The sequence below is a fragment of the Rhineura floridana genome, chromosome 14 (genome assembly GCF_030035675.1).
Source record: "Rhineura floridana isolate rRhiFlo1 chromosome 14, rRhiFlo1.hap2, whole genome shotgun sequence".
NCBI lineage: Eukaryota > Metazoa > Chordata > Lepidosauria > Squamata > Rhineuridae > Rhineura > Rhineura floridana.
Window position 1 is genome coordinate 26,372,094 of NC_084493.1, and position 144,179 is coordinate 26,516,272.

At 43.8% G+C, this 144,179-nt stretch overlaps 1 protein-coding gene and 1 pseudogene across 1 annotated transcript; one reads left to right on the plus strand and one right to left on the minus strand.

The window, feature by feature from the left end:
* The first annotated feature begins 1,643 nt into the window (after positions 1-1,643).
* LOC133370007 (uncharacterized) lies at positions 1,644-26,483 on the plus strand (annotated as a pseudogene).
* A 4,320-nt stretch (positions 26,484-30,803) lies between these two features.
* CHRNB4 (cholinergic receptor nicotinic beta 4 subunit) lies at positions 30,804-56,685 on the minus strand. Its single transcript, XM_061594888.1, has 6 exons — positions 56,455-56,685; positions 47,138-47,283; positions 45,645-45,689; positions 39,262-39,371; positions 36,692-37,667; positions 30,804-31,428 (listed from the first exon to the last, which is right to left on the minus strand). Exons 1-6 carry the CDS (start codon positions 56,597-56,599, stop codon positions 31,288-31,290), a joined length of 1,563 nt encoding a protein of 520 aa, XP_061450872.1. The 5' UTR covers positions 56,600-56,685; the 3' UTR covers positions 30,804-31,287.
* Positions 56,686-144,179: the final 87,494 nt, after the last annotated feature.

The following is a 144,179-nucleotide window of genomic DNA, read 5'->3' on the forward strand; positions in this document are numbered from 1 at the left end:
GTGCAGAGCGTGCCGCCCCCCATCGATGCACAGGACCAGTGGGAGGAAGCGTCAGAGTTAGAGACAGCTCCTCCTTTCCCAAGCAGTTCCCATGAGGAATCCAGTGTGGCACCGCCCGTTGACCTCGAGCCTGTTGCTCGAGAGCAGGTGTGTTCTGATGAGCCATTGGAGGCACGCCCCCTGTCCCCCTGTTCCCGTCACCGCGACAAACGGACAGGGCAGAGACAGGAATTATGAAGAAGTCAGTGATTACGTTCGAAAACATTTCCTATATAAGCCAGCCACTTACAGTGGGGGGTCGTTGCATCAACTTCCTTCACACGTTGCAGAGCATGTCTAAAGTATAGTTAGGGATTTTAGTGAGTTAGTGTAGGTTTTTCTATGAAGCGTAATGCCTTTGATGTATCTATTACTCTAATAAAATGAGATTTACTTGCACACACACTCCAGCCTCATTCTTTTGGCTCTGGACGGGACAGATTGACGCAACCACCATCCCTACTCGAACCTGTTCCCATGGCAGACGACATGGACCAGAACGGAGCAAGGGGGGGAGTACCTATCACCATGGAAGCCTTGTATGCCGAGATCCATAACCTCCGAGTGACTACACAAGCCCTACAAGCCGAGAACCAAAACCTCAGAACTGCAACACAAGCCTTGCAAGTGGATAACCAGAATCTCTGTGCCTTGGTTGCTCAAGTCCAGGGTGCGCCTCCCGGGGTGACAGCCCCTGTGAAATCTCCAGTGGGGCTCCCAGTGAGATACAGGGGCCAGAGTGAACAGTTTGCCACGTTCCTAGCCCAGTGTGAGTTATACATTCAAGTGCGCAGAGCTGAGTTCCTGACGGATGATGCGAAGGTGGCGTTCATCATCAGTTTATTGGAAGGGGAAGCGGCAAAATGGGCCACCCCGTATTTGATTTGCAACGACCAGATATTGCGCCAATTTGACGCTTTCAAGAATGCAATGGGAGACATGTTCCGAGACCCTCAGAGGAAGGAGACGGTGGCTCGCCAGTTAGGAACCCTGAGACAAGGGAAGGGGTCTGTAGGACAATACACGAATGCCTTTCGAGTTTTGTCTCAGGAGACGGAGTACAATGACCCAGCCTTGATGTACTTCTACAGAAATGGACTGAGTCCCGAAGTGTTGGATGAACTGGCGCGTGCCACACACCCCGACTCACTGAGGGGTTTGATTCAACTGCGTTTGCAGATAGACAGCCGCTTAGAAGGAAGAAAGTTGGAGCGAAGAATGGAGCCTTCTCGAAGTCAGGTTGCTGCTCCGTTGCCTCGCGCACGCCCCGCGCCCAATCCTGGCATCCCTACTGTCATGGGAGAGGAGCCCATGCAGATTGGGGGGGCTAGACCGAGATTGACAGAGGTGGAGAGGGAAAGATGCCGAAGGGAAGGACTGTGTCTATATTGCAGAAAGTCGGGACACCTTGCAAGAAATTGTGCAGCCAAGTCCGGAAGACCCCAGCTGCCGGAAAACTTCAAATCCCAGCTCTCGTAGAGGCTAGAGAGTTGGGGGAAGTTACAAACAATGAGCCTCCGTTACAACCCCTTCCCTCCCAAGGAGCCCTTCTGTTGCCCATTTGCATCACCCTACCCTCAGGCGCGAGTTTCTCAGCCAAGGCGATGATCGACAGTGGAGCATCCTCCTGTTTCATAGATCGAGAGTTGGCACTACACCACACTATTCCCACAAGAGAACTGGACCAGCCATTGGCGGTAGAAACTAGAGATGGCCGGCCACTGAAGTCTGGGGGGGTGACTCGGGTGACTGAGTCAGTGGAGGTGAAGGTCCCAGGGCATCGAGAAGATCTGTCATTCTATGTGGCGTCCTTGCCGCGTTTTCTGGTGGTGCTGGGTATGCCTTGGCTGGTTAGGCACAACCCCATGATCTTTTGGGATGAAGCTTTGGTGGTATTTACCTCCAAGTACTGCCATCAACATTGCCAGCCTGAAGGGGAGCCACAGGTGTTGGCAGGGACTTCTCCCCCAGGGGAGATGACCTTACCTGCCAAGTATGAGAGTTTTCGGGATGTGTTCGATAAAAAGGAAGTGGAACAACTCCTTCCAATCATCCCTATGATTGTGCCATCCATTTAGTGCCTGGAGCACGCATCCCCGCCGGGCGGATTTATTCCTTATCTGAACCAGAGTTGGCAGCATTAAGGGATTTTCTGGACGCTAATTTGAAGAAAGGCTTCATTCGCCCTTCACAGTCCCCAGCTGGTGCACCCCTGCTGTTTGTGAAGAAAAAGGGGGGGAACTCCATCCCTGTAATGATTATCGAGCCCTAAATCAGCTCACCATCCCTAATAGCTACCCATTGCCGCTCATTAGAGAAATGTTGGAAAGGTTGCGTGCCGCCAAAATTTTCACGAAACTGGACTTGAGAGGAGCTTACAACTTGGTGAGGATTAAGGCAGGTCATGAATGGAAAATGGCTTTTATTTTATATCAAAGTTTTTGGGTTATATGTGTATTTTATATGTTGTATTTTACTTGATTTTGTACGCCGCCTAGAGTGGCCGCTGACACGGCCAGATAGGCGGCCTAGAAATAAAATTTATTATTATTATTATTATTTTAAGACCCGTTACGGTCAATTTGAGTATTTAGTAATGCCCTATGGGCTGTCGGGAGCACCTGGAGTCTTCAAAATTTCATGAATGACATATTCCGGGACTTTGTGGACCGTTTCATGATAGTCTATCTGGATGATATTTTGATTTACTCAAATACTCTTGAAGAACACGACTCACACGTGCGTACCGTGCTACAGAAGTTACGCGAACACCATCTTTACGCGAAGCTGGAAAAGTGTGGGTTTGACCTAACAACGTTGGACTTTCTGGGATATAGGATCTCTCCAGCAGGAATAGAAATGGACCCAGAAAAAGTTTGTTGTGTGCTCATGTGGCAACCCCCCAAGACCAAGAAGGACTTGCAACACTTCTTGGGCTTTGCAAATTACTACCGTCATTTCATAGCCAGCTACTCCCATCAGACCGCACCGCTCACGGATTGCCTGAAGGGCTCAGGGCCTTTCCAATGGACAGAAGCTGCACAAGAGGTTTTGAAAGCCTGAAGAGAAGGTTTGCTACCGAACCCATTCTACAGCATGCTGACCCGGCGCTCCCTTTTGTGGTAGAGTCTGATGCGTCAGACGTAGCGCTCGGAGCGGTTTTGTTACAACTGAGCCAAAAAAGGGGAGAACTGATGCCTTGTGCCTACTTTTCCCGAAAGTTAACAGACTCTGAGCAAAACTACACTGTGTGGGAAAAGGAGCTGTTAGCCATTAGAGATGCTTTTGAAGCCTGGAGACACCATCTGGAAGGAGCGCAGCATGAAATTGAGGTGCGCATGGAGCATCGTAACCTGGAGAGTCTTCACACCGCCCGAAAACTCAATCAGAGAGGCAAGTGCGCTGGGCTCAGTTCTTCGCGCGGTTCCATTTCAAAATCCATTACATCTCCCAAGCACAGAATAAGCGGGCTGATGCCCTTTCAAGGAAGCCAGAATTTCTAAGGAATCCCACCCCAAGACCTTTACAGTACATAATCCCTCCCGAGCAGGGAGTAGTAGGAGCCTGCCAAGACTCTTGGGAAGCTGAGGTGTGGGAAGCACAGCAACAGGACCCTTTCGTGCAGGAGCAGCGGGTCGAAGAGAGCGCGTTACCCCAGGCAGAGCAGAAAGACCTTATATGGAAGGATGGCATACTGCACCATCAGGAAGCTGTTTATGTGCCCCCCGGAGAACTGCGAGTGAGGGTATTATGCCAGTGCCATGACGCCCCCACAGCAGGCCACTTTGGGATTTTTAAGACCATTCAAGCTGTCACTCGGGAGTTCTGGTGGCCCAAGGTGAAGAAGGACGTAGAGCATTACGTTCGCTCTTGCCCGACTTGCATGAGGGCGAAACATGCCACTGGGAAGCCGCTGGGGCTACTGGAACCCCTCCCTTCTCCCGGAGGACCTTGGCAAATGATTACTATGGATTTTATAACAGACCTTCCACCCTCGCAGGGGAAAACCACAGTTTTGGTGGTCGTTGATGCCTTCTCCAAAATGGCTCACTTCATTCCGTGCACGGGGCTCCCAAGTGCTCAAGACACGGCCAAGTTGTACGTGCAACATGTGTATCGGCTGCACGGTCTGCCAGACAGCCTGGTTTCTGATCGGGGTACACAATTCACTTCACGTTTCTGGCAAGCGTTGTGGAAGTTACTGCAAAGTGAGCTGAGGATGTCCTCTGCCCATCATCCCCAAACGGACGGGCAGTCCGAGAGGGTCAACGCAGTGTTGCAACAATATTTACATTGTTTTGTGGGGTATCAGCAGGACAATTGGATGTCTTACCTACATTTAGCAGAATTTGCCTATAATAATGCTGTGCATTCGCACACACAGCAGACTCCCTTCTTCACCAATTTTGGATATCACCCCCGAGCCTTCCCTGCCCCAAAAGACAGCCTCTCAGTCCCTGCCGCTGAGGATTACTTGCAGGAACTGCACGCTATGCAACAGCTACTCCAAGAGCAACTAGAACAGGCCAAAGCGGATTACAAACGCACAGCGGACCAGCATCGGAGGGAGGGAAACCTCATATGAGTGGGAGACCAGGTTTGGATCTCTACACATTTTCTAGCTATGCCTGGTCGATGTCGTAAACTGCAGGATCGGCGTATAGGACCCTTTGAGGTGGAGGCCCAGATTAACCCCATGGTCTAGACTGAAATTGCCATCCACCTTTAAGATGCACCCAGTCTTTCACAGGGCATTGTTGACAAAGGATGCTGGCCCCGACCCTACCGTTGTTGGTAGAGGGGGAGGAGGAATACAAAGTAGAACAGATTTTGGACTCAAGAAAACGCCGAGGGCGACTTTAGTAACTGATTCAGTGGAAAGGGTACGATCCAACTGAACGTTCCTGGGAATCAGAAGAGAATGTGCACGCTCCGATTTTGGTGAGAGAATTCCACGAGGCTTATCCAGAGAAACCTAGACCTCAGGGGTGGGAAGGGTTAAGGTATGGAGGGGGGGATGATGTTGTGAGGCAGTCAACTCAGAAGGAACAGGAAAGGGGGAGGCATGAGTTTCAAGCACCTCCACAGTCAGAAGGAGCAGAGTTGGAGATTGCTGTGTCTGAGCGGGATAGTGGAGGAGGGGAACAGCCTGCTCTTCAGCCAGTTCCCATGAGTAACGCTCTCTCAGAGGAGCAGAGCGCGCCACCCCCCATCGGTGCACAGGACCAGTGGGAGGAAGCGTCAGAGTTAGAGACAGCTCCTCCTTTCCCAAGCAGTTCCCATGAGGAATCCAGTGTGGCACCACCCTTTGACCTTGAGCCTGTTGCTCGAGAGCAGGTGTGTTCTGATGAGCCATTGGAGGCACGCCCCCTGTCCCCCTGTTCCCGTCACCGTGACAAACGGACAGGGCAGAGACAGGAATTATGAAGAAGTCAGTGATTACGTTCGAAAACATTTCCTATATAAGCCAGCCGCTTACAGTGGGGGGTCGTTGCGTCAACTTCCTTCACACGTTGCAGAGCATGTCTAAAGTATAGTTAGGGATTTTACTGAGTTAGTGTACGTTTTTATTTATTTATTTATTTATTTATTTCGTTCAATTTATATACCGCCCATAGCAAAATAGCTCTCAGGGCGGTGAACAAGCAAGAGTAAAATACAATACATCATAATGATAAAATCACAAAAACATATACAAGACACAAATAGGAAAACAGAACATCACTAAACTAAAGACAAAATACATTAAAAAGATTGAAAAGTAGAGAATTAAAATAGTTAAAATGCCTGGGAGCATAAAAATGCCTGGCGCCGAAAAGATAGTAATGTAGGCGCCAGGCGACCTCTTCAGGGAGGCTATTCCACAGTTTGGGGGCCACCACAGAAAAGGCCCTAGATCTAGTAATCACCCTCCGGGCTTCATGATGGGCTGGTACCCGGAGGAGGGCCTTAGATGCAGAATGAAGTTAGCGGGTATGTTCATAGCGAGACAGGCGTTCCACAAGGTATTGCGGTCCCGCGCCGTGTAAGGCTTTATAGGTCAAAACCTGCACCTTGAATCTCGCCCGGAAACAAATAGGTAGCCAGTGTAGATGAGCCAGAACAGGAGTTATGTGCGAAGACCGACTGGTCCTCATCAATAGTCTAGCTGCCGCGTTCTGCACTAGCTGAAGCTTCCGGACTGTTTTCAAGGGCAGCCCTACGTAGAGTGCATTACAGCAATCCAATCTCGAAGTTACCAGAGCATGAACAACTGAGGTGAGGTCGTCACCATCCAGATAGGGGCGTAGTTGGGCTACCAAACGGAGATGGTAAAACGCATTCCGTGCCACCGAGGCCACTTGAGCCTCAAGAGACAAGGAAGGGTCAAAAAGAACCCCCAAACTACGAACCTGTTATTTCAGGGGGAGTGTAACCCCATCCAGAACAGGATGAACATCCACCATCTGAGCATGGAAGGCGTTCACCAACAGTGTCTCGGTCTTGTCTGGATTGAGTCTCAGTTTATTAGCTCTCATCCAGTCCATTATCGCGGTCAGGCAACGGTTCAGCACGTCAACAGACTCACCTGAAGAAGATGAAAAGGAGAAATAGAGCTGCGTGTCATCAGCATATTGACAGCAACGCACTCCAAAACTCCTTATGACCTCACCCAGAGTCTTCATATAGATGTTAAAGAGCATGGGGGACAAAACCGAACCCTGAGGGACTCCACAATGGAGAGTCCAGGGCATCGAGTGATGTTCCCCAAGCACTACCTTCTGGCGACGATCCACGAAGTAGGAGCGGAACCACTGCCATGCAGTACCCCCAACTCCCGCGAGTCTCCCCAGAAGGATACCATGGTCGATGGTATCAAACGCCGCTGAGAGATCAAGGAGAATCAACAGAGTCACACTCCCCCTGTCTTGCTCCCGACAAAGGTCATCATACAGGGCAACCAAGGCTGTTTCGGTGCTATGAAGCGCAATGCCTTTGATGTATCTATTACTCTAATAAAATGAGATTTATTTGCACACACGCACCAGCCTCATTCTTTCGGCTCTGGATGGGACAAACCCCGAGGTCTCTCTCCTGGTCGGTCACCGCCAGTTCAGACCCCATGAGCGTATATGTGAAATTCAGATTTTTTGCTCCAATAGGCATAATTTTACACTTGTTTATATTGAATTGCATTTGTCATTTTTCCGCCCATTCACTTCCGCCCAAAGCTTTCATGCTAACACCTCTCTTCCAAGTTTCAGTCCCCCCTCCCCGGAAAGTAGAAGTAGCAGTTAGTTGCTGCCGCACTCTGGAAATCCCAGAACAACAGCAATCACCCACAAGGAGCAGCAGCCATGGAGTCTGAAAAGAAAGTCAGTCCAGGAGGAAGAGGGGATCCCCAGGGAAAGCCCAAACAACACCCCTATCCTTAACAAGGAGGGCTCATGGAAGCCACCCCAATTTCCAATTTCCAAACAGACCCACAGTGCACACTCAGGCCCTGACATACAGATTCCGTCAAGGGGGTGAGGGAATGACAAGGCCAACACCAACACCCAATTCCCAGACCTCAGTACGTTCCAGAAACCAGCTGTAAAGTGGAACCCATTGAATAGAATGGCATGCAATGCCTGAAAACCGCCGTAAAAGTGGAACAAGTGCCATATGAGTGGGGCTTTAGTCTAATTGCATCTAACTGAGACCGCTGTAAAGCGAAAAGCTGTAAAGCGGGGCCCTACTGTACTGTGTGAAGAGGAATTGCTTTGCAGGGGATCTGGCACCTTGGCCACCAAGGACACACAGAGAGAGGTATGGGATCACAAGCCGCTGTGATGCTTCTGCAACCGTTGTCCTCATTGTCATGCTGCTATCGGATTGCTTTCCTACAGCAGCAGCCACACCTCAACTGGATGCAATCCAGGAAGAAGAGCCGCACCCACTGAGAGGGAAGTGACAGCAGAAGCCGCCTCAAACAACCAGCCTTCTTGTGTCATGAGCCATGGTAGCAGGGGGTGGACTGGCAAGCAGGAGGGGGGCAAGGAGGACTTGGATTGGGATGTTCCAGTCAGGGAAGGACCCAGCAAGGGAAGCGACAATGAAGTGGTCCCCACTCCAGACATTGACGGGTCACCTCCAGCAGTCCCAGACCACCAGACCTGCCTGTTACTCCTCTGCCTGACAAGGCGTCTCTCCCAGTGCCCACACTGCCAGCAGAGAGCCCTCCCTCTGCAGAGGGAGAGGACGGGACATAGACCAAGGTCCCACCTTTGCACCACTCCAGGAGGCAAATGCAGCAGGAGATTCAACTATCCCAACTCAGGAGGAATCTGTGCTTACGTGCATGCACCCAACAGTGTCTCGGGGTACACGCAAGCAGGGAGCCCATCCAGCCCTACTTGAGCTGGGCACGGAGGAAAGGTTAGTTGCTGAGTCGATGTCTTATTGCCACCAAGATGCGTCTAGTTAGCTAGAGAGGGATGCTGAATTCTGAGTAAGGGCTCGTTCACACAGCGACTTACTGTGAGATTGGTGCTACTTGCATCCCCGTTTAATTTGCATGATTCACATGACGTTGCAGGCAATCAGCAGCTATCACAGTTTTCCCATATCAACCCAATCCAATTCTAATGTGAAAAGGAAAGGAAAAACCATCTCAGCTTCGTTGTGCTCCTCCGTGTAGGTGCTTTGCCTCGATGTTTTTTAGTGGGCGGGCTCTCTTATGCCCCATCACCAGCTCCCTCTCTTTCTGCTGCCTGCAAAAGCTGCTGCAGCTGCTGCCTACTTTGCCTTTCCCTCACTCCCCCCTCTATTCAGTTTCATACAGTTTTGTGTCAATTGCACCCCCACTCTCTTCAGGCATGCAGTTAACAAGAAACAATGAAACTAACAAAAAAAACCCTCCCCTTTTCCATTAGCAACATCAATACTCCAGAGGAAGTAAACATGTAAACTTAGGGGTGGGGCCACAAGGAAACAGCAATACTAAACCTTTCTAGAGGAATGTCTACTTGTGTGAAAGGAAAATAGCGGATTTGAAGGTAGAAAGTGTGAACCTTGCAAGTCTATCATGATGGCAAAAGCTGCGTCTTTACTGTGAAGTTCAGCTCCCATGTGAATGAGCCCTACATCGTTGGTAGATTCATGAAGCGCACTGAACTGAAACTTTCTCTTACTTCAGTAAAAGAAAAAACTACAGCTGTGTCAGAGTCTGAGTTCTTCAAGTTCGGGCAGAACATCCTGCTCTGCTCATTCTGCCTGTCCTTTGCTTTCCAGGAGCCGCCTCCCTTACCTCAACAGAAGGAGCCCTAATTGACTAGCAGGGTCCAACACAGGGGGTGCCCCTGTTGAGCTTGCGACCACTCCAGGGGTGCTCGCTCCACCCCCATGGCAGGGGGAGAAACACAATTGGCAGGTGCCCCAACAGCATTCAGGAAACTCACCCCCTGCTCTCCTCACAGTTGCTGCAACACCCCCCACACTGCACCAGGGTGCTGTTGTTCCCACTGTGCTCCCACTAGGGATGCAGGAGAAATTCAGTTCAGTCTGCATTTAAAGCTGAATCGATCCAAGTCACACTTTCTGAAACAATCTGAGGACAAAAACACAGCCTGCCTTCCAAGTTCACACTTATTCGAATATTGCGATGCAGTTCGCCAACCAACCAATGTTTACAGAAGTGCAAATGTAAGGAGAAAGTGCATAAAAATGAATACATTACTGGAAATAACATACAAAAATGCATTCTATGCAGAGAAATTGCTTGCAAAAATGTGTATATGAGTCAAAACTGCCTACAAAAATGTGTTTATTAGGAAAAATTCACACTAAAATGCTGGAAGACTTTTTTTATAAAATCACAAATTGCTGCAGAACTGTGGAAAACTGAATTTAAGTTTGAAGAAATTGCCATCCACAAGGCTATGGATGCTGCAGCCACCATGAAGGTCTCTCATATGGAGAGGCAACCAAGACCACCACCGCCCCTTGACGGAGAGAAATCTTGTCTGAAAATGTGTTCAATAAAGATCAAACTTTTGCAATTATCAACTCTGTCTCCCTTTTAGTCATGGGTTGAAACAGCTGGGGAGCTCACATACCCACCACTACGGGCTGCTTGGCAGGACTCTCGAACTCTGCCTCTGGACCACAACTCCCAGAAACCCTCGCTGCAGGACAGTCACTACCAGCAAGGGCGAGAGAGGGGCTGTCCAGACAGTGAACCAAAAAAGCAACACAGACTCTGGACAAATAGCCATCCATTACCTGGGGCACCAAGCAGCAGTAGTAGCAGCCTGTGAAAAGGTGACAGTGACCCAACACTACAGGTGACCCCAGGGTCTGGGGGGGAGGTGTGTTGGACCCACAGGATGGGGGAAGGATCTGGCAGATCACCTTGAGGAGGGATGCCACACAGAGGCAACGAGTGTCATCCTCACCATGGAGGAGTGGGGGGCACCAAAAGGCATCCAGTGGCTCCTTGGAACAGGTGGGGGGCCCACCTCACGGCCCAAAGAACTCCCTGGCAATGCAATAATGGGTGGACATCCCATGAGGGTCCTCACCACCGGAGTTGGGGAAGAAGGTCATTCACGTGATGCTTGACCCTGTCAAACCCACTTCTCCTGTCATCGTCTCCCCCTCCTGCTCCACGTGTTGCCTTTCCTGTCCTGGCTGTCCCCTCCCACCCTAGGGTCCCCTTCCCCTTTCTATTGTGCCCCTTGAAGGTTGCAGCCCATCCGGTGACAACACCAAGGGGCACAGCAGTGGTGGTGACGGTGGTGGCAAGACAAGTGAAAGTCTGGAGGTGTCTGCTGGTTGCCCTTTTTTTTCTCCTTTCCCTGGGCCCAGGACATGCAGGTCAGGCCTGATGATGATGGGGGCAAAAATGATGGTGGGAGACAGAAAGAATGAGCAGGATTTGGTGGTAGCACATCTGTCCATGTGCCTGAGCCCCTACCCCCTCGCCCTGCTCAGCCCCTGCCTCAGAAGGTGACAGTGTTGTGGGCTCGAGTAGAGAAAGGGCACAGCAAAGCTGGTTATCTCCAGCAACAGTCTGCCACTACCTCAACCAAGGTGCTGTGCATGCACCGCAAATTTATTTATTTTCTTGCCTTCATATCCCATCTTTCTTTCCTCAAGGAACTCCTGGTGACATACATGTGGTTCCTGACCATACCCAGATCCGCTTAGCTTCAGCAAGGTGGTAGCCTCATGTGCCTTCAGATCATACCTTGGGGATGGGGAGGTGGCTGCACAGCTGCAGGTGATGTGAATGTCTTTGAGGGGTTTCTAGGGCACAGTGGTTGGGGATGTCACTAGAGTGTCCTCCAGATCCATCAAGACATGGCTATGGTGGCTACGGGGTATCAGGAGGGTGAGGATTCTGAAGTAGAAGGGAAAGGGAATGCAAGGCCAGTCCAGATGTGCTCTCAGTTGAACCTGCAGGGCCAGTGCTCTCCTGGTCTGACAATGTGGGATCGCCATCCTCTGACTAAGAGGACTCTGCTTACTGTAGATGGCTGGGAGCTGTTGAGCCCTTTAAGTAGAGCAGCATCTTACAGCACAGCTGGTGCTAACAATTAGGTTGCATCTGCATCTGCATCTGCTGCTGCTGCTACTACTACTACTACTACTACTACTACTACTACTACTACTACTGTTCCTACTACTCTATAAGGGGTCTGTTTCAGCTTGTTTCTTGCTGGAGCAACCGTGTTCCCTAGAGTCCTGTAACTAGCCTGGACCTCCCCTTATCTTACACCCCTGTTGGGCCTTACTGCACTGCAGAACAGTGATCTCTTGGTGGCTTTTGATACCATTGACGATGGTATCCTTCTGGGCCAACTTGGTGAGATGGGTATTGGAGGCATTGTTTTACAGTGGTTCTGATCCTATCTCCAGGGTTGTTTTCAGAGAATAGCATTGGGTGATTGTCTTTTGGCCCCCTGGCAGTTGTGCTGTGGGGTGCTGAAGGGTACCAACTTGTCCCCCAAGCTGTTTAACATCTATATGAAGCCCTTGGGAGCAGTCCTCAGGAGATTTGGGGCAAGGTATCAGCAGTATGCTGGTGATACCCAGCTCTATTTCTCTGTAACATCTGAATCAGGAGAGGCTGTGCAAGCCCTTGACCGCTGCCTGGACTCAGTGGTGGGCTGGATGAGAACCAGTAAACTGAATCTGAATCCTAGCAAGACGAAGGTGCTGTGGGTTGGTGGTTCCCTGGTTCAGATAATTGGTCAATTGCCTACTTTGGATGGGGTTGTACTCCCTCTGAAAGAGTAGGTCCGTAGTCTGGGGATGCTCCTGGATCCATCTTTGTCACTAGAGGCCCAGGTGACCTCAGTGGCTAGGAGTGCCTTTTACCAACTTCGGCTGGTAAGACAGCTGTGGTCGTTTCTGAACTGGGATAGCCTGACCACTGTTGTCTATGTACTGGTAATCTCCAGGCTGGATTACTTTAATGCACTCTATGTGGGACTGCCCTTGAGGATGGTCTGGAAGCTGCAGCTGGTGCAAAATGTGGTGGTGCAACTGCTTTCAACAATCCTTTTAAGCAGAGACCTTATCCCAGTCTGTGTCTGTGTTGGAATTGCTTTTTAATATATTTTTAAAGCTTTTTTTTAAAAAAAGATTTTTTAAAGATGTTTTGTTTTAATATATTTTAATGTCTGTTTTTATGAAGTTTTAGAGTGTTTTTAGTGTTTTTGTTTGCTGCCCTGGACTTCTATTGGGAAGAAGGGTGGGATATAAAATAAATAAATAATAACAGAAAGAGCTTCTCGCTGTAAGTGGTGGCTGATGTAGGTGACTTTTTCCCCATTGATGGAGGTAGCTGATGGTGGCAGGGAACATGGCCACATCACTTTGTCCTTCTGTCTCTTTTTCTGCTCTTTTAGATGTGGCAACCATTTTATGTTATGCCACACCCTCATGGCAGCCATTTTTTGACTGGCATTCATGGCACTTTCTCAAAATTTGAAACCTGTCCACTGGTCCAAAAATGTTGGTGATCCTTTCCATAGGGTATTTCCCCCCAAACAATATCTGTATGTTTTCAAATTTTGGAGATCCCCCTAAGTTTTCTGATACCTCACTCTTGTGTGCGGATGGTACCATTTTGTCAGTTTCTATCTGGACATAGCTGGAATTGGGGTGCAGCCTCAGGGAATCTGCCCCAGTTGTTCTCTGGGGGCTCTTTTACCTCTTTGCCTTCTCTGATGGCAAGCTTGTAAACAAAGGAAATATTAAACAATTCCAGAGGGGTTGCTGTGTTAATCTGTTATAGCAAATACAACAAACAGCCTTGTCGCACCATAAAGGCTCTCACAAATTTATGACTTCTTTTGTGGATAACAGTTCTCTTTGTTAGATGCAATATTATTAGGCAGCTCAAAGTCTCCAGTCCTTTTTCATCCAAAGGAAACTGCAATCCTAAGCACACTTAGCTCGGAGTTACGTCCACTGGAGCACAGTGGAACTATTCTGGAACTTTTCCCCACTTGGGTAAGTTGTTGTTATTGTTGTTGTTGTTGTTGTTGCTGTTGTTGTTGTTATATAATAATAATAATAATATAATAATAATAAACTATTCTGGAACTTTTCTTCACTTGGGTAAGTTGGAAGTGTGTAGCTGTATTAGGATGATATACATATTGCTATGCTCACCCCACTTTTCTAACTGGTGAGAAATTCTAGGGATGTCATTTGGTTTCTTCTGAAGGTAGTTGCTGGAGGTTTTTCTGTGTTCTTTAATATTTGTGTTTAAGTGACAATATACAGGTTGAACATAGATGGAGAGACAGCTTAAATATTAGGCAGCCCAAGTCCACTGGTCTCATGTCAAATATATATGGAGAGAACCAGCATCCTAAGAAGCTTACAAAAAAACAAAATCAGCTCTCTGTCTTGCTGACCTCGTTTGCACGTCATGTTAAACCATAGTTAATGGTTCCCTTTAATGTGCCAAGCTTGACTGCTTTGATCTTTCCTACTCCTGCTGGGAGGAAACAAACCACAAACTAGGGATGTTCTGTAGCCAAGGTTTTTTCTTGACTTGCTGATTGCAGTTTGCTGGCATGAAACAAACCAGGATCTCTGGTTTGGATGTAATGTTAAACCAGCAATTGTTTCCTTTGCCCAGAATAGCCCAGGAAGCTGTGTTTGAATCATGATAATCCATTAACTATCAGGACATGGAAACTGGACCACTGTGCCTTTGAGCCCCTTCAGGCAACCCATTTATTGAGCATTCATCCTTATTTCCTTGCACAAAGCTTATGCTGAGGTTACATTATATCCAGTCATTACACTGAATATTCATTCTGATTAATTTGCAGGGCAGTTGTACAACAATGAGAACTCATCCTTCGTTCACTCTGATTTGTTTGAAGGGTGTTTACATGTCTTATTATTAGTCTTTCATTCATCCCACATTTTTAATGCATTTCCCCATTGTTTTCCAAATGGAAAAAGTTGGCATTGTTTTTCCAAAGTAAAGCGTCTTTGTTGCATAGAGTCCCTTAATCAACTTGAAAGGTAAAAACCAAAATTCCCTGGTATGTATCTGAATCACTCAAAATACTGACAGTCTGTAAGCACCCTCCCTCAGTTTCATTCCGTTTGCAATCTAGTGTTCATTTTGATGACTCAGGGCCAGCATTTTCAAGGGCCAGCATTTTCAAGAAAAGAAGAAACTAAGTTTAGGAGGCCTAGAGGAGTTACATGCCTTGCTGAAGCTTATTAGTAAAATATGTGCTGGGAAGCTGTTGTGTGATGGCTAGCTTGGAATGCAGATATGGGTGGAGAAATTAATGTGCCGGGTGCATAAGAAATGATGGGCATGCATAAGTTAGAAGATGGACCAATGGAAAGGTGGCAGGATGGCATTAGGGGGCCAATTAGAATGTGCCATGAATTTTTGCTTGCAATGTATAAAAGTGTAGCACCCCCATAAGGGGTGTGCTTGTTTTGCGAGTTATCGCCTTACACCTCTTCTGGCCAGAATGAAATAAAGTTTGTTGGACCCTTCAACCTGGGTGTGGCCATTTGGCTGTACTGCGCACCGGGCAACTAACCCATTTGGGAGACAACAGTTTCTGGCACCCCAGATGGGACGTGACTGAAACAATATACAGCTTTGCCCGGTTCAGCCCTCCAACTTCAGAAGCGACATGGATTGAACCAAGGCCGAGGCACCACGGTGATTTCACTGATGGTCAAGTTCCCTCCAGGCTGTGGACGAAGCCGGTGGGTGGCACATCGGTGCAATGCTTGAAGGGCCAATAACTTAGGGGAACGGGACAGGGAAAAGATTGCCTGGTAAGTAATATTTACATTGTTTCTCCCCTGGGAAAAGTGAAAGGAAAATATAGTGGGGAAAGTAACAAGTGTCTGTAAAAATCCTACTGCGTAGACGCTGTGGGTGGCAAGACCGGGTTCGAGTCCCGTGAGGCCCCCTTAGCCCACACAGGTTGGGAGCCGAGCAGAGGTCGACACTATGGGTACAGGCCAGTCTAAGCCCCCTTCTTGCTCTCCTTTGGGATGCATCCTTGCTAATTGGTCTAAGTTTGGAGGGGATCCCCTGACAAAAAAGAAATTGATCATGTTTTGCAATAAGTGGTGGCCCCAATATACCCTCGAGGATGGAGAAACATGGCCTGAAAATGGATCCCTACAATATAACAGTATACTGCAGTCATCGTTATTTTGCCGGCGTGAAGGAAAATGGGGGGAAATACCTTATGTGGAGTGTTTTTTTTAAAAGTTTTTTATTGATTTTATAGTAATTTAACATGAATAATATAATGATACAAAAATACATCAATTTAACATTAATACCCTCCCCCTCCCCCCACTTTAGAGCCAATTCCTGCTTTGATTCGGTTTATGTGCTATGTTATGGAAAGTATATTGGTAAGTATTGGTATATAGGTGATTATTGTAGTGAGTAAAAATTAAATACAATATTATCATGAGATGGTTTAAAATTGTAGGAGTATTATTATTTGTTTAGGAAAACCAGATAGTTTTTGCAGATGAAGAAAGCTGGGTATGTAGGTCTCGTTGTGAGGTGTATTCCATATAGTTCCACCATACTGACGTAAACAATTCCGGTTTTGCTGCACCTCTTAGAAATCGAAGATGTAGCGTGATTTTGTCTAGTATAGCTATCATCCATATTTTGTTGAACCAGATCTGCAGGTTAAGTCCATCTTGATTTTTCCAGTGTTGTAATATTGTTAGTCTTGCTGCTATGAGTAGTTTACATAGCAGATGTTTTGATTTTAATGTTTTGTTTTCATCTTTGAATAAAGATAATAAAAATAGTTCCGGTGTTAAGTGTATTTTTTCTTTCGTAATGTTGTGAAGTTCGGTATGTACTGAAGTCCAAAATTTTTTGATCTGTGGGCAGCTCCACCATAGATGGAAGTATGTTCCTTTCTGATTGCATCCTCTCCAACATAAGGGGGATGTTGATGAAGATATATGAGAGAGTTGTACTGGTGTATAATACCATCTGTGAATTGTTTTCAGCATGGTTTCTTTATGTGCTGCAGAAATTGTTTTGTTGTGTTTAGAATGAAAAATTGAAGACCATTCAGATGTTTCTAGTTGATATCCCAGATCTTTTTCCCATTGGTTTTTCAGACCTGTTAGTTTTCCCATATCAATTTCTAGTAATATTTTATATAGATTAGAGACTATTCCTTTACCAGAGCGACCACTATCCAGTAATATTTTTGTGTGTGTGTGATATTTTTAGTAGCGTATGTTTTGATTTGAGGGTCCTTTAAGATAGTTTGTAATTGGTATGTATGTAACCAATCTAAGTTCCAAGATGGAATATCAATTTTTAGTTGTTGAATAGTGATTGGGTTACCTTGTGGAAAAAAATCCCTCAATCTAAAATAATTTTTCTCCTCTCCTATTTCTATATATTTTTTCAAGAAATCGTCTCCTGCTTTCGGGTAAACAGGTAAGGGAGTTAAAGGGGAGTATATTGAAGATAATTTTAATTGCCATTGTTTCCAGATGGAGAATGTGGATTTTGTATATGGATTATTAATAGTTTTAATCCATTTGTGGTTGACTGGTAAGAAAGGTAGATTCCAAATCTTGCCTTTCGATAACATATTTTCTTCTAGTCTAATCCAAGATTTGTTTGATGAAGCTAAGTTGGCGAAGTTGAAATGCTATGTAATATAAATGTAAATTCGGAAGACCCCAACCTCCAGAATTTGTATGTGTGTAAAAGGATGTCATTGCTAGTCTTGGTCTTTTATTTTGAAAGATGAAGTTATTTATCATGGTTTGCCATTTGCGAATAGTAGTATGTGTGATAAGAATAGGGAGTACTTGAAATAAATAAAGAAATCTGGGGACTATTTTCATGCGAACGGTCGCTATTCGGCCTAGTATGGTTATATTGAGTTTTTTGCATTTATTGAGATCTAGTTTCATTTTTCGTATTAAAGGGTAATAATTAATATAAAACAGTTTTGATGTATTTTTGGGAATCAAAACCGCCAGGTATCTAAAAGCAGAGTTACATATATTAATTCCCAATATTTTGCGGGTGATCAATTGGTCTTGAGGGCCAACATGAAAAAACATTATAGAGGATTTGTTGAAATTTATTTTAAGACCAGATATTTCTGTAAATGTTTCAAGCATCAGTTTAAGTGTTGAGGCTGATTGTGATGGGTTTCCTAACATTAATGTCATGTCATCTGCATATAAATTGAATAGATGTTCTTCATCAGTTTTATTAATTTTATAACCCTGTATTTGAGCATGTGAGCGTAATTTCATGGCTAGAGGTTCCAGAGCCAGAGCAAATAGTAAAGGAGAAAGAGGACATCCTTGCTTCGTTCCTCTTTGTATTATTATGGGGTCAGAATCCAAATTATTAGTGCGAATTACTGCAGTAGTGATGTCATATAATCGGTTAATCATTTTTAGTATCCTATTTCCTAATTTATATTTATCTAGTACTTTAATTAGGTAGTTCCAGTTTAAACAATCAAAGGCTTTGTATATATCTAAGGATAAAATACCTAATGGTTTTTTGTTTGTTTTGGCGTGATATATGATGTTAAGCAGTCTTCTGATGGGGTCAGATATATGTCTTCCTTTAATGAATCCTATTTGATCTACATGAACAAGATCAGTTATCATTGAATTGATTCTGTTTGCTAATATAGAAGTAAATAATTTTTGATCTTGGTTAAGAAGATTTATTGGGCGATAGGATTCCACTTTTGATTTATCTTTATTTGGTTTAGGTATAACTATTATACGGGATGTTTTCCAGGTTTCTGGGATAATTCCACCTGACCAGATATAATTAAATAATTGTGTGAGGTGTCGGGTTAATGTGTCTTTGAAGATTTTATAAAATGTGCTATTAAAGCCATCTGGTCCAGGTGCCTTATTGTGTTTGAGGTGTTTGATTGCCATAGAAACCTCTTCTATTGTTATATCTTGGTTTAGAAGTGTTTTTTGAGCATCTGAAGGAGTGGGTGGGGAAAAGTCAAGGAGAAAATTGTGAAGTTCCTCTGTTTTGATAGGTGTGGTATTATATAGTTAATTATAAAAATCCATGAAGCATTTATTGATTTCTTTAATATCAGAGGTCATGTTCTCTTGATGTGAAATTGTTGTAATTGTAGTGGCTGTATATTGTGATTTTAGAGCATGAGCTAGTAATCTGGAATGTTTATTTCCCCATTCATAGTATTTTTGTTTAGTATACCAGAGTGATTTAGCTATTTTCGTAGAATCTATAGCTTCTAATTCTTTTTTTTCTGTTGTAGTTCTCCTAATGCAGTGTCTGAATTATTTTGTTTATGTTGAGATTCTAGTTTGTCCACTTCTTTTAATAATTGGGTTTTAATTGGGTCGGTGTGACGTTTCTTTTTGGCCATTTCATTTATACAGTGACCTCTCATTGTTGCTTTCATTGCGTCCCATAATATGTTCATCATAATGTCAGGGGTAGTGTTGAATTCAAAATATTCTTTTAATTTTTCTTGTAGTGTGTTAGTGACTGATCGATCAGTAACAAGGGAAGAATCAAATCTCCATATTGAGTTGTGTGGAGTGTATTTTAGGGTGTTTAAATGTACTCCTACTGCAGCATGATCTGATACCAATCTGGGGTATATTTCTGCTTTGGTGATATTAGTGAGGAGTGTTGAAGATACTAGGATGTAGTCTAGTCTCGAGAAAGTTTTAAATCTGGGTGATTGATATGTGTAATCTTTGATATTAGTATTTATGTGGTGCCATGCATCTATTAACCCGTGTTTTTGTAGTAGAGATTGCATGGGAGATAACGTTTTTGCAAGCGATTTTGGTAGTTGTATGCTTTTGTCTAGTATAGGGTCACTGCTCATGTTTAAATCCCTGCCTATAAGAACTTCACCTGTGGCGAATTTCTGAAGTTTTTTGAGTGTTTTAGATAGAAAATTTAGCTGATTAGTATTAGGAGAGTAAATTGAAGCTAGAGTGTAATTACGATTTTGTAATAGTCCTGAGAGGAATATATATCTGCCCTCTGGGTCTATGTGTTGTTTTTGAATCTGAAAATCTAATGTTTTAGCAAAAACAATTCCTACTCCTCTTCAGTGATTTCCTCCTGTAGCTAAGAATTGCTTACCAAAATATTTATGTGGAAGAATATGATAGTTAGGTTTTGGTTTATATATTTCTTGAAGAAATATAATTGAGGGTTGTTGACTTTTGATATAGTCTGAAACTCTCTGTCTTTTGATTACGTCTCCCATGCCCCTCACATTTAGAGTTAATATTTTAAGTTCAGCCATTAGAGATAAGTACATTGATTGTTTTGATCACCTCAATATCCTTTATCTTTGTACCATTTCCATCTTAACATTTCTGTGTTTAACCATATATTATAACTTATATTGAATGTGTAGCTCTGAGAACCCCAAGTAAAACATAACTTTCCCCCCAACATGTAACCCCCGTACCTGACTAATAGAAGACAGAGTAAACTTACTCTGCTTACAGGTGTTGTCATTGACAGCCCTGTATTAGTCGGTCGAATTTCTGAGGTTTATTACCTCTGAGAAGAATAAAATAGTATAAATTTGAATAGTAGCAAATAGATAAAACTTTTAACTATATAGCTCATTATGTTTCTGCCAACCCTGGCCTGTGATAAATTGCACCAACTTAGCCTTTGTGCGTATTAGAAATTTGTGATTTAGTCCTTGAGAAATCTGTTTGTATGTTGATTCTTGTAGTGTTCCATCCGTGAATGTTCATTTTTTTTCCTTGTAGATGTGGATCTCAGTGCTCTTTGTGTAGTCATTGAGTTGCTGACTGTGTCCACTCTTGGACGTCTTCTGCGTCTCATGGTATGAGGGAAGGATTTCCAATTGTCGCAGTCCAGTAACATATTGAACAGCTCATCTGATTCTGTTTCTTCTTCGTCCCACGGAGAGTTGATGTTGAATAGTGCCAGTAAATTTAGCATGTCTTTTTTAGTTGATACTTTATGTTGAATGCTATCAATTTCTGTTATTAGCGCAAATGGGAAGCCCCACCAATATTCAATGCCTTCTTTTCTTAGTAGTTCTGTAGCAGGGCGAAATGCTTTACATTTTTGCAGTGTTGCAGTGCTCAGGTCCTGTAGAAATAAGACGGGGCTGCCTTCGAATTCGATTTGATTTTTTGAATGTGCAATTTTAAGCAGTTCTTCTTTTTTTGCAAAATTATAAAATGCAATTATAATGTCTCTAGGAGGGGCATTATTTTTTGGGCGAGGACCCAGGCTTCTGTGTGCGCATTCTATGTCTGATGCAATAATGCCTGCTTCTGGCATGGTTGCTGACCACCAAGATATTAAAGCCTGAATAATATTTTTATTATCAGTCCATTCCTTAATCCCACGCACTCTTAAGTTCCGGCGACGACTTCAATTTTCCTGGTCATCGACGCGGGTTAATATTTCTTTTTGATTGAGAATAATGTGTTTGATCACCTCTGTGTGTTGAGTGCCTACATCTAAGGCCTCATCTGCAGTTTTAGCAATGTCAGCCATTTTGGTCGCCAAGGATGAGATTTTTTCATCTAAGATTTTAAAGCTATCGTCCCATTGTTGAAATAGTGAACTTTGTGAGGAGGCAATTTGCGTAGAGAGGAGGCTTGTAGCTGGGTCTTGCTCTGAGTCAGGGATTAAGGGCTGCATTAACTCAGTTTTTGATGATGTTGATGTTTTTGCCGCCATTTTAAGGTTTTCAGGTTGCTTTGATTCACGATGTGTCCAGCGAGAGGTTGTTTTGTCAAGATAAGAAGTACTGCTGTTGATCTAACTCTGCAGGAGATATTCCTGGTTCCGTCAGATATTTTTAAGAGGAGTTTTGGAGTTTGTGTCAAGGCTTTTTTCGAAGAAAAGGCTGCAGGGTTAGCAGAGCTCACAGCTTACCCTGTTGCTCCGATGGTCGCCACCTAGCGGATCCCCCATGTGGAGTGTTTTATGAGTTTGTTTAGAAATAAGGAAATTCAAAAATCTTGCAGAATAGGCATTGGAAGTGTGATGGTTGTGGCAGGAAAAAAAGAGGTTAAGAAAGTTTATCCTGAGGACAAGAGGAAGAAATACAGCTCATGGTTGCTCAAAAGGAATGCGCTGCTTGTTTTGATTTGACTCCCTCCACTCCCCCTTTTTGTGTGAGCCAGGCGTCATCACTGGGTTTAAGGGGGGGGAGTTGTTAGCTAGCACCCCTGAGAAAGATCTGGCAGCCACCCCTCAGGATGGCTCCTAGAGAATCTTCGGAAGATACGGAAATTAGCAGAATGTGCCCAGGAGCTGAGTGGCCCAGTAGCCAGCCGCACTTGCTCAAAAGACTGAGAGCATCCAGTGCTTCAGGCCCCTTTAAGACAAGCTTTGGGAGGAGGGGGGGCGAGCCCTCATTTATGTTCCTTTCTCCACCGCGGATCTCTTAAACTGGAAACAATCGATGGGTCCCTACCCGGAGAATCCAGAGGAATTGCACTAACTTATGTCTACCATTTGTCTTACTCATAAACCAAGTTGGTCAGATATACAGGCATTATTGAATTCCTTTGTAACTCCAGAGGAAAAGAGAATGATTGTGGCTAAAGCTGGGGAGGAGGCACAATGACGGCACCCTCAAGAGGAGGTGGAGGAATATTGTCCGGAGAAAGAGCCACCGTGGGATCCAAATGTGAGGGTTGAAAGACAGAGGCTGGAGGAATATAGAGAGTTAATTTTAGAAGAAATTCGAAGTGCAGTTCTGAAGCAGAAAAACTTGGCTAAGCTGTATGAACTACGTCAGGGACCAGAGGAGGATCCTTCCTCATTTTATGGGAGGTTGTGTACAACAGCAAGACAGTATACTGATTTAAATCCAGAAGAGGAGGGTAATCAAAGACTGTTTAACACCTTGTTTATTGGGCAGGGTACCTCTGACATTAGACGGAAGTTGCAAAAGGTGGACGGGGCTGGGGCTATGTCAGTTGATTGAGATTGCTTACAAAGTATACACAAACAGAGACCAGGTGAAGAAAAAAGAGGAAAAAGAGAAAATGAGAACAAAGGCGTCTTTACTGGCAGTAGCTTTGGTAGAACAGGGAGGGGTAAGAGGATGAGGTCACACCCGGATGAGAGGAAGAGGAAGAGGTGCCAGTGTGGGATGTGGCAGGGGCCAAGGGGACCCCCAGTTGGGCCCAAATCAATGTGCATTCTGCAAAAAAGAGGGCCATTGGCGCCAGGAATGCCCACAAAGGAAAGAGTTGGAAAGCTTACAAATACAGGGGGAGGAATCCTTGATAATGTTGGAGGAGTCGGATCAAGAATGACGGGGACCAGGGGTTGAGGATATTCCTGTCTCCCCCGAAGAACCCCTGGTTAAAATGACAATAGGAGGGGAGGCAATGGACTTTCTGGTAGACAGTGGAGCAACTCATTCAGTTGTTACAAGTTGCAAAGACCCATTAAGTAAATTTAAAGTTCCTGTTGTTGGGGCAATGGGCAGAAGAGCCTTGAAGACTCTCATCCAGCCAATGGAATGCAAGATTGGGGAAAGACAAGTTTCTCACCAGTTTCTATATATGCCTGAATGCCCTATCCCCTTAATGGGTAGAGACCTGCTGTGTAAACTGAGAGCCCAGATCACTTTTACCGAAGACCGAATTACTATGAAAATCCCTGTGGAGGAGTCATGGCAAATGCCTTTATGCCTATTATTGGAACCAGGAAGCCCTGAAGAAGTGCCTTCTGCAGTGTTGGGTGCTGTTATGCCATGGGTGTGGTTCAAAGAGAGCCCTGGCCGAGCGAAGTGGGCAGTCCCAGTAAAGGTGGAACTTAAGGCAGGGGTGACACACCCAAGGGTGCCACATTATCCCATCAGACTCGAGGCACGCAGGGGATTGGTGCCACTTATTGAGAGGTTTTTAAAGTATGGACTTATAAAGCCTTGCATTTCAAGTTTTAATACCCCAATCTTACCAGTGAAAAAGCCCCACAGTGATGAGTTTTGTTTTGTCCAAGATTTGAGGCAGGTGAACCGGATTACAGTCACAATTCACCCCACAGTGCCTAACCCCTATACCCTACTATCTACCTTGCCAGCCAAAGATTCCTGGTTCTCTGTAATTGACTTAAAGGACGCCCTTTTCTGCATATCCTTAGCAGAAGAAAGCCAGCCAATATTTGCCTTTGAGTGGGAAGACCCAGAGACTGGAACGAAAACTCAGCTGACTTGGAGAGTCCTGCCCCAAGGGTTCAAAAACAGCCCCACCCTTTTTGGCACAGCCTTGAGCGAAGATCTGAGTAAATGGGAAAGGGGGAATGAAGTCACCTTGCTGGAGTATGTGGATGACTTGCTCTTGAGCGCCCCCTATCGAAATATCTGTCAGGAAGCAACCATAAGTTTGCTTAATTTTCTGGGCCAAGCAGGCTACTGAGTGTCACAGAGAAAAGCCCAGGTTGTGATGGAAAAAGTCTGGTATTTGGGTTTCGATATCTCCCAAGGACAGAGAGCTTTGGAACCTGAGAGGAAGGAAGCTATATGCCGAATAGCAGCCCCAAAAACTAAGAATCAGCTGAGAGGATTTTTGGGCATGGCAGGATTTTGTCGAGTATGGATACTAGTTTTTGGACTTATGGCCAGACCCCTGTATCAGGCTACAAAGGGCCCTGAAGTAGTTCTGGAGTGGACCGCACAGTTCAGGAAAAGCTTTGATGACATCAAGAGGGCTTTGATGACGGCTCCAGCCCTAGGACTGCCGGATTTGGAAAAACAATTTGATCTGTTCATACATGAGAGACAAGGAGTAACAAGTGGAGTATTGACTCAGCCATTTGGTACACAGCGACGTCCAATGGCATATTTTTCCAAGCAGTTGGATCAGACCAGCAAGGGATGGCCAGCATGTCTAAGAGCAGTAGCAGCAACAGCTTTGCTGGTGGAAGAGGCAAAGAAGCTGACTTTGGGACAATCTATGACTGTTTACACTCCGCATTCAGTTCTGACGGTGATGGATGCTAAGGGAGGGTCATGGCTTTCAGCCAGTTGATTGACAAAGTATCAGGCCCTGCTTCTCAACCAAGGGGATGTGAAGTTGGCTACAACAAATGTGTTTAACCCTGCTACTCTGATGCCTATAGAACAGGAAGAAGGACTTGATTGCATTGATTGCATTGCAATGATTGCATTGCTACAATTGAAAGCGTTTATTAGAGCAGACCAGACCTGAAGGATCAACCTCTAGCAAATGCAGACCTGGAACTGTACACAGATGGAAGCAGTTTTATTGAGAACAGAGTGCGAAAGGCTGGTTATGCAGTGGTTACTTTATGGACTGTGCTGGAGGCTAAAGCCTTGCCGAGCAATACATCAGCCCAGAAGGCAGAACTGATTGCCCTCACTAAAGCCTTGGATCTTGCAAAAGGACAAAGGGTTAATATTTATACAGACTCAAAATACATTTTTGGAGTGTTGCAGACCCATGGAGCTATATGGAAAGAGAGGGGTTTGTTAACCTCTGCAGGTAGTCCAATAAAGTATGGAATGGAGATTTTTAAGCTTCTGGAAGCAGTAAATGACCCTACAGAAGTGGCAGTAATGCATTGTCATGCCCACCAGAAGGGAGATCAGGATTTGGTGAAAGGAAATTGGAGAGCAGATGCTGCAGCTAAGAAAGCAGCTCGGGGAGAGCCAGCAAAGCAGATGGCTCTTGTCCCACAAGTGACGTTACCATCAGAAACTCCAAAATATACTGAGAAAGAAGAAACATTGGCATCTAGATTAGGAGCTAAAGAGAAAGTTGATGGATGGTGGAGGGTCCCTACTGGACAGATAGTAGTACCAAAGACCATTCTAGTCCATTTGATTAATCAGTACCATAATGACACTCACATGGGAGCTGATGCAATGACTCAGAATTTACAGAGGATCTTGGTAGGACCTAAAATGTGAACTTTGGCAGAGCAAGCTTCTTGTAGGTGTCTGACATGCTGTCAGAATAATCCAAAGATACAGCCTAAGCCTCTACCGGGGACAGGACAACATGGAACATCAGCTGGAGAATACTGGCAAGTAGATTTTTCAGAATTACCAAAATTTCAACGGTATAAGTACCTATTGGTATTCGTGGACACCTTGACAGGATGGCCAGAAGCTTTTCCTTGTAGAACTAACCAAGCCAGAGAAGTAGTCAAATGGATGATGAAGGAAATAATTCCCAGATTTGGAGTGCCAGAAGGACTCACCTCAGACTGAGGACCTCATTTTGTAGCAGGAGTTACAACCTCTCTAGCTAAAGCTTTGGGACTGATATGGGATTTACACACGTCATGGAGACCCCAATCCAGCGGGCAAGTGGAAAAGAATCAAACTCTGAAAAGACAATTGGCAAAGATTTGTCAGGAAGGGAATTTGAAGTGGCCAGATGCATTGCCTTTAGCATTGTTGAGAGTTAGGGTGTCACCAAGGGCTAGGTTAGGAGTTAGCCCATTTGAGCTTTTATATGGCAAACCATATCCAAGGAATCCAGTGGTGACGCAGGGTACCCAAATGCATGTAACAGGGGGGTTGTGGGTACAGCAGTATTTGCCTTCTCTGTCTGCTGTGTTATCTTCTCTCCACAGATACGTTCAAGACCGTTTGCCGTTGCCATTGGAGGCACCAGTCCATTCCTTTCAGCTGGGAGACCAGGTGTATATCAGGACATGGAAAGACGAGCCATTAAAGCCAAAGTGGAGGGGACCAGTGACGGTTTTACTCACCACTTACTCAGCGGTGAAGGTACAAGGTGTCAAGCAATGGATCCACTACACCCGAGTGAAGGCAGCCCCACCTGAACGAGAAGGACCCCCTGAGAGTGACGCACCAGAAGCCGTCACAAAAGGACAGCGGTGGACAGTAGAGCCTGTGGAGGACTTAAAGTTCCTGTTTAAAAAGCAAGCATGAGCCGAAGGTCTCAGTATGTTGTCTTTTTGGGACTGGTTTGGGGGAAAGTTATGGGGTACTTTTATACTCCCTATGAACAAAACCAGAATGTATGGATGTTTTTAGCAAAGAATGTTCTGAATACAAGTGTGTTTTGTTTGCAGGGGGGAAGTTCCATGGAAGAGATCTTTAGAACATGTCTGTGGGCGGTGCCTACTAGTCCACACATTATTAAGAAATATACTCTGTTCAAGGAGTTTGAGGTGGATACAGGGTTTGCCCCCTGAGTGGATGGGGTAGCCCCATCTATGAGAAAAATAAGCACATGATTAGACTACGAATTAAAGGAACCACCCCAAATCCAACGGATTGTGTGGTGTTTGTAAATTGCACCTCTAAAGTCCCCCATTGTCTCAATCTGACTGAATCAAATCACAGGAATGGTCTAAATTGTACCAAGGTACACCAGGGAAGCTTCTTTTATGGACATGTCCCCCTACCTTCACGTTGGTTCCTTGTATGTGGAAGTCAAGTGTTTTCTTATATACCAGCAAATTGCACTGGAGGACCCTGTGCTATAGGGAGGCTGTCCCTAGCCTTGCCCACAAAGAAACAAGGAGAGGCTCATAAACAAGAAATACTGACCCTTGAAGAAAAAGGGCGAAGAAAGAGATCAGGTATACAGCTAACCTCAGAATGTAATTCAAATATTAACCTGAAATCTGATAGTGAAATGTTTGCAGCAGCATTCTTTACTCCAGGGGTAGTGGCAGCCATGAATTTTAACATGATAAAAAAATTGGCGTGCACGATGGCTAAAGGTTTGAATTTTACTTCATAAGTGCTTAAGGATCTAGCCCCAGATGTTAAAAGCCTTAGAGAAGGGACCCTGGAGAATCGAGCTGCAATTGATTATTTGTTCCTGAGATTGAACATAGGGTGTGAAGCTGTCAAAGGGATGTGTTGCTTTAATCTGTCAGATCATTCTAAACAAATAGAGGAAGACATTCAAGGGCTACAGCACCTAGTACGGAATATTGGGCAAGAAGAGGGAATGGATTTTTCATGGTTAACGTCATGGCTTCCCAATTTTACTTGGTTAAGTCAAATGTTTGTGATTGTTGTATTTTTAATTATAGTTGATGTAATGATATGTTGTTGTGTACAATGCTTACCCTTTTGCACTGCTGCTTTACAGATATGTACGCCTAGAAACATGATGAGACAAAAGGTAATGATTTTGCAGCAACTAGTAGAAAGCCCAGTGGAGAGAAATTACAAAGAAGCAGAAGCATTCTTACGAATGGGCCAGATAAGTGAGAAATGCAAATCCATTAAATAATGGACTCGAGTCTCAAAGGGGGGATATGATGATTCAGGGCCAGCGTTTTCAAGGGCCAGCGTTTTCAAGAAAAAAAGAAACTAAGTTTAGGAGGCCTAGAGGAGTTACATGCCTTGCTGAAGCTTATCAGCTTATGAAGCTTATGCACCCGGCACATTAATTTCTCCACCCATATCTGCATTCCAAGCTAGCCATCACACAACAGCTTCCCAGCACGTATTTTACTGATAAGCTTCAGCAAGGCATGTAACTCCTCTAGGCCTCCTAAATTTAGTTTCTTTTTTTCTTGAAAACACTGGCCCTTGAAAACGCTGGCCCTGAGTCATCATATCCCCCCTTTGAGACTCAAGTGCCATGAATTTTTGCTTGCAATGTATAAAAGTGTAGCACCCCCATAAGGGGTGTGCTTGTTTTGCGAATTATTGCCTTGCACCTCTTCTGGCCAGAATGAAATAAAGTTTGTTGGACCCTTCAACCTGGGTGTGGTCATTTGGCTGTACTGCGCACCGGGCAACTAACCCATTTGGGAGACAACAATTTCACACAGGCATATTGCTCCTTCCCCCTGGGAATCTTGATGGTTCATCTCTTCTGAGTTTCTTAGTTCATCTCTTTTGGTCCATCTCTTCTGGCTTTCTTTGTTCCCTTGAAGACTGGAGACACAACACTGGGACATCATGGGCTACTCCATTGTCAAGCCCAGGTCTTGGCTCAGGCAGCCCACACTGATAGCTGTACTTACAGAAATCAGATAGGAAACCCACAACCTTATATGTTTGTGTGTTTCTTTGAGTTACCCCATTATCTTCAAAGGATCACTTGTTTGGCTGAAACAATAAAGGAACCTTATATACCCAGTCGATCACTGCATTCTGCAGGCGAAGGCCTCCTGCAGATACCATCTTATCAGGTGGTCTGTTCTGTACACTGTAGGAAATGAACCTTTAGTGTTGTGGCCCTGTGGAATTCCCTCCCCTTAAGGCACCATCTCTATTATCTATTTGGCTCCCACTGAAGAGCTTCTTCTTTCAACAAGCCTTTTAAGTAGACCTTATCCCAGTTTGCATCTTCGTTGGAATTAGTTTTTAAGATGTTTTTAAAAGATTTCTTTTTTAAAAAAGATTTTTTAGATGCTTTATTATAAAGATGTTTTTAGAGTTTTGTCCCTTGTTTGCTGCCCTAGGCTCCTACTGGGAGGAACGGTGGGATAGAAATTGAATTAAAATGAAATGGACTGCCTTCAAGCCGATCCCGACTTATTGCGACCCTATAGACAGGGTTTTCATGGTAAGCGGTATTCAGAGGTGGTTTAGCATTGCCTCCCTCTGAGGCTAAGAGGCAGTGACTGGCCCAAGGTCACCCAGTGAGCTTAATGGCTGTATGGGGATCCGAACCCTGGTCTCCCAGGTCGTAGTCCAGAACCTTAACTACTACACCACACTGGCTCTCAGAAATTTAATAAATAACCATAAATTCAGACTCAAGTCAAGTGAGATGCCTTTTTCAGAAACAGAGTCTCCCCATGAAATAAAAAGAGCTCTCACACTGAAAGTGTTTTTAAGTAAAATACTATTTTAATAGACGGTCCTTGTGCATTTAGAGAAAAAACCCACATGTTACACACAAGCATCCTCTAATTTTTATAAAAGACCAAATAAAGCATTTTTAACATAGTCCTTTCAACCATTGCAGACCTGGGTCCCATCTTTAAAACCAGTCTGTTACAGGATGTCTACTCGATTTATTATTATTTTTACTCTCCTTCCTTTCCACTTTTTCCTAATTTCTTCCCATGCTCTACTCGCATGCATACACCTCACCTTAAGGCTTTATCCTAGGAATATTCAAACGTTACTCTGAATGGTAGTAGGAACATGCCCTCACATGCCCCATAATGTCTAAAAGACTGTGTGGCTTAATCTACACATAACACAAATCAGGGGTGGGGAACTTGTGGCTCTCCAGATGTTGCTGGACTTCAACTCCCATCATCCCTAACTAGGGATAGAGGAGAAATTCAATTCAGTTTGCCAAAGTGATCAAATTTGCAGTTTCTGAAACAACATGAGCACCAAAACATGGCCATCCTTCAAAATTCACACTTATCTGAATTTTGCAATGCAGTTCTGCAACTGAACAATGTTTACAGAAATGCATATGTTAGAGGAAAGTGTGCTTAAAAATGAAAATATTAGAGTATGTATACAAAATGCACTATAGTGGGAGAGATTGCTTGCAAAAATGTCTACACTAGTCAAAACGGCATACAAAGATTGCATAAGGAGAAATTCATACGAAAATGCTGGTGAGTTTTCATGAGAGTTTTTTTTAAAAAAATGCAAATTGTTGCAGAAATGTGGAGAAACAAATTTAAAATTGGGGAAAAAACTAAGAGAACCGAAACTGAAAGATCTTCCCATCCCTATCCCTGACCATTAGCTATGCTGGCTGGGACTGATGGGACTTGGAGTCCAATGACATCTGGAAAGTCACTAGTTAGCCAGCCCTGTGCTAAACCACGATTAGGGCCAGCCAAAGACATTTTGCTCCCTGAGGTGAAGGACAAAATAGCACCCTGCCATTTGAAGTCAACTGGACCAGCAGTTGCATCTTACTTCAACACTGGTGATAGGACAGCATCCTCTGAGGCTAGCAGGGTAGCTTAGGGGGCACAGGCCAGGCCACATAGCACACACGGTGCTGTCCTCCAGCTTCTTACCAACTGCCTTCATTTTAAAATAAAAATAAATAAATGCACAGGCTCATTCTGATGTTATGCCAGATGCATTAGTACGTGCAGGGTGGGACTAACCCTTCCAAGCCTATTCAGAGTCATATCTGAACAATACTCTTCTCCTTTCCTTTTAAATTTTTTTTAAAAAAAACGAAGATAGACTGTGGTTGTGCCCCTGATGTGACCCACCTTCAGGCTGGCCCACTGTGACCCAGCTTTGGATCACAACCAATCAGCTGAAGATGAGTGCGTTAATGACCTTAGTAAAGATGTAGCATTGAAGACAAGTATTTTGTTGAAAAAAATACAAGTAAATGAAACAGCTGAACAACTTAAAGGATACATAATGAGGTGTTCCCTCATAGATGGAATTCTCACGTCCTGGAGGTCTACCAGAGCCCTAGACTGATCATATTTTGGAAGCCATGAAAGACAAGAATCTGTCTGGGCAGCATATGATGAATGAGGTTAAACAGATGATTCATTATTGGTTTTGATGTTTTTCATTATTGGTTTTGATGTTTTTCATCAACACCTCACTTGTCATGGGTATTCAGGTTTGGGTGGGAAGAGAGATATAAGCCCATCTTAAAGAAGTTAATTGAATCCAATAGTGATATTGTATGTTTTCCCCCCAGTAAAAAAAATCTGTGCAAATGAGTGGACTTTGAAATTATACTTGTGGAACTCAAAGCGGAGTCTAGCCCAGACAGTGAGAGAAGCAATTGCTGGTCTCGGATTCCGCCAGCTTAAGGGCTCATGCCAGTTGAGTGGTTTTGAAACAGTGGCTGCAGGAACAAGCCAACAGTCCCCAGAACGCAAACGAAGACAAATATCCAGAGAAACAGCCTGTCCACTACCATGGCAACATATTTCCAGTCTTCAATGACCTAGAAGAAATAAAGCAATTAAATAATTTAATGAAGCAAGCGCATAAACTTCTCTCCCTCTCCTGCCTCCACTATAGCTTTCATGATTGCTCCTTTGTTCCATGGCATTTGTTGAATTTACATTTTATTATTTAATTCTCAGAAATTTTAAAGGCCACCTAAGAAATGATGCAGGAATCAGTCTGAGGCTTCAAAGCATATGAAGATCAGAAAGTAACATTGCCTAATCCAGTGTTCTTCAACCTTGGGTCCCCAAATGTTGTTGGACTACAACTCCCATTGTCCTTGACTATTGGCTAAATTGGCAGGGGTATATGAGAGTTGTAGTGCAACAATATCTGGGAACACAGGGTTGAAAAACACTGGCCTAATCTATATGCTACAACCATTTTGGTTTACCAGGGACAGCCCATCAGCCCCAGGCAGATGGCCAATGGTCAGATATGACAGGAGTCATAGTCCAGCAACATCTGGAGGGCACTAGGTTAGCCTAGATGGTCTTTTGGCCTATTCCAACAAGGCTCTTCTATCATCTTTATGGAACTGTCCCTGCTCTATTGTCTCCCCTGTGTTAAATGTTGGGTTGTAAGCTCCTTAGGGCAGGGTTATTGTATTTTGAAAAGCCCATTGATGGTGCTATATGCATAACATCTCCCTCTAATAGTGAAATCAGGTGGTGGGCACCAACAGAAATGGAATCACATTTGGGCCATGGAGAATTGAGAGATAGCTGTGTGCTCAGGTGAGCCCTGACGTTTTCAGAAGTTCAAAAAAATATACATGTATTCTAAAAAAAAAAACTAAAGGAGCAAACAAACACACCAAAAACAAGCCAATGAGGATTGAGTAAGCTCAGTAGCCATGGAACATTGAGTATCAACTGGAAAAGAAAACAGGAAAACCTGGGGCAGGGAAGCAGAATGTCTTACTAGAGTTTCTTACACCTTCTACAGTCTCCTCCAGATGTTACTGGACCACAATATCCATCATCCAGTCTGCATCTGTGTTGGAATTGCTTTTTAATATGTTTTTAATTTTTTTTAACAATATGTTTTAACCTTTTTTTAAGATGTCTTGAAAGCTTTAAAAATGTTTTTAAAGACGTTTTGTTTAAATGTATTTTAAAGTCTGTCTTTACGACGTTTTAAAGTGTTTTTAGTGCTTTTGTTTAGTCTCCTGCTCCCCTGGTGCATTCACTATAGCTGCCCAATTGCCCTGCTTTTTAAATTTTATAGAAATATCTGTGGTCTATAGGTACGTTCTTAAACCACAAGGGTTTTTGCCTATTAGTGAATTTCTTTGCTTTTTAATCCGGGAGGTAAGAAATAAGATCCTGTGTAAGCTTGCTGAGAATGGATTGATCATTTGCATGGTTATTGAGTTCAGTGGGATTTACTCCCCTGCAATCATGCTTACGATAGGTGAAACTGACCACAGTGGATGGGGAGGAAGGGAGGAGGAGGAGGGAGGGGAGGAAGGGCAGAGGGGAGGAGGGGGATGGGAGCAGGAAAGAAGGGGAGGGGAGAAGGACAGATTTGATAATTTGCATGTTTATTGAGTTCAGTGGGATTTACTCCCGTGCAATCATGAGGAAGAAGAAAGAGGGGAGGGGAGGAGGAAGGTAGAGGAGGGGGAACGGGGGGAAAGCCAGGTCTGATCATGTACATGCTTACTGTCAGCTCTGCACTGAGACAGCAGTGCCGGTGGGGGCTGGAAATTCCTGGGTAGTTATCAGGGCGGGAAAGTCCTTAGCTGGCAGCCTGGTCGTAAATCTGCCAGGCTAACGTGGATGAAGCATGATAAGGGCAAGACCCGTCCTAAGCTTACGTGCCAAGCCAGAAGTCCAGAAGCGAGGTCAGTAGAGGTCCGGGTTCAATTGCCAAGGGGTCAGTCCAAGATAAGATTCAGGGAAACTAGAAACCCACGAAGCCACGCCTGACGTTGTAGTCAGCAACAAGCTGAAGCCAAGGCTTGACTTTTAAGGAGCAGATTTGTCAGCAGGTGTGAGCCCTCAGCGTTTTGGCCTTAAGTGGACAGGCCTGCCCCTCTTCTGCCTGACCTTCTGTTGTCTACGTTGTGCAGGGGAGTATCCTGTTCACTGTCTGCGTCTGGCTGAAGGGTTCAGCTGTGTCTGGGGTGCTCTGCAGCTGATGGGGAGAAGGAGCTGGGTTCTCAGGAGTTTCCTCCGTTTCTCCTTCTGGGTCTGCTGCTTCTGGGTCTGCTGCTGTTACTCCCGAGTCATCCTTGTCTGATGAGTCCTCTGACGGGGCCATGACACTTATTGAGTTCAATGGGATTTACTTCTATGTAATCATTGTTAGGATAAGTAAAACTGACCATGGGGAAGGAGCAGAGGGAGGGTAGAGGAGAGGGAAGGAGAAAGGGAGGGGAGAAGGGAGTGGAAGGGGGGGAGTGGAAGGAGGGGATTGGAGGGGGAGGAGCAAAGGAAGGGGCAGGCGAGGGCAGGTTTGATAATTTGCATGCTTATTGAGTTCAATGGCATTTACTCCCGTGCAATCATGCTTAACATACGTAAAACTGACCATGGGGAGGGGGAAGGAGGGGATTGGAGGGGAAGGAAGGGGCAAGAGGGAGGAGATAGGAAGGAGGAGAAGGGAGGGTGGGTTTGATCAGTTGCATACTTTTTGAGTTCAATGGGATTTATTTCTGTGCAATCATGTTTGAAAATGGAAATGGACTGCCTTCAAGTCGATCCCAACTTATGGTGACCCTATGAATAGGGTTTTCATGGTAAACAGTATTCAGAGGTGGTTTTACCATTGCCTTCCTCTGAGGCTGAGAGGCAGTGACTGGCCCAAGGTCACCCAGTGAACTTCATGGCTGTGTGGGGATTTGAACCCTGTTCTCCCAGGTTGTAGTCCAACACTGACCCAGGGGAGGGGCAGGGAGGGTAGGAGGATGGGGAGGGGAGGAGATTGTGTGGGTGGGCACTGGGTAGAGGGGAAGTCCCTTTCCTTTCCAAAAGGAAAACATTGTAAACAGTATCTTTGCTTTTCAGGGTTTCCCCCACCTTTTTATTCTACAGCAGGCACATGTATCCTCCCACCCAAATTTAAACCAAAGCTGTCCGTGGCCATATCCACACCAGACCTTTATTTCACTTTGGACTGTCATGCCTTCTCCCAAAGAATCCTGGGAAGTGTAGATAGTGAAGGGTGCTGAGAGTTTCTAGGAGACACCCCCTCACAGACCTTCAGTTAGAGCAGCTGACTGTTAAACCAGTCTGGCCACTGGAGCTCTCTCAGGGGAATAGCAGTCTCCTCTCAGCACTCTTCACAAACTACACTTCCCAGGATTCTTTGGGGGAAGCCATGACTGCCTAAGGTGATAAAGGTCTGGTGTCGGTGTGGCCTTCTGATTAGGCAAGCCAAACAGCTGTGAGTCTGGCTTTTAGAACATTGACAGTTGGTTCTTACTGAGCATGCCCAACACTATCATTCAGTTCAATGCAAAATTTCTTAAATTAAAAATCAGCCAAGCATTTTTTTTAACTTTTAAACTGCAGAAGATGAAGGTCAGAGTATGGGGCAAGGTCAGAAATAGGATTACAGGTACTCTGTGAACATGGCTGATTTTTAATGAATTTCAACAGATTATGAGAACTCTGAGAGAAAAAAGTCCAAAAGGGCTCTGGGTTTTTTCTCTCTCTCTTTAGACTTTGAACTCTTGATTCTTTCTGACTGTTTTGTTTATCACCATGAAAATTGAGAGGGTTGCTAAGCAAGCATTTCTGAGTTCAGGACTATAAGTTTTGTAAAGTTTTGTTTTCGAATGAACTTATACGAAGCATCAGAATAGGAAGGGGGGTATTTTCAATTTCACATTGCTGAATGTGAAAAATCCACACTGGCTATAGTATACAGCCACTCTCATGGCTGTATAATGATGACTAGCAGCCATTAACAGCTTTATTCTGAATTTGCCAAAATCCCTTTTGAGGCCATTCAAGTTGGTGGCCATCACTACATCATCTGGTAACCCATTCCATAGTTTAACTGTGCACTTTGTGAAGTACTTCCTTTTGTCTGTCCTGAATCTTCCAATATTCAGCTTCACTGAATGGCCCAGGGTTCTAGTATTATGAGGGAGAAAAACTTACTGCTATCGACACCATGCATATTCTTATACACCTCTATCATGTCCCCCCACCCCCACCCATAGGGGAGTTGCTTCTGCCCTTTCATCATTTTGGCTACCCACTTTTTAGCCTGTTCCAGGTCTACCTTGTGGAGGTGTGGCAACCAGAACTGTGCACAGTATTCCAAGTGAGGTCTGACCATACATTTGTTTAATGGTGTTATGATAATGGTGGTTTTATTTTTGATTCCTTTCCTAATGATTCCTGGCATGAAGATTACCTTTTTTCACAGCTGCATTAGCAATAAAATGGCCCCTCTAAACTGTTTTTTGGGGGAAGGGGATGTATTTTGCAACATGTCATTGATGCAATAATAGTGCACTGGGGTGGGTTTATACGACCATCCATCCATAATTCTACTTTATTACTTGGGCAGTCCTTCCCCAAAGTTATCACATTATTACTGTCTGGAGGGCACTAGGGATTTGCTAGAATTCTGCCCAATTCAGATTTGGCACCAAATTTTCCATCAACTTGCTTTTTCTCTATTATTGCAGATTGGATTTTTCTGCAGCGATTTTCTGTGGCTATTTTTGAAGATGAATTTTTTTAAAAAATATCCACCTCTAAAATATCAATGTTAAGAATGATAATTTTATCAATATTTCCTTCAATTTATTGATATTTCCTTTCAAAATATTGATATTCATATCAATTTGTTTTGCAAGGAAAGAACCAGATTGGTAAAACCACCAGCTAGTGGACAAAGAATGGACTCTAATCAATACCGGCCTGTTGAGTTGACGGAATGCTTTCGAACTGGCACTAACCAAAGGATCCCATCCCTAGCTATAATGCAAAAAAGTAGGACAAAAATAACCTGAAACATTTGTGGGATGAAAAGTTACAGGATTTCAGCAGAAACCTATGGGACATACACCAACTGAAAATGAAACAGTAATCCCCCTGTTTGGAGGTGCAAACAGTATTGAAAACAGGATTGCATATAACTGCACCCAATACCAACATGAGCACAAATAATCATGAATACACAATAAAAAGGACAACTGACGGAGCCCCAACAAGTGGCTGACATTTCCAGAAAGGAAAGTGGAACTCTGTGGGACTGTAGATGGAAATAAAAAGGTTTCTTGTGCTACTTGCATTCTCATTGATGTCCTCACTTCTCATGTGGTCTGCTATGAAACTGACTCTGTCAATAGCTTCTTGGACTTCGAGGGGAAACTTTGCTGATGATCGTAGCCTAATGTCTTGATGGCTGCCGACATGATCAGGATTTTCTGCCAGTTTCAGGTCATATTTTTTGGTGGTGGCTGTCTTCACAAAGCAAGTTGAGGAGCCCTTGTACAGGTCTGATTGATTGCTACAAAAACTGTCCTCTTTATTCTTCTTACAGTTGCACAGCCGTTGCCTCACAGAGTTATTCTCTGGGAGCTTCATGAACAGGAAGTTTGGCAGTCTCTTGAGGAAGACCACCTTCACCCATGATGGCATTGCATGAGTGCTTGGAGATCTGTGATGGACATTCAGCACGCAGACACTAGTAACAATTGAGAATGTCACCAATACCATTGTAAACATCAGATACTTTCCAATCAATGGAACATCGAGAGAAGTTGGGGGGACAATTTTGGAAATTAGGAGCAAGAACACAGTCAAAGCAAGCAAGACAGAAATGCATAATGTCATCTTTTCTCCACAGTCCGACGGCAGGTAGAACACCAGGATGGCCAAGGATGTTATGAGCACGCAAGGTATGATGAGGTTGATGGTGTAAAAAAGAGGCTTCCTCTTAATGATAAAGTCGTATGTCACATCTACATAGTTTGGGTCCAAGGGGTTCTCAGTTCGTCGCCCTGGGAGCGCCACAATGTCCCATTCACCACTGGGTTTAAAGTCGTCCATGCTGGCTGAGCCAGTTTTAAGAATCATGTCAATTTCAGTGTGATCGTAAGTCCATGACCGGAACTTTAATGTGCAGTTTTGTTGGTCAAAGGGGAAATGCTTCACTTCAATTTTGCAGGCGCTCTTGTAGATGGCAGGAGGCAACCATAATATGCTCCCGTTATTCTTCACAATCACATTTGTATACACAGAGACTTCATACGTGCCATCAGCACTGAAGGAATCAAGAAAAGAGAAACACAGCTGGAGAAAAGGTGGGGGACTCACAGGTTTCAAAGCACTGTGACCTGATCTACAACTAATTCTGACAATATTTTCTTGGGGCTTTGAGATAATGAAAGGACCCATAACTCTTGGGTGTTCCTGCTAATCCAAATTCAGTACCAATAGCATGATCTCCTATCCCTACATAATGAGGGCAGCCTTGATACAAAGGACCAACTTTGCAGGGATTAAATGGGGTAGGGAACCTTTGTGGCCTGGTGGGCCAGATCCTTATTGGTCTCCACTCCCGTGGGCCAATATTGGGCAGGACAACCCACCTGTCGCCCCTTGTGCAGCACTTCCAATACACCTGACAGCCAGCTGGGTGTCAAGCACATGAGAACCACAGTGCACAGGGCTTTGCCAGCCCTTCCCAAGTGCCAAGCATAGGACTGTCAAAGCTGCTTTCTGTAGGGATCGGCTGGGTGACTGTGCAGCTGCTCCAGCAGACTTGGTTATTGCCCATCACTTGATGGGCAGTGATGTCAGCCCTGCTTTCAGTCTTATTTGCAGCCCTGCATCAAAAATTGCTGCACGGTGAGGGCAAAACCTTAGGGAGCTTGGTTGTGCAATTGACCCAGCCATGTCTCTACCTGGCTCATATCTGACATCAGGTGTGGAGCAGGGGGGCATGGTTTAAGGAAAACAGCCTTGTGGGCCAAATTTTGGGATGTGCCCTAACTCAGTGGTAGAACATCTGCCTTGCATGCAGAAGGTCCCAAGTTTATCCCCAGGTAGGACTGGGAGTCCATAGAGGAAGGCAATGGTAAACCACCTCTGAATACCGCTTACCATGAAAACCCTATTCATAGGGTCACCAGAAGTCGGAATCGACTTGAAAGCAGTCCATTAGGGCTGGAAGAAACTCTTGTCTGAAACCCTGGAGGGTCAATGTCAGTCAGTACTGGCAGTAGACAGTACTGAACTAGATGGATTAATGGTCTGACTGGGATAAGTCAGCTTCCTATGTTCCTGTGTTCCTAAATTGGGATCCATACTGAGCCAAATTTGGCCTGTGGACCAGAGTTTTCCTACAAAGGAGGAGGAGGAGGAGGTTTGCCAAACAGGGCTAAGCTGAAATGTGGCCATACATAGAGCAGTTTTTTTTGCCCCCACCGTTTAATAATTTTTGATGCAGGGCTGCAAATAAGACTGCAAATGTTTGTGACACAGTTGCCTTCCTGACCCTCATTTGGAACTGAGACAATAGATTCCTGCCCTTACTCTCTGTTGGCTTTCTTGATAAAGCCATGTAACCAATCGGATCTACGACCTCACAACACAAGCTCAGAATGAAGGCAGTGCTTCCTGTGCAGGGGCACCATGGTGTAGAGAAGGGAGCATGAATCCTTTGTTCCCAATATAGTCTTGATCACAATTGCTGTGGGAGGAGGGTTCACACTTTCTCTTCACAATGGGAAAAAGGGTCCCTTTGGAACCAACTATTTTTTATTTTTTATTTTTTTTAAGAATCATGTCTGGTCCTAAGGTAGACCTTTAATACATGCAGCTCAGTTGCACAAGGTGAAAAGGGACAAACTTACTTATTGTACAGTACAATGTCCGGTAGCCAGACTTTCTTAGCTGGTATTCTTAGCTTATTGATGCCTTCATACTGAGAAGGTTCCCAAGCTAAGCGGTAGTCAGTCCATTCCTAGAAGTGGTAAACAACCAACATTTTGAGTTGTTTCTGTTTGCACATCAGATTTGCACAGCATGGCTATTGTTGTTGTACAAAATACTAAAATACAATCTGAATGAACCCCACCCCCACAATTAGATTAAAAGTCACTCCCCCCAATACACATATTGGTGAAGGTGCTTTGTACATTCATCTAGATCAGTGGTCCCCTTGGACCACTTGATAATTGCAAAAGGCCTTGGCAGACCACTTAATGATTTTTCTGCCTGTTGCAGCTATTGTAGTGTGCTGTGCTAGACGTTGTATGATTTTTAATTGTATTTTTACAGACATGCCATGGACTACCTGAACAAAAGTGGCAGGCCACTGGTGGTCTATGGACCACAGTTTTGGAACCCCTGATCTAGATTAAATAGAGAAAAATAGAGTTATCTACAATAACAGATCAGAAAGTGAGGGATGAACCTTGAAATCTGTTCCAAAATGCAGCAGATAATAATCCATTTATTTCCTGTAAATCTGTAATCATGTGATTCATTTGATTTTTCACAGTGCATCCCCATACAAAGGTAAGCTCTTGTGAGTTGAATGGGACTCACTCCCAGATAAACAGGTTTAGGATTTCAGCCTTTAAAAGTAAACAAACTGGGCATCGTAGCAATGTTACACATTCTCAGATACCAATACGAGAGTACAGACTTGCATATTATGTCGGAATTTCTCTCTATTGAGATGTGTAGCAAAGTTGCGAAGCGCTGCGGAACGGAGAGTATTGAGTGAGGTGTGTGTGTGTGTTTGAATCTTTGCTAAGATTCTACCTTCCCTGCAAATTAGTCAGACAGAGACTTTAAGCTTTAAAATAAGAAACAACTACTTTATTCTAGAAGTACATGCTTGATAGGAAAGAGTTCTATATCTAGCTTAACTGGCTATGCTGGAGCAACGAGCACTGGTCCCAGTACTCGCACTCATCCTGGTTCAGAGGAGAGACAAAGAGAAGATGTCTGCTCCCCTCTCGAGAGAAAGAGAACACCGAGAAAGGCAGGAAAGAACTGAGATCAACATTCCTTTGCTTATCAGCCTAGCAGGAAGGGAAGAGACGGCAGGATGAAAGGGATAGGTATAGCCTCAACCAGCAAGAGGTGTAGCTCTCTAGCTACCCTTATTAACCCCCATTCAGCCTCAACCCACCAAGTTGGAGTTGAACCTCATACATTCCAACACCCCTTCTCAACGAGAACTTGGTTCATTCTACAAGGTGCATCTTGCCTCGTAGTTTCTGGTGTTGGACTTTGCCCAATGGTTTGGTCAACGCATCAGCTGTCATCTCTTCTGTTGGACAGTAGGTCATTTCTAGAAGTCCTTTCTCCCTTATGTCCTTTAGGTAGTGGGACTTCACATCAATGTGCTTCATGTGAGAACTTTGCCCTTCTGATTCTGCAAGTCTTATGCAGGCTTGATTGTCCTCAAGTATTCAGATAGGCTCTGGTTCAGATATGCCCAAGTGTCCTAGAAGCTTGCGTAGCCACAGCATTTCCTTGCATGCTTCATCAGCTGATACGTACTCAGCCTCAGTAGATGAGTGTGCTACAGTCTCTTGCTTTCGACTTGTCCAGCAGATAAGTGACTCCCCATAGTAGAACAAGTTTCCACTGGTTGACTTACGAACTTTGGTGTCTCCAGTCCAGTCAGCATCAGCATATCCTAGAAGTTTAGGATCTCGAGTAGCTGATAGCTTTAGTTTTAAGTTTGCAGTGCATTTCAGATATCTTGCCACTCTCTTGACTGCTTCCCAGTCTTTTTTGTTTGGCAAGCTGGTTTTTCTGCAAAGGTATCCCACAACTGCCACCACATCTGGTCTGGTTATTGTGCTGATGTACAGGAGTTTCCCTATAGCTACAGACCTTTCATTGTCTTCCCAGTGTTGATTATTCAGGTCTGGTTTCAAGTATCCTACTTCCATTGGTGTAGGTGCTGGATGTGCATCCTTCAGTCCTAGACTCTCAAGTAGGTCTTGAATCTTTTGTTTTTGATTTAGAAGAAAGGATCCATTGTCCTCTCTTTCAATTTGTATTCCAAGGTAGTATGTGATGTCGCCTAGACATTTCACTTCAACTTCCTTGGTTAGATTATTTACTAACTCTTGCTTGTCTTGTGGATTCTCATAAGCCAATAGTAAATCATCTACATAAATCAAAATATAAGTCCATTTGTTGTTCTTGAATCTGCTATAGAGGCATTGGTCTGCTTCGCCTCTTTTATAGCCTTGTTTCAACAGCATTTGGTTCAGTTTGTTATTCCATGCTCTTGCAGTTTGTTTCAGTCCATAGATGCTCTTTTGCAGTTTGCATACTAGGGTTTCCTTTCCTTATATTTCAAAGCCTGGTGGTTGTTGCATGTAGATTTCCTCTCCTATTTCCCCATGCAAGAGCACTGTTTTTATATCCATGTGTTCTACCTGCATTTTCTTGTTAGCAGCAACACTTAGGAGAGTTCTGCTTGTTGTATGTTTGACTACAGGAGCAAAGGTTTCCTAGTAGTCTTGTCCATACCTTTGAGAGTATCCTTTGGCCACTAGTCTTGCCTTGTATCTGTCAATGTTCCCTTCAGCATCTGGCTTTTTCTTGAATACCCACTTGCAACCTACAGCTTTCCTTCCTTGAGGAAGCTTGGTAAGTGTCCATGTTTTGTTCTTGTGTAGAGCTTCCAGCTCTTCCTTGGCTGCCTGCCTCCACCTCTCAGCTTCAGCTTTGGGTAAGGCTTCAATATCTTTCCAGGTCTCAGGCTCTGGAAGTTCATCAGCTCTTGCAAGGTAGGACAGTTCTCAGTGGAGGTACACCTCTGTTGGTGCGGTTAGAGCGTCTTGGTACAGGACTCTCTGCTGCCCCTTCTGGCTGTGCAGGTTCCCCTTCTTGCTCTGATTCCTCACTGTCCTCCAGTGCTGGCATTTTGCTGTAATCTGTAGTGCTGTATGGTATTTCTACTTTATCTTCTTCACTGTTGTGGTCTTGGAATGGTGCCCCTTCTGGTTGGAATGCACCTTGACCTTCACCAAAGTAGACAGCTCTTTGGATTTCAATCCTTTCTGTTTTGGGATTTAGGATTCTGTATCCCTTTTGCTTTGAAGAATATCCAATGAAGATTCCTTCCTTTGTAGTGTTGTCCAATTTGGTTCTCTTCTGGTGTGGAATGTGACCATACACTTTTGATCCAAACACCTTTATATGAGCCAAACTGGGTATGCGCCCATACCATAATTCGAATGGAGTCTTGTTGCCATTCACCTTTGTTGGCAAACGATTTTGTAGATAGGTGGCAGTATACACTGCCTCTCCCCAATGCTTCTGTGGGAGACTGGCATCTTCTAGCATGGATCTCACCATCTCAATTAGGGTTCTGAATTTTCTCTCCGAGACTCCGTTCTGTTCTGGGTTGTGGGGTACAGTGGTTTGATGCTCAATCCCATTTTCAAGCAGAAACTGCTGGGTAGCATGTGACATGTACTCTCCCCCATTGTCAGAACGTAGAATCTGTGGTTTTCTCTGAAATTTAGTGGTCACCATTGCCACATATTCTTTGAGTTTCTGAAGCATTTGCCCCTTCTCCTTCAACATATAGATTATAGTGAATCTTGAATAATCATCAATAAAGCTGACAATATATCTATTTCTGCCAGTTGAAGTGATTGGCATTTCACAAATGTCGCTGTGAATCAACTCTAGGGGGCGCTTAGTCTTCCTTTCACTCTGCTCAGGAAAACTGGGTCGGGTCCCTTTAGCTTTTTCTTGGCAGGGTTCAACTTTCATTACTCTTACTAAATTATTATTTTGAAGGGTTTTTATGTCTTTATGTCTCTATGCCCTAATCTCCGATGCCATAAGTGTAAACAAGACTTGTTACAGCATTCTTTCACAACATTAGCTTGTGGACTTTCCTGATCCACTCCATCCATGCCTTTTCGCTTGGTAGCTGTGCATAACATTTCACCATCTCTAGAAATTATGCAAGAATCTTGTTCAAATAGCACTTTGCATCCATTATTTGTCACTTCACTAACAGACACTAGGTTGTTTGAGATCCCTGGGGTCCAGAGCGCATTCCTGAGATAAATTTCCTCAGTGCCGCTTGGAGTCTGGCAAAACAACTTAGCATCTCCCTGCACCTTTATGGGCAGGACTCTCGAGTCAGCCATTCTAACTGTGCCTTCATATGGGGTTAAAAATCTTCAAACAATTTTTTTTCTTTTATTAGATGAGCACTTGCTCCTGAATCAATATAGAATGTATTTTTATTGTAACATTTTTCAACATGGGTTACTTGAAAGCCTTTTGCATTTTTCCTTTGTGTCCCTTTAAATCCTTATCTTCGTCCTTCAGACCTCTCTCTCTTATCACACCGCTCTTTAAGGTGTTTTTCTGAATTGCATAGATAGCAATGCTTGGCTTTCACACCTTTGGATTCCCTTTGTTCCTGAAATCTGCATCTGACTGGCTGTCGGCTGGCAGCCTCTTTGCTAGCTTCTTTACTTAGGAAAGAGGAGAGCTGTCCTTTTTCCGTAGCTGCTTTCTGAGAGAACAGCTCTCTCAATTCAGAAATAATCACGTTTAGAGTTTTGTTTTGTTGTTGCATTATAAGTACAAAAGTTTGCATATATTTTGGAAGAGAATCCAGGAATAAAGCTACCTGTACATTTTGGTCCAGCTGCGTTCCCGCCTCTTCTATTCCTTGGATTAACACCATAAATTTAGTAAGATGTTCCTCAAAAGAATCATCCTTCATTTGCAAGTTAATAAGGCTTCTTAACATTGCAATCAGATGTCCCTGGATTTTCAGATTATGATGGGATTCAAGAGTTTTCCACATCTCTCTGGCATTTTTAGAATTCATAATCAGAGGAATCTGAGCATTACTCACAAATTTAGTGATGAGGTCTTGTACCGTTACATCCTTCTCAGTCCAAATTCTTTGTTCCTCCCGAGAAGCACCTTCTCCTGGTTCCGATGCTTCTAATTACTTCTAACAGCTTCTGTTGTTTCAGATGTTTCTTCATGCAAAATTTCCACAGTTTCCATCCTCTGGGTTCCAGTCTGTTGAGACCTAGCCACTCCGTCATGCTGGCCATCCTGAAGTAAAAGCCTCAACTCTTCACTGACTAAAACTCTGAAGGTTTCTATTTTAGCTTCCTTGATTCAAACACAATAGCTCCTTTAATTGCTCAAATCTCCATTTGCATGGCTGGGCCCACAACCTGTCGGAATTTCTCTCTATTGAGATGTGTAGCAAAATTGCGAAGCACTGCGGAACGGAGAGTATTGAGCTAGCTGTGTGTGTGTGTGTTTGAATCTTTGCTAAGATTCTACCTTCCCTGCAAATTAGTCAGACAGAGACTTTAAGCTTTAAAATAAGAAACAACTACTTGATTCTAGAAGTACATGCTTGATAGGAAAGAGTTCTATATCTAGCTTAACTGGCTATGCTGGAGCAACGAGCACTGGTCCCAGTACTCGCCCTCATCCTGGTTGAGAGGAGAGACAAAGAGAAGATGTCTGCTCCCCTCTTGAGAGAAAGAGAACACCGAGAAAGGCGGGAAAGAACTGAGATCAACATTCCTTTGCTTATCAGCCTAGCAGGAAGGGAAGAGACGGCAGGATGAAAGGGATAGGTATAGCCTCAACCAGCAAGAGGTCTAACTCTCTAGCTACCCTTTTTAACCCCCATGCAGCCTCAACCCACCAAGTTGGAGTTGAACCTCATACATTCCAACATATTAATTATGTCCTTGTGAGGTGGGAGAAGTGAAAACAATTAAACATGTGCTGTTATATTGCTCCTTTTATCATGATCTCCGACTTATTTTTATTACCCCGTTACAGAAAATTCCTGGTAGATCTGGCAAATGTTACCCATGGTATCTTCATGACAGATCAGAATTCCCAGATTACAGCTGTGGTGGCTAGTTTTTGTGCAGCTGCCATTGCCTGTCATATATTCATGATAAAACAACTTTTAATATTTTACCAAGACTTTTACATCAGGGGCTGAATACTTCTATATTACACTATATTATACTGTATTTTATATTGCAGTATATTGTACTGGATTTTACATTGCCGCCCTGGGCTCCTACTGGGAGGAAGGGCGGGATATAAATCTAATAAATAAATAAATGTTATATTGTTCTGGATTGTAAGTATTATATTTTACATAAGCTTGCCAAAGGCCAAAATAAATCTTTCTGTATATTAACAAAGGAGAAATTATGTATCCATGGGAGGGGATGGTTACCTGATTGAGCCAGACATTGGTCGTCATGATCTGTTCGCGTTCATTCTGAAAAAAGAGAAAGAGACAGAAAATCTATGAAGTGAACAAAAATACCCTAACTGGATCCATTCATTAGATTTGCAAGAATACCTTCTCCTCTTTCAGCAGTCCTAATCTTAGAAAGAGATTCAGTAGGGCCCTTGGGCACCAGCCTGCCTGGGCCCATGACACCGTAGCCCCCCCATACAGGTGGTGCAGGGCTAATTAGCCCACAGGGTTAATCGACTGATTAATCTTGGTTGATGGCAGGCACGTGCACACAGCGCACATGTCATTCACAGGAACTGGAGAGGTAGGTGGGGTGTGCATGAAGGCTTACTGCTGGGAGGAAGGGTGGGATATAAATCAAATAATAAATAAATATTTTATTTAAACCAGTGGTTCCCAAACTTTTCTTCCCACCGACCACTTGAAAACTGCTGCTGCTGATTGTTGTAGCAATTGTAATGCACTGTGCAAATAGGGAGCCAGAAGAGCAAACAGTCTCTCATGTATTATGGATTTTTGAGGAGATGTTTATTGAGCCCTTTTGTGGGAGCCATAGGAGGTTCTAGTGGGCACACTGGTACATGTAGATGCCATATTGGCAACGCCTGGTTTCAACTGTGCATGTGTTGTACATCAGGTGTTACTGATAGAATTCATACTTCACCTTCAACATAAACACTCTCAAGGTAACTTACCATAAAAGCAGCAAAATATAAAACCAAACCATGGTCCTCCAGGTGTTAGACTCCAGCTACCATCAGCCCCAGCCAGCATGGCCAATGGTCAGGGATGATGGGATTTGTAGTCCAGCAACATCTGGAGGGCCACAGGCTCCCCAGCCCAGCACTATGAAGAGGCATTCATCATTATTTGCAGTGCTATTTATCTGTTATCAAGTAAATTAGCTACAGATGGCATTGGTTTCAAATCCCCTGTCATACACTGATTCAAAACCTTTTAAATGAAGTTGTGGAACTTCCTGGGGTGAAAATGTGTTGGATTGAAAGAAGCCACAATGTTAACGTCTGAGCAGTTTTTGAGTAATGCTGAATGAACCTACAGGGTAACTGTAAACAAGGAAATCTGCAGCTGATTTGTAGATAAAAGTCGCCTGCCCAGAAGCCCAAAGATAATAGACTAAATAGGTCTGTGTTGTTCCTTATAAATCCTCTTAACGACATTCAATTTTCTAGGCCTTGTTTGGTTCCACTTGTCCCCTCATTATATTTATTTCTATAAAATGAAATTAGTGCTCTCAATCTGACCATTTGACCTGTGTTTCCTAGATTACATGGAAGAAATCTTTGGATTGCACAGTTATTGTGGCAGATGCTTTTGCAGATGGGAGAATCCACATAATCAAATGCACAAATCTTAAGTTTATGTTAAATAAGTTTATATTCCTGAATTTCTTTATGGTTTAAATTCTCTTAGGAAAGAAGGATGGAAGGGTTATTCAGACTCACCACGTTGATAAGCTGTGCCAGGCTAACCTGCAGTTCTATAACTACCAACTGTGAGGAGTTGAAGGCTGGGCGGATTAAGTTATTATAGCGTGAACTATTCAGGAGGTGGTTCATCAACCTCTCCTCAGCATCAGCCGTGTCACTTCCTGTAGAACAAGAAACAAACAACAGGATCACAAGATGGTGGCATGGTTCTGTTATTGCTATTCTTTGACGTTGGGAGAGGGAAAACACATAAATGTGTGAAGAAGGACGTGGAACATTACGTCCGCTCCTGTCCCACTTGTATGAGAGCTCAACATGCCATGGGGAAGCCGTCGGGATTGTTGGAACCCGTTCCTACTCCGCCAGGACCATGGCAGATGGTTACTATGGACTTTATTACAGATCTTCCACCTTCTCAGGGGAAAACCACAGTTTTATTAGTAGTTGATGCCTTCTCAAAAATGGTCCACTTCATTCCATGCGTTGGGCTCCCAAACGCCCAAGACACCGCCAAGTTGTACGTTCAAAATGTGCACCAGCTGCATGGGCTGCCAGACAGCCTAGTTTCCCACCGAGGAACTCAATTTACCGTGCATTTTTGGCAAGCTTTGTGGAAGTTGCTACAAAGTGAATTAAGACTGTCATCTGCTCATCATCCCCAGACGGATGGCCAAACTGAGAGGGTGAATACGATTTTAGAACAGTATTTACGTTGTTACGTTGGCTATCAGCAGGACAATTAGATGTCATACCTGCATTTAGCAGAATTTGCCTATAATAATGCTATGCATTCGCACACGCAACAGACACCCCAGAGATCATGCCAACTCCTCCCTTGCCAAGCAGTTCCCAGGACGCTTTCAGTGTGACACCCCCTCCTGACCTTGAGCCTGCAGCCCAAGAACAGGTGTCTTCCGATGAGCCACTGGAAACATGCCCCCCTTCGCCTCGCACAAGCTGCCGCGAAAAACGGACAGGGCAGAGACAGGACTTGCGAAGGAGTCAGAGATTATGATCGAAAACTTTCCCTACGTTTTGCAAGCAGTTTTCCCTAATATAATAAATTTGTGTATGTTATTTTAACATATATATTCAGTTTTATACACATTTTCCCCAATATATGCATTTTTCTACACATTGTTTTGGTTGGAGAACTGCATCACAATGTAAATTTCAAAGTATGCTGTGTTCTAGTTTGTGTATTGGTATGAGAAGTGCAAATTGGGTAGTTGCTCATTAAAATTTTAATTAAAATTTCCCCTGCCTCTCCCGTTCCCATCTTGAGGTGCCTGCCATGATTCAAAATGTAGATTGTGTAAGTTCCTTGCCGTAGGGACCTGCCCTCTTGTACTTCGTAAAGTAGTGTGCACATAGATGGTGTCACAATCAGCATAATTGAAATTGATTTTTGCGCCTGTGGGTCTGGCCCCATATGTCCTAATGGATGCCTTCCAATCTAAGTGGAAGAAGATGATTGATACTAAAATATTAAGTCTTGGGTTCTCCTTGTCCGAGATTCTTAAATTGGGCTATGTAAAAGCTGAAGAGAGTATCCTTCAACGGATTTGAGATGTAGATCTACAAGGCCACTTATTATTAATCAAAAAATGTAGGTACAATCCAAGTCTGTTTATATCGGCTACATATTTAAACACACTGACTGTATTTAAATACCGAAGAGCATTTACATGGGCTAGATTTAATGTCCTGCTGGGCAGATACAAAAAAATACCCTATAAGGAGAGACTTTGCCCATGTGGTGGAGGAACAGTAGAATTGGTAGAACATGTGTTACTACACTGCCCTTTCTATCAAGACCTCAGACTTCATTTAATTACTCCAATACTACCAACTCTTCCTGGTAGAAATGAAGCCTATTATGTAAATTATCTTTTGTCTGATCAGACCCCGCAGATAACAACTAAGGTTGCTAGTTTTTGTTATGCTGCTACTCAACATAGAAAATCTAAGACAACTGTTCGCTAGACATAATCCTAGTTTAGGTTTTATTGAAGTTTTAAATGCAAAATTGTCTAACCATTTTTACTGTATTTGAATAATTTTATTGATTTATATGTGTACTTTTTGGTCCATGACTGCAATAAATATTATTGATTGATTGATTGAATCAGCATAATCAACCTAAAATGCTGAATGGTCAGTTCATTGCCACTTCTAACTTTCTGGCCAGGCTTAGTTACAGTGGGAACAAAATCAAATCTAGCTGCTCTGATCTTCCATTCAAATGGGAAATAAAAAAGGTAAAGGTGTCCCCGCACTTATAGTGTGAGTCGTTTCCGACTCTGAGGGTGACGTCTTGCGACGTTTACTAGACAGACCGTATATATGGGGTGGGATTGCTAGTTCCGTCCCCTGCCTTTCTTTACCCACCCCCCCAGCATATGTCAGGTACTCATTTTACCGACCACAAATGGATGGAAGGCTGAGTGGACCTCGACCCCTTTTACCGGAGATTTGACTTCCTCCTTTTGTTGGAATCAAACTCTGGCCATGAGCAGAGCTTCGGCTGCGTTACCACTGCTTACCACTCTGCGCCATGGGAAATAGGCAGTGATATATTGTAGGTATAGAGATATCCATTAATCTCTTGGCAAATTGCAGTCTGTAGCAAGAAATAGGGTTATTTACAGTAGTAATCTGAAGCTGCGTAATAATCCCTCTGCTGTGCCTAGGAGTCGAAAGGATGAGTCTCCTTGCCAATTTTTTGGAAAGGCTGCCAAGTTTTTGAAACCTGACGGAGGGTGAACAGAAAAACTTTGTTTTGTGGTGTGCTGTTTGTTTTTAATGATTTTACTCTGCAATCTTTACTTACCTGGAATTTTTTTTAAAAGAACTTGTAAAAGTAATGTTGAGCTTATGGAAAGGCAGTCTTTCAAATGTGATAGGTAGACAGACAGACAGACAGATATCAGGCCTAGAGTCATCTGGGATGAACAGATCAGTCTGTCTGTGTCAATTTGAGTGTGTTCTTTCATAAACTCCTTCAATCCCATTAATCTGTGAAGGTTGTTTTCTAAATGCCATACAAAAAGTAACATTTAAATATGTATTAATTTTATTTATTTATTTTATTTATTATTAAATTTGTTAGTCGCCCATCTGGCTGGTTGTCCAGCCACTCTGGGCGACGTACAAGATAAAACAGTACATAAACAGTTAAAATTTTTAAAAAACAGTAAAAACTAATCCTTTCCAAAAGCCTGCCTAAAAAACCAGGTCTTCAGGGTCCGGTGGAAGCTCATTATAGACGGGGCATGGCGTAGATCATTTGGGAGAAAATTCCATAGGGTGGGGGCTATTATTGAGAAGGCCCTCTCTCAAGTCCTCACCAGTCTAGCTGTTTGACTGGTGGGATCCAGAGAAGGTCTTCTGAGGCTGATCTTGTTGAGCGGCATCCCTGTCGATGCTGGAGGCGCTCCTTCAGATAAGCTGGGCCACAACCGTATAGGATTTTAAAGGTTAAGACCAACACCTTGAATTGGGCTCGGTACACCACCGGTAACCAATGCAACTCCTTCAGCACAGGAGTGATGTGATCTCTATGGCGGCTGCCTGCAATCAGACGCACCTCTGCATTCTGTACCAGCTGTAACTTCTGAACCATTTTCAAGGGTAACCCCACATAGAGCGCATTACAGTAGTCTAGGCGAGTGGTGCTCAGGGCATGCACCATTAATATACTTATTTTATCATTAAATATACATTTTATCACAAAATACATATTTAAATGTACACTTCATCATTAAATAAAGATCTAAATGTGGACCTCATCTCAATGAACACATTTCTAAATGTATTTTATCCCAAAATAAGTATCTCTCCTGGATTTTGGCAAAGACCTTGAGCAGAGAACTATATCACAAAATTTGGAGACATGCTCCAATCTGTGTATTAGCCTAAATTTCACTTTAAATGCAGACCAAACTAAATCTCTATTACTAGTATCAGCACTTGGTATTGATGGGGCAAATGTTGGGGGGCACCAGGGCTGACACCTTCATCTTTTTATATATGTTTAAAGGGTTGGGGGGCATTCTCTGAAGAAAAGTGTCAAGCAAAGGGGTTATTGCAGTTTCTGCCATCTTTATTACCCAGAATGCATCTGGGGCCAGTACACTGAGTTATCCGTATTCTGATTTGATAGGGGTGGGGTCTGGATGGCTGTGGACCATACCTCTCTCCAGTCCTCCATCCATTTTGTAGGCACCTGGTGGCTAGGCCACTGGGTCATTTTCCTGATTCTTAAGATGCTTTAAAGCATGCTTTTAAAGTTTTTTTCTGGTGTTTTATTGATTCATTTGGTATTGTAGGTTGTGTGTGCGTGCGTGCGTGTGTGTGTGTGTGTGTGTGTGAGAGAGAGAGGGAGAGAGAGTTTGCTTTTTTTTGTAAACCACTTACACACTGCTCAGGTATTAAGCTGTATATAAACATTAAATAAATCCATACATTGCCACATTTCTGTATCAGATTGCAGTTTTGTTTTTAAACATCCTTGCAGAAATTCACCAATGTTTTAGTGCCCCTTTCTCCTAGCATACACATTTTGCAACCCATCTCCCCTAATGTAAGGTATTTGTGTATGTTATTTTATTTATTAAATTTATGTCCCGACTTTCCTCCCAGAAGGAGCCCAGGATGGCAAACAAAAACACTAAAAACAATTTGAAACATCTTTTTAAAAATCAACTTTAAAACATATTAAAACAAAACTGTTAGATCGTGTCTCCCTCTATGAACCTATCCGGACTCTAAGATCATCTGATGAGACCTTACTCACTATTCCATCTTTTCCACAAGTTCTTCTTGCGAAAACACAGAATAGGGCTTTTTCGCTGGCTGCCCCCAGATTGTGGAACTCCCTCCACAGTGAGGTTCGTTTGGCCCCTTCGCTTTTGTCTTTTCGTGCCCAGGTGAAGACTGTTTTATTTAGATGAGCTTTTAATTGAAATTGATAAATATTTTTTATTCTTTCTTGATTTTTAGTCATTTTAAATGTCTTAATCTGTATGATTACTGTTTTAATTGTTTATGGTTCTTAATTGTAAGCCGTCCTGAGTTCTACGGAAGTAGGGCAAGGTTTAAATATTATAAATAAATAAATAAATAAATCTTTAAAAACATCTAAAAAAGCATTTCCAGCACAGACTGGGATAAAAATTCTACTTAAAAGGCTTGTTGAAAGAGGAAGGTCTTCAGTAGGCACCAAAAAGACAGAGATGGTGTTGTTAAAGGGAGGGAATTCCAAAGTGCTGGTGTTGTTGAGAAAATACAGAGTGTGTTATAATGTATAATAGAAATAGAGTACAGCCACATTGAAGGTCAAAAGACCTCAGGGAACTGATTACAATGTACTGAGTTAAGGATAAAGAAACTAGCTGGAAGTTCTGGTTTATCTTGTGTATGCAGATGTAATGGGCAAATAGCCAAACGGTGGCACATCTTGTCTGTTGTTTTCTTTGTTACAACTGCTTGAGCGGTGTAATTTTCCTTGGGCACATAACATTGTTGAGATAAAGTATATAAGGAAGGCCTGCTTTGTAAAATGCAGGCAGCTCACTTTACGCATGAGCGGTGAGTGTGTCTCTATTCTGCAGAATAATAAATTTGAATTGAACCCTCGACTGACTGGCTAACTTCTCCTTGGTGGTAATTCAGAGACAACCTACCAGGGAAACAAACAGCATTTTTGCAACAGTGTCACAATAATGCGTGCTTTATTTTCACTTACGCATTTTGATGATTTGGGAATTGGGCACAGCCCTGCTGGCCCCCTTGCCAGCATCACTCCATCAGTGCACAGCAGATTCAACTTCCCATTCTGCCCACTAAATGGGCAGCCAGGCAGGAAGTGCTGGCAGTGGGATCCCTACTGGAGGCATCCTGCAGAAAGCCCTGAAACAGTATGTTATACTGACTCAGGCCATTCAGTACTGATGACATGGACTAGCATTGGCTCTCCAGGATTCCAGGCAATAGTCTTTTTCAGAGATTGAATATTGGACTTCTGCATGCAAAGCATGTGCCCTACCACTGAACTACAGCCCTTCCCCCTTTCAAAAAAAGTATATTTTGACATTGTTCTTTTCAATTCACTAATGAATGCACAGCATACCTAGGGCAGATCCACACTATGCATTTAAAGCACATTCAACATGCATTTGAAGAACATGAATCCCATCACAGAATCATGGGGACTGTAGTTTGTTAAAGGTGGTGAGTGTAGTGGCACCTACCCTTTAGAATTCTCTCTCCATAAATATTAGACAGACACCATCTCTGTTATCTTTTCGGTGATTACTGAAGACCCTCTTTCAACAAGCCTTTTAAGTAGAGACCTTATCCCAGTTTGCATCTGTGTTGGAATTGCTTTTTAATGTGTTTTTAAAGCTTTTTTAAAATAAAAATGTGTTTTTAAAGATGTTTTGTTTTAATATCTTTTTAAGGATGTTTTGTTTCAATATATTTAAAGTCTATTTTTATGATGTTTTAGAGTGTTTTTAGTGCTTTTGTTTGCCACCCTGGCCTCCTACTGGAAGAAAGGATGGGATATAAATCTAATCTAATCTAATCTAATTAATTAATTAATTAGATAAATAAATAAACAAATAAGCAAGCAAACAAACCTTGCTTTGCTTAGTTAAACTGACAAGCCTGTGTTTGCTTTGCTATGGATAAACCAACAAGCCTGTGGCTTTGCTTTGCTGAGGTGAATGTGACCAGCCTGTATGTTTGCTTGTATTAAAGGGATCTCTTGCTTTCTTCCAGGGCCGTGGGGGGGAGGGGGGAGGATCCAATACCTTTCTGGAGAAGGGGATTGGGTGGCCACTGGGCAGAGGAAAAGCCACTTTTCTTTCCTAAAGGAAAACATTGTTAACAATATCATTATTTTTGAGGAGGGGAAAAATATTGGAACGCTAAAACGAAAGGATAGTGGGAAAAGAACCCAAAACAGAACCACCTGCCAGTTTGGCAGAATGGAATCAAAAGGAGGCACACACAAGAAGATCCCATCCCAAGTAGCTAGATGGTTTCATTCCTTCACAGCCTCTGAATAGAAAGTTCCACCATGGAAGAATAACCTATGACATACACCCAGATATACATACAAGTCAGCAAAATAAGACTGAGGTGGTAGAGCAACATCTTGCAAGAAAATGTGTGTAACAAAAGCTTGGTGGGAATAATAGGTTTGGGAGATGGATTTGGAGTTCAGAAGAAGCAAGGGGAGGGGTGCTTAACCCTGTCCCTGCCCACCTCATCTGTTCCAAATGCTTCTCCACTTGCTTAGTCCTTTCTCCCCCACCTTTTTCACTGTTAAAATACCCCATCCACTTAATCCTTTCCCTGCTCACTTCTTTTCTGCTCCAAATGAAACCCTAGCTCCTTAACCCTCTCCCTACACATTTCTTCTTTGTTTCAAATTTACTGCCAGCTGCTTACCCCTCTCCCTGTCCCTTCTGCATTCTAAATGCCCAATTTCTCTCTACTCCAGATGTACCACCATCCACTTACACTCTCCCCACTCACCTCTCCTCTAAATTCACAAATCCATTTAAGCTCCATATGGGAAAATCAACAGGCTCTTTATGAACTATCCATTGTATATCCCACTTTCAAACTATTTCCTCCCCATTTTGTTGCGAATAGGAATGTGCCACTAGATGTCAGCAGCAGGTTGGCTTGGAATGTATATATTTTAAAATCAGAGCCTCTGTGATGTCCAAAATTCATATTGTTCCTTAAATCAGTGTTAAGGTCCAGTCCCTTTTTATTAAATTAAATACTAGACACACCATATACCATAAGCAAAATAACCAGATTTTACCGACTGTCATCTTTTTCACAGGCTAGCAACTTTTCATTTGACCAATAACATTGGATGCTATCCAAGCATCCAATGACAATTAGAAAAAAAAATAGCTATACATTTTTAAAGTCAATTGATACATAACAAAATGACACATTTCTCCTGCAGCTGGTTTAATTCTGCTGTGGTTTCAGTTCCACAGATGACATCTAATAATCCAACCAGTCACTAGACTCGGATAGCTATTCTCCAGCTACAGCACTCGATCACTTTAAAATAGGATTGATTTCATTGTTGTGAAGTTGGCAACTAAATTTACAGGCTCTGCAATACTGCAGAACTCAATGAAACTCATTTTGTTCACACAATCTGATCATTTATACCATCAGAATTCCTCTTTGGAACAACTGAGTCTCCCTTGCTAGCCCTTGTATAATTCCAGTATCTCTCTCTGCAATGTTAGCAAAGAACAGGAAGAAAATGTAAATTTTAGGATGCCTCTACTTCTTAAATGATTGAATGTCATTGTTATTCCTTCTCAGAACATTTTATAGAACATGATTTATTCATGGTGCCTAAACAACTTCCATACTCGACTGCACTCTAGCAATGTTTTACCAATACAGTGTCTGAGACAAGGAAATTTGAATGGATCCTCCCTTTAAAAATCTGTCTTGTCTTAAAAAAAAAGAATTAGACGACAGAGAAATAGTCATTTAGGTCAAAAGTTGGCATCCCCCTCACTTCCCCATCTCACCTTGGCCTTATCTCTCTCCCCCTCCATGCATAAATTCAGTAACTGAAGTACAACTTGGATAATGAAATGATAAAAGACAGAAAGGAATGCCTGTCTTTCCAAAAGGACAGCAAGGTCCGCAGCCTAGCTAAGTCAGAGAATTTGAATTTAAGCCAATTTTGCTCCCTTAGAATTGACCAGAAGAAGGTTGTAGACTGGGTCATCAAACAACATTGCTAAAATAATACTGTATTAAGCACTCCACATTAGGATTCGAGGAACACAGCAGAGGACCATCTATGTTTGAATTTTCACATCCATGTGTTTATTTTAACCATTTTTGTTAAAAGATCAGTTGCACCTAGCTTGTCCAAATGAAAGAGCTGCAAGACCTAATGAGTCTTGCTTCTGTGATTCTCCTAAAGTGACTGAAAACCCAATACTGTAGACACACTTCAGAGTTAACATCCCCTCTTCACTTATCCCCTAATGCTCAATGGATGGGCATGTATTTGCTGTTCAACTCTGGCCCTGACTTGTTTAAGGTACATGCTCTTCCTGCTCCCATCGAAAACAATATTGTATAAATGGTGCTTTAACTTCCAGGCATTTCTTATTCTTCTTTCCTTACAAAGAAACAATCCTGCTTGAACGTTAGAGAATCTCTCTCTTTTTTTAAGAGTCACTTTTCTTGTTCAAAGGATCACTTCAAAGCTACTGCAAAAACAAAAGAAAACAAAACCATATTGGAAAGACAAGGCAACTCACCGTTGATATATAAGGAAAACCCAGCAAAGAAAGAGAGCCAGCTGATGTTCCTCATGGCACTTAATAAAAAGGAGGTGAATGACTGTTCTTTGGGGGAGGAGAAGGCTGCCGAAGATGGGCTCAGCTGTCTGGGCAGGACAAGCATGGGGAATCAAAGGAAAGCAGAGCGGAGGAGGCACCCAGAGGCTGCAAGAAGAGAGACTGTAGGACCCAGCAGGTCTTCCAAACCAAGGGGAGTTTTCCTGGTGATCCCTCCCCTCTTTGCAGCTGTTTAAAGAGAAGAAAATGTGGAAGAGGCATCATGATGTGCTAATATGTGATAAAAGGGAAAGGGAGAGCCATATTGATGGGCCAGTGAGCACATCCGCCTCAGAGAAGCAAATTATCCATATGACTAGATTGCATTTAAAGAGCTACCTCATTAGCTGGATGCATTAGAGATGGGGAGGGAGAAGAAGAGGGAGGGCAGCTGTCAGAGGGGAAAGGACTGGCAAGAGAACTTTGTGCCAGAGTGTTAGCATCCAGGCAGCGCTTGCTTTTACAGGATCCTTTGGGCTGGAATTGGGAGGTTGTCAAGCACAGCTCCCAGCTTCACTGCAGAATACTTTGTGCACCAGGGCACCCTCCAATTAATCCACATCATCTACCCCGTCTGAGCTGAAAGAAAAGTTCAAGGAGTACTGTCAGTTTTGGACTCGCAGCGCAGGGGTCAAGAACTTGCTTTGCAGGCAGAAGGTCCCAGGTTCAATCCCTGGCATCTCTAGGTAGGTCTTGGGAAGGATCCTGCCTGAGACCCCTGGAGAGCTGCTCCCAGTCATCGCTGATCAGGGGTGGGGAAGCTGTGGCCCTCCAGATGTCAATGGACTCTCAGCTTTCATCAGCATAGGCCAATGATCAGGGATGATGAGGCGTGGTAGTCCAGCAACATCTGGAGCGCCACAGATTACCCAGTTTTGGTGTAGACTGTCCTGAGCTAGATGGACCAATGGTGTGGTTCAGTAAGTTTCCTCTGTTCCACCAACTTCAGTCTCCTATGTATAAGCTGGGACTGAAGTTCTTCCCTCTGCACCTGTAAGCTGGGAGGAAAGGAGAGTACCTCTGAGCATGTGTAGAGTATTCCCCCCTTCTCACTTTGCCACATGGAGTTTTGGGACCCAGCATCTCTCTGTTAGGAAGTGAAACAGCTGAACAAGGCCCATTGAATGACATTTGGATAACACTATGCATAGTAGGAATGGAAAGATATGTTAATTTCAGTTCTCTGAGTTTCTCACTTTTACAATGTTAAATTCAGTTCTCTACATTTCTGCAGCAATCTGCAATTTTTTTTAAAAAAAAATCCTCATGAAAATTCTTCACCATTTTAGTGTGACTTTCTCCAAATAAACACATTTTTGTAGGCAGTTTTGACAAAGGCACACATTTTTTGCAAGCCATTTCTCATCACATCATGCCTTTGGGCATGTTATTTTCACTCATACATTCATTTTTAGGCACACTTTCCCCGAATATATGCATTTTTATAAATATTGTTTAGTTGGTGAACTGCATCCCAAAATTCTAATAAATGTGAATTTCGAAGGATGTCTGTGTTTCAGTTCTCATATTGTTTTGGAAAGTGTGAATTTGATAAATTATGCTTGAAATACGAACTGAATTGAAATTCTCACCCGTCCCTAATGCATAGAGATGGTGAGTCTAACGTTAAAGTTCATGAGAAGACCCTGCTGGATCAGACTAATCACTGATGAAAGAATATTTTTAACTGTGATTTAGAATGTCTTCTGGTCAAGAAATGTGTACAAAAATACGTACACTAGGGTAAAATGCATATACATAAAAATGCATCTATTGGTGAAAATTACATGCAAAAATGCATTATATTACAGAAAACTGCTTTGCAAACATGTGTATATTAGGCAAAACTGCATACAAAAATGTATATATTGGGGAAAATTCACACTAAAATGCTAATGGATTTTAATGGTGACTTTTTAAAAAAATCGCCACCTAATGCAGAAATGTGGAGAAGTGAACTTGACGTTGGAAAAATGTGAAAGTGAGTGAAACTGAAGTTGACAGATTTGGGGGAAGGGCTATAGCTCAATGGTAGCGCATCTGCCTTGCCTGCAGAAGGTCCCAGGTTCAATCTGCAGCATCTCCAGTTAGGGCTGGGAGAGACCCCTGCCTGAAACTCTGGAGAGCCTCTGCCAGTTGGTGTCGACAATACTGAATTAGATGGACCGATGGTCTGATGCAGTGTAAGGCAGCTTCTTACAAAAGGCCAATCAGCTTTCAGTGGCCTCCTTCCAAAGGGAACCAAATCTTGAGAAGTGCTGCACCCCTGAGGTTGTATCCAACTAACTTTTACTCAGAGTTGACCCACTGAAATTAATGGCCACAACTAACTTAGGTCCATTCATTGCAAGGGGTCTACTACAAGTTGGTTGGCTGCAATCCCTAGAACCCCCCATTGCTCAGAGAAGTTGGGGGACCATAACAATGAGTTGTATTCATAGAATCATAGAGTTGGAAGGGGCCTATAAGGCCACCAAGTCCAATCCCCTGCTCAACACAGGAATCCAAATTAAAGCATACCCGACAGGTGCTGTCCAGCTGCCTCTTACATGCCTCCAGTGCTCGAGAGCCCACCACCTCCCTTGTTAATTGGTTCCGTTGTCATACCACTTTAACAGTTAGGAAGGTTTTCCTGATGTTCAGACAAAATTTGGCTTCCTGTAACCTGAGCCCATTATTTCGTGTCCTGCACTCTGGGATGATTGAGAAGAGATCCTGGCCCTCCTCTGTGAGGCAACCTTTCAAGTACTTGAAGGGTGCTATCATATCTCTCCTCAGTTTTCTCTTCTCCAGGCTAAACATGCCCAGTTCTTTCAGTCTCTCCTCACAGGGCTTTGTTTCCAGTCCCCTGATCATCCCTCTTGCCCTCCTCTGAACCTGTTCCAGTTTGTCTGCAACTTGTAAAAAGTGTGGTATCAACAACTGGATGCTGTACTTAAGATGAGGTCTAACCATTGCCAAATAGAACAGAACTAACACTTCATGTGTTTTGGAAACTATACTCCTATTAATGCAGCCAAGAAACAGAATTTGCCTTTTTTGCAGCCACATTGCTCTGTTGGCTCATATTCAGCTTGTGATCAACAACGACAAGATCCTTCTGGCACATAGTATTGCTGAGCCAAGTATCCCCAGTCTTATAACTTTGCATTTGGTTTCTTTTTCCTCATTGAACAACTTTGCACTCATCCATGTTAAATTTCATTCTGTTGTTTTCAGCCCAATGCTCCAACCTATCAAGATCCTTTTGAATTTTGTTTCTTTTTTTCCGGGTGCTATCCCTCCAATTTTGTATCATCTGCAAATCTGATAAGTATTCCAAGCAGAGTAGATCCACTGAAATTAATGAACCTTAGTCATGTTTGTTCACATCAATGGGTCTACTCTGAGTAAAGCTAACACCAAATACTACCCTATATGTATGGGATTGGCCTGTGTATCTGCGCTCGAACAACTATCACCCCAACCCTTGCATTTCTGCCTGCCTTTTTTGACCCTTTGTCCTGGCCTGGCCCATATTCCAACTTACCCCTCTCCATGTCTTATGTTGGTTTGCAGTTTCTCTCTTTTCTTAAATTGCTCTGTGCATCATCTGATTCAGGCTTACCACAATCTTCTGGCTTACAAATCAATGTTTCTTGAGCACAGGGAGTTAACTCAGCCCTGCATCTCTGCAATGGGATTTTATTCTTCCTTCTGTCAGCAGCAGTCTGGAAATGCTTCAGAGAGCCAGGCGCCATTCAAAGTGTGTGTGTGGCTTTTCACTGGCAGGAACCGCAGTGAACAAACTCCAGTATTGCCCTGCTGCAAATTCATTCCATTTGCATGGTGTATGCAGTTGTTGCTCAGCTGTTCATAGCAGGCTTCTAGCCCTGTAGTGCTAGAAAAAGACAAGAGTGACAGACTGGCTGAACTGAAGGCCACTGTCAGATGGATTCACATCTGGTTGGAAAACCGTACTCAAAGAGTGGTCGTTGGTGGCTCTGCTTCGGACTGGAAGGAGGTTTCGAGTGGAGTGCCACAGGGTTCTGTCCTGGGGCCGATACTCTTCAACATTTTTATCAATGACTTAGATGACAGGGTGGAAGGAAGCCTTATGAAGTTTGCGGATGATACGAAACTGGGAGGGATAGCTAACACAATGGAAGACAGGAATAAAATCCAAAGGGACCTGGATAGACTAGAAAATTGGGCTGAATTTAATAAAATGACATTCAATAAAGACAAATGCAAGATTCTGCATTTAGGCCACAAAAACAAAATGCACGGGTACAGGATGGGAAATACCCAGCTTAGCAGTAGTGCGTGTGAGAAGGACCTTGGAATTGTAGTGGATCGTAAGTTGAACATGACCCAGCAGTGTGATGCTGCGGCAAAAAAGGCAAACGTGGTTTTGGGCTGCATAAACAGAGCTATAGTTTCCAGGTCGAGGGAAGTAATAGTCCCACTATATTCTGCATTAGTCAGGCCTCATCTGGAATGCTGCGTTCAGTTCTGGGCGCCTCATTTTAAGAAAGATATAGACAAGTTGGAGCGGGTTCAGAAGAGGGCGACGAGGATGATAGCCGGTATGGAGAACAAGTCTTATGAGGAAAGGTTGAAGGAACTTGGCATGTTCAGTCTGGTGAAGAGAAGGCTGAGGGGTGACATGATTGCACTCTTTAAGTACCTGAAGGGCTGTCACATAGAGGAGGGTACAGATTTGTTCTCTGCTGCCCCAGAGGGTAGGACTAGGTCTAATGGTTTTAAGTTGCAGGAGCGTAGATTCAGGTTGGACATTAGAAGGAACTTCTTGACAGTAAGGGCAGTTCAGCAATGGAACCGACTGCCTAGGGAGGTGGGATCCCCTTCACTGGATGTCTTCAAGCAGAGGCTGGACAGCTATCTGCGGGAGATGCTCTAGCTGTGGATTTCCTGCTGTGAGCAGGGGGTTGGACTCGATGGCCTACAAGGCCCCTTCCAACTCTATGATTCTATGCTTATTGAATTTATGAGCAACCCTTCACCAGTAGGTCTCAGAGTGGGTCACAACAATATAAACAGTTTTTTATTTTTAAAACCCCCACATTATTAAAAACAGTTTAAAACTGTGATTAAAATAAATAAAACTTTGCATTGTTTCTGTGTGTGTATGTGTGCTTTGCAAAATACACATTCAACCTTAAAATACACATTTTAACTGTGCTTATTGTTATGTTTTTAGAGTCAAGTATGGTGTTGTAAAAATTGGAGGGCTAACAAAATAGAACGATCCCTGCCTTGTGATCCAGTTATTTGTCTGGGAAGTATGAATCAGATCCATCTGCCAAAACCAAGAAGCCAACTCACAGAGCACATGCAAGTCCAGAGTGGGGATAGATAGATCTGTCCATTTAGTTTTCTCTCTGTTTCCTATTTTCCCAAACTTTAACTTGACACATTTCTGTGTCAAGTTGCAAAACAAGTAATAAGAAGTCCTCATGGAAATGCAATAATATTTTAGTGTGCATTTCTCCTTTAAAAAAATATTTTTGCAAACAATTTTCCTGAATATAATGCATTTTTGTATTTCTTATATATGCGTTGTTATGCATTGTTTGTTATTGCTAGAGAGCTGCATCACAAAAGTCAGAAAAGTGTGAATTTTGAAGGACAGCTATGTTTTGGTTTGCATATTGCTTCAGAATGTGCAAACTAGGAAGATCCACTTTAAAATGTGAACATCTGAATTTCTCTCCCATCATGAGTCCAGAGTGATCCATCCTTCTCCCTGATTGTAATTTAAAGGGGCCAGACACTAAAGTTACACAAGCAGTCTAGGAAAATGGGATATAGTCACTTTTAGCTTATGCATTTGATGGGTGTTTTAGTTATTTGCCATATTTTATTATGCTAGTTTTGCGTTGCCTTTTTCATGATGGTTTGTTTCTTAAGCTTATTGTGGATTTTTATTATAAGATGGTTTATTGTTATGCATTTATTCTTTTTTAAAAAATTATATAATGATCAGAGAATTTGGGAATTGTGCAATGCCCAGAGGAGTCTCATAAACAGATATAATAAATAAATAAATAAGTTAAGCTGACTGTGAAAAATTAAGTAGTGTCATGGCATATCCAACACTGGGAATGCCACTCCTCTTGTTTATCTAAGGCACAATGGCTTAGAAATCTCCAATAGGGTGTGTCCCTGTTAGAGTTTCTCTCTAATATATATGTTTGCAAGCTTCTAAGCCATCACGCTGCGGTTGCTTGGCCACAGCCAGGTGGTGCTGCAAACTACAGTGCGACCACGCCGCACTGGACTCAAGGCCATGGGGAGGGGGAAGGAAGGAAGATGGCTGGATGGATGAGACCAAACGGACAGCAGGAGAGCAAGCGGGCAGACCCCTGGCCATGGAACTGTTTCATGGGAGGTCCCTCTTTCCTCCAAGCCATGTGGGGGGGTGAGGAAGGAGGGCAGGCAAGACTGGGCAGAGAGTGGGGGGAGGTGGAGGTGCCTTGGCAATCTGGAGGACAGGAGGAGGTGGTGCATGGAACCCCTAGTTTGTGTATGTGTAAGAAGCTTAGACCATGGTCCCAGAATCCAAACCTCTCCCGTTGACACCATCTGTGTAACCAGTCGTTGACCTGCAATATCTTCCTTTCCCTTTGTAGTCCTCTATCCTTCATGGGAAGAATTGACGAGAAGACCACCTGCGCCTCAAAATCCTTGACCTTCCTACCCTCATAGTCTGAGGTGATCTGTTCCAAGGTGTTTCTGGCCGTGTTTTTTGTGCCCACATGGATGAGGAGAAAGGGGTACCTATCTTGGTTCCCAATGAGCCTCGGCAGGTTGTCAGTGACATCCCGGATGCGTACCCCAGGGAGACAACAGACTTCCCGATTCATTTTGTCCGGCTGGCATACTGGTGCCTCTACCCCCCTGAGCAACAAGTCTCCAACCACCAGCACCCTCCTCTTTTTGCCACGAGCAGTGGTTGCATCAGCTTCCTTTTTCTGGAGTGTAGAGTCTTCCTTTGCAGCCAGTGGCTCTTGATGCAGGTGAGTTTGTTGAGGCTCTTCAGAGGTGCTGTCTGCCGAGAGATGCTGAAAGCATAATAAGAATGCACAGACAGGACAGAATAGACTTAAAATGAACACGTGTAACTGGAATGGATTAGAAATAGACTAATCCTCCCATTCCTAGTTTGGACAGACTACATTAGAATAAAAAAAGTAACACTTTTATGAGAGATATAAAAGACACAATATTTCAATGCACACAAAACAAGCCACAATCGATACCAATTCAGTTCCTCCTTATTTATTCCCACCCAAAATCTGGAAAGGATTGGAATACAGAATGTGATTAAAAAACAAAAAACAGTTCACCCCCAAACCAACATCAATTTTTATAACATTTCAATTTCACCTTCCCTCCAAGCAGTCCACTGCAGCAAACATGGAGCATTGCCCCCTCTTATCCTCACAACAACCCTGTGAGGTAGGTTATACTAAGACATGGAAAATAGCCCAGTGACCTTCATGGTTGAATGCTAGTCCAAAATCGAAAAAGCGGTATAGAGTCTAACTGCTGTGCTACACTGATTCTCATCCATGAGTTGACCTTCCTACCCTTGGTAAGGGGGAACACCAAAACAAGGGAGTTTTTGAACAACAAGAACCACTGGAGTAAAACAAACAAACAAAAATATCCAACTACCCTCCTTTTCCTCCTCCCGAAAAAGGAGGGAAGAGAAGGGGAAGCAAAGGACTAAGGAAAAGCAATAACATCACCCTCCCAACCACACAAAGGCAAGAAACCAGTCATGATGAGAAGTTTTCTTGATAAACTAAGGGCATTATTAATCTCACAATAGCTGAAGAAATCCCTGCCAAACATGTTGAAATGCTTCCAGACAATCCCTCTCATTGCAGAGCCTTCTGCTGCACATTTCACCTATGCAAGGGACGGCTTCTGAGCTCCTCTCTGGTTGGATTTCTGCCTGCATCTAATTCGGCAGAAGATTCTGCTTAGGGTGCACTGGAGCCCGTCCCACTCCCAATGCATTGAGGTTGGTGCAATCTGACAGATGTTGCTGTTTGGGGGGAGGAGGGGACCTCTTTCATCTACTCCAGAGCTATAGAGCAATCTCGCTTTTCTGGAATGACATACTGACCCAGAATCGCACTGGCTTAAAAACAAGCCATTTAATACATATCCTGCATGTAGATTAAATGTGTAGGAAGATGCAGAGGCAATGGTGGGCGGTGCTCCATGTCAGTGGGGCAGTGGAATCCACTCTGGGTTTTAGTCAGAGCTTTCAAGGAGCTGTCCAAGGTGTCCAGCTCCTTGAAAGTTTGAACATGGAACCACCGTCCACCCCTGTAGAGGCAGCAACATGAAAATGGTTCTTTTCAGCTATGGACTGCTCCCACCAGGGTGGTGCACCCGGCACTATTGTGACCCACTTTTAAGCAATTGGCTTTTAATTGGGATCATACAGTATGATGATATCCTAGCCTGTTGTGGTGTTCATCTTTCCATAAGGACGGGAAGGGGTTGGATTCATCCTTTTTATCATATTGCAGGATGGGCACTTTTAGTAAATAAGGTTGCGTTGTTCATATTTTTGTGGAGTGGGATAGAATTTGTTCTTTTTATAAAGTTGCAGGATGAGCATTTTTAGTAAATGATGTTTTATTCTTTTGGAGCTTTGAGACATTTTATGCAGTTAAGAGACAACCAAATGTGAATAACAGTTGTGACATGTTTTATTTTATTTTGGATTGTGATTTTAATATTTGTTTTCATATATTTTATCTTTGTCATTCTTATTAGCTGCCCTGGGCTCCTGTGTGCTGAGTACAAGAAATTGATCATCGTCATTTCTTCTGGCTGGGGCTGAACTAAAATCAGAATGGTTGTCTTCCACATGCAACTGCTATGACCCAGCATAGACAAGAGTCCAACCATTTGTCTATCTAGCTCAGTAAGGTCCACACTGGCTGGCAGCAGCTCTCTATGGTCTTACCTTGAGATGCTGGGGATTGAACCTGGGATTTCAACATGCAAAGCAGATGCTCAGACATGGAGCTACGGCCTTTCCTCAGCTCCCCATTTCATCCTGCTGTGCTGGGAGGCTAGTTCAGGTCCAGCGATTGAACAGTGGACCCCAAGATTTAATTGCTTGGCTGCAAAGGATAAAACACCCTATCTTAAATGAGAGGTATTTTTAAAAAAACCTTGAACAGCTTGGCTCAGGTAAGCTAAATCTTTGAAAAATTAAAAGGGGCTGTGCGTTTTTGTGCCTTTTTGACTTAGCACACCCTGTCAAGTGTATTTTTTAAAAAGTACTTTGAGTTCAGAAGCTTCCAAGTTTAATCCCTGCCATTTCCAGTTATATTATTTTATTTTAGTTGAAACATTTATATCCCACCTTTCCAGAAAGTTCAAGGCAACTAACAAAGAAGAATATACCATAAATAGATGAAAAATGCAATAAAATGCAATCAAGAAGATACAATAAAATGCAAAAACTTCATTACTCAAAAGAAGAAGCTGAGCAATAGGAAAAAACCAGAGGGATAAAACCCTAAGAAGAGCAATTTAAAAACCCACACCATCAACCAAAGATCGCTAAGAACCGCAGGGCTTCCTAAAAAAGAAAGGTCTTCATATTGCAGTGGAAAGCCATCAGAGAAGGGGTGAGGCAGACCTTTCTAGGCAGGGGACAGCTTGATCTGGGTGCAGGCACTGAAAAGGCCCTCTCTGGTCCTAGTCAACTATGGTTAAGGTCACATAAGATGATCTGTCTAGATTATCTTAATATTCAAGCAGGCCTATGCTGGAGAAGGAGTTCCTTCATGGATCCTGGTCCCAAATCATAGGACTAGAGGTCATAACCAGCACTTCATTTGGGGCCCAGAAATCAATTAAGCACTGGAGGCTGGTCCACTAGGGTGAATGGACACTGCCCCACAACCTCAGCCAGGCTCGACCTTCCTGCCTTCTTACTTACAGCCAGTTTGGGGGTGAGGCACTACCTGTCATTTTCCTCTTCCTTACTCTCAGCGTTGCCTCTGTAGAACTAAGCAGGGAGGAGGATGGGTACAAAACTAGAATTACTTGTCCCTGCCTATCATTGGTCACCAATTAAGTTTGCAATCCTCTACACCAAGAGTAGCCAACATGTTGGACTAGGACCTTGAAGGGTTCAAATCCCTGCTCATCCATGAAGCTCACTGGGTAACCTTGGGCCAGTCACTGTCTCTCAGCCAGGATTGTTGTGAAGATCAAGTGGGGAGAGGGAAAGCCAAATATGCCCCCTTGAGCTCTTTGGAGGAAAAGCGGGCTAGAAATGCAATAAATAAATAAAAAGAAACCTCTGGCTGGACACTGTGGGAAGCAGGGTGCTAGGTTAGATGGGCCTTTGGTCGGATCGAGCAGAGCTCTTCTTATGCCTATTCTGGGACACTGCCCAGTCCATCTTGAGGACCCCATGGCAGCATTGAAGGCATTTAAATTTTGTCACTTTGCCAAACAGCTGCTCTTTGGACATGCGTCTCCTGCCTTGTAAAGGCAGCTCTACAGGCTCCGATATTAGTCAGGGAACAACCTCATCAGACATACTGTAGCCTCTGCATAACTCAGAGAATTTGCACTCAAGTTGATTGTCTATCAACTTGGTAATTCCTTGACAACTCGATGGTACAGTGAAGCAAAGCTCTTGTGTTGACTTCTGGGGAAAGCAGGCAGTAGAATGCCTATGTTTATCTTCTCTCTCCAAAGAAAAGATCTCCATCTGCCATCTGATAGTGGCTCAGAACTGTGACAGTAGTCAGCAGGAATTTGGGACCGTCAAGCTGTTGTTCTCGCTTCCTGCAGCACTTGACAGCAGAATACAATGAATGGCATTTTTTTAGTGCAATGCTTTGTCATGTGCAGTGATGCACAAGAGACCTGCAGAGGAGTCCCAGATTCTCTTTGGAAGCAAACTCTAAGACAAGGCTGGGGGCAATACGGCAGGCAGGGAGTCACCAGGAAGAGTCAGAGTCACACATTTGCAGCCGGATGGTTCACAGAGCAGGTAAAGTAAACATGAAGAGACCAAAGCACAGCCTAAGGATGAGGAATCAGTCCTTCCTTTTGCATGTCTCCTGGCAAAGCCAAATCCAGCTGCAGATGGCAAAGAGGAACAGGGACACACAGCTGGGCTCCAGACAGTCTTCTGCCATTAACAGCCTCTCTAACTTTGGAAAGATGTCGGCAAAGATCTCAAGACTACAAGTCTCCAAAAACAACCACCCCTCAGTTATCCAAGAGTAATCTGACTGACTGTAGTGGACTATGGTACACTATGCAATAAGGGCCCCTACGTATTAAACATTGGTACTATATGTACTATATTAGTACTACAATTGGTATTATTGATCATTACCCTATTATTTGCATTATTGTGCAATGTTCGTTTTTATATGTTTGTTGGAGTACATTATAAATATATTTTCACATAGTGTGGGTCATTGCTGTTTGAAATATATGCATGGCAGGACTGTGCCATAGGAGGAGGTCTGGAAGATAGTAATGCATATGTCAAGAGAATGTGTGTGCATAAGTTATCCTACAATTTGTTAGGCAAATCTTTTACACCAGGATTAGGGATAGGGGAGCACTTTGTTTCCGTTTGCATTTAAAGGTGAATCTTCGTAATTCACACTTTCTGAAACACTATGCGAACTAAGACACACCCATCCTTCAAAATGTGCACTTCACCAAATTTGGCAGCACAGTTATCCAGCCAAGTAATGTGTTCTATAATGCATATACTAAGGTAAAGTGTGCATAAAAATTCATATATTAGTAAAAATAACAAAAAAATGCATTGTACTAGGGAAAATACATAAACTCATTAGGGAAAATATGCTTTGCAAAAAGTGTGCATATTAGGCAAAATTGCATACAAAAATGTGTATATGAGGAGAAATTTGCACTAAAACACGAATTAATTTGAACAAGGACTTTTAAAAAATGTACAAACTGGTGTGGAAAAGTAGAGAACTGAATTTAGGATTGGAAAAATTAGAAACAGCGAGAAATCAAAATTGACAGGGTCACCCATCCCTGCATAAGTGGATGTGTTTGCTGACTGAGCACAGCAGTTTTTATGCTTGCCATTGTGCTGAGATTCAATTTGTTTCCACTACATGTTTCACTATGCAGGCAGCACAGTGATCAGGCCACATAATGGTGTTACAAAGCATTTCGCATGCATTATCTTGTCATCCTTACAACAAGGTAGTTACATGGACCTATTTATTTATTTATTGCATTTGTATACTGCCCCATAGCTGAAACTCTCTGGGTGGTTTACAACAATTAAAAACATTAAAAACAAATATACAAATTTAAAGACACATTTTTTAAAAAGCAATTTAAAAACACATGCTAAAATGCCTGGGAGAAGAGGAAAGTCTTGACCTGGCACCGAAAAGATTATTATTATTCATTATTTTTTATTTAATTTGTATCCCGCCCTTCCTTCCAGCAGGAGCCCAGGGTGGCAAATAAGGAACTAAAAACACTTTAAAACATCATAAAAACAAATCTTAAAATACGTTAAGAAAAAACAGCGTTAAAAACATTTAAAAAACTTTTTAAAGGGTTAAAAACATTATTAAAAAACATATTAAGCAATTCAGACACAGACTGGGATAGCTCTCAATTTAAAAGGCTTGTTGAAAAAGAAAAGTCTTCAAAAGGCACCGAAAAGATAGCAGAGATGGCGCCTGCCTAATATTCAAATGGAAGGAATTCCACAGGGTAGGTGCCGCCACACTAAAGGTCTGTTTCCTATATTGTACTGAACAAACCTCCTGATAAGATGGTATCTGTAGGAGGCCCTCACCTGCAGAACGCAGAACCAGGTATCCTGGTTCCGAGCTGTATAGGGCTTTGTACACCAAAACTAGGACCTTGAACTTGGCCCGGTAGCAAATGGGCAGCCAGTGCAATTCTCTCAGTAGCAGGGTGACATGTTGATGATACCCTACCCCAGTGAGCACCAGCTGCAGCTTCCGGACCAACCTCAAGGGCAGCCCTGCATAGAGCGCATTACAGTAATCCAGCCTGGAGGTTACCAGTGTGTGGACAATAGTGGTCAGGCTATTCTGGTCCAGAAACAGAGAGCTGTCTCACCAGCCGAAGCTGGTAAAAGGCACTCCTAGCCACTGAGGTCACCTGGGCCTCTAGCGACAAAGATGGATCCAGGAGCACCCCCAGGCTATGGACCTGCTCTTACAGAGGGAGTACGATCCCGTCCAAAGCAGGCAACTGACCAATTATCCGAACTCGGGAACCACCAACCCACAGCGCCTCCATCTTGCTAGGATTCAGACTCAGTTTATTGGCCCTCATCCAGCCCACCACCGAATCCAGGCAGCAGTCCAGGGTTTGCATGGCCTCTCCTGATTCAGATGTTACGGAGAAATAGAGCTGGGTATCATCAGCATACTGCTGACACCTCACCCCAAAGCTCCTAATGACTGCTCCCAAGGGCTTCATATAGATGTTAAACAGCATGGGGGACAAGATGGTACCCTGCAGACCCCACAGCACAGCTGCCAGGGGGCCAAAAGACAGGCACCCAATGCTATTCTCTGAGAACAACCCTGGAGATAGGATCGGAACCACTGTAAAACAGTGCCTCCAATACCCATCTCACCAAGTTGGCCCAGAAGAATACAATGGTCAATGGTATCAAAAGCAGCTGAGAGATCAAGTAAGAATAACAGGGTCGCACTCCCCCTGTCCTTCTCCCGATAAAGGTAATTCATCAGGGCGACTAAGGCCGATTCAGTCCCATAACCAGGCCTGAACCCAGACTGGATGGGTCAAGATAATCTGTTTCATCCAAGAGTACTTGCAATTGCTGCGCCACAACCCTCTCAATCACTTTCCCTAAAAAGGGAGTATTTGCAACCAGTCGGTAGTTGTCACAAACCAATGGGTCCGGAGTGGGCTTTTTCAGGAGTGGTCGAATCACCACCTCTTTCAAGGCAGCTGGAACCACTCCCTCCTGCAATGATGCATTGACCACAAGGGCTGAGAAAACACATTGCTGGCCGCAGTGTTGGTGCTAGGAGCACCTCATCAGGGAGATCATTCCATAATTTGGGGGCCACCACTGAGAAGGCCCTCTTCCTTGTTGCCAGACTCCCAGCTTCCCTCCGAGTAGGCTCCCAGAGGAGGGTCTTTTATGTTGAGCGTAGTGTATGGGTGGGTTTGTGTCGGGAGAGGTTTGCCATCAGGTATTGTGGTCCCAAGCCATGTAAGGCTTTATAGGTTAAAACCAGCACCTTGAATTGAGCTCGGAAACATACAGGCGGCCAATGCAAGCAGGCCAGAATCTGTTTTTTGCGGCCTATTGCCGAAATAAAACACAAACACCATTCATTGGGTTAAATCATGGGCCACTTTATTAAACGGAATCAATTAGAATAATAAACCTGCAGAGGGGAAATCAAGTGCGGGAGCATTCTGATGATCCAGGCAAAGCCTGCTTGCAGCCATAGGGCGACTGAACCTTGCCTGAGCACGGGGCTGCCCTGTGCCAGACCTCAGCTCAGGCCACACCCTGAAGATGTGTAGGGGGTCCAACCCGCATCACTGCCCCCCGGAGCCCTGAAACTCCGAGCGGATGAGGCACGTTGGCCCCAAAGGCGGCCCGTGTTCTGCCCCCCGGGTCGTATAGCCCTGAGCTGCAGGCCCCCATACCGCCAATCGCCCCCAAAGGTGCCTAAAGGTGTCACCTAGCTGCCCTTTCCCTTTAAACCTTTTCCCGCACTTCTTTGCCACAAAAGGGGGACAAGCCTCTGCTTTACCCCACACCCAATAACCTCTGCAGGTTCATCAGGAAGATGCCATCATTACCCCACAAACTGCATGTCCACGCATGCCTGCCACTGAGGGTCTTGCCCTCCATATCTGACCACAGCAGACGACCCAAGGCTACCGAGGCCTCAACTGCATGTCCTCACATGCCTGCCACTGAGGGCCTTGCCCTCCATGTCTGACCACAGCAGATGACCCGAGGCTACCGAGGCCTCAACTGCATGTCCTCACATGCCTGCCACTGAGGGCCTTGCCCTTCCTGTCTGACCACAGCAGACGACCAGAGGCTATTGTGGCCTCAACTGCATGTCCTCACATGTCTTGCCCTTCAGTAACCAAGGTAATTCCCACCCAGGGGAATGACCACCACCTGCAGAACCTTCCGCCCTGAACCCTGCTGGAACGACATGGGTAGGAGACCATTCCAGCGCATACTCTGTCGGCCCAGCCACCAAACCATGGCCCACCATCAGAGGCCCAGCTGTGAACCAATGTGCGTTTGCGGCCCCAAGGCCAGCCTATGAGATCATGCCATGGCTGCAGAGTAGGCTGCGCATCTGCTCCATCCCCATCCAGCAACCTGCCAAAACAGAAACAATTGTGAACAGTTGGGTCCCGGACCTTCAGACTCGCCCCCGGGGTGAATGTATTCCATGCACCCCCTACTTCCACCTCCCGACGGCCTGCACCTGCATATACCAAAACAAAATAGACCGTCCCAGGTAGGCAATTCCACTGCCGGGTAGGCAACCCCAATTCCAGAGGAGCATGACCCTCAAACCCCATGGGTCCGCTCCCAGGCACTGCAACACTAGACCGAAACTTTATGAGGGAAGATCCCTCCCCCTGAATATCAGGCAACCAGGCCTATAGCTTCAGGCCAAAAACACTATGACGCCGTCATGGGGAAGTGTCCAGTCCAGGGGAGGGTAAAATAATGTGGAGTGACTCTTATACCCCTGATCTGCCTGGAAACAAACCTTGGACCCCAGGATGGCTCGAAGGGAAGTCTGACCTGACCCCAAAACACCCCCACCCCCCATCCGGAAGGCTCCAAAATTAAGTGTGAGGGCCGCTACATGCAACTGCTGAGCTTTGAAGCATGATGGTCACAGAGTACCTCCCTGATCAACAATCCCTGGCAGGTCAGGTGAACATGGAGGATGAGGATAAGGGGTATGGGGGTGTGCATGGGCCAGCTGGCCAGCACATGACATATCCCAAGACATCTGAATGGTCCTAAAGGCCCCCTGCCAGCCTACCTTGCGACACACTGACAGACAAGTTTTACTCCTACCATCCGTGATGAATTCCAGGACGTGATTCATAGGAATAGGCCACACTTTGCATAGCCCCTGCCATCCCCTAACTCCCAGGAATCCCCTCCTGCCCTGGCCATCTCTGACTCCCCTCCCCCATCTCCCAGTATGCGGTATGGGACTAGCAGAGTCGGTCCTTCCTCTAACTGAAACACCATTGACGCACTGCAGGAAAGGAGGGGGCCACACCGCAGGTTGGTGCATAAGGCAGCCAAAACCCTGAACCTGTGGTAAGGCTGTGAAATCCCTGTTATGGCACCATAAACCCCACCGCAGAAGGCCCCCAATACCTGAAGGGCAGAAAGCAAACACTTTCCCAGCCCCTGAAAACTCCAGGATCTTGATCTGCAACAGTTCAAGCTTTTCCCAGGCAGCCTGAAGCCCTGGGTCCAAAAGTCAATTTTAATACCCTGGAAGGTGAACACCGGGGCAGGATCCTCCATTTTCCCAGCTGCCTAAAGAACCCCCCAGTTCATAGCTATGCTATAAACTGTGCCATCAAGCGCTAACATGCACCCAAAGTCTGCCCTACCCGAGAACTGTAAATCATGAAAATAGTGCCCCACCGCTTCTGGGGCCTCTCGTCTCCTGGCTGTCCCTTCCAAGAAGGGGCTGAAGTGCTCCATGCAAGAATACAGCAGCCCATAGGTAATGCTCTGCTGCATAGTTGACCTAAAAGGCAAAACTGAGCAGCTCAAAATCCACCGTGTGTAACAGCTGGCAATGCCGGCAGATTAGCTGCCACACTTGCCCATAAGGCCTCTCTGCCACAGGTGCCCACTATATTGAATGAAGTGTAGTGCACTGTGCATAGCCTATCTGGTATGAAGCCATCACTGACTGACCCCACTTGTATGACGGATGGTGAATCAGGTAGACTTCACCCACTGCCACTTTGGGCACTATATGGGGGGGGCATTGTGAGAGCAGAGGTAGGGGATGATGGGAAGGGGCCAATAACCCTGCCCAACTGTATGTCTTTATCAATTCTCCTCTGGACCAGTGCGTCCATACCTAAGACTGATTTAAGTTTGCTGGCCATAAGGGCAAGCTGGGGGCCACCGTATAGGATCCGGAAAAACCGCATAATGAAGAAAAACCTGCCTAATAAAACGAGTCTCCCCATAACTGGACAGTCTGCAAGCAAGGTCTATAGCACCTCGAGCTTAGCTGGGAAGGGACACTTTTCTTGAGCAGCCTCTGCTGGGGGCTGCTTCCCACTCCTTTGAGGGGCCCTGGCCCCACATATCCTTCTAGCCTGTTGTTGTGCCTTTAATTGCAGGTTCGTATTCAGCAGTTATTAGATGGCATGGAGTTGAGCAATGTCACCTTCTAATGTCTGCAGATCAAATGACTCTTAAAAGCACAGGACTAGTGCTTATCCACAGACCAGTTTGTAAACTAGCTAAAGAGAAGATGCAAGCAAATGTGCAGCCTGCACATGATTGCTGAAAAGAATTCCATTATGTTTAAATAATTTACTCAGAAAAATACGAATTGGACCAATTCTATGCATACTTACTTATGAGAAAATCCCCCTGAGTATATCGTTACCTCTTCCCACGGGAGGGTGCATGTGATTGCACACATACAGCAGAATCGTATGTATGGTTACTCAGAATATCGCAGATTAAATGGGTTTTGGGACTGAGGTGCATGGGACTTAACTGATGGAAAGGTTTGTATATTTTTACTTGGGTTTTGAAGAACGTATTTGGGGAGGAGAAGCTTAACAGTGAAAAAGAGGGGATGAGTTCCCTTTGCATTTTTGGAGTTGAGGTAGTTTTGGAGGTGAGGTTGCAGCACTAACTGGGATCCTTACTGGCTCCTGCAGCCTCCTTTCTATCTCTGGCTGCCACCCGCCCTCCTCAAAAAGCCTCTGCTCTTTGTAATTACATAGCATTGCTCCCATCCAAATGGCCGCTATGTTATGACAGAGCATCTTTAGGGTATTCTGCACAAACAAGTAGCGGCCACAGGCAGCAGGAGGGTGCGGGAGTGCAGACAAATTTTGCCCCTCTCTGAACTTTCCTGGTTTGCAAAAACAGTGTGGAAGAGGAATGGCCTTCTCAGTACATCCCTTAATAAAAGCATCCCCACAGATGGCTGTCCGATAGCCCATTACCTCTCTGGGTAATTGGTAAATGAAAAGTAACATTTAATTTAAACTAAAAATACACTTCAGTATCAAGAAAAGGAGTCTATTCCTATTTCACTTTCTGTAATGGGAAAGGGGACCCCAATAGAAGTATCTCCTGGCCCTAACTGGAGGCACTGAGGGCTGAACCTGGGAACCCTCTGCATGCAAAGCAAGTGATCTGTTACTGAGCTACAATCCTCCCTCTCCAGGGTCCGAGATCCCTGTAAATGGTAAAATAATCCTAGCAATAACAGCACATGAAGTGCATTGGCTCTGTTCCATTGTTGAGGCCTCTGCAAGCAGGTACAAGGTACATCCTTGTACAGGTACATCCTTGAGACATACACATGGGACATTTAGGTAGGATAAAATTCCCCTTCATGTAGCTGCCCCACTCAGTGCACCAAACACACACACACCACCCAGCTGTACCTGCGCTCCTATGGCCCAGGCTTTACCTGCATTGCTACCATGCAGGCTTTACCCATGCAGCTACCGCCCAGGCTTTACCCGCGCAACCACCACCCAGGCTCTACCCGCGCAGCCACCACCCAGGCTCTACCCGCGCAGCCACCACCCAGGCTTTACCTGCGCAGCTACCGGCCAGGCTTTACCTGTGCAGCTACCACCCAGGCTTTACCTGTGCTACTACCGCCCAGGCTCTACCTGTGCAGCTACCGCCCAGGCTTTACCTATGTTACCACCACCCCAGCTTTACCTATGCTACTATTCTGCTAAAGTCGGTGGTGGGGGCCTGAGGCCAGCTTGACCGTCCCTTAGCGCTAGCCTCCCCCCCCCCCAGCAAGAGCTCACAAAAACAAATTTAAATGTCCTGGCCTGAGTGCCTGCTGTGCCACTCCCAGGGTCGCTGCCGTGCCTCGCTGCTGTGCCTCGCCGCCGCTGCACGCAAAGGCCTGGCCTAAGGAAAGGCCAGGGAAAGCTCCACATGTGCTGAAGGCCCCGCCGCCGCTGCCGCCGCCGTTAGGCCTCCCGCGGTCAGATGGCCTCACCACCGCCGGTCAGATGGCGTCACAACCGCCGTTGTGAGGCCTCAAGGCTGCCGAGCCGGGAGCCTTACAGCAGTTGCCAGCGCTGGAAGGTCTCACAGTGCTGTGGGCCTTGCCGCGCCAAAAAGCCTCGCCGCCGCCAAAATTCAAAGGAGGGCGGGAGGCTGGTGGAGTGGCCTTAAATGGCCTTCAGCCGCCCCGCCTCCTTCCTGTGTGTCACGCTGGCGCGCCGGCGCACCGCGTGCACACACACACACTCCTGATAGTAGCCTGGGCTTCGGATTCGGCCGCAAACTCGCCCCTTTGCCCGGAAGGTACCGGGCACGGAACGGGAATGTGTTCAAACCGTCTGGTCCCTGTTACCAATCTGGCCGCTGCATTTTGCACAAGCTGCGGCTTCTGAACTGTCTTCAAAGGCAGCCCCACGTAGAGCTTATTGCAGTAATCTAACTTGGAGGTTACCAGAGCATGGACAACTGAAGCCAGGTTATCCCTGTCCAGATAAGGGTGTAGCTGCGCCACCAACCAAAGTTGGTAGAAGGCACTCCGAGCCACCGAGGCTACCTGAGCCTCAAGTGACAGAGATGGTTCTAGGAGAACCCCCAAGCTACAAACCTACTACTTCAGGGGGAATGCGACGCCATCCAGGACAGGTTGGACATCCACCATCCAGTCAGAAGAACCACCCACTAGCAGCATTTCAGTCTTGTCTGGATTGAGCCTCAGTTTATTAGCCCTCATCCAGTCCATTGTCGCAGCCAGGCACTGGTTCAGCACATTGACAGTCTCACCTGAAGAAGATGAAAAGGAGGAATAGAGCTGCGTGTCATCAGCATACTGATGGCAATGCACTCCAAAGCTCCGGATGACTGCACCCCACAGTTTCATGTAGATGTTGAACAGCATGGGGGACAGAACTGACCCCCACAGAACCCCATACTGGAAAGTCCAGGGTGCCGAGTAATGTTCCCCAAGCACCACCTTCCGGAGCCGACCCGCCAAGTAGGAGCGGAACCACCGCCATGCAGTCCCTCCCACTCCCAACTCAGCCAGTCTTCCCAGAAGGATACCATGGTTGATGGTATCGAAAGCCACTGAGAGATCAAAGAGAATCAACAGAGTCACACTCCCCTTGTCTCTCTCCTGACAGAGGTCATCATACAGGTGGGGACCAAGGCTGTTTCCATGGCAAAACCAGGCCTGAAACCCGACTGAAATGGATCCAGATAATCAGTCTCATCCAAGAGTGTCTGGAGCTGGCCTGCCTATAACTAATGACTGGAGTGGAAAGGGTCTGCATTACAGATTGTCTTTTTCTGAGGCTTATAAAGTTCTCCCCAGCTAGTAAAAAGTGCTTTGCAGTTTTGAAACTCCGGCTCTTCAGCTTTCTTCAGATTTCTGCTTGCACAGCAAAAGTACCATAGGCAAAGATGCACAGTTGCCTGAAGCAAGGCTGGGATATTTAAAGAGAAAGAAGGACAGGCTCAGAATGATCTTTACCCCAAATATATGCATTTTTGCAAACATTGCTTGGTTGGAGAACAGCATTGCAAAATTCAGATGTGCGGATTTCAAAGGAAGGCTGTGTTTCAGTTCTCACATGGTTTTGAAAAATTCAGATTTGATAAATTCAGCTTTAAATGCGAAATGATCCTTGCCCTTCCTGGCTCATTAAAAGTGCCAGAGGCAGACTGGCCGAGTGGGTGAGGGGAGTAGTTAATGCCTCTTTACAACACGGCAGAATTCCATCGTGCCTAAAAGAGGCAGTTGTACAGCCTTTGTTGAAAAAGCCCTCCCTGGATCCCTCCATAATGGGAAATTATCAGCCAGTCTCCAACATTCCATTTTTGGGCAAGGTAATAGAGCGTGCAGTGGCTGCCCAGCTCCAGAGATTCTTGGATGAAACGGATTATCTGGATCCATTTCAGTCTGGTTTCAGGCCTGGTTACGGGACAGAGACAGCTTTGGTCGCCTTGGTGGATGACCTTCACAGAAAGCTGGACGGGGGAGTGTGTCCCTGTTAGTTCTACTGGACCTCTCAGCAGCTTTTGATACCATCGACCATGGTATCCTTCTGGACCGCCTTGCTGGGATGGGACTGTGTTACGATGGCTCCATTCCTTTTTAGAGGGACAAACTCAGAAGGTGGTGCTGGGGGACTCCTGTTCGACCCCTTGGTCGTTGACCTATGGGGTCCCTCAGGGTTCAGTTTTGTCCCCCATGTTATTCAACATCTATATGGAACCTCTGAGAGAGGTTGTCCAGGGGTTTGGGGTTCGGTGCCATCAGTATGCGGATGACACCCAACTCTATTTCTCCTTTCCACCTAAAGCCAAGGAAGCTGTCCTGGTCCTGAACCAGTGCCTGGCATTAGTGATGGACTGGATGAGGGCGAACAAATTGAAACTAAATCCAGACAAGACAGAGGTGCTCCTGGTCAGTCAAAGGGCAGATCAGGGAATAGGGATTTAGCCTGTGCTGGATGGGGTTACACTCCCCCTGAAGACACAGGTTCACAGTTTGGGTGTGCTCCTGGATTCTGCTCTGAACTTGGAGGCCCAGGTCTTGGCCGTGGCCAGGAGTGCCTTTGCCCATTTAAGACTAGTGTGCCAGCTGCGCCCGTTCCTGGAAATGCCTGATTTGACTATGGTGATGCATGCCTTAGTTACATCCCGTTTAGACTACTGTAACGCGCTCTACGTGGGGCTGCCTTTGAAGACTGTTCGGAAACTTAAACTGGTACAAAGAGCTGCAGCCAGAGTATTAACAGGGGCTGGTTACAGGGACCATACAACTCCCATGTTACAACAGCTCCACTGGCTGCCAGTTTGTTTCCGGTCAAAATTCAAAGTGCTGGTTTTGACCTTTAAAGCCCTATACGGCCCAGGTCCAGGCTATCTGTCAGACCGTATCTCCCTATATGAGCCTGCCCGGGCCCGGAGATCTTCAGGAGAGGTCCTTCTCTCAGTCCCAACACCCTCACAAGTGCGATTGGTGGGGACGCGAGGTAGGGCCTTCTCGGTGGCTGCTCCTAGGTTCTGGAACTCCCTTCCTAGGGAGGCACGAATGGCCCCCTCCTTGCCATCCTTCTGTCAGCAAGTAAAGACTTTTTTATTCCGACAGGCTTTTGGGATAGAAGGTGTTTAGGATTGGGCTTTACAAGGCTTGTTTTATTGTTTTAGATTATTATCTGTATTATTTTAAATTGTTTTTAGATTTTTAAGTGCCTTTTATGGTTTTAAGGTTGTGCATAGTTTAATTGTATTTCAATTGTATGTTTTTCTATGTTTTTAACTACATGTAGTTTTATTTGTAAGCCGCCCTGAGTTCCAGTTTGGAAAAAGGGCGGGATAAAAATAAAGTTTCAATTCAATTCAATTCAATTCAATTTTTCCCCCCATGAGAGAGGAAAAAACCCTAACCCTCTGTCCATTTTCTCCACAACCATATCTTTTTATATGCCTCTTATCATTTTGCTGTAGGTTCCAATTTTAATCTCCGGTGATGGATGTTAAAATTTCCCCAGTAATTGCAAAAGCAGGAAAGGGCAAACTTCAGCAACGCATGGTTGTCTTTTCTTTTTTAACCAGATTGCTTTCTTGCGAAAATGAACTTCCTGTTTTGACAGCACCTGAGTGAGCCTGCTACTGTAATCAACTTCCACTTCCATCAGTAGAAGGATGGGAGAGGTGAAATATGAAATTGCCAGAATGACATGGAAGAGGAGGAGGTGGAGGGCACATGTCAGTTTGTTAAAAGTCTCGCAAGAAGACAATCGATTTAAATTTTGAAGTGAGATCACACACAAAAAAGGGAGCATGTCATTATGCAATCTTTGTATTAATGAAAATTTCAAAGCAAGATGGGGTAAGAAATTACGCAAGCGTAGAGCTTTTCAAACCAACAGAAGCACATTTTTGCCCCCTATATAATATAAATATATACAATTAGATAATATACGTGATTATTTCTGTTGAGTGACAGGTGTGACTTTATTTATTTATTTATTATTTGATTTATATCCCGCCCTTCCTCCCAGCAGGAGCCCAGGGCAGCAAACAGAAACGCTAAAAACACTTTAAAACATCATAAAACAGACCTTAAAATACATTAAAACAAAACAACGTTAAAGCATTTTTTAAAAAGCTTTAAAAACATCTTTTTAAAAAGGGTTAAAACATATTATTATTAAGAAAAACATATTAAAAAGCAATTGTAACACAGACGCAGACTGGCGGTAGGTGCCGCCACACTAAAGGTTCGTTTCCTATGTTGTGCAAAACGAACCTCCTGATAAGATGGTATCTGCAGGAGGCCCTCACCTGCAGAGCACAGTGATCAACTGGGTACATAAAGGATAAGACAGTCTTTCAGGTATCCTAGTCCTGAGCTGTATAGGGCTTTGTACACCAAAACTAGAACCTTGAACTTGGCCCAGTAGCAAATGGGCAGACTTTCCCTTTATAGCTATGAACAGAGGAATTTAAGGTCAGACTTGTTATGCATCTTGCCCAATATTTTCTACTCTCAGAATGTGGCCCCCCAGGACCTGCCCCTTGGGTCCCTCACCAGTCCACGCCCCCTCCCTACAAGCCAAACCTCTCACTGGCTCTGCTCTGTGCCCTCCTTGAGGACAGTGACTTGGCTGGAATGTGTTCTTAAAAACTGACAGTGTCTCCTGCTTACCTGGATAGATGCTGGATGTGTGTGTGTCTGTGTAGAAACCTCTGACTTTGCATAGCTGACTTCTGTTACATCCATTACCCATTTTTGCCTCTGGCTACACCCACTACTGCCATGCAGTCCTCAGAAGATTGGACATGAGCGAATGCGACCCTTGGGCTGACAAAAGGTCCCCCACCCCAATCTACTTTGACAGGTGGCAGTGGTGCCATCAGAACAGGACTTTTGGGTTGAGGTCCAGGGCCCACTCAGCAGAATGAACAGAAGGGCTCCCTCACAAATGCAGCAGGGCTGACCTCCCATGCTTTGAAATGGGAAGAAAGAGACATTGCCATCTCAAAGAGACCATAAGACCATTCCGCAGAATCCAAAATGACCTGAGTGGGCTATCAACTGGCAGGAACTATCCACGTTCTCAGACATGGGTACTCCCCATCATCACTACCAGATCCTTTTTGATTGGATATGCTGGAGATTAAAGCTGGGGTCTTCTGCATGCAAAGCTTGGGCTCTGCCAGTGAGTGGTGGCAGAGACACAAGCCATAACTGTGCCATAGCTTGTCAACTATACAGAAGTAAGGGTGATGGTGGAATAACATACTTCAGGAGGAAGCCTTACTGCAGAGAAGAAACTTTAAAAAAAGGATGCCTTGTTCTAGACAGGAGCAGTCTATGCTGCTTAAAAATGTCATCAGAAATAATATGTCCTTGACACTGTCTGGCAATACTGCGTACTGGGAGGAAGGGCAGGATATAAATTTAATTAATAAATAATATCTTCTGGGGCAAACAGCAGCTGGAGGTGTGTTTTGGTAGGAAATCAGTGGACAGCCCCAATCCAGATGGGAAGCACATTCCAGATCAGGGCCCCACATATCTACTTTCCCTTCAAAATAAAAATGTTCAGTGTAATGTAACACCCCTCCCCCAGGTGTGTATAATGTAACCCATGGAGATTATTGGCACTAATGTCAGTGGGGCAGTGAATCCACTCTTGGTGTTAGTCTGATCTTTTAAGAAGCATACCTTGGACAGCTCCTTGGAAGTTCTGACTAAAACCCAGACTGGATTCACTGCCCCACTGACATTGGAACCACCAGTCTCTACTGAATGTAACATAAAGATGGGGAAGCTGTGGCCTTCTAGTTGTTGTTGGATTCCAATTCCCATCAGCCCCAGGCACCATGGCCAACAGTTAGGGATGATAGAGTTATAGTCCAACAACATCCAGAAGGGCAGAGGTTCCTCATTTTTTTTTACATAATCTGTAGTTTGTCCTTTAGTATGGCAGGTAGGTTTGAGCTAGAACTGCAGGCCCTTGGATAGCTCCAAACAGGCATGTTGCTCCAGCAAGCTCTGGAGATCAACCTAGGCCTCTTACCTCTTCTGGGCCAAGTATCCCCTTGCGAACTCCACCCCCTTCCTGAAATATGGAGAACTTTAAACGCCTAATCTCCTGCCTTGAAGCTTAGCATTCCATCACCTCTCAGACAGCTCCCACTTCGTTCATATGAACCATCCTGGACCCTGTGTTCATTGTCAGAGGCCCTTCTGTATGTGCTCCCTCCATGGGAGGCTTGGAAGATGGCAATATGAGAATGGGTGTTTTCAGTGGTGGTCCCCCAGCTATGGAATGTTCTCCCCTTGGAGACACACCTGGCACCATTTCTATATTTTTAGGCGCTTTCCTCTTCACTTAGGCCTTTGGCCCTTGAGGTATGTTGTCCCAAGTATTCTTATTATTATTTGGTGGGTTTTTAAGTTTTCATTGGCTGTTATGTATGTCTATGTTTGGCTTTTACTGTATTGAAGAGTTTTAGATTTTACTGATTCTGTGTGTTTTTAACTATGATTATTGTTTTGAATTTGTGTGTTTGTTTAAATCTGTTATAAGTTACCTAGAGAGTGCTTGGTATTATGTGACTAATAAATGAAATAAATGAATATGTTTTGCCTGTGATGGTTAATTTCATCCACTTCTGTCAAAAGTGGGGGGAACCTTTATAGCCATTTTTTGATTTCCCAGTTGTGAATAGGGATGGAAGAATGAAGCAAACTCGGACTCCTAAGCTGAATCAAGCAATCTCTAAATAATAATATTTCTTAAACTACCTTCTAAAAAAAATGACTTGAGGCAACATATAAAAAAAATAAAAAATATGCAAGATGTATAACAATAAAAATAATTTGTCCCCATAATACACAAAGCCCTCTTGTCCATAAAAATGGACATAGTTAACATCAGCACAATGCACAATCAATATCCAAAGACCTACAAAGGAAGGGCTAGCAGTATTTAAATCCCATGAAAGCAAGGAAGTTGTAAACTCTATAAATCTTGGCTTTGGTGGGTTTGGCACAATCCTTCAGTGTAATCTGAATGCTTTCTATGTTGCATTATTGATAATGCTGAGTGTTTCCAAGGGCATCATTTATTGGGAACTCTTTTTTTAAAATGACATTTCTGAAGGGAAATCATATCAAGTGGCTCTTCATCAAGGCCAGATTTGTGGCTGGAAAGGCTTAACCCAAAGTCCTGGATGAAACATACAAACAACATATGTCATATATTTTTAATTTGGATAAACCATAGGTTATTACAAAAAGGTTAAAACAGAGGTAAGCTAACAAAAGACACATGATGTCAGGCTTCCCAACCTTACCCAGCAACTGGTATTTAAAGGTACACTACACCTGAACATGAAGGTTCTGTTTAGTTGTCTCAGTTAATAGATGCTGATAGATCTATCTTCTATTAATTTATACAAGAACAGCCCTGCTGGATCAATCCACAGGTGCCAGCACCATAGAATCATAGAGTTGGAAGGGGCCTATAAGGCCATAGAGTTCAATCCCCTGCTCAATGCAGGAATCCAAATCAAAGCATTCCCGACAGATGGCTGTCCAGCTGCCTCTTGAATGTCTCCAGTGTCAGAGAACCTACTACCTCTCTAGGTAATTGGTTCCATTGTCGTATGTCCCTAACAGTTAGGAAGTTTTTCCTGATGTCCAGTCGAAATCTGGCTTCCAGCAACTTGAGCCCATTATTCCGTGTCCTGCACTCTGGGACGATCGAGAAGAGATCCCGGCCCTCCTCTATGTGACAACCTTTCATGTACTTGAAGAGTGCTATCATATCTCCCCTCAGTCTTCTCTTCTCCAGCCTAAACATGCCCAGTTCTTTCAGTCTCTCCTCACAGGGCTTTGTTTCCAGTCCCCTGATCATCTTTGTTGCCCTCCTCTGAACCTGTTCCAGTTTGTCTGCATCCTTCTCTTTTTTTTACAATAATTTTTATTCAAATTTTCATAAAACATAAAAAACAAAATCATAAAACATTCAAAGACAAAAAACAAAACAAAACAAAAATGATTAAACAAAAAAAATAAAATGTTGACTTCCCATTTGTCACATATCAAATCAGTTATAGGTCTACAATATATAACAATCCTGTCTCTTAAATCGTATTATAAAATCACTTTCCTCCAGTAGTTATCTTAATTAATCATCAAATCTCATAAACATTACTTTATTCTTTCCACAAAAAGTCAAAGAGAGGTTTCAATTCTTTAAGAAATATATCTATCAATTTTTCTCCAAATAAACATGTCAATTAATCCATCTCGTTAATAATTATAATAATCTTATTGTCATAACCATAGTCCAAATAAACATTTCGATTAATCCATCTCATCAGAATCTGTTAAGTCCAATAATTTCAATAGCCATTATTCCATTATCCCTATTAGTTCCATCTTCCATCTTCAATAGTCCTGTTAAGTCCAGTAATTTCAGTGTCCAATCTTCCATTATCAGTATTCCATAATAATCTTGCTGTTGTAGCCATAGTCATATAATAAGAGTCTGATGGGAATTTCCTCTATCCCAAATATTTTCTTGCCATCCATTCTGAATAAGTTGCTGAAATACTGTTGTAAAGTCATATCTGTGTTCTTCTTTTTTACAAAATGCACTGGCTCATCTCTTAAGAGTTTTTCCATTGTCACATGGCTGCAGTTAATTCCATAGATTTTCTCTATATCAAGCTCCATCACATCATTCCAGTCCAGAAGATTATCCAAGCCATTGATAACTTTATCTCTAATATCTTCATTAATTTCTTCAAAGATAACGTTAAATTCCAAACAGTAGATTTTATTTCTAAAATCCATAAACTCCAGATCTTTTTCAAATTCCACATTTGTTCCAATCTCCAGGGCTTGTATCTTCCCTTTATTTTTTCTTTTCTCATCTCTGATCTCATTCTCCTCTCTCACAGGATCCCCTATTTCTTTAAGCTCCTGCGTCATTTTGCTCAGTTCAATTTTCAGCTCCTTACTACCCTGTCGCAGGGTTTGTTTCGTTATCTCAATCTCATCCATTATTTTCTGAAACATAATTACTTCCAGATTCTCAGCCACTTTCTTGATTGCCATTTTTAAAACCACGAAAACAAAGCAAAACAAAAATAAAGAAGAACCACTTCTTATTTCAGCAACAATTGGGTTAATATTCCAGGCTTGATGACATCACAGTATAAACAGAGCAACCTGCCTTATCTCTCTATGTTCAAGAATGCAAAACAAATTTAGTTCCCAGCATCAAAACAGTTAGTGGTGTCGTGAAGAAGCAGATTCGTCAAAATAAAATAGACCAAAAAGAGAATAGTCCCAGACAATATAATATTCCTCGGAATAGAAATCAGGAATAGAAATCCCTCTTCTGTTTATTATCTTTAGAATGCACTTCCAGGACAGCTTTTTGCGACAGAAACAGAGATAAGCTGTTAATTTCGTGAATAACAGAGAAGAGTTATAGCTCACCCAGAAGTTTTCCAAAGCCGATCAATCTGACAAATCTTTTGCTGCAACAATTTAAACCAAGTAAAAAAAATAATAGAAAGAAGGGTGCTTGCCTGTTAGTCCGTTCTCTCTTTAAAGAAAAGATAAACGTATCGCTTATACAGATAGAGCTTGTTCGGAAGTCCGTCCGGCATTGTTGGCTGGACCTTATCTCATAAATTAATGAAATCCAGTCCTCCCAACAAAAACAGGCTTTTGAGGTTGATCTCTACGTTTCTCCCTGCCCGGGAGAAATTTCATCAGTCAAAAAAAAAAAATGTTCTGACTGATTTATATCTGAATAAGCTTCTTTTGGGGCGGGAGCCCGTCCCAAAAGCAGGCACAAGCAAAGTCACCCTTCCCGGAAGTCGTCTGCATCCTTCTCAAAGTGCGGAGACCAGAACTGGACGCAGTATTCAAGATGATGCCTAACCAGTGCTGAATAGAGGGGAACTAGTACTTCACGTGATTTGGAAACTATACTTCTGTTAATGCAGCCTGATATAGCATTTGCCTTTTTTGCAGCCACATCACACTGTTGGCTCATATTCAGCTTGTGATCAATGACAATTCCAAGATGCTTCTCACATGTCGTACTGCTGAGCCAAGTATCCCCCATCTTATAACTGTACATTTGGTTTCTTTTTCCTTAATGTAGAACTTTGCATTTATCCCTGTTGAATTTCATTCTGTTATTTTCAGCCCAATGCTCCAGCCTATCAAGGTCCCTTTGAATTTTCTTTCTGTCTTCCACAGTATTAGCTATGCCCCCCAACTTTGTATCATCTACAAATTTGATAAGCATGCTTTGTACCTCTCATCCAAGTCGTTAATAAAAATGTTAAAGAGCACTGCGTCCAGGACAGAGCCCTATGGTACCCCGCTAGTTACTTCCGCCCAGTTTGAGAAGGAACCATTGATAAGCACTCTTTGAGTACGATTCTGGAGCCAACTGTGGATCCATCTGATAGTTGTTTCATCCAGCCCACATTTAGCTAGCTTGCTAAACAGAATATCATGGGGCACTTTGTCAAAAGCTTTGCTGAAGTCGAGATATATTATGTCCACAGCATTCCCACAGTCTACAAGGGAGGTTAAAGGTAAAGGTAAAGGTGTCCCCGCACTTGTAGTGCGAGTTGTTTTTGACTCTTAGGGTAATGTCTTGCGACATTTACTAGGCAGACCATATATATGGGGTGGGATTGCCAGTTCCTTCCCCGGCCTTTCTTTATCCTGCAGCATATGCCGGGTACTCATTTTACCAACCAATGGATGGATGGAAGGCTGAGTGGACCTCGACCCCTTTTACCAGAGATTCAACTTCCTCCTTTCGTTGGAATTGAACTCCGGCCGTGAGCAGAGCTTTCGGCTGCTTTATTGCTGCTTACCACTCTGCACCATGGAGGATCCTACAAGGGAGGTTACCTGATCAAAAAATGAGATGAGATTAGTTTAGCAGGATTTGTTCTTCATAAATCCATGTTGGTTCCTAGTAATCACTGCATTGCTTTCAAGGTGCTTACAGATTGACTGCTTTATAAACTGCTCCAGAATTTTTCCAGGGATTGATGTTAGGCTGACTGGTCTGTAGTTCCCCGGTTCCTCCTTCTTGCCCTTTTTGAAGATAGGGACAACATTAGCTCTCCTCCAGTCATCCGGCGCTTCACCAGTCCTCCATGATTTCACCTTCACCTTCCTCTTCTGGACCTGCTCCAGACTATGCCCTTATCCTTAGAAAACTCTCTATTAGATAACATATAGCTCACCATACATTTAAATCATGTGGCCTCCTCCAAGGTGTCCTGGGAAATGTAGCTTGTTAAGGGTGTTAGGAACAGTAGCTCCATGAAGAGAAAATCAGTTCTCAGGATTCTTTGGAAAAAACAATGTGCTTTAAATGTATGGTGTGGAATGGATGCAACCCTGAATGTCTAGCTGTGCTGCAGAAACTATATTGTAGTGCTGGAACAGGAGAAGCGGAAGCAAAAAAAGAGCCTTTTTCAAGCAGGTCAAATCTGGTCAGGCAAAGCCAAGGCAAGTCCAAGCAAAGCAAGAGTGGCGGCGGGTGGCTCCGTGTCAGTGGGGCAGTGAAATCCGCTCTGGCTTTTCATCCAAAGTAAAACTTAAACTTGGTGTTTAACCATGGAGAGCACCTTGAAAGTTTAGATTAAAACCCAGAGCAGATTCCACTGCCCCAGTGACATGGAGCCACCAGCCACCACTGCAAGGTGGGATTCTCTCAGCAGCACAAAACTCTACACAGCTCCCAGCAGGCTCCGCTGACTGAGCTGTGATGGATGTTGTCTCAGCAGAGAGCTGGGGCCACTTGAGGCCTTAAGGCAGCACTTCTTCACCCAGTGTATAGTTGAACTGTGGAAGTCACTGCTACAGGACAGAGAAAATTAAGGATGGATAAATCTGTCCATTTTGGTTTCTCCCACTTTCTCATTTTTTTTCCTAGTCTTAAATTCAGTTCACCCTGTTTCTGCATCTGTGTGCAATTTTTTAAAAAATGCAAGAAAATCTTGATACATTTTCATACCCATTTCTCAGAGCTTGGAAGTAACTCGTTATTTTTAACGAGTTACTTTTAATTCATTACAATTTTAATTAACGAGTGGGTAATTCCATTACATTTGGCAAGTAACGGAACGAATAGTAATTTCCCTACTTTTCAGCTTCAACTTTAACGTTTCCACGTTAGGTTGGACGTTACTTGGGGGCGGAAACAAGGGGAAGTCAGCTCCTGGCTGTGATTGGTTAACACAAGACATGTGCCTCACACTGATTGGACCTCTGCGCAGACTGTCTCTTCCCTCATGATCTGTGTTAGGAGGCACGAGAGAAGAGGTTGAATAGGCAGGGGGAGCCTGCTAGCATCTGACTCTGAGAGGAAAAAATGGACACCGGAGGAAAAAGCCAGGGCACGGACAACAACGGAGGAGAAGGCTGCAGCAGAATGGCGAAGAGCTGTGGAGGTGAGTGACGATGATTTGTGTGTGTGTGTGTGTGTGTGTGTGTGTGTGTGTGTGTGTGTGCGCGCCCCGGTGTGTGTGTTTTTGGCTGGAGTCTCTGGTTTTGGGGGGGCTCCAGCTCTCTGGCTACCACCCCTTACTCTTTGGACTCTCCGCTTCAATTTAAAAAAAATTAAGTTTCTAGGTGGTCTAATTCCCGAGATATACACCAAAACATAAAACCCCCCTGCACAACTTTTTTTTAAACAGATTCATGCTCTAGCTACAACTCCCATCAGCCCAATCCAGTGGCCATGCTGGCTGGGGCTGATGGGAGTTGTAGTTTAAAGTAACTTTTCAAAGCTCTGGCTGCAACCCCGCCCTTTCATGATTGTGAGTAAAGTGCAGACTTGTGTTTGTGTTGTAAATCTCTCTCCCTCCAACCCTATTTTTAAAGAAATTAGGCAGGGTTTATCACAGTTTTTATTATGTAGGAAACTAATACTCATTTTTTAAAAAAATGAATGAAGTTTATTTATTTTTATTATTTTATTTATATCCCACCCTTCCTCCCAGTAGGAGCCCAGGGCAGCAAACAAAAGCACTAAAAACACTTTAAAAATCATAAAAACAGACTTTAAAATATATTAAAACAAAACATCTTTAAAAACATTTTTAAAAGCTTTAAAAACATTTTTTTTAAGAAAAAGTTTAAAAACATATTAAAAAGCAATTTCAACACAGACGCAGACTGGGATAAGCTCTCAACTTAAAGGACTTGTTAAAAGAACAAGTTCCTTATCACTTGAGGCTGCAGTTTTCCCTGGTTGAGTAAGCCCCATTGAATACATTGGGACTTGCTTCTGAGTAAACAAACATAGGATTGCACTATAAATATCTTTACAGGTTATATAAATAAACATATTTGATAGTCATGCTTATATAAATATTTTCATAGAATCATAGAATAGTAGAGTTGGAAGGGGCCTATAAGGCCATCAAGTCCAACCCCCTGCTCAATGCAGGAATCCAAATCAAAGCATTCCCGACAGATGGCTGTCCAGCTGCCTTTTGAATGCCTCCAGTGTCGGAGATCCCACTACCTCTCTAGTAATTAGTTCCATTGTTGTATGGCTCTAACAGTTAGGAAGCTTTTCCTGATGTCCAGTCGAAATCTGGCTTCTTGCAACTTGAGCCCATTATTCTGTGTCCTGCACTCTGGGATCATTGAGAAGAGATCCCGGCCCTCCTCTGTGTGGCAACCTTTCAAGTACTTGAAGAGTGCTATCATATCTCCCCTCAGTCTTCTCTTCTCCAGGTTAAATATGCCCAGTTCCTTCAGTCTCTCCTCATAGGGCGTTGTTTCCAGTCCCCTGATCATCCTTGTTGCCCTCTTTTGAACCTGTTCCAGTTTGTCTGCATCCTTCTTGAAGTGCAGAGACCAGAACTGGACACAGCACTCAAGATGAGGCCTAACCAGTGCTGAATAGAGGGGAACTAATACTTCACATGATTTGGAAACTATACTTCTGTTAATGCAGCCTGATATAGCATTTGCCTTTTTTGCAGCCACATCACACTGTTGGCTCATATTCAGCTTGTGATCAACAACAATTCCAAGATCCTTCTTGCATGTCGTACTGCTGAGCCAAGTATCCCCCATCTTATAACTGTACATTTGGTTTCTTTTTCCTAAGTGTAGAACTTTTACTTCCACCCAGTTTTGTCATGTTGTGTCTCTATAAGTATCCAATTGCATACTATGGTTGTACAATACTTCCTTTACATTTTAAGTATGCCTTGGGGTAGTCATGGTTCTCCATTGTTTTCATCCTGAGGGACAGATAGGCTGAGAAATGGTGAGTAGCCCATGGTCACCCACTACACTTTATAGCTTATTTTCATTTTGAAAAATTAATTAAAACAATTTACATGCAGGCAAAATTTATTAAGCGGATTCACACAATATGTGTAAAGCACATCCAACTCGCATTTAAAGCGCATGACTTCCCCTAAAGAATTCTGGGAAGTGTCATTTCCCCCTCACAGTTATAGTTCTCACCACTCTTAACAAACTGCAGTTCCCATGATTCTGTGGTGGGATTCATGTACTTCAAATGGGTGTTGAATGTGCTTTAAAGGAATGGTGTGGATCTGCACTAGGTATGATGTTCATTCAAGAGTGAATTGAAAAGAACAATTTTAAAAGATACTTCTTACTCTTACTCATTTTTCAGACCTCTTTCTGAAGTAAAGGGTCAAATCTGTAAAAACATTTGGAGCAGCCACATTAAAAGATAAGGGCAGGGTATTCCTGCCAACCCTGCTTGGATATGGATGTCTTTGCAGAAGAACCCTAGTCAAGGTTTACCAACAGCACAGTCCAAACTATATCTACTTAGAAGTCAGTCCTGTTGAGGTCTATGGGGCTTAATCCCTTAGTAAGTGTGTTTAGAATTGCAGCCTTCAGGAGCCTCCATCTTTACTCCCCAAAGCTCCCATCTAACATCTCCACAACACTAGGCTCCTTTGTCTCTGCTGTGGCCTTCTGGTGACTGCCCTAGCCTGAAGGCACTTAACCCTTCTTGCTGAAAGCAAGTAGGCTAGATTAAATGTTCCCTACCCAGGCTCATATATATAAAAGATAAACGACATTTTGTCAAAAGTATTTTTGTCTACATTTTATACCTTATCCTTGGTTTTCCAAGCTTGGCATGGAATGCTTTTCATACAGAATTAATTTGAAATGCTGCATATTTATTATCATACTCATCATATTCAAAATAAAAAATATATGTACCGCCTTCAAGTTGATTCCAACTTATGGTGACCCTATGAATAGGGTTTTCATGAGGCTGAGAGGCAGTGACTGGCCCAAGGTCACTCAGTGAGCTTCATGGCTATGTGGGGATTTGAACCCTAGTCTCATTTTGTTCTCACAACAACCCTGTGAGATAGTAGGTTAGACTGGCCCAGGCAGGGTTATTTAGTGAGCAAAAATGATGCAAATAGGATATCTTTTAATTGTGCTATCGACCTGCTTACTTCCACTCTGTCTGGGGGATCTTGCAGCGTGGGGAAGAGATAGGGGCACATCACAGCTGAAGTTCACCCATATAGGAGCATTATCTCTTGTTTTTTTTTTTTTTTTTCAATAATTTTTATTCAGATTTTCATAAAACATACAAGACAAAATCATAAAACATTCAAAGACAAAAAACAAAATCAAAAATAGTTAAACAAAAAGAAAAAAAGAAAAAAAAAACAAAAATAAAAAATAAAGAGTAAAATATTGACTTCCCATTTGTCAAAGATCAAATCAGTTATAAGTCTATAATATATAACAATCCTGTCTCTTAAGTCATATTATAAAATCACTTTCCTCCAGTAGTTATCTTACTTAATCATCAAATCTCATAAACATTACTTTATTCTTTCCACAAAAAGTCAAAGAGAGGTTTCAATTCTTTAAGAAATATATCTATCAATTTTTTTTTCCAGATAAGCATATCGATTAATCCATCTCATTACTAATTATGATAATCTTATTGTCATAACCATAGTCAAAATAAACATTTCAATTAATCCATCACATCAGAATCTGTTAGGTTCAATAATTTCAGTAGCCATTGTTCTATTATCTCTATTAGTTCCATTTTCCATCATCCATCTTCAGTAGTCTTGTTAAGTCCAGTAATTTCAATATCCAATCTTCCATTATCAGTATTCCATAATAATCTTGCTGTCAAAGCCATAGTCATATAGTAAGAGTCTGATGGGAATTACCTCTATCCCAAATATTTTCTTGCCATCCATTCTGAATAGGTTGCTGAAATACTGCTGTAAAATCATATCTCTGTTCTTTTTTTCAAAATGCACTGGGTCATCTCTTAAAAGTTTTTCCATTGTCACATGGCTGCAGTTAATTCCATAGATTTTCTCTATATTGGGCTCCATCACATCATTCCAGTCCAGAAGATTATCCATGCCATTGATAACTTTATCTCTAGAATCTTCATTCATTTCTTCAGAGATAACATTGAGTTCCAAACAATAGATTTTATTTCTAAAGTCCATAGACTCCAAATCTTGTTCCTGTTCCACGTTGGTTCCAATCTCCGGGATCTCCTCTCTCACAGGGACCCCTATTCCAGTCTCCAGGGTCTCCTCTCTCACAGGGACCCCTGTTCCAATCTCCGGGGTCTCCTCTCTCACAGGGACCCCTTCCAGGGTCACCTCTCTCACAGGGACCCTTATATCTTTAATCTCCTGCTTCATTTTACTCAATTCAATTTTCGTTATCTCAATCTCATCCATTATTTTCTGAAACATAGTTATTTCCAGATTTTCAGCCACTTTCTTAATTGCCATTTTAAAAGAAAAATATAGGAAAACCACTTCTTATTTCAGCAACAATTGGGTTAATACTCCAAACTTGGTGACATCACAGTATAAACAGTGCAGACAGCCTTATCTCTCCAATAGTTAAGTAAACAAAATGCAGTTCCCAGGATCGAAACAATTAATGGCAATCGTCAAAAAACAGATTCGTCAAAATAAAATAGACCAAAAAGAGAGTAGTCTCAAAACAGTATAATATTTTTCAAAATAAAAATCTGGAATAGAAATCCCTCTTCTGTGTATATCTTTAGAATGCAAATCCAGGACAGCTTTTTGCAACAAAAACAGAGATAAGCTATTAATTAGTGCGTAGCAGAGAGAAGTTATGGCTCCCCAGTGAGATGTCAAAAACTGATCAATCTGGCAAATCTCTTTTAAACAGCAACAATTTAAGTCAAGTAAAAGAAAAATATAGAAAGAAGGGTGCTTGCCTGTTAGTGCGTTCTCTCTTAGAAGATAAGATGAATGTTCGCTTTAACAGATAGAGCTTGCTGTTGAAAATCCGTCCCACCTTCGTCGGCTGGACCTCGTCCCATAAATTAATGAGATCTGGTCGTCCCAACAAAAATAGGCTTTGAGGTTAATCTCTTCGTTTCTCCCTACCCGGGAGAAGTTTAATCAGTCAAAAAAAAAAGAAAAAACTGACTGATATATCTGAATAAGCTTCTTTTGAGGCAGGAGCCCGTCTCAAAAGCAGGCACAGGCTAAGTCACCCTTCCCGGAAGTCCAGGAGCATTATCTCTTGTTTATTACAGAGACACCTGTTGCAGGTTTTGCTGCTGAGAGCAGCAGTCAGTTAGTGCGGCCACTTGAGTCACAGCTTGTTGATCCTGAGGAGGCAAAACTAGAAAGTGAGGTTCAGAAAGGAGGCCCTGTGCATGAGGAGGAGGAGGGCATGAAGCAGTGCCAGTTGCCCACAGCCACATCTGCAGAACAGCAAGTACCATGGTTTGGCTTTGAGAAAGCTTGTACATTTGTGAGCCAGAGTGGGAAAAATGTTGTTGTACGATGCAATTACTGCCTTCCAAGGATCAAAAATCTGAGATCAGCTGTTTCCTCCTCATCCAATGTGAAGAAACATTTTGAGGTAAGCCTTTGTCATGCTGCTCCTCAAAGAGTGTCCATTGTCTATTTATGTTTAAATTGTGAAGTTCCTCTTCCATTTTTTCTTGGATTCACGCTTTGTTCTTCTTCTTCAGAGGGCACACCCTGAGAAGCTGAGAGCAATTGAAGAAGCAATAAAGGCAAGGAGACGTGGCCTTCCTGAACCAATGCATGACACCCCTCCTCCCAAAATGCTGAAGCAGCAGCAGACAACCCTTGAGAGGTGGGGATCTGGCAGGGAGCCTGTCACCCAGAGCAATTTCGACAGGAGAATCATTGATTTCATTGTAGAGGAGACATTACCACTTCAGACTGTGGACAAACCATCATTCATTAATCTGGTTCGCATTGGACTCCCCAAAGATCTCACCATCATATGTGCCAAGACTCTGAGAGACAGAATTGAGAAGAGAGCATGCCACATGAGAGAAACTCTTGCAAACCGAATGGGTGCTGTGGCATATATAGCAACCACTGCAGATTGTTGGACCAATGGCAAGAAGAGTTACTTTGGGGTAACAGCCCACTGGATCAACCCAACTACCCTGAAACGTGAGGTCGGGGCCTTGGCTTGTAAGCGTCTGAAGGGGCGCCATACATACGATGTCCTTTCAAAAGCACTGCATGATGTACATGTGCAGTACAGGATCCACAACAAAGTTATGTGCACTACTACAGACAATGGCTCCAACTTTGTGAAAGCGTTCAGAGTTTTCATGGCCAAAGAACCAGTGGAAGCTGCAGGCACCAGTGACGATGATGGTGATAACCAAGAGGAGGAGGAGGCTGAGGTGGAGTTTGTGCCTATCTGTGAGATCCTGGACACAGGACCTGAGGCAGAGGAAGAAGCTGCAGACTCAGGAGAGGGTTTTGTTTTACCACCACACCAGAGATGTGCTAGCCACACCCTCAACCTGGTGGCAACACAAGACATAGAGGCCATGCTTTCTGACTCCTCCAAAAGTAGTCTTCTTGGTCCTTTCAAGAAACAGTTTCGTTCCTTGATGGGAAAGTGCAGCAAGTTGTGGTCCAAGCAGAACCAGTCAGCCCAGATTGCTGAGTATATCCATGCGCAATGTGGTGTGTATGTGAAGGTACCGAATAAGACCAGGTGGAATTCCACCTTTGATGCGTTGAAGCAACTACATGAGCTCCTGTCAACTGTGCCACTAAAAATGCATGCCATAATGGACCGCTGCTCCTTGTCCAGGATCACAGCTGCTGAGATTAAAGTGGTACAGGAATACACAGAGATTATGGAGCCACTAGCCCAGTCCCTAGATATCCTGCAACGGGAGAACGGCATGTTCATGGGGTATTTGCTACCAACGCTCTGCAATCTGGACCGCAAGTTAGAAGGACTGGGAAACAAACCTGAGAGGTACACATACTGTTTTCAGCTGCTGAGAGGTGTGCGCGAAGCCCTAAGAAAGCGGTTTGCAGCTATCTGGGAGGACAAGAGGCTTCTTCTGGCAGCCTGCCTACACCCTCGCTTCAAACTAGATTGGCTGGAATCGTGTCAGGCCACCACCCATACCAACAAGTAAGAACATTAGGGAAGCCCTTTGGGTGGATTACTCCAAGGGAAATGTTGTCTCAAGGGAGGCATCAGAGGGCTTAAGGTGGTAGGCAGGGGCTGGGCCTTTTCTTCCTGGGGCTCCTCATCACAATCTTGGGTTGCTGCAGGTAATCCTTAAGGGTCTGCTGTGCTGCCCCATGAGTGTGGTGACTTGGTCACCTTCCTACCTTCCATGTCATCATCCACAGGCTCAGGCTGGACCCTGAACCAGGGGACATGACAAGCATCAGGAAATGAAGAGCAGATGATGGTTTCCTAACATATATGTGTATACATATCCTCTCTCTTTCTTAGATACACAATGGAAGCCTTGCTGAAAGCCGAAATAAAGATGGGTGTACTAAATGAGGACAGTGATCAGTCTTCAGATAAAGACCAGGAAGGAGATGACTTAGAAGATGACTTCTTTAACTTTCTGCCCCAGGGCAAGAAGTCAGCAGTGGACACTGCTGAGGAGGATCTGGTGAGGTACCTGAGGTCTCCCAGCAGGGAAGTGTCATCACTCCATGGCTTTCCACGTGTGCTGCGGTGTTTTTTGCAGCACAACACAGGCATGCCTTCAAGCGCCACAGTAGAACGCCTGTTCAGTACTGGTGGCAACGTAATGACTGTAAAAAGACATTCCTTGTCTGACATGCTCTTTGAGCATCTTGTTCTTTTGAGACATAACAGAAACATATTATAAAAGCATTTCAAGTGTAAAATTTGATTTCAAGAGTTGGGGTATCTTCATTGCTTGGGGGGATGTGAGATTCTGTTATGCCATTATGTTAATCTTATGGATAAAATTTTTTATTCTACTACCCCCTGTGTGTGTGTTTATTTTTAATATTGTTTTAGGCTTCTTAGATGTGCAGCAGCCAAGGCCAGCACCTTGTAGGAGTTTTTTTAAAAAAGTAACTGAAATGTAATTGTAGTGATTACTTCTGAGAAAAAGTAAAGTAATCAGTTACTTTCAGAGCAATTGCAATTGTAATGGTAATTACTACTTTTTTGGGCCAAGTAATTGTAACTGTAATTTATTACTTTTTAAAAGTAATCTTCCAAGCTCTGCCATTTCTCCTAGTACACTTATTTTTGTAAGCAAAATGGCAAAATCCACCCCCCCCATTTATAGTATGAGAGGCCAGGCTTGAGGGGTCATGACAACAGCATGCCTTGTTCTTGTGAATGACATTGTGAATATACATCCTGAGGCCGCTGCAACAGTGTTAGGGTGGAGGGCAGCTGTGTCAATGGTGTGGACTAAGTTAAATAGGGGGGTGTTTTTTGCTTTGCTCCTTTAATCCAGCCAATATGTGAAGCAAATGCCATCCCCATTTGTTCACAGAGTGGTCCAGTTTTCCACATCCTCATATCATCCTCAAAACAACCTAGTGAGGCAGGTTACACTGACAGGAAGTGAGGGCCCAAGATCTCTACTGAGCTTTGTGGCTGAGTTCGTATTTCAACCCTGGTCTCCTGGGCAGCAGACTGAGAAGGCACACAGGTCACCTATTCACAGCCTTCAAACTATGATGAGATGTATTGCATTTCCATTTAAATTATAGCAAGGACGTCTATTTTTGCATCTATCCATATAAATTAGAAGATGCAAATTGTATACAAATCTGTGTCCTCTTTTGTTTTCTTTGTTGGTGTGGTGTAGACGGTTACCCAGCACATGTTTAAGTGCATTGGTTAGAGTGTTCATGTGTGTAATCAATGTGAGTGCATTGAACTTGTAAGGGTGGGCTTGAGTGAATTGAATGGTATATATTTCCAGCTGTAGTTCTGTTCTGTTTATTCCTATAACAGGGGCTGGCAGTTTAATTGCTTTTATTTTTTTAATGTTATAATTGATGTATAGTGGTTAGGAAGTGAGTTGGGTTTCTTTTGTCTAATCATCTATTGTGTTATTTAAAAATGTTGCATTTATAATTGTTTTTACTTGATTTTTATTAGTAATTTCATCTTCTGCTGTCTAGACGATACCTTGTTCCGTTGTTTACTACGTTTATTATGAATTTTTCTTGTGTTTTTGCCGTTTATTTTTTGTAAAGTGTTTATTTTTTTGTAAAGTGTTTATTTTGACACTAATGAGGATGTTCCCTTTCGCTGTCAGTTGTGTTTTATAGAATATAGAAATTCTTTTGTATTCTTTTTTTTTTGCATTTGCTGTTTATTTAAGATGGTTTTAACTTATGATGTAAACTATTTGGATTTTGTTTAAACAGAAGCAGCATAGACATTGTACCAATAAATAAATAAGCAAGCAAGCAAGCACACACTAGATAGGGCTTGCCAGTGGAGGGAAATGGGACATTGCCCCACCATCCTCAGTCGACTCCTCTAAGCCCACCTACCTTCTTACTTATAAGTAGTCTGGAGGGTGGCCCTGGCTGCAGTGACAGCTGGTGGCTTCGTGTCAGTGGGGCAGTGGAATCCACTCTGGGTTTTAGTGCTTTGCAGCTTGGACAGCTCCTCAAATGTTCGGACTAAAACCCAGAGCAGATTCCACTGCCCCACTGATGTGGAGCCACCGGCCGCCATTGCCTAGCTGTCAGGGTCCTCCTCCTTAGTCTCAGTGTTACCCTTGTAGAACCCAGCAGGGAGCAGGATGGGGGACTAAGCAGCTTGTCATTGGCTCTGACTCTACCTACTGTTGGCCTTCCTGCCTTCTGTCCTATCAGTTCCAATAGACATCAGCCACCATTGGGGCTTGCTAATTTCATTAAAAGCCTCCCTGCTGGCTTTCCTCCTATAAATTGAGGACCAATTGGGAATAGGGCTTAAGCCCTTGGTATGAGAATCAGGACACTGCAAGCATGTCTCTATTTTTACACATGTCCATCATTGTGCATGTTTCATCTGCAGGGCTGGCATCCTAGAGCAATCCTGTGCAGGCTGTGCTTTGGGAGGGGAAGGGTGAAGCACGAGTCTACAGTTTGCAGGACGACAGAGAAGAGAGAGTTGTGAGTTTCTAGCAAGAGCTGGCTGAAACTGGAGGTGCAGCCTGAGTGGGGATAGGGAAGGATTGTACAATTTGCTCCCTGGGGATCAGCTGCCTTGCAGGAGAGCCTGCTGTTTGCTTCCACTTATGCTCCATGTGCATGTTGGTAAATAAAGCAAATATGACAAAGGCACTGTAAGTCACTGGGGCTCTCTCATCCAAAGAAAACTCATCCCTGCAGTGCTATCCCTGGACTGTCCCATTGCTCAGAGAAGCAGGAAGAGCATAACAACATGAAGGAAGCATTTGCTTTGTTCACACCAACATAAATGAAACCAGTTCCAGGGGACTTCTGCACTTTCCCCCACTTTTTTCTTTTTGTAGAAATACTAACACTGAAGACAACTTTAGATCAGGGGTTCTTCTCAGCCCAAGGGCCACTGTCCTTCACAGGGAGCCTTTCGGGAGCTGCATGGCACTGATAGGTGAGATTTGAGGAAAAGGGTGGAGTTTAGGAAGCTGCCTTATACAAATCACAGGCAGTGGTTCTCAAGGGTTTCAGGCAGGAGTCTCTCCCAACCCTATCTGGAGATGCTAGGGACTGAACCTGGGACCTTCTGCTTGCAAGGCAGATGCTCTGAAAAAATGGAAATGGACTGCCTTCAAGTCAATCCTGACTCATGGCGACGCTATGAATAGGGTTTTCATGGTAAGTGGTATTCAGAGGTGATTTACCATTGCCTCCCTCTGAGGCTGAGAGGCAGTGACTGGCCCAAGGTCACCCAGTGAGGTTCATGGCTGTGTGGGGATTCGAACCCTGGTCTCCCAGGTCGTAGTCCAACACTCAAACCACTACACCACACTGGCTCTCCCCACAGATGCTCTAGCACGGTGAAAAAAACAGTACATGAGCTCTGCATTCCATTGGTTTTTAAAACTCAGATGAAGGCTGAAATCCTAACCCCACTTAACCCTGGGAGAAACCTCACTGAATTCAATGGGATTTCCTTCTGAGAAGATTTCCTTCTGAGCAGCCGTTGTTAGCAGTCTTAATGCATATTGGCCGCCTTTGACAACAAACAACACTTCAGAAATAAGAAAAGCAGGAAGGCACCTGTCTACATCGAATACTTTCTCACAGCTTGGCAGCCCCTCTCTTAGCCCAAAACAAATAACTTGCATTATTCCCTTCCATGTGTGTTCTCTTTCAAAGTAAAGGAAGCAGATAATGGCCCATCAATTATCCATCTGCCCTCTCCCATTCTAAACCTCTATTGAGCTTCATGATAACAGTGTCAGGAAACATAAAAATAGAGATGTCAAAAAATGCATTAATTACATATCATCAGTGGACCTCTGGACCACTCTGTGAACACATATGGATGGCATTTCCTTCAAGGAATTTTGTTCCTGAACCCTGAGTGAGTCCATGAACAAAGGCAAATTATTATCTGTGTCTGCGTAGTGCAGAGCTCTTCCACATCCCTGTTGCTGGTGCAAGCATATTGGATAGACTATATTTTCTCTTCATTAAATGTAAAGATTTCTACTATGGTTTTCTTCTGAGATGTGTTTCAAGATCCCTGAATGACCTAAATATTTATAGCGACTTTGCCTTTTCTGGTATGTTATGATGAACATTGGTTATATACAAGACAACAAAACGTGACTCCTTCGATCTTCTGAACTTGTGCTTCCCTTTAGTGCCTCTGGTCCTATCATCTGCACTGTGTGAAAACAGTAGGCCAAAGGGAGAGGGAAAGTTTCAAATCAGCAACTTAAAAAAAATAGAGAAAAAGAAAAGAGAAATACAATGTTATATTTATATATAATATAGATATAGTTTAGGACAATGTGTGTTATGTGCCTTCAAGTCAATTTTGACTTATGGCAACCCTATGAATCAGGGACCTCCAATAGCATCTGTCTTGAACCACCCTGTTCAGATCTTGTAAGTTCAGGTCTGTGGCTTCCTTTATGGAATCAATCCATCTTGTTTGGCCTTCCTCTTTTTCTACTTCCTTTTGTTTTTCCCAACATTATTGTCTTTTCTAATGAATCATGTCTTCTCATGATGTGTCCAAAGTATGATAACCTCAGTTTCATCATTTTAGCTTCTAATGATAGTTCTGGTTTAATTTGTTCCCCGCACTTATAGTGTGAGTCGTTTCCGACTCTTAGGGTGACGTCTTGCGACATTTACTAGGCAGACTGTATATATGGGGTGGGATTGCCAGTTCCTTCCCCGGCCTTTCTTTACCCCCCAGCATATGCCGGGTACTCATTTTACCAACCACGGATCGATGGAAGGCTGAGTGGACCTCGACTCCTTTTACCGGAGCCTCCTTCCGTTGGAATCAAACTCCGGCCGTGAGCAGAGCTTCGGCTGCATTACCGCCGCTTACCACTCTGCGCCACGGAGGGTTCTAGCACCCAATTATTTGTCTTTTTCACAATCCATGGTATGCGCAAAGCTCTCCTCCAACACCACATTTCAAATGAATTGATTTTTCTCTTACCTGCTTTTTTCACTGTCCAACTTTCACATCTGTACATAGAGATCGGGAATACCATGGTCTGAATGATCCTGACTTTAGTGTTCAGTGATACATCTTTTCATCTGAGGACCTTCGCTAGTTCTCTCACAGCTGCCCTCCCCAGTCCCAGCCTTCTTCTAATTTCTTGACTATTGTCTCCATTTTGGTTAATGTCTGTGCCAAGGTATTGATAATCCTTGAGCAGTTTGGTTAGGCCAATAATGGAGTTTAATTCCTGAAGCCTTACAGCATCTTGGAACAGGTGCAAAATTTGCCTTCAACAGAAATGTCAAAAGCTGCTTGTTTGTGCGAGTGTAATAAATTGTGACAGGAAGGAAAATGTTACATAGACTATTTCAGTTGTGATAACCACCCAGGCAGCATTGTTCTTTACGGCCTTTCTGCCTTGTCAGAATGCAGGAAGGAAGTTGCTGTTTTCAAAGAGAAACAGGAACAAAAAGACCGCTGGCATCCCATAAATCCAATGGAACCAAACTGAGTGCTAGGACTTCCCTTCTGATGTGCTGTTGCTTGCTCCAAACCTGAGTCAATAAATTTCAGAGTATAAATAATATAGGTTTTGGGGTTCATGTGAGCTGGATGGGGAAAAGCTGTAGTTCAGTGAGCACAGCACCTGCTTTGCATGCAGAAGGTCCCAGGTTCAATCCCTGACATCTCTGGGAAGGGCTGGGAGAGATTCCCTGTCTGAAATCCTGGAGAACTGCTGCCTGTGAGTGCAGATAATATTAACATACATCGTCTGACTGGGCATAAGGTAGCTTTATACATTTCTGCAAGAATGTGGGTGAGCACCAGTGCTTGGATACACTTACATGAAGGCATTGTGGACAGCAAGCATGATCTGGGAATGTCACATACTGTCTGTTCCCAGATTTACAGATGAAGAACTGAGGCAGAGAGAGAGAGATTATGAACTGCAGGGGTGGTTTCAGGGGCCCATGGCAAAATGGGGAGCAGGTTTGTGATGGGCTTACCTTGCATTCTGGCAGAGTGGTAGACTTATTCTCTTTTTTTTGTTTAAGGAGCTGAAGAGGTCCTCTGTACAGCAGCCCTCCTGTTGCCCATTATTTCCTCCGTAATTGGCCCAGACATTGTGCTAGTCTGAGGCATTGTGCTGGTCTGAAACCCTAAATAGGGAAGGGGGAACCTGTGGCCCAACAGGTTGTTGGACTCCAACTCCCTTCAGCCCCCATCAGGTTCAGCACCTTGGACAGCTCCTTGACCATTCAGATCAAACCCTGGAGCGGATTCCACTGCCCCGCTGACATGGAGCTACCAGCCGCCACTGGCCCCATCCAGCATGGCCAGTGCTCAAGGACAATGGGAGCTGGCATCTAACATTTGGAGGACTACAGGTTCCCCCTTCCTTGCTTTTGCCTTATAGAGAAAGTGCTCCAGCCCATTGATCATTTCAGCTGCCTTTTCTCTCTCCCAGCAGCTGTAGGAGATTGGGACTATAGTTCTACGTCCACACACACACTGACTTAGGATTTCTGTTAAACTTGGTGTGGGGAAAAGATTCCCCACCCTTGCCTTAAGGAGAGTTTGCCTACCACTACTGAACTTTCTCCACAACGTGCAGCTGCAGTGGAGTGTTCTGAGATGCAGTCTCAGTTCATGTTGGGTATCTTGGCCCACTATGTCTGTCACAGAGCCTCTTGTGAATGGAGTGTTCATCTTAGAATATACATCCCAAAATCATGTTCAATGTGCAGGAATTCCATGTAGATATGAAGGGCAGATAAGGGTGTATGAAGGGGAAGAGCTGCCTGAAGCTGGGTGTGTGTGTGTTTGGAAGGACTGTGTGCTGCAGCAGCTGCTGCCATTTACCTACTCTGCCTTCATTTTTTGTCTTCTGCTTCAGGTATATGAAGGGGAAGAGCTGCCTGAGGCAGTGTCTCAGTGTGCTCCTCTGTGTCGCGCCAGGTGCGGCACTAAGTGCACACTTAGAGTCGCACTTGGAGTTGTCTTGGGGTTGTCTTGGAGAAAGAATGGAAGAAATGTTTATAGTGCTATTGGTTATAGAAGATGGGGTTAGGAGGGGAGAAGCACAATGGGACATTGGAGAATATTTTCAGATATTTGTTTAACTGTTATATTCGGTTGGTTTTGTTTATTCTGTTATTATGTTATGTACATTGTTGAGATTTATTGTTTAGTTTATTTAAAATGTGATGTATTGCTTTTCCTCTTAATTGTACCAAATCTGAACTGTATACTGTATTGTATACTGATTTTTATGTTGTAAGCCACCCAGAGAGCTTCAGCTATGGGTCGTTATAAGAATTAAACATTAAACAATAAACATTAAACATTGACATATTGGCAATAGGCCATAACTGAGTGACTGAGCACCTGCTTTGCATGCAAAGGGTGCCAGATTCAATCCCCTCCCTGACACCTCCAGTTAAAAGGATCTGGTACCAGATGATTGGGGGGGGGATCCTGAGCCCCTGGAAAGCCATGGTTAATCAGAACAGTCATGGACTTACTTAGACGAACAAATAGGCTGCATACATGCCATACATATAAAACACGTTCAAAGCACATGGCTTCCTCCAAAGAATCCTGAGAACTGTAGTTTACCCCTCACACAACTACAATTCCCAGCACCCTTAACAATCTACAGTTGCTGGCATTCTTTGGGAGAAGTCATGTGCTTGAAATGTGCTTTGAAATGTGTATGGCCATTGTCTGACCTTGCATAAGACAGCTACCTATGTGCTGAGTGAGCACATGGGGGCTGCACAGTTAAATTGGATCACAATGTCAGAGCTATGGGGTTTGGTCCTGAAGCAGTCCCACTAACTTAGATGTTTCAGCTTCTGCATGGAGGAGGAGGGTGGGCTTTTATAGCGACAATGCATGACAAGCTGCAATTGAGTGTTCTTGACAACTGTGAAAAGTGCAATGCACAAGCCTGCCAATCCTGCACATGTGGTTGCCTTAACTGGACTTCTCAGCTCTTTCCACTAAGCCATTGTGAAAGATGGAGGGAAGTGACCTGAAAGCAAATCACACTGAACATAAAACACATGGATCATTATAAAAGATGGATTCCCGGTGGCCTCTGCAATATAGAACACCACAAGACACTCTGGATAAGTGCTTTGTCCAGAATCTTGCTGAAAGTTGATGGGAAGCAGAAATCATGTTAGTTCTGAGATTCAAATATTACTTATTTAGGAGAAAAGTGGCTGTTTGATCTGCAACTCAGAGCCGTACTTAAAACATGTGCAATGGAACACAGAGGCAGGTGGAAGGGAAGACCTTCAGAAAGGTTGCATATCTTATGTGCTACCCTTTCATGCCAGAAGGGCTGCAGAATATTCACATTCTTCTTCCTGGGGATTGTGTTGGCTCCTGTGTACAGGGCCAGGACCAGGCATGACTGGGCCCCTGAGCACCAGCCTGCCCAGGCCTGCAGCGTCAAATTCCCCAACAACCCCTCATGATGCAGGTAGCATGGGGCATAAATAGGCCTGCCTGACCCAGCTACCTCCTTCATCAGTGCTCTACATGTGCACACCTGCTATCACCCAAGGTGGCAGCGGGGCATCAACCCCTTAGGGATGTACCCAGCATCATGGGAGGCATGCATGTGCAGCAAATTAATGGGCTGATGCAGTGACACAGGAGGTAGATGGGGTGGGTGGGCTTATTTAAGCCTACCCCCCCGTATCGGGAGTGTTGCCTGGGAGCTCCCGCTGTGCGATCCATGGCAGCATAGGGTTGCTGTGTCCCACAATCTGACACTAGCATGGATCATGGAGATAGAGTTCCACCCTCTAGCCTAAAGAGGGGCCCTTCAGGGACTCTTTGGTCCACAGGGGCCCTCGGGCAAGGCCTGACGTGGCCATCTGCTGGTGCCAGGCCTGTCTGTGTCGATTTGTTAGATTGGCCTATTGCATAGTACAGGCTGGTCCATTAGGGGAAATGGGACACTGCCCCACTTTGTCTGCTCTCACCAGCCCCCACCTGCCTACCTTCTCACTTTGCACCTTCTCTACCTTCTCACTTACACCCAGCCCATGGGATGGCACTCCTTGTCAGCTTCTTCCTCCTTAGTCAGTGTTGCCTCTTATAGAACTCAATAGGGAGGAGGATGAGGAGAAAACTGTTATTAGTTAGCTCTGCCTGTCATTGGCTGTGGCTCCACCAGTCATTGGCTGTGGCTCCACCAGTCATTGGCTCTGGCTCCACCTACTGTTGGGCTCCCTGCCTTCTGCCCTGCCAGTCCCAATGGGCAGAAGCCACAATTGCAAATGCAATTCTGCAAAATCATGCAGGGGCCGCCAACCATTTTAGGCCAGAGGGCACATTCGGGTTTTTAAGTGAATAGCGGGAGTGCCATCCCCTCTGGCCACTTCTCTTTTCCCTCCCTGGATCAGCCCCACCCCTGAGAGATAGAACGAGAGAACTCATGCCTGCACACTTCCATTTTCCCAAAGACTCTGGGTAAAAGCTCAATCTAGTGAAATGAACCTGAGCCCGGAAAAGCACATAGAGCTGAAAGAAGATGTGGGAAAGAGTGCCATTCTTCCAACTTCAGTTCTATGTATTTGGAGGGGGGGGGCTAACCACCTTCACCTCCTTCTGACCAAGAAGGCAGTGAATGGGGAGGCTCAGGAGCTTTGTGGGTGACACAGGAAGACCTCAAGGACACCATGGCATCCATTGGCGCCACATTGGCTAAGATTCCTCCAGCTTTGCAAATACAGTAATAAGTCCTGCATTTCACTTTCATGGCTGTTGTTCTCTGCTTTCCAAGTTTCCTGCAAGAAGTTCTGATGTGCGTTTGTTACTGATTATCATGCTACCAAAAATCTGCCAGTCCCAGGTTGCTCTGGGCAATCCAGGGCTAGCTCAAGCTGACTTGGCCCAAGCCTGGATCTCCCCAAACTGGCCCAATTCAGTTTGGGATTTGGCCACATCCAATGCACAGCCCTAGTCTACACACAGAGACACATGCATATGTATATTTCATGTATTGCTTTGGCCCCAGAATAGTTATTCCAGAAACTGGAAACTTTACCAGCATAGCCTTTATGCAATCTAATTAAGCGACTCTAGCTATATTCAGTTTCTATTGTGGTATCAAAGACTCTGCAGATGCATCTGGCTAAAGACCATCCAGCAAAGCTGTGTCAGCAACATGAACAAATAAAGCAGCATCAATTCCTGTCCTATCCCCAGACATTTAGTCTCAGGAAGAGACTAGAACACTCATTTTCAGTGTTTTAAACACCCATCTGTCTTAATGATCCCACATCTGCCATGAACCATCATTCCTCAACAGTGCAACGCAATGCTTTAGCATTAATGAGTTACGTTAAGACATGCTTTCTGTTTGTTGCCAAACAAGAATGGTTTATTATTTATTTATTTATTTATTAGATTTATATCCCGTCCTTCTTCCCAGTAGGAGCCCAGGGCAGCTTCCAAATTTGGAGATGGTTTCCAGATTTCCTAGAATCAACCCAATGCTGAGATGGTCAATGCCTTCAGGCTGCCACCTGCTGGTCCCTTTGGAGAATGCAAACATTTCCACCACCAAAGCCGAGTTGAAATTTCTCAGAATTTTCTGAGAAATTCTCTGATATTATTCTTTCAGGCTCTCTCTATAAACTAGTACTGGTGCCAGGATTTGGACAGTCCTTGGGCAAGACACCCTCCATGGCCCCCCTTTCCTAAGGGTGTAGTTGTCCAGGGATGTGGGGGGGTGTCATAAAAGCACTACTTTTGGGGGGAGCAGGGTCCCAGCCAGGTTCCTAGGTATGAGCCAATCAGCATGAGAGGGGAGCATGTTAGACAATGAGAAGATTGCTTGTCCTTTGGTGCTGACTGGAGCCAATCAGAGTGGAAGGAGGTGAGTCAGTCACTGAGTGTGAACTCATGAGATAACAGGGAGAGCAAAGGCAACTAGTAAAAATGGGAAAGGGGCATGGCTGTGAGGGGGTATGGGGTGACTGTCATGGAGGGATCCTGCTCTTCTGAATTTGCCACTACACTACTGCCCTTCCCTCAATGAGTCTACCACTTCACTGCCATTACCACCAGCTTTTCCTTGCTGCCACTTGCTTGTTTACCAGACAAAAAGAGCCAATGAGTAGGCAGACAGTGGCATCCGCTGCTGCACCATCTGACCAATACTTTTGCTTGGGTCAGAACATATGGGGGTAAACAAACAAACAGGTTGAAATGGTGAAGAGGAAGAGCAGGTCCCAGGGGATTCCAGTCCATGGGTCCCCAGCTAGAGTGAAGGCAGTTGGCAGATGCCTGATTATTCCAACCCTTGGCACTGGTTCTGCTACACAATGTTGGAGAATTTTGAGAGCTGCCTATGAAATCCTCACCCACCCACCCTAATTTCACCACTCACAAATACTGTAAGGTGAAGATTTTGGGTGCAACTGTGGATCTAAACCAATACATTTGAATACAACAGGCACTCACTATTTGTATGGAATAGCAATATGGAATCGGAAGCAATTGAAGACATTTTGTCTCAACATGCTTTTCCAGCTGGATGAAATCATCATCATTATCTGGGGTGTTTCATTGTAATGTTTTTAAACCTATGACCTCGCGATTTATATGAAAGATGATTCATAAAGGAGGAGGTGGAGGTGGAGGATTACAGGACGTTATGAGCTTGGCCACCTACCCTTACCAGTCTTCCTCTCTTAGTCCATTGCTTCCTTCATCCACCAGTATAAACAATATAGTTGTATTCAGTGTTAACTGGCCCAAAATTTCTCATGTGAATTTTCTAAGAAACTTTCTGAGAATTTTCTTTTTTTAAAGAGGTTAGAAAATTTATCTCCCAATGCCCCCCCAAATATTCAGCAAAATCTCATATACATACTATTTGCAGTCCACAAAGAGGGTGAAGGACTTTGGGAGGCAATTTTTGTTCAGCCTACTTCAATTTTACGCTCACTTACCTATGTGTAAGCCTCAATGAATTCAAGGGTTTTTTACTTCTGAGTAGGCATGTATAGGATTGCACTGTAAATAGGTTTTTCACTGAAACAGATTCATGATAAAATGTAAACACAACCTTGGCTCGAAAATACATTGCATTTTAAACTGGATCTGTTCCACTTTCTATTCTGCAGTCTAATTTAGTTCTGAATTCTTAGTCAAAGTTCACTGTTACCCTTCTGATTTTCGCTTTGTGATTGGCGATTTGTTAATGTATTTTAACTAGAAGTTGTAACTGCTGCTTTTTGTAAATTGTATTGTTTTTATTGATGTATTTTTATATTTGTGTTTATTTTTTCTGTAAGCCACCTTGAGGGCCTTTTGGCCAGAAGGTGGGGTAGAAATAAACAACAACAATAACGATAATGATAATGATAATAATGATAATGATAATAACAAGAGCAACAATAATAATTCTAACTTAAAAGGTACACATGGGTAGAGCCCCATCTGTGAAACATGCTGCCCCAAGAGGCTAGATTATCTTTATCTGTGTTCTGCCAGAAAATAACAAGCAAGATTGCAAGAACACAGCAGAGCCCTGGAAGACTGTCTTATTTGAGTAAGGCTCAAGTGGTACAGAAAGGCCTCTTATGCTCCTTCCTATCTAGGAGCATCCAGTGGTCAAACCAGGGCAGATCTGAGGCCTGAAGGTACTTCACTGAGAAGCTGCCACCTGCGCTACAGTGGCTCACCACTTGTGGGAGCTGCACACAAATCCAACAGTTCCTGACACCACTCTGCAGGGCTTCCATAGCCTGTCAACTCCTACTACAAAGCCAAGCTGGAAGAGCTAAATAACCTAATCAGTGCTCAAATTATGGGGGGGGAGAGAGAAAGGGTCTTTTGTGGCATCCCCCGTAGCTACTGTTTCAAAAGGCTACAGGAAAGCTACAAATTAGTACTTAGATGACAGACTGCCTGGGAATACAGGCCTTCAAAGAGGAAGCCACCTGCCCAAGAAAAGATGGCAGAGTGAAGCACAGACTCTTGCTCAAACTCAGATCCTATTAGAGGACTACGTCAAAGCGCAGTGAAGGTACAATGCTGGTGTGCAGACTTTCAATTGAGAGTTACAAAATATCAGATGCCCACCACGTTCATTTCTAGGAACCTACATGCCTGATCTCGTCTGATCTCGGAAGCTAAGCAGGGTCAGGCCTGGTCAGTACTTTGATGAGAGACTGCCTGGGAATACTGGGCTTAGAGGAAGGCAATGCTAAACCACCTCTGAATACCTCTGACCATGAAAACCCTATGAATATATCAAAAAAAGATTCATAATGTCGCCATAGGTTGTAATCGACTTGAAGGCATATAACAACAACAAGCAGGAAGGGGCATGATCTGGTGAAAATTGGGGTGAATCTCATTAACCCCCACATGCATGCAGCTTCCCTCCTATAATCCTAACACAATTGCCAGTGTTTGCAGCCACAAGGACCTAGCTCCTTCAAGGATCTTCCAGGACCTTTCCTGAGCATGTGGCTTCCTTTGTTTTTCTTTGTCTCTTTAAAGAAGAACGTCTCTAACTCTTTTGCTTCTGGAAATAAAAGGGTAAACAAGCAGGTGGTGTTGTACCCAATTACTCATGATGAAACAATACAAGTAAATATTTTTCAGCCTATTAGGCGACCAGTATTTATATCAGAGCTTGGAAGTAACTCGTTATTTTTAACGAGTTACTTGTAATTCGTTACAAATTTTAAATAACGAGTGGGTAATTCCATTACATTTGGCAAGTAACGGAACGACTAGTAATTTCCCTACTTTTCAGCTTCAACTTTAACGTTTCCATGTTAGGTTGGACGTTACTTGGGGGCGGGAACAAGGGGAAGTCAGCTCCTGGCTGTGATTGGTTAACACAAGACATGTGCCTCACACTGATTGGACCTCTGCGCAGACTGTCTCTTCCCTTGTGATCTGTGTTAGGAGGCACGAGGGAAGAGGTGAATAGGCAGGGCCTGCTAGCGTCTGAGAGGACAAAATGGACGCCGGAGGAAAAAGCCAGGGCAAGGACAACGGAGGAGAAGGCAGCAGCAGAATGGCAAAGAGCTGTGGAGGTGAGTGACAATGATTTGTGTGTGTGTGTGTGCGTGTGTGTGTGCCCCCCCACGGCCCCTTCCGCCCCCCGTGGCCCCGTTCTGCCCCCTGCCCCCCCACAGCCCCTTCTGTCCCCCACTGCCTCTCCTTGCCTCGTTGCCGCCCCCTCCATCAATCACAAGGCACTTCTGAAACTTCGGCCTACTCAGAGCTTGGAAAAGTTACTTTTTTGAACTACAACTCCCATCAGCCCTAGGCAACATGGCCACTGGATTAGGCTGATGGCAGCTGTAGTTCAAAAAAGTAACTTTTCCAAGCTCTGGCCTACTTCTCTTCCTTCCCCCCCTTTTTGAACTCTCCCCCTTGTTCCCATGCATACTGTGCTGTATTTATCCAGACAGAGCACTCCTGCCTTTTAAAATGCCGGCTAGCTTTTTATTGTATATTTATTTGAACTCCATCTTTCTTTTTATTTGTATTTTTGTCCTGTTTAATCACAAGACTGAATTGTATGTGGGACAAAAACTGTCTCAGTAATAATAATAATAATAATAATAATAATAATAATAATAATAATAATAATAATAATAATAATAATAATATAATAAATGGCTTAAGGCTGATTTTTTTGTTCTTGGCAGAGATGAGGTGAGAAGTAGGGTCCTTGCAGCTCCTCCTCTCAGTCCCCCAGCTCTCAAACTCATGTTCTGTGAGAGAGAGATTCCCAGTCCCAGAGAGAGATAGACTGTTGACAATCTCTGCTAATATCTATACAAATGTACATAACATGCATCACCTGAACTCACATGATCTAGAGTTACCTTAGATCTTGCAAGATTTGCAAATGAGAAGCAATAGGGTTTTATATTAGTTCTGATTGTCTATTGGGCTATCATAGGTTATATGTTTTTTTCATTTTCTATGGCAAAAACTCCAACTTCAGTGGAATTTATGTGATGTGTTCTAATCATTTGAATTTGGCTAATGAATGCTTTATTCTTTCATCAGAACTTTAGCAGTAGTACTAAAATATTAATAAAAAAGAAAAGGGAAAGAAAAAATACTTTACATACATCATTCAGCTATATTGCTAATTATAGATATAGATATAAAAGATAAACAGCATTTTGTCAAAAGTATTTTTGTCTACATTTTATACCTCATCCTTGGTTTTCCAAGCTTGGCATGGAATGCTTCTCATACAGAATTAATTTGAAATGCTGCATATTTATTATCATAATCATCATATTCAAAATAAAAAATATATGTACCGCCTTCAAGTTGATTCCAACTTATGGTGACCCTATGAATAGGCCCAAGGTCACCCAGTGAGCTTCATGGCTATGTGGGGATTTGAACCCTAGTCTCATTTTGTTCTCACAACAACCCTGTGAGATAGTAGGTTAGACTGGCCCAGGCAGGGTTATTCAGTGAGCAAAAATGATGCAAATAGGATCTCTTTTAATTGTGCTATCGACCTGCTTACTTCCACTCTGACTGGAGGATCTTGCAGCATGGGGAAGAGATGGGGGCACATCATAGCTGAAGTTCACCCATATAGGAGCATTATCTCTTGTTTATTACAGAGACACCTGTTGCAGGTTTTGCTGCTGAGAGCAGCAGTCAGTTAGTGCGGCCACTTGAGTCACAGCTTGTTGATCCTGAGGAGGCAAAACTAGAAAGTGAGGTTCAGAAAGGAGGCCCTGTGCATGAGGAGGAGGAGGGCATGAAGCAGTGCCAGTTGCCCACAGCCACATCTGCAGAACAGCAAGTACCATAGTTTGGCTTTGAGAAAGCTTGTACATTTGTGAGCCAGAGTGGGAAAAATGTTGTTGTACGATGCAATTACTGCCTTCCAAGGATCAAAAATCTGAGATCAGCTGTTTCCTCCTCATCCAATGCGAAGAAACATTTTGAGGTAAGCCTTTGCCATGCTGGTCCTCAAAGAGTGTCCATTGTCTATTTATGTTTAAATTGTGAAGTTCCTCTTCCATTTTTACTTGGATTCACGCTTTGTCCTTCTTCCTCAGAGGGCGCACCCTGAGAAGCTGAGAGCAATTGAAGAAGCAATAAAGGCAAGGAGACGTGGCCTTCCTGAACCAATGCATGACACCCCTCCTCCCAAAATGCTGAAGCAGCAGCAGACAACCCTTGAGAGGTGGGGATCTGGCAGGGAGCCTGTCACCCAGAGCAATCTCGACAGGAGAATCATTGATTTCATTGTAGAGGAGACATTACCACTTCAGACTGTGGACAAACCATCATTCATTAATCTGGTTCGCATTGGACTCCCCAAAGATCTCACCATCATATGTGCCAAGACTCTGAGAGACAGAATTGAGAAGAGAGCATGCCACATGAGAGAAACTCTTGCAAACCGAATGGGTGCTGTGGCATATATAGCAACCACTGCAGATTGTTGGACCAATGGCAAGAAGAGTTACTTTGGGGTAACAGCCCACTGGATCAACCCAACTACCCTGAAACGTGAGGTCGGGGCCTTGGCTTGTAAGCGTCTGAAGGGGCGCCATACATACGATGTCCTTTCAAAAGCACTGCATGATGTACATGTGCAGTACAGGATCCACAACAAAGTTATGTGCACTACTACAGACAATGGCTCCAACTTTGTGAAAGCGTTCAGAGTTTTCATGGCCAAAGAACCAGTGGAAGCTGCAGGCACCAGTGAGGATGATGGTGATAACCAGGAGGAGGAGGAGGCTGAGGTGGAGTTTGTGCCTATCTGTGAGATCCTGGACACAGGGCCTGAGGCAGAGGAAGAAGCTGCAGATTCAGGAGAGGATTTTGTTTTACCACCACACCAGAGATGTGCTAGCCACACCCTCAACCTGGTGGCAACACAAGACATAGAGGCCATGCTTTCTGACTCCTCCAAAAGTAGTCTTCTTGGTCCTTTCAAGAAACAGTTTCGTTCCTTGATGGGAAAGTTCAGCAAGTTGTGGTCCAAGCAGAACCAGTCAGCACAGATTGCTGAGTATATCCGTGCGCAATGTGGTGTGTATCTGAAGGTACCGAATAAGACCAGGTGGAATTCCACCTTTGATGCGTTGAAGCAACTACATGAGCTCCTGTCAACTGTGCCACTAAAAATGCATGCCATAATGGACCGCTGCTCCTTGTCCAGGATCACAGCTGCTGAGATTGAAGTGGTACAGGAATACACAGAGATTATGGAGCCACTAGCCCAGTCCCTAGATATCCTGCAACGGGAGAACGGCATGTTCATGGGGTATTTGCTACCAACGCTCTGCAATCTGGACCGCAAGTTAGAAGGACTGGGAAACAAACCTGAGAGGTACACATACTGTTTTCAGCTGCTGAGAGGTGTGCGCGAAGCCCTAAGAAAGCGGTTTGCAGCTATCTGGGAGGACAAGAGGCTTCTTCTGGCAGCCTGCCTACACCCTCGCTTCAAACTAGATTGGCTGGAATCGTGTCAGGCCACCACCCATACCAACAAGTAAGAACATTAGGGAAGCCCTTTGGGTGGATTACTCCAAGGGAAATGTTGTCTCAAGGGAGGCATCAGAGGGCTTAAGGTGGTAGGCAGGGGCTGGGCCTTTTCTTCCTGGGGCTCCTCATCACAATCTTGGGTTGCTGCAGGTAATCCTTAAGGGTCTGCTGTGCTGCCCCATGAGTGTGGTGACTTGGTCACCTTCCTACCTTCCATGTCATCATCCACAGGCTCAGGCTGGACCCTGAACCAGGGGACATGACAAGCATCAGGAAATGAAGAGCAGATGATGGTTTCCTAACATATATGTGTATACATATCCTCTCTCTTTCTTAGATACACAATGGAAGCCTTGTTGAAAGCCGAAATAAAGATGGGTGTACTTAATGAGGACAGTGATCAGTCTTCAGATAAAGACCAGGAAGGAGATGACTTAGAAGATGACTTCTTTAACTTTCTGCACCAGGGCAAGAAGTCAGCAGTGGACACTGCTGAGGAGGAACTGGTGAGGTACCTGAGGTCTCCCAGCAGGGAAGTGTCATCACTCCATGGCTTTCCACGTGTGCTGTGGTGTTTTTTGCAGCACAACACAGGCATGCCTTCAAGCGCCGCAGTAGAATGCCTTTCAGTACTGGTGGCAACGTAATGACTGTAAAAAGACATTCCTTGTCTGACATGCTCTTTGAGCATCTTGTTCTTTTGAGACGTAACAGAAACATATTATAAAAGCATTTCAAGTGTAAAATTTGATTTCAAGAGTTGGGGTATCTTCATTGCTTGGGGGGATGTGAGATTCTGTTATGCCATTATGTTAATCTTACGGATAATTTTTTTTATTCTACTACCCCCTGTGTGTTTTTTTTTTTAATATTGTTTTAGGCTTCTTAGATGTGCAGCAGCCAAGGCCAGCACCTTGTAGGAGTTTTTTTTAAAAAAGTAACTGAAATGTAATTGTAGTGATTACTTTTGAGAAAAAGTAAAGTAATCAGTTACTTTAAGAGCAATTGTAATGATAATTACTACTTTTTTGGGCCAAGTAATTGTAACTGTAATTTATTACTTTTTAAAAGTAATCTTCCAAGCTCTGATTTATATCCTGGATGTTCTGCAACAATTTCCAGGCCCGCTAACACCAAAGTTGCTGGCTATGGGCTTAAATGCACCAGGATGCATAGCTACGTAAAGCAGAGTGAGGAGCAAGATCACCCTTTGCTAAGGCTCCCCAAAGAATCTTGTCACCTCTTTTCCCACTTCCTGCCTCTTCAGAGAAGGAGAGGTGTTAGTGCCAGTTGCTGGGAATCACAAGCGGAGAACAGTTGCTCTTGCACTCAGGTCCTGCTTGCGGGTTTCCCACTGAGACATCTGGTTGGCCATTGTGAGAGCAGGGTGCTGGGTGTGAGAGCAGGGTGCCTTTGGCCTGATCCAGCAGGCTCTCCTTGAGTGGAGAACTGGCCCTTTCTTCCTTGACTATAGATAGTCATAAGCAGGGCTGTTTCTTCTGGCAGTACTCACTGTCACAGAGTACTGGTGTTGGGCGAGATCTAAATGAGACCTCGCTGTGCCTCCTTCCCCCAGATAGGGCACAGAGCAAGACTGGACCCTGAAACCAAGTTAGGAAGGAAAAACACACAAGATCTTTGATCAAAGGTTCCGTCAAGTACAAAGCAGCTCTCAGCTCAACTGAGAGACAGCAGTGGTCAAGATGGACAACTTTATTAAGAATTCACTAGTAATTTATAGGATTTTGGATACAGTAAAGAATAAACAACAAAGACGCGCATATAGGTAGCACAATGGCAAAGAAACACATGACGTATTTCTTTCAAGGATACAAGAGGATATCACATTCCGTCCGTCCTCCTGTCAAGCTGACACTTACTTATCTTTAAGGTCTTTGAAGTCCTTGGGAAAGAGACAGAGGAGCCAGCTTTATGTTTGACAAATAAACAACTAATTCCTTTAGAACAAATCAGCGATTACCCCTCACCTTTGCTCTACATACTTAGCAGTGAGGATACACAGCCTTAAAGGAATAGGAATCTTAAAGGGACAATAGCTCTCACAGATTCTGAGAGACTATAAATACTAAAAGAAAGGAGCAAGAGCTTGTTCTGAACACCCATATATTTTTAGTGACAACAGTTCCCCCATTTGGTGTTTATTGCAACTGAAGGAGCCAATATGCACCACTTATCATAGCATATGGAGGCCATAGGCTGGATGCACTTTAATATGACAGCATATTTGGCTTTTGATTGGTCCTTATTTATGAGCAGAAATCAAGCATGGCAGGTATTCCCCAGTCAGACTTCCTGGCAGGATTCATTTCTTCACCCATAGCTTAGTTATCACAACATTATACAGCAGCAAGAACATCAAACAACAAATAGTAAACTAGGTAAGATGTGGACAGAAATAGAGACAGTTACAGGACATCAAAGAATTCTATTACATTCATTATTACAATGAAAAATAAAACAAATAAAATAACACTGAATAACAGGCAATTTGTGATTCACACAGTTCTTGGAAAGTGTTCATCAGGCTTCCTGTAACAGGCTAGCAACAAATCACTTATCCTCCTCTGAGTCCCTCCTTAACTCAAGGACTGGAATAGGACTGGCAACGTCTTGGATGTGGTCAATATCATCAGGCTTGAAGTGGCTGTGATGAATCTAGGTGTTTCAGTGGGAAGCCGGAGTAAGGAGGTGTGGTGCTCAGCATTTATGGAGTGGCAGCAGAGTAGACAGGTTCCTTCATTTAGTACCGAGGTCTTGATGGAAGCAGAAACACACAGTTAGGAAATGGAGGAACAATTTGCTACCTCCCCCCGAGTGACTTTTTTGTTATTATTAAATTGTGAGATACTGATGTTCCCCAGTGAGCAATGCTAGGTCAGCTACTTTCCACTCCTGCAGACCAATGTGTGTAATCGAATACTCACTGGGTCTGCATCACCACTGGTCACTGCGGGCTTTTCATGAGTCTGATGGATCCAAGACTTTTTTCCTTCTGGGAATAGGGCTGCCTGTGTAGTTAACAGGACCAAGTAAGGATTCCACCACCCCACGAAGGGGCTAGCGTTCTCTACTCAGACGTATCCCCCAGCTCAAAGGGATGGACTTGTTCCTCACAAGGGACTGAGTTTCCTAGAGTTGCCTTTTGCCCCGAGTAGCGGAGGTGCCTTTGTAAAAACAATTTGTTCCACCAGGGAGATAACCTGCACAGAGTGGTTGGGAGAACATCTGTTGGACGTAGTAGTAGTTATACACACACACACGTAAAGGAAAACAAAAGGACATATGGGCATCTGTAACATTCCCAATATAGAATCAATCAGTGTGCTCTGCCTGAGGTATAGGAACATGTGTATTCACATATAAACAACCAAACATTAAGGGTTTGCCATTGAATTTTGCACATGTCTGTACCCCCCCTAAAATTTCATGGCAACACAGCATATGCAAGCACAAACTTCAGAGGAGATATACGTATATTTTATTTATTTATTTATTTATTTCATTAAACTTATAGACTGCCCCATAGCCGAAGCTCTCTGGGCAGTTCACAAGACAAGAAACATCAAAACTACAATAAACGTGTAACAATATCAACACATTAAAAGTTTAAAATGTTAAAAGATTAAAAACAATATCAGCGCATACAAACATGTTAAAAAGCCTGGGTGAAGAGAAAAGTTTTAACCTGGCGCCGGAAAGATAGTAACGTTGGTGCCAGGTGTATCTCCTCTGGGAGATCGTTCCACAGTTCGGGGGCCACCACAGAAAAAGCCTTTTTCCGCGTTGCCACCCTCCGAGCTTCCCTATGAGTAGGGACTTGGAGGAGGGTCTTTGATGATGAGCGTAGTGTACGGGCAGGTTCGTAATGGGGGAGGTGTTCCAACAGGTATTGTAGTCCTGTGCCGTGTAAGGCTTTGTAGGTCAGAACTAGCACTTTGAACCGGGCCCGGAAACAAATAGGCAGCCAGTGCAAGCGGGTCAGAATTGGTGTTATGTGGTTGAACCATCTGGTCCCCGTGAGCAGTCTGGCCGCTGCATTCTGCACAAGCTGCAGTTTCCGAACCGACTTCATAGGCAGCCCCACGTAGAACGCATTGCAGTAATCTAATTTTGAGGTTACCAGCGCATGAACTACTGAAGCAAGGTTCTCTCTGTCCAGATAGGGGCGTAGCTGGGCCACAAGCCGAAGTTGGTAAAAAGCACCCCATGCCACCGAGGCTATCTGAGCCTCAAGTGACAGGGATGGATCTAAAAGAACTCCCAAGCTACGAACCTGTTCCTTCAGGGGGAGTGCAAACCCCTCCAGAACAGGTCTAACATCCCCCATCCTGTCAGGAGAACCATCCACCAGCAGCATCTCAGTCTTGTCTGGATTAAGCCTCAGTTTGTTAGCTCTCATCCAGTCCATTGTCGCAGCTAGACATCAGTTCAGCACGCCGACAGATTCACCTGGAGAAGATGAAAAGGAGAAATAGAGCTGCGTGTCATCAGCGTACTGATGGCAAAGCACTCCAAAGCTCCTAATGACCACACCCAGCGGCTTCATATAGATATTAATAAGCATGGGGGACAGAACTGACCCCTGCGGGACCCCATACTGGAGATCCCAGGGTGCCGAGCAATGCTTCCCAAGCACTACCCTCTGGAGATGACCCACCAGGTAGGAGCGGAACCATTGCCATACAGTACCGCCCACTCCCAAATCAGTGAGTCGTCCCAGAAGGATACCATGGTCGATGGTATCAAAAGCCGCTGAGAGATCAAGAAGAATCAACAGGGTCACACTCCCCCTGTCTGTCTCCAGACAGAGGTCATCATACAGGGCGACCAAGGCTGTCTCCGTGCCAAAACCGGGTCTAAAACCCGACTGAAATGGGTCCATATATATGAAAGGAATAATACTTGTTCAGAGTCAATCACCAGTTGTGGCAAGGATTTCAGGAGTCAACAGGCACCTAAGGTTAAATTAAATAGGCATGTAAAGAAACAATCCCTCCCACTAGGTTGAGGGGTCTCTGATAACCCACAATCAACACGTGGTCTGGTATACAGACGGGTAGAACGACAAGACCTGAGGCCAGCACAGTTGCATTTCCTGGTATTACTTACCCAAAAAGGGAATTAATTTCATGGTCAATTTAATTGTTTACCAAGTCTTTCCACTCCCCCTAGGGGTGGGGTGATGTGGTGTATGCAAATCACGTGTGATGTCTAAAGAGTAGTATAAATGGGTTAACAATCAGCTGTGAAGTACGTGTCTTGATTAGAGTTGACAGCAAGAGGTAGTCCAAATTTAGGGGCAAAGTCTATCATCAGGATCTTAATGACAACAGCAGTCATGGAGTGTGCTGCTGTACAGGCTTCAATCCAGTGTGTAAAGTTGATCATTATAGATCAAAACAAACTTATAACCCCGTGAGAGAAGTAAGGAAATAAAGTCAATTTGCAATTTTTCAAATGGTAAAAGCAGCCCAGGGGTACCTCCCTTTGTGGCTCTTTAACTTGGACGAAACATTGAAGTGTAACTTGGCATCTACCAGAGCTTATGTATCACAGTGTCCTTATTCATGAAGCTGGATGTATAACAGGTGAAGAAGCCATATGGGGCTATAGGGACTTTCCAGAGGCCATCACACCACCTTTGTCTTTGTTTCCAATCCTTGATTTCCTGTGGGGAGAGAAGATCTGCATGCTGCTTAAGAGGTGTTAGTTCCAAAACAGGTGCGTGTACAGACAGCGGAAGCAGGTGCTGTGCAATCCAACAGGCAGCAACATCAGCATTAAACATTACCGTTGTGATAGCAGAGGTGTCCTCCTGATGAGCTGGATAATGCATGACAGCTATTTATGATGGTCTGTCCAGGTGCTGTCAAAATAAAGCCTCCTTTCTGTCACAATGCTGCAGTAATATAACATATGCCCAAAAGCATATTAGAGTCCATGTAATTCTGTAAGGGCAACAAGCTCTGCTGCTTGTGCCCCCTGGTATGAAGGCAGTGGAGCAGCCTACACAATTTGATATAGGGTAACAACAGAGGCCCTTGTAAACCTCTGGCTCTCCAGCATTAAAAGAGGATCCATCTGTAGAAATACTCACAGTCTGCGTTTTCCAAAGACACATCCTTAAGATGTGGTCTAGGGGTTTCAGTCGGCTGAATGAGTTGAAGACAAGCATGCTTAACAGTTAAAGCGGAGTCCACATCTGGGAGCAGAGTAGCAGGATTTAGCGAAAACATTCTCTCCAATGTCAGGTTGGAGGCTGCCAACAGTTCCAGTTGCTGGTGCGAAAAAGCAGGGCTTCGGCACTTTAAGTAGGGTAGCTGATACCTCATAAGGAACCAAAACAAGCAAGAGATGGCCCATAACCAAGTCCTTCAAATTTTTGAATAGGTAAATCAATGGCAGCGAGTGCCATTAGGCAACCAACAGGTTTTCTGGCAACAGGGTCTAGCTGTCAACCCCAAGGTCGGGTGCCCTTTTAAGCTCTGCTGTGGGTTTCATCTTGTTAAAGGCATGCTTTGCAGTTAGGGCAACCAGGAGCTTCATCAATTCATCTAAGACAGGGACAATAACATGGTGCAGCAGGGCCTGAGGATCCCTATAAACTATGCCGGTGGTAAAAATAGAAGACGTAAGTGTGAGAGCACACCTGAAACACATGGCCAAATTAGAAACCTAAAAATTTGGAATATCCAATAGATGCAAGAATACAACAGATGGTGGCCTCAGTTTATAAAGTAGATCAAGAAAAAATGTAAAAGAGACAAAGATCATCAGATACACACATAATGCAGCATAATTATGCACAGTAAAACCTTTCCTTCAATTTTACAATTCTAACTGCTGTAGATGAATACAAGTGCTTGAAAAGTTTGAACTCAAGAAGCACAAGTTCCCCCCCCCTTTACTCATAACAAGAAATAGTAGTGGGAAGAGACTGTGCCTTTTTAATACTAGGCTAATTACAGTGCTGTTCATAAAATCCATTGAATATAATACAATACATATAATCTTGATACTTTCCCCTGAGGACAAAAGGGAGAAAAAAAATAAATGTACAAAACAGAAATACTTCAAAAATTATGCCTCCTCATCAAAGTGCTGAAGAGGGAAAAGGAGGAGGTTCCCCTCTACACCCGTGCAAAAACAAAACAGGCATTGTTAATGTGTAAACATTTAACAAACAAGACGGACAAATGAAAAACCCTTAATAACAACAGATTTATGTCAGATAATTGGAGGAAAGAATTTGGGATTATGACTTCTGTTATGGCTTCTGTGCCTTCCTATAATCAAAAAGAGTTAAAAATTAGTTGAAATGCTAAAAGGAATCAACTCTTTAAATGACATGAAACATTACTCAGTATCATGCTGTTTTTCAACCACTCAAGCTGAATGAGAATACATGAGTTTATGTATCTACTAAATAGATGGGCAGGGGGATAATCTTTTCCCTCCTCCTTTCATGAATAAATCCATTAATTTGCTCAAGACATTCATTACCCACACAAATAGTCGCCGACTCTTCGACCCTCTCACTATTTCTCTACATATCTCTAAACTGTCTGTCTACATCCTGTATGCCTCAATCTCACAACTACCCCTGTAGAAACTGGGGTTTCTTCCACGTACCACCCTTTATTAAAGGTGATGTCACTATGCATTTGCCTGCTATAGGGAAGCTTAAAACTTCCAGGATCACCTCTGCACTCCCTTCTCTCACCCTCACATTCTCTATCCCTTTTAATCACTTGCTTGGACAATCAGAGCAAATTTCTCTGAGTAAAATATTGAGTAAAGTGCTGAGTACAAATCCCCAAATTTTTCCCATTGGTCATGACTTGGCTGAAAAGAATTAGCACAGTTAGTAAATTGAAATATCACTGGAAGAAATGGTAAACTGAAAGGATTGAGCTACTTACACATCTTTGCTACATAACAGGCAAACATATTAATAAGACATTTATAGAACTTAAATTGTAGTGGATTTATCATAAGTGTAACCATTTTACCATTATTATGCCAATTCGATCATCCTATTTAATTTTTAAACCAGCTGGTGATTTTCCAGATTCACTATAAAGTCACACGAAAACACAAGCTGTTGTTTGCAATTCTTTACAAGCAAGACAAACAAGGAACACACCACCAGATCAAAGACACTACATTCATTCAACACAAAGCAAAAGTTAATTAAACATCTTTTCCAAGGGTGATCCTGATGAAGGGTCTCTTTTAGACCCTTTGCTACCCATGTCTCCTGTTTTTTGTTTTGTTTTGTTTTTTTACAAAAATCACAGCATACTGATGACAACGCACTCCAAAAAGCCATATGACCCCATTCAACGGTTTCATGTAAATGTTAAACAACATGGGGGACAGAACCGACCCCTGCAGGAACCAGTACTGCAAAGCCCATGGAGCTGAGCAATGCTCCCCAAGAACCACCTTCTGGAACCAGCCATCCAAGTAAGAATGGAACCACCACAATGCAGTGCCCCCAATACCCAACTCAGACAGGATACCATGGTCAATGGTGTAAAAAGCTGCTGAAAGATCAAGGAGGATCAATGGAGTCACACTCCCCCATCTCTCTCCAGACACAGGTCATAGTACAAAACCCAGGCCTGAATCCCAACTGAAATGGATCTAGAAAATAATAATAATACAGGATTAAACATGTTATAGAACAGGTGAAATAGAACAGTGGTGGCTAGTGGCTCTGTGTTGGTGGGACAATAGAAGCTGGTCCAGGCTTTAGTACAAACTTTTAAGGAGCTGTCCAAGGTGCTGGATCTAGGTTTCAGTCCCTCGGACAGCTTCTTGAAAGTTCAGACTAAAACCCAGAGTGGATTCCACTGCCTCGCTAACATGGAGCCACCAGCCGCCACCAGATGCAAATGCTTGGGAGACCTCCTGAACCATGTATAATAGAAGGGGGGAATCAATATTCTCCTGGCTTTTTCTGACATAATAACACTAAGTTGAGAATCAGTGGTCGGGTCGGGTCTTGGGAGTGGAGTGAGCAAGCAAAGCTTCTTAATATCCTGGAGTGAGTGAAGAATTATTAATTTTTAAATACAACTGCCTTTCCTATTTCAGTATAGCTGAAAGATATGCTGTTACAGATTCAGTTGTCCCAAAGGCCTCTGAAGAAAGCTCCCTCTCTATTCATCTGATTTGATTGGGTTTTTATTTCACCTTGGCCTTTTGCTTTCTCTTTCAGTCATTCCTCTCTCCAGGGTGCCCCTATTTTCAGGAGGGTTCAGCTGCATACCAGCAAATCCAGGTTGCACAGTTATAGTTGCTGAGGGGGGTTCTTGTGGAAGAAACCCACTTTCCGAAACAATCAGACTTTTTTGCAATAAAGAAAATGATTGGAAAGTGCACTGGCAAGTGTGGAATAACACTTGTTTCAATGCAACACCATCTAACCTCTCCCCACAAATCACAATGAAGGCTAATTAAACAACCAAAGTTGTCCAATCTCAATGCAAGGATGAATGCTCAGTGAAGAGATCATCTGGAACGTGTGCCCTCTGTAAAAGCAGGGGAGAAATAGGAGCTCCCCTGTCGGAAGATCTGTACAGCTTCTTCACAGCTTGTGTGAGGGAGTTTAGGAGGGCAATTAAAACTTTTTATGTTTAATCAGGCTCCTGGTTATTTGGCTTACTTTGAGTTTTACTGTTTCCCATCATTTGCTTATATCTTATAGTGTTTTACTCCATAATATCCTAAAGGTGAAAGAGCGGCATACAAATAAGCTCAATTTTCTAGCACCTACAAAGCGATTCTGGATATTACCCAGAAACTGAAGCTCAGCAGACACCCAACAATACTTGGGGGTCCCCCATATTATTATTATTATTATTATTTTGAGAAAGAGAGAGAGAGAGAGAGAGAGAGAGAGAGAGCGCATGTTGATTCTGAACACAAAACAAAGTTTTGCTTCCCAGCACCTATTTGCACCTTTGGGGCAAATACTGGCAAGTGCGGAACAATCTTTATCTGGATACAAATATTCCCTTCCCTGAATCAGGATCAGGATCTTGTTCCAGATCGAGGGTTCAAGGCTGTTTTATCTTCTGAATATATGTGGACTAGGGTTGCCAAGTGTCTGGTTTTTGCCTGGAGACTCCAGATGTTTGGGGTCCTCTCCAGGTATCTGGTGAGCCAGATTAATCTCTGGACTTTCAGCTTTCATTTTTTTAAAATTAAGGTTCTAGGTGGTCTGGTTCACGACATATACACCAAAACGTCAGCCGCCGCCCCTGCAACTTCTGTGAAATGATCTCTTAGCTGGTTACTCTAACCCTGTCCTTTCAGGTTTGTAGCCAATAGTGAAGTCAGGGTTGTGATTGACAAGCGATTTCTAGGCCTCCAGGCAGTACCTAAACTCCATTGCAAAGGTAGAAAACTGTTGTTTTGTCCTGTTTATCTGAAAATCTCATAAATTGAGTAAGTATATAGCTTTCAGCAGTACAAAAAGTCTTTCTTTCTCTTGTGTGCAGGAGTCAAACAATTTTAAAATTTCCTGGGCTCTTCAAGAGGGGAGTGTTCTGAAAAGCTTCCCAATATGAAGCTTTAATCCAGAAGTTGCTTTTCTGGGAGTAAAGCTGCAATGCTAACCCCACATACCTGGATTAAACCCTATTGAATTCAATAGGATTTACTTTCAAATAGACATGGTTAGGATTGTGTTTTAAATTAATGGGACTTTTGAGTGAACATAGCAAAGAACTATGTTTGTGTTCTAAATCTTTCTCTTCCTCTCCAATCCTATTTTTAAAGCAATTAGGCAGGGCTTACATAGGTATCACTGCTTTTATTATGTAGGAAGCTAATACTGATTTTATTTTATTTTTTAAAGTTCTGCAAGGACACGGAATAATGGGCTCAAGTTGCAGGAAGCCAGATTTTGACTGGATAGCAGGAAAAACTTCCTAACTGTTAGAGCCATACGACAATGGAACCAATTATCTAGAGAGGTAGCGGGCTCTCCGACACTGGAGGCATTCAAGAGGCAGCTGGACAGCCATCTGTCAGGAATGCTTTGATTTGGATTCTGGCATTGAGCAGGGGGATGGACTCGATGGCCTTGTAGGCCCCTTCCAACTCTACCATTCTATGGTTCTATGATTCTATGAACTGGTTTTGACAAACTACTATGTGGGGTCTATGTATTTTTACATTTCCAGTGTGTGTGTGTATATGGAGCTTTTCCAACAGCCCTGTGAGGTTGGATTACTGATTGGAAACCAAGGCAGCTCACAACAAGAAATAAATCTCTTTAAAATCTAATAACCCTAAAAAGTATAAACAGTTGCAAAACACCTTAAGGTGACATGATACTGAATTTTGGGTTGGGTGAGTGTTCCTTATCACTTGAGGCTGCAGTTCTGTGCACGCTTCCCTGTGTGAGTAAGCCCCATTGAATACATTGGGACTTGCTTCTGAGTAAACAATCATAGGATTGCACTACAAATAAACATATTTGACAGTCATGCTTATATACATATTTCTTCATACTATGTCCGATAAGTACTTGATTTCACACTATGGTTGTACATTATTACTTCCTCTACATTTTAAGTGTGCCCTTCTTCCTTGGAGTGGTCATGGTTCCTCTCTGTTGTTTTCACTCTGAGGGGCAGATTAGGCTGAGAGATGTTGAGTAGCCCATGGTCACACAGTAAACTTTATAGCTCATTTCTATTTAAAAAAAATAATTAACACAATTTACGTGCAGGTGAAGTTTATTAAGTAGATCCACATCACATTTAAAGCACATGACTTCCCCTAAAGAATCCTGGGAACTGAAGTTTCCTCCTCACAGTTATTGTTATCACCATCCTTAACAAACTACAGTTCCCATGTTTCTGTGGTGGGATTCATGTTCTTCAAATGTGTGTTGAATGTGCTTTGAATGCATGGTGTGGATCTGCCCTAGGTATGCTGTGCATTCATTAGTGAACTGAAAAGAACAGTTTCAAAAGAAACTTTTTTAAAAAGGGGAAGGGCTGTAGTTCAGTGGTAGGGCATATGCTTTGCATGCAAAGGTCCAAAATTCAATTTCTGGAAAAGACTATTTCCTGGAATCCTGGAGAGCCAATGCTAGTCTATGTCATCAGTACTGAGCTAGATGGCATCAAATGGCATAAGTCGGTCTTTGTTCCTAAAAATTGAAAGAGACCCAAGGACCTTGACTCCATTATTGTAGCAGTTGATCCTAATGAGGTATCCAGAGCACAGTCTTGTCCTGTTTTATTGGATGAGTTTCAGTTGGTACAGCTCGAGGATGTGGACAAGGTGCTTGGACAGGTGCGGGCGACCACTTCTGCTCTGGATCCTTGCCCCTCATGGCTAATAAAAGCTAGCAGGAATGGAACAGCCGGCTGGGCCAAGGAGGTGATTAATGCCTCTTTACGAGAGGGAGTGGTCCCACCCTGCCTGAAACAGGCGGTGGTGAGACCGCTCCTAAAAAAAATCCTCCTTGGACCCTGATAATTTGGACAACTATAGGCCAGTAGCAAATGTCCCATTCCTGGGCAAGGTTCTAGAGCGTGTGGTCGCTCGCCAACTCCAGGCTCTCTTGGATGAAACTGATTATCTAGACCCATTTCAATCGGGCTTTCGGCCGGGGTTTGGTACAGAAACGGCCTTGGTCGCCCTGTATGATGACCTCTGTCGGGAGAAAGACAGAGGGAGTGTAACTCTGTTGGTTCTCCTTGATCTCTCAGCGGCGTTTGATACCATCGACCATGGTATCCTTCTGGAGCGACTTACGGATTTAGGAGTGGGAGGCACTGCTTGGCGGTGGCTCTGCTCCTATCTCGGGAATCGTCTCCAGAAGGTGATGCTGGGGGAACATTACTCGAGTCCCTGGGTACTCCAATATGGGGTCCCGCAGGGTTCAGTTCTGTCCCCCATGCTTTTTAATATCTATATGAAGCCGCTGGGTGAGGTCATCAGGAGTTTTGGAGTGCGTTTCCAGCAATATGCTGATGATACGCAGCTCTACTACTCCTTTTCATCTTCCTCAGGTGAGGCTGTTGATGTACTAGACCGCTGCCTGGCCGCGATAATGGGCTGGATGAGAGCTAATAAACTGAAACTCAATCCTAACAAGACTGAGATGCTGTTGGTGGGAGGACCCTCTGCCCAGATGGTTGACGTTCGACCTGTCCTAGATGGGGTTACACTCCCCCTAAAGGAACAGGTACGTAGTTTGGGGGTCTTATTAGATCCGCTTCTGTCACTTGAGGCTCAGGTAGCCTCGGTGGCACGGAATGCATTCTACCAGCTCCGGCTGGTAGCCCAACTACGACCCTATTTGAGCAAGGAGCATCTTGCCTCAGTTATCCATGCTATGGTAACCTCTAGATTGGACTACTGTAATGCACTCTACGTGGGGCTACCTATGAAGACGGTTCGGAAACTTCAGCTAGTGCAAAATGCTGCGGCCAGAGTTCTCACTGGGACAAAGAAATTTGACCATATAACACCTGTCCTGGCGCAGCTGCACTGGCTACCGATATGTTTCCGGGCCAGATTCAAAGTGTTGGTTCTTACCTATAAAGCCCTAAACGGCATCGGACCGCAATACCTGATGGAGCGCCTCTCTCGCTATGTACCTACCCGTTCACTACGCTCGACGTCGAAGGCCCTTCTCCGGGTCCCAACCCATAAAGAGGCCCGGAGATCAACAACTAGATCTAGGGCCTTCTCGGTGGTGGCCCCCGAACTATGGAATGCCCTCCCAGACGAGATACGCCTGGCGCCTTCTCTGTTATCTTTTCGGCGCCAGGTAAAAACTTACCTTTTCGCCCAGGCTTTTTAAATTTTGTAAATTTTTAAATATTTTAATTTAACATTTTAAACTCAATATGATCTTAATTTAAATCTCAATGGCAATTTTATTAATGTTTTATAATTGTACTATATATATATATATTTTCCACACTTGCTCATATTTTAATTGTGATTTTATTTGTTGTACACCGCCCTGAGAGCTTTCTGCTATAGGGCGGTCTAGAAATGTAATTAAATAAAATAAATAAATAAATAAATAAATAAATTTATGTATTTTATTTACAACATTTATGTACCGCTTTATTGTAAAAAAACCTCAAAGGGATAAACAGAAGGAATTAAAACCATAAAATTATTGGCAAAAACAATTAAAAACAGGTATTTAAAAACATTCAAAATAATAAAACCGACAATGAGTTAAAAACAGATTAAAAAAACACAATAGCTTCTACCTGCCTGGGTAGGCTTGCCTAAACACTTAAACCCTTCTTGCCAGAAGCAAGTAAGCTAGATTAAATGTTCCCTCCCCAGGCTCTATCTTTTAACTACGATTTCTATCTTAATTTCCAATCAGAGAAATGTTTTTGTTTGAATTGTATGCTGCAAGTAACTATGGTTGATGCTTAATATATCATGCTTAATGACATAACTCGGGCCCGCCCCTGTGACATCACTATGGCCTGGCCCCATGACATCACTACGACCTGCCCTGTGACATCACAAGGGCCCGCCCCTGAAATCTCAGGGTTTGCGATACTTCTGACCTGGCAACCCTAATGGACCGCTTATGTTCTTAAACATAAGTGTGCTGGATCAGACCAATGGCCCATCTGGTTCAGCATCCTGTTCTCATAATGGCCAACCCTCATGGGAAGCCTGCATGCAGAACCTGAGCACAAGAACACTCTCATCTCCGGCCGCTTACAGCAACTGCCTCTGACCATGGAGGCAGAGCATAGCCATCATGGCTAGTAGCCATTGATAGCATCCTCCATGAGTTTGTATATGTATATTGCATTGTGAAGCACACGCTCCGTAACAACAGTTGTTGTACCCTTGGTTGTTGTCATGTTTGTTTCTTAATAGAGAAAAGGATAGGAAAGAAAAACAATATAAGTGGCCAGCATAAGCACAGGACTTTTTTTTTTAAAAAAATGCTCATTGTCACTTTTTTTTTTTTTTAAGTGTGCTTATTGGAGAATGGGCTCCTGCTAGGAGGAATGGTGGGATATAAATCAAATAATAAATAAAATAAATAAAAATTTGAGAAAAAGCTATAGCTGAGTGACAGCGCATCTGCTTTACATGCAAACGCTTCCAAGTTCACTCCCCAATGGCATCTTCAGGTAAGGCTGGGAGAGACTCCTGCCAGAATTCCTGGAGTGCTGCTGCGAGTTAGTACCAGCAGTACTGAGTTAAATGGATCAGTGGTCTGACTCAATAGAAGATGGCTTCCTATGTCTTAAGGGAAGCATCATGGCTTAGTGATAGATATTCTGCGGTCTGTGCAGAAGATCCCAGTTTCAATCCCCAGCTTCTACAGGAAGGGCTGGAAAGATACCTTGCCTGAAACCATGCTGCTGCCAGTCAGTGTAGACAATACTGAACTAGATGGACCAGTGGTCCGTCTCAGTGTAAGGCAGGTTCCTTTATCCCTATAGTCCTCGCAAGTAGTTTCACCCTTTGCTGCCTTTTTTTTCTAAATTAAAAAGCCCCAAAGGATGTCGCTTTTTCATCCAGACCCCAGCTCCGATCAGTTTGGTCCACATTTTTCACCACTGGCTGAGGCTGAGGAGGGCACCGGGTTGGCAAAGGTTATCATACTGCATAGCACAAACAAGGGTCTGCCACCTCATTTCTTGAGAGGAGCTCAAGAACTGCGTGGCGGTGAGAATTTCAGCCACTGCTGCTTCTCCCAGAAGAAAAGACACACTTGTCAAATTTCACGCTGTTGTTGTGCAGCCGATGAAAAGCACAGAAGCCTCTAACAGGAAACTATCCGTTCTAATACCACAAAAGCCATCATTTTTTGAAAGCATGTTTTCTCCCATTCTTTTCCCCATAATGATTTTTCCAAATGCAATTAGGCTGCTTAATCAGATTGCTCCCACCAGGAAACAGAGCTGTGATTCACTTTGCAGGATGGCACTGCAAAACAATTGGTCAATAAGGGTGAGATAACAGCCGCCAAATTTCCTTTGCTACATTTCCTCCTTATTTAGTTATTTATCTCTCTCCCCGGCCACACACACACTTGGCGGTAGAAGGCATGCCTCAGGACGGGGAAATCCAAGCTTTCTTGGCTAAATGTTCACTAGCCTTATCCACTTAAAATCATCTCCATTCCAAGAGGGGAAAGACATTAATTCAATAAGATCTGGGAGATCTGGTTCTACTAAGGAGAAAAGGAACTGCATGGCCTCCATCAAACCTGTATTGCTTATTTTTCCACACCACAAAAGCAAGCCCAGATGTCAGCACTTTTATACAGTAAATGGGCTGGTGCCTTAGTGGGAATTGATACCCTTTGCTGGAGAGAGAGAAAAACTTAGCTTCTAGAATTATGTTGTTGTTATGTGCCTTCAAGTCGATTTTGACTTATGGCGACTCTATGAATCAGTGACCTCCAATGGCATCTTTTATAAACCACCCTGTTCAAATCTTGTAAGTTCAGGTCTGTGGCTTCCTTTAAGGAATCCATCCATCTCTTGTTTGGTCTTCCTCTTTTTCTACTCCCTTCTGTTTTTCCCAGCAATATTGTCTTTTCTAGTGAATCCTGTTTTCTCATGATGTGTCCAAAGTATAATAACCTCAGTTTCATCATTTTAGCTTCTAATGATAGTTCTGGTTTAATTTGTTCTAACACCCAATTATTTGTCTCTTTCACAGTCCATAGTATCTGCAAAGCTCTTCACCAACAACACATTTCAAATGAGTTGATTTTTCTCTTATCCACATTTTTCACTCTCCAACTTTCACACCCATACATAGAAATCGGGAATACCATGGTCTAAATGATCCTGATTTTAGTGTTTAGTGATACATCTTTGCATTTGAGGACCTTTCCTAATTCTCTCATAGCTGCCATCCCCAGTCCTAGCTTTCTGATTTCTTGACTATTGTCTCTGTCATGACCTGGTTACCCCACGGGTGCCAGGTGCATGTTTTGGACCCAATTCCCCACCCTGGGTAATTGATCCGGAACCCAATTTTCCCCCTTGCCAAGGCTGTGCAAACCAACACCAACCCTGCAAGGTAGAAAATAGGCTGCCACCACCCCTTCAACTGGTTCTCATTCTGAGTTTGGAGAAACCCAGAGCCCAGATATAGGTGAACGAAGGATTCCTAAAGACAAGAGCCAAACAGGCACTCCTTGTCTAGAAGCCTCTAGTAAAGCCAAAACACACTCTTGGTAGTTTGTGGTGAGTGGTCAAGGTGCTGGATTCAGAACCAAACTGTTCTCACTCAATGAACATACAAAGGTAAATAAGAAGTAGCTTTATTAATAAAATATAAGTGCATAATTAATAGCAGCAAAACAATTCCTCAAAACCCACATCCAACCAGGGATTTAGGTAAGACATACAAGAGAGTTCAGACACAACCAAAAATAACAAAACTAACTGACCTATTCTACTTACTTGAAGAGGTAGTTGTTGTAAATCTCATCTCTCCTCAGAGAGATGTAAGTAGGGTAGTGAAGGCAGTGGAACCCCACTCAGGTAACCACTCGTCTGGATGGAACCCAGGGGAACAAAGACTATGAGTCTCACCCCCTATACTTAAGGAAAAAACCCTAGCAACGGTTCACAGTAATTCAGCCAATCAGGGTGCTTTCTAATGAATTACTTTTCCCGAAGCTTCTTCACTTTTTGCGCCTTAGCAGGGCCTCCTCCATTCCTGATCTCTGGACCCTGCCATGGATCACGAGAGGGAGCTCCCAGACACCCCCTACTGCCACGCAGGCCCACAATGCCTGTCTGCATGCCCCACCTACCTCTCCCTTGATGTACATGCTGGTTGTGCTGCAGGTACAAGCCTGCCATCAACCAAGCTGGCAGCCAAGATTTCCCTAAAGGGCTGATTCCCCTGCTGCCATCTTCGTTGATGGCAGAGATGCATGTGTGTAGGGTGTAGGGTCAGGAGCCGATGCTGCTGTGGGTCACGGAAGGTAGGTAGGTGGGGCGTGTGTGCAGGTGCCGGGGCATGCGGCAGGCTGGTGCCCAAGGGCCTCGGCATGCCTGGAGCCAGCCCTGCTCATTGTCAACTTTAAAGTTATGTAAATCTTCTGTTGTCATTACTTTAGTCTTCTTGACATTCAGCTGTAGTGCCTTCCTCTTTATAGGGTTTTATTATCAAGCTGTTAAGGGTGAATCGGTGGAATCTCAATCCACCATTATAATGAGAAATTGGGGTGGGTGGGGTGGTTTGATGGCTTATAGTTAGAAAATGGTTCAGCTCATTGATATGAAAACTGGCACTGTGGGAGAAGTAAGTTTCAGGGTGGTCCATGCCAAATTTGAGGTCAAAAGCCAAGACGAGTGTAGGGAACCTAACCTTTTTTATTTTCTCAGGTCATTTTTGGACTTTTTTATTATATAAAGTGACTGATGACTAAAATAAAATAATATAAATAATGCTCCATCTGGTGTTGCTTGTTGCTGAAACAACATTCAAGACTTGTTCCTGTAAATCTCCAGTTTCAGTTTCCCACAGAGCTATCCAGGGTACTGTCTTGCTTCCCTCATAATGCTATGACCATGACTTGGAATGCAGAACATACACAGAGCTCTATTCATGTGAAATTGTACATAAGCCCTGTATGTGTGATCAGGGACCTGACTGTGTAGAAGAGGCTACGCTCAAGCAGTTGTACACATGTATCTGTTCACACCCTTAGCTGAACGTACAGATGTTAGGTGCCGGGGCAATGGGCATACCCCTATGCTATATCAGCATACTCTGTTCTGTAGTTACTGTTAGCAAAGTCACTTAAATAATGCAGATGGAGTCCAGAGAGAAAAGAGAAAATACTTTACTGAGCAAACTGAACAAAAACACATATATAATTTGAGAAGAAAGGAACAGTGAGGTTTTGTCTTTTAGGCCAAGCCTTGTACATACCAGGGAGACATACAACCAAATATACAGAAGAAAAACTCCTACACAGCCAAACAGAGCATGTGCTGCCCCAGTGAAGATCATGCCAGTACTTTGTCTGGTAGCTAAGCAGCACCTGCAACCATTCCCGTCTTGGCTAGTTGACTTAAACACTTACAGAATTAATCCTTAAGTTACAAACTGAATGATCCCTGCTGTTGTACATCCAACACTTAGGCTATAGTCCAATACACACTTAAGTGGGAGTAAGTTCCATTGAACCCAATGGAGCTTACTTCTGACATGTATTGGATTACAGTCTTATTGTACTCTATCAGGTACAGTAAATCAACTGTGCACTGTCCCCTCACGTACATTCTAGACTCCAAGCTCCCCCTCCCTCTTTGACTAGAAGAAATCCTGCTGCAAACCTGTGTTAAGAAACCTCCTAGGTTGCTATATATTGTATAAGCTACAATGACTACTCCTATGACGATGATGATTTTGGGCAGCTGTCACGCTCTCCTTCAGATATTTTGGAGCACAGTTCCCATCATCTTCTAACCTTAGCTTGCTGGCTGGCTAGGGGTGGCTGGGAGTTGTAGTCTAAAGCATGTGAAGGGCAGCCACTACACTGAATACCTCTGCTGTGTACAAACTCTGTTTAATAAAGCTGTTGTGCTATCAATACCTGTGTAGAGTCTCTCTTAGTATTCAAGGTTCAGTAGATAACACTATGCAACTGACTTGAAACACATCCAGAGAGATTGGAGCAACAGAAAGCCAGTGTCAAAGGATTTAGATGTCCAATGTTTACTGAGCACCCACAGAAGCTAATGAGAGCTGAGCAATCAGCACTCTCTAGGGTTGGGCTTTGGCCATTTTCATGGGTTCCCTAAGTACAAGGAAATGTGCCTTTCATCAATCTAATCTAGAAAGCAAAGAAGAGGAGGTTATGCTGGTAAAACAAAATCCTGATGCAGTCAAGAGCTCAATTATGCACCAGAAATTCAATTTACAAAGCAGAGACTATCAGTCTTGGGCTATCAAGCGGGCTCAAACGCAGCACACTAAAGCATGCCCTGACAGCCTGAATTAAGCCGAGCGCTAGCCAGATGTCAGCCTCTTCCAATAAATAATTCAATTCAGTCCTATCAAAATCAAGCCCTCAGGGCCTAGTATTTATGTTTGTCTTTAGAAGTCATTTGGAAACTTTAAGGAAAAGGTATCTTAAAATTCAGTACAGGTCAGGTCTGTCAGTTTACCTTCTGACTTTGATGCATGAAAAATAGCTTTCACAATTGTTCAGATGATGTGACTTTGATAAAAAGCCAACAGATTCTTTGAAGGCTATGGACTGGAGGACTCTTCATGTGTTAAACTGAATGTGGGGGGGGAGCAGGGGCTTATGCCTGCTGCCCCATCCCTTATGCTAGCCTTCCCCAACCTGCTTTCCCCCCCAAAGATTTCTGGACGATAACTCCCATCAGCTCCAACCAGCATGGTCAAGTTTTTGTTGAGAACCGTCAGGTCTCAGCTGGTGGAGTCCTCACTGGAGGATAACCAGGAGGCTTCAGCCTTATACCCAGCCCTGGGCCAGGTGCCATCTGGGGGCAAGGAGCCAGGGTCTTGTGATGAGGCTGAGGAAGAGCCATCTGCACCAGGATGAATTGCACCCCTAACATTGAGGCGGAATGGGCCCGAAACCCAAGAGAGATGTCACCCCAAATGCCAACTGGAAACCCAGCACATCTGGAGAAGTGCCCAATGACTGTAAAGGTCTCCTCAGGAGTAAAGGTAGTTGATAGGAGTCAGCTGAGGTTGGGGTGTGGTGTCAGCAGCTTCAGCTCCCCCCCCCCCGTGTTAGGCTGGAACTGCTGTTGAAATGTCTATGTATCGCTACTGTATTTTGCCTCGTCTCCAGCACAACAACAACAACAGACTCTTTAAGCTGCATTGAACAGACACACAAAGTGAATACATAGGTATAATCCCCTTCCCAGCTCTACACATTTCAGCACAAAACATACAACTTTACAAATTTCAGCATGACATGAGATCCCATGAGCAATCTGAATGCCACTGCATCCACCTTTAGGGTTGCCAGGTTCATGGCCTGAGACTGATCCTGTATCTTTAGGAGAAGAGAAAGTCAGCCAAGTGCAGGTGTTCTTGCAACGCTGTAATGGAAAAAACCAAAAGGTGGAATTCTTCCTTCTCCCTGCACAACTTTTAAAGATACAGAAGACCTCTTGGAGGCTGGGCCTGGCAACCAAGAGGTCTTCTGTATCTTTAAAAGTTTTGATCAGTCTCAATCCATGGACCTGGCAACCCTAGGGAGGAGGTAGTTTTTCCGAAAACTTGATCCCAAGCCATTTAGGGCTTTTCCATCTCATCACTTACTACTGCAAGGGAAAGTCCTGTCTCAGTAACCTGTTAGAATTCTTTGAGAGTGTCAACAAGCATATAGATAGAGGTGATCCAGTGGACATAGTGTACATAGACTTTCAAAAAGCGTTTGACAAGGTACCTCACCAAAGACTTCTGAGGAAGCTTAACAGTCATGGAATAAGAGGAGAGGTCCTCTTGTGGATAAGGAATTGGTTAAGAAGCAGAAAGCAGAGAGTAGGAATAAACGGACAGTTCCCCCAATGGAGGGCTGTAGAAAGTGGAGTCCCTCAAGGATCGGTATTGGGACCTGTACTTTTCAACTTGTTCATTAATGACCTAGAATTAGGAGTGAGCAGTGAAGTGGCCAAGTTTGCTGATGACACTAAATTGTTCAGGGTTGTTAAAACAAAAAGGGATTGTGAAGAGCTCCAAAAAGACCTCTCCAAACTGAGTGAATGGGCGGAAAAATGGCAAATGCAATTCAATATAAACAAGTGTAAAATTATGCATATTGGAGCAAAAAATCTGAATTTCACATATACGCTCATGGGGTCTGAACTGGCGGTGACCGACCAGGAGAGAGACCTCCAGGTTGTAGTGGAGAGCACAATGAAAATGTCGACCCAGTGTGCGGCAGCTGTGAAAAAGGCAAATTCCATGCTAGGGATAATTAGGAAAGGTATTGAAAATAAAACAGCCGATATCATAATGCCGTTGTATAAATCTATGGTGCGGCCGCATTTGGAATACTGTGTACAGTTCTGGTCGCCTCATCTCAAAAAGGATATTATAGAGTTGGAAAAGGTTCAGAAGAGGGCAACCAGAATGATCAAGGGGATGGAGTGACTCCCTTACGAGGAAAGGTTGCAGCATTTGGGGCTTTTTAGTTTAGAGAAAAGGCGGGTCAGAGGAAACATGATAGAAGTGAATAAAATTATGCATGGCATTGAGAAAGTGGATAGAGAAAAGTTCTTCTCCCTCTCTCATAATACTAGAACTCATGGACATTCAAAGAAGCTGAATGTTGGAAGATTCAGGACAGACAAAAGGAAGTACTTCTTTACTCAGTGCATAGTCAAACTATGGAATTTGCTCCCACAAGATGCAGTAATGGCCACCAGTTTGGATGGCTTTAAAAGAAGATTAGACAAATTCATGGACGACAGGGCTATCAATGGCTACTAGCCATGATGGCTGTGCTCTGCCACCCTAGTCAGAGGCAGCATGCTTCTGAAAACCAGTTGCCGGAAGCCTCAGGAGGGGAGAGTGTTCTTGCACTCGGGTCCTGCTTGCGGGCTTTCCCCAGGCACCTGGTTGGCCACTGTGAGAACAGGATGCTGGACTGGATGGGCCACTGGCCTGATCCAGCAGGCTCTTCTTATGTTCTTATGTTCTTACTTGGTTCTTTTTGCTGGAGATGCTGGGATTGAACCTGAGACCTTATGTAAGCAAAGCCTGCACCCTCCCACTGAACTAGAGCACTCCCATCACTTAGAGATTTTTGAAATATTAAGCTGGATACTACAGACCTTGTTGAAAATCTTTGGATTGCATCCTGGTAATTCTCAATGTGCCCTCCGAGAACAGATTCCCATCTCTGAAACTTGCTTTTGACATCTTAACCAAGGATGGGGAGCCATTTTTTCAGCCTGAAAGCCACATTTCCTTCTAGGCAACCTTCTGGGGGCCACATGCCAGTGGTGGGCAGGGCCAGAGGCAAAAGTAGGCGGAGCAATGAAATATTTTACCTTTGTGCAGCAGGCTGGTTTCTACACATGTTGACGCACTCCTCTGTACTCTCCATCCAGACAAGCAAGAGTCATTATCAGAGTTCAAGGACACATTCTAGCCAGGCAAAAGCACTCAAGGTTTGGAGCAAGGCCAGTGAAGAATGTGGTTGCCTCCTAACCCTTTCCTGAATATTAGGTGACTTAAAGATTTATTTTGTTCTTAAAGTCAGAGATCTGACCATAGATCTCCAACATCACACTTGGTTTAGCTCTGCTCTTTTGGATGCCCCCTTGTTTGGCAAGAAATATCAGCCGAGGAAGTGAAGGAGGCAACAACCCACCTTTGGCATGAGCAGACAGGTGTCTGAGAATCCCTATTTTACTGCTTGGCAAATGGAAGCCTGTTTTAGGAACAATAGCCGCATCTTGCAAAAGATAGGAAAGTTACTGTCATTTCACATCAGCTGAGACCAGGAGAGTGTATGCACCCAGGAGAGGTGTGGTGTATGGAGTTGACAGAGGCAGGAAATTTTCAGATTATTTAGACAGCTCCTGGAGACATTCCAACACGGTAGTTTTAGAATGCATTTGGTGGATTTCAAACTATACAGTCACTGGACATGTTCTGGTCATTTGATATGCTTTCTTCCTCTCATCTCATCCCAACCATGTCTCATATGCCCCAAATGTCCTATTTTCCAGTGTTATGTGCCTTCAAGTCGATTACAATTTATGATGACCCTATGAATCAGAGACCTCCAATAGCATTTGTTATAAACCACCCTGTTCAACTCTAGACTCTCCTTTCACATCTGTGCGCATCAGCCTCTGGGCTTCTTTTTGGCTTTGACCCAGCTACTCATACTTGTCCATTGTTCTTCCCCAGTAGCTCAATGAGTGCCATCTGACCTGGGGGTCTCATCTTCCAGCACTATCTCATGTTGCATTTTGGATAGTCTATTCATAGGGTTTTCATGGTAAGAGGTATTCTGAGGTGGTTTACTATTGCCTTCTTCTGAGTCTGGATGCATCTTAGTCTGGTGTCTCTGCTTTGACCATTCCTCCTTTGGTGATCCTGCTAGGAGTCTAGCCTCTTGGTCTAGACTCCTGACAGCATTGTTCTCAGCTTCTTCACCACTCTCAAACCCCCTCACCATGTTAAGGTGTGCATCCTAGACAGAGCTTGGAAAAGTTACTTTTTTGAACTACAACTCCCATCAGCCCCAGCCAGCATGGCCACTGGATTTGTCTGATGGGAGTTGTAGTTCAAAAAAGTAACTTTTCCAAGCTTTGATCCTAGAGATAGGTAGATATATCAGTTTTGGTTTTTTTCAGTTTCTAATTTTTCCAACTTTCAGTTCAGTTGTTCATGTTTCCACATCAGTTTTTGCTTTTTTAAAAAGTCCTCATGAAAACTATTCAGCATTTTAGAATTAATTTCTCCTAATATCCACATTTTTGTATGCAATTTTGCCTAATATGCACATTTCTGCAAAGCAATTTCCCCTAATATAATTATTTTTGTATGATATATTCACTGATATATGCATGTGTATGCACACTTTACCCTAGTATATGCATTTTTGTACGCATTCCTTGGCTGAAGAACTGCATTGCAAGATTCAGATATGTTTGAATTTTGAAGGACGGTTGTGTTTCAGTTCATACAATGTTTCACAAAGTGTGAATTAGGTAAGTTCACCTTGAAATATGAAGTAAATCAAATTTCTTCCCTACCCCTATTTACCAGGGACAGGCTTTCTGTCACCTGTCCCGGGTAAATTGCAGATCCTATTTTAACTTTTGGAGATGCTGCATTAATTGTTTGTTAGTGTCTGTTTTATTTATTTATTAAAAAATTAATATGCTGCCATTTCATAACATATCTAGGTAGTGCGCATCAATATGTATAGTATACAATGAAAAACACCATTAAGAACAGTATAAAATAGCCATTAAAATGACTGGCCAATCAAGAATTTAAACAACTGCATAGACCTGTTGGCATTTTTAAAAGCCTGAAAGTCAAAAGAGAGGGTGTCTGCCACATCTCTGCTGGAGAACTCTTCCACAGCATAGGACTGGTGACACTTAAAGCCTGACTTCCAGTGGAGACAAGTCAGGCCTCTGTAACTAGCCATGCTCTTCCAGATGATCTCAGCATTGCTTGAGTTGTCATTCTCTGAAGATCAGCTCCCTAATCCAGGGTCTATAGAAGTTAAATCTATGAGCTGGTGGAGAGCAGGATTGGATTCATCTTGCATCTAGTGTACATGCATCTAAATGAATGCATATGAACTCTGTAGCACATAAACATTAAAGCATCATTGTAATGAGTAGCCTGTCATTTCGCACAGTGGTAAGGCGCATTTCAAACTGCCACGGGGAGGGGCTGATGTAAAGTGTGTGTTTCTGTGTGTGAAGAAACAGAAGATGCAGCTTTGAAGCAGCATCAGCTCCCTCTTGCTCTCTCATGACATCTGCACCATACATTTAAAGCACTCTTATACCACTTTAACAGTCATGGATTTCATGCAAAGAATCCTGGAGACTGTAATTTGTTAAGGGTGCTGGGAATTGTAGCTCTGTGAGAGGTAAACTACAGTTTCCAGGATTCTTTGGGAGAAGGCATGACTGTAGTATAAATGTGCTTTAAATGTATGGGGTGGATGTGACCCCCCTCTTTCTCACCCCCCCCACACAGAGATTATTAGGGGAACTCTTGGCACAGTTCCTCATTTACACACAAAGTTCAGCACAGAATTCAATCAGAAGAGTTAAGGTGGTATTGAATGCTAGTTCTACTCAGAGTAGACCCATTGAAGTTAATGGAAAGGACACACAGGGTCATTCATTTCAGTGGGTGTATAAATAGGACTTAGTTGAAAACAATGCTTAATAAGGAAGTGGAGTTTATATGCTCCTACTCTCCAGATTGAGCTTTGGCTCAGCCTATATCATATATCTCCATAACTGGGAAACTCTCCTCTTACAGAACCGCAACAAATTTGTTGTTTGTCCATGTTATAGGGCTGCAGGTTTGGTCTGAATGTTGTCTGTGGGTCCCCTTCTAGTCTGTGATTTTGTTTTCTGTACAGATGCAGTTTGTATTAGAGAGACCTGCTGAACTAGTCAAACCAGTTCCTTTCATAAGTTAATAGTTCTGGTCAAGCCAGTTTCTTTGTTCGATTGATGGTCCTGATTTACATGTCTAAAGATTTGGTCCAGGGTTGCTATAGGAACTGTTGGAGGAGAGTGATCCCCACACCCAAGGAAGTAGTTTTTTGTGTTTATTAATCTGATGTGGAGCTGGGAGCTAGAAAGACACAGAGAAGCTTGCCTCACTCTCTGTAGTGAATCCAAAGCTATGGCTTTGGGAAGCTTCCCCTAGAAGCCTAATAGGGGAAGCAAGATCTGTTGGAGAGTTACATTGTGAGCCCGTCCATCTTATTTCAGGATATATATATCCATATATCCTAAAGAAACCACAGTCTCAACCGACCTTCATTCCAAGGAATTCAAACCCTTGGTAAGTGCTGGCACCCCTGGAAGTCTCTCACCGGTTGGAAATTGGGGTGCCTGCAACAGTCTACAATGCACATTAATGAACTATAATCCCAAAGGACAATTACAAATAAGGAACAGAGGTATGTGTATCCCCAAAAAAGTAGTGGGCCACCACAAATCATACATACATCTACACATCGAGAAGAGTATCTCTATGACAGATGTGGGGAACTTTTGGCCCTACAGTTGTCGCTGAACTACTGCATCCATCAGCCCCAACAAGCATGGTCCCAGCAAACACAGTTGCAGTTCAGTAACATTTGGGCTACCATGCATTTCTTCTCTGGGCAGAGGGACTGACTGTTAAACCACTCTGGCAATTGTAGCTCTGTGAGGGGCATAGGGGTCTCCTAACAACTCACAGCACCCTTCACAAACTACACTTCCCAGGATTCTTTGGGGGAAGCCATGACTGTTGAAAGTAGAATAATAGTGGGAAAATGTATGTAGTGAATGTGGCCTTGGAGGGCCAAAGGTTCCCTCCACGTATGAGCTGACCCAGAGGCAGGTCTGGCACACAACAACAACAATAATAATAATGCCCAAAGTATACATATATGAAAAAGGAACTGGAGTGCACTCCAAATTACCGCTTTTGGCCACCCCAAATCATACACCCACACATCCAGGAGAGTGTTGTTCCTTCACAATTGGCTGAAGGTAGTTTGAGATACAAGACACCTCTGCTGAGGACCTGATGTGGGGTGACAGAGCCACATTGCCTTCTAGGAGTGCATGATGCTTGTCTCCACTTACACTTTACTTGGGAATGTGTAAACAAAACAAAACTGCCAGTGCTGGCTGGTGTCCATTGGGACTGGTGAAGTGTAAGGCAGGAAGCCAATAGCAGGTGACGCCAGAGCAAATGACAGGCACAACCTCAGCCAATCGCAGGCAGAGGCAATTAATTCTTGTCTTGTCCCAATCCTCCTCCCTTTTGAGTTCTACAAGGACACCACTTAGGCTGCAAACACACCATACATTTAAACTACGTGGACAGCACATCATTTCCCCCAGAGAATCCTGGGAAATGTAGTTAGTTAAGGGTGCTAGGAATTGTAGCTCTGTGAGTGGTAAACTCCAGTTCCCAGGATTCTTTGCAGAAAATAATGTGCTTTAAAAGTATGGTGTGTACACAGCCCAAACCTAAGCTGATGGGTAGTGCCACCTCTTGGACTGGTTGTAACAAAGAAGGCAGGCAGATGGGGGTTGACTGAGGGTAGAGTGACGTTGGTGAGGCACTTCCCCATCTGCCCACATGAAGCAGCCTCCACTAACCAGGGTTCTTCTCCAAAGGAAACCAAGTCATGCTGCTATCCCTGGAGCCTCTACCTAATCCTTTCCAGACTTCTCCTCTCCGAGTGATCAATGCCTTCCACGCTTTCTGTCACTATCTCATTTAATCACTGCCCCCTCATCCCTGCAGCTTTTCAAGCCATCATCATCAACTCTCCCTGTTCTAGCATGATGTTTTCACATGCTGAGCAATTTCCGACTGCTGCCGAGTTGGTCAGTGCTTGGCCACCCAGCCTGATCCCCCTGCTTTGTAAAATGTGCATGGTGGATATTTTTCACTTTGTGGTTGGCAGTGCCCCAACCAGTCCTGGCACACTCTCTTGCTTGCATTTTCAATTTTGCTTCCATGAAAGTGTCATCTATCATTGGCAACCTTTCCACTGACCATTAATTTTAAGCAACTGACTGACTGACAGGACTACAATTCACCCCCCCTCTCACCACTTAAAGGGATGGGGAACATTGCAAACAGCTGCTGATATTAGAAATAGTACAAGAAAAATAAGGTGGCAAGGATGGAGGGGTGGAATAGTCAAGAGTTCACATGACTAATATGTTTAAATAAATGTAAATGTACTGCCTTCAAGTCGATTCCAATTTATGGTGACCCTATGAATAGAGTTTTCATGTGGCTTAGAGGCAGTGACTCGCCCAAGGTGATATGTTTACCTGCCCTGAATTGCTTTATATTGCATTTAGTGCTTCTCTTAATGGGCCAAATTGTCATCAGGATTGGAAGCTCTGTGTGGGAATATAATGAAGAGCCAGTGCAGATTAAATAAGGACAAACTAGTGATGCCCAGTCAGTCATTCAGTCGTATGGGAGAACTATGAAGAGGAAGGCATGATGTATCCAGGTTTTTCCCCCATTTCTTTCTATAGTGTAGATTTTTATTTTACTTTTCATTATTAATTGTTATTATAATGTCCCACCTTTACACTAAGGAGCTCAGGGTGATGTACATGGTTTTATCCTCACAACAGCCCTGTGAGGTAGGTTAGGCTGAGAGACAGTGACTGGCTCAAGGTCACCCAGTGCTTCGGTGTTGAGTGGGGATTTGAACACCGATCTCCCATGACCTAGCCAAATACCCTAACTGCTACACCACACTGGCTCTCTTTAGGATTGCTGGAGGGCCATAATTTATATTCAAGATTTTATTTGGAAATACAAATATTATGTTTATTTTTGCCAAATGCAGGGATGCGGAACCTGTGGCTTTCCAGATATTGTTGGGCTCCAGCTTCCATCAGACCTAGCCAACAGGATCTGTGTGCTTCCTGAGAGATTTTGTTACCTGAAGGGCCATCCTGGGTGGACAGGGAACTGAAAACAGCAACCTGGATAAGCATTAGGGAGGCAATGTGGTATAGTGCAGTGTTCTTCAACCATGGGTCCCCAGACATTGTTGGACTACCACTCCCATCATCCCTATCCATTGACCATGCTATCTGGGGATGATGGGATTTGTAGTCCAACAACATCTGGGGACCCAAGATTGAAGAACAGTGGTATAGTGGATAGAATGTTGGACCAGACTGGGAAATCTGTGGCCCTCCAGATGTTGCTTGATTATAGCTCCTTTATATAAAGCCCTTACCTGTATGGGACCAGTTAACTTGCAGGACTGATTGGCTTACCCCACATGTGTCCACTCGACCACTTTGATCTGCAGAACTGGCACTGTTACTGGTGCCATGTAATACTCATCCCGCACTTGTAAGAAATCATTCTTGTAGTGTGGCAGCACCGACACTTTGGAACTCCCTGCCTATTGACATCAGGTAGGTGCCTTCTGTGTACTCTTTGCGGTGCCTGCTTAAAACATTTCTGTTTAGGCAAACCTGTCCAGACACATAGATGCTGATGTGTTTTAATCTCTTTTTAGTCTACTGTTGTTTTAATCATTTTTTAAAAAATGTTTTTACTTCTTTGCATTGATAATTATAACGTATTTTGGAAACCACCTAGAGGTTTCCCACAATCAAGTGGTACATACATTTTGTTAAATTAAATTATTTATTTATTTTATTAAATTTATTAGTCTCTTTTCTTCACAGAGACTTACACTCAATAAAAAATTTAAACCAATATAAAAAAACCTGAAACAAATAACAAGTTTTTAAAAAACCCACAGTACATAAATACAAATGGTGGTGGGACAGCCCATCCTGTAAAAGAGGCTGCAATATCAAAAGCCCTCCAAAATTATAAACTCCCATAATCTCTGTCCATTGGCTATGCTGACTGAGGCTGATGGGAGTTGTAGTCCAACAACATCTGGTAGTCCATACATGTTCCCCATCACTGGACTAGGAAGACCCAGGTTCAAATCCCTACTCAACCAGGAAGCTGGGTGACTTTGGACTATTCACAGTTTATCCTACCTCACAGTGGTTGTGAGGATACAATTTCTGGGGTGAGGATCCATGTACACTGCTGTAAGCTCCCTGGAGGAAGGATGAAATACTGAAAATAGTAATAAGTTCAGTAGCCTCAGCCCAAATCAGATGAGAATGTAAGTAGAACGAATGTGCAGAGGGGGTTGGAATTGTGCCCAGGGGCCTCACTCTCAACCTTCATATGTTCATCCATGTGCACAGCCTCTATGCTTACAGCCTGTGCCTAGGTTCCAATGAAGGATAGGGAGTCAGCGGATGAGATCTTCATTCCCTCATATGTTCATTCTGTTCATTCTGAATAGAGTTCTTGTGATGCACTAATGATCATGTTTACACAGAAGGCAGTCCACTCTTGGCTTGATTTAACTGCTCTGTGAGAAGCAGAGGTTCAGTAGATGAAGCTTTTCTTTGCATACAGATCTAGTAATAAAAAAAAGTTTCATCTTCTAAATTGCTT

Coding starts and splice junctions, on each gene's coding strand:
- CHRNB4 (XM_061594888.1), bottom strand. CDS start 56,599: ATGCTTGTCCTGCCCAGACAGCTGAGCCCATCTTCGGCAGCCTTCTCC. Junction 39,372..45,644: donor CCAATGTCTGGCTCAATCAG/GTAACCATCCCC, acceptor TACCACTTCTAG/GAATGGACTGACTACCGCTT. Junction 37,668..39,261: donor GACATTGTACTGTACAATAA/GTAAGTTTGTCC, acceptor TGATTCCTTCAG/TGCTGATGGCACGTATGAAG.